Below are 144,179 nucleotides of genomic sequence, written 5' to 3' on the forward strand. Positions count from 1 at the left end.
CCGTTTGCTGGTAACTAGGCCCCAATTGTAGGCCTCCTCCCGTTTGCTGGTAACTAGGCCCCTGTTGTAGGCCTCCTCCTGTTTGCTGGTAATTAGACCCCAGTTGTAGGCCTCCTCCTGTTTGCTGGTAATTAGGCCCCAGTTGTAGGCCTCCTCCCATTTGCTGGTGCAAGGCCCAGGGCGATGGAGAGCCGTGGCGGCACTCCCCCCCCCCCCCGACATGACGGCATGCTCATTTAAATCTGTTACATATTGTTTTGCATATGTTTGAATGTCATTCACCGCGATCCTACCAGACAATCACATTTTTGTGCTTGGTGTGCGACGCTCTCATGCCTGTTGTATGATTGCCTTTAAAAGTGATGTCACTTTAAGATTTTTGTATGCGAATAAGCTATGTACCAGGACATAGCCATGTGACTCAGAGCCAGAGTCACTCTGCAACGGTAACACCTAGAGACAGTTTCTGTAAATAGTTAGCTCTGTAGTGTATAATAGTTTAGCTGTAATAAACCTGTTTGAGAGCTTCAGCTGACTGGACTCCACACATTTCATTTATGTTGCATCAGGTGGCAGCAGTGGGATACGAACCCACGCCCCTGAAGAGAGTGGGTTAGTTTTGCATCTTTGAACAACTGACGCCACCGAGGCAGGAGTACTTGGTGCCTTGAGAGGGTAGATAACTTTACCAGTGTTATCTAGGGGAAGTAAGTTTTGCAGTGGACATTGCCGTTAAGCTCAATCTCTAAGTGGAATGTGTGTGGGGGGTTGGGGGATCTCTGCAAATGTATAGGTATTTTTTGTCAGGGGCCAGTACAGGTGTTGGTATGGTCATGATGGCTTGCATGTTTTGAAAAGTTGTGAGACCAACATTGACCCATGCCATAGAGCTAATGCATGAATCCTGCTGAACCAAAATTAAAATAATTCGTTGCTCAGATAGGTGAGCTTTACCTTTTGAAGGAAGCTAACAGTCCAAGGAGGATAGAGATGGGTCTGATTCACCCTGTTTTCCTGGATACCCCTGCTATGCTGAGGCGTCTCCGCTGGAGATGGGCCCAAGAGGCAGGTACGGCTCAAGAGGAAGCTCCTAGACAGCCACCAAGGCAAGGAAGAGCCCAGCTAGGCCAACGAGTCTATAGCACTTGGTTGACATACTTGCAGATGTCTGAGAGAAACTGCCAGAGACAACTGCAGCTGTCCTGATAGGTCGTCACACACCTCTGCTCACTGCTAAATGATGATTTGCAACCAATGATTATTGGTGGTCATCCTATGCCTGTGGCCCTCAAAATTATCGGGGTCCTAAACTATAATACCTCTGGATCATTCCAAGGATCCACCGGCGATACGTGTGGGGTCTCTGCGCTGTTCAGGAGGGCTGGTGACTATGTACGCTACAGGACGAACCCTAAGAGTCAGGCAAAGAGGGCCATTGGATTTGGGCTATTGTGGGATTCCCACTGGTCCAAGGTGTGATCTACTGTACACATGTGGCCATCAAGGCTCTGACAGACCAACCAGCCAGCTTCATAAACAGGAAGGGGTTTCACTTAAAGGCCTTCTTGGGTATGAAATTGAAACCCGACCCAGGCCCGACCCGACCCGACCCGACCACATCCAACCTGAACCCGACCCGAGCCCGAGTCCTTTGAATTTTTCCCGCACCTGACCCGACCAGACTACTGTAATAAAGTTAATTATATCAAACAGGTTATTGTGCTCTACCTTGTCCAAATGTTGTGATCCTCCGTTCCGGCAGCACGTTTCCCGCCTTGACGTCCCGACTGAGTGTTCAAATTGTGAAGATTACTTCCCTCCCTGAGCAAGGCAGCACTGTGTCCACGTCCAGCCCGATCCGACATGAGCCCGCATGCCGGACCTGGAAGAGAGACCCAACCCGAACCGAAGCCGACACATGTTGTCAGGTCTGGTCGGATTCAGGTTGGGTAGCCGTGCTTTAGTTTCACTCAGTTAATGTCCAACTGGTATGCAACCACAGAAAGCGCTTCCTACAAGTGTGTGCCCGCTTCCTGGGAAGCTGCCATGACTCACAGATATTTCAACAGACCCAGGTGCCACACCTTTTCATTCCCTCCACCCACCTTCAGGGGTGGATTCTCGGGGATAAGGGCTACCCCTTGAAGACATGGCTTCTGGCACCAGTAGAACCCCAGCAGTGACTTGGACGAGCGTTACAATGCCTGCCATGGCTCCACCGAGCGACCATCAAGCAGGCCATTGGTACGAAGATGCGGTTCCTCTGCCTCAATAGATCTGGAGGAGCCCTTCAATATGCCCCAGAGAGGATTGTGCACATTGTTGTGGTCTGCTGCATTCTAATAACAAAGTACTACAGAAGGGGGGAAGCCTTGTAAGATGAAAACATGTGCGAGCATGAGACATCCACCGCAAAGAGGACGCAGAGGGCACACAAGGCCAAGCAGGCATGGAAGATCAGAGTTACGTGATGGAGGCCAGACATGGTGAGCAGCGAGCAAGGAAGGAAAGGCAAAGCCTTATATTGTCGCGTTTCCACAATCCATGAATTTCAATAAATATGCTTGTTACAAAAACTCACCATCATGCATGTTGTCTCAAGGTTTCCACCTCCGTACTAACTGTCTCTCCAGAATGAATGGCAGCAAAAAATGAGCTGGTGCCCACCTGTCATCATTAGTGCAATAAAACATCACGCTCATTGGCATGTTAATGATGTCGGGGGTCACATTGACAATGCTGTAAGGATTATGATGGGATTACAGGAGATACAATCACTCCATGGTGGAATGTGGTTTTCAAACAATGATGGTTGATGATTGGCACAAAAAAAGTTTAATTAAAGTAAAATGACATATCTGTCTCACCCGTAAATACCCATATGTGCCAAGGTGTCTTTTTAATATGTTTGTGGGTGCTCCTGTGTGGTGTATCTCCTGCGTTAGCAACTGGACTGGAGGCAGGCTACTGATCAGGATGCCCCATGGCCTGGGATGACTTTGGCAGTCGTCCTCTGGGTCCCTGAGGCCTAGAGGGCCTCAGCTGGCTGAAGGTTTCCTGCACTGGTGTAGGACTGTCCTCAGGCCTTGTGGTTGCTGGAGCTGGACTCAGTGGCGGAGAGGCTGAGGAGGCGGTGTCCACACTCAAATTGCCCTGGGGGAGACTTCAGACGTGGAGTGCATTCTCGCCAAATATCATTAAGAAACAACCAATAATTTGGTCCCAACGACAAGTAGAGATGGAGGACGATCAGGGCTCCCGTTGAAGATGAGGAGGTGAAGGGGGAGCAGGGCCTGTGTTCACTTCAGTCCAGTGGTGGACACTTGCAGTAGAATTTCCATCTCTTCCTCTACGTGATCCTGTGAGCAAGTTGAAAATATTCTGCTGGTAAAGAAACCTAAAAGCATGTACTCTGAGCTCAGCTTGTGGGTCATTGAAGAAGGACACACAGTCCATGATGTAAGAGTCAATCCCGTCAGGAAAGTGGCTCTCTATGGTTCAGAGTGTGCTCCACTAAGTCCTTCTGAAATACCGAGGATGCTTTTTCTGAGCCAATAACCAAACATAATGTTAAGTTGCAAGACCGAGTGATCTCCTTGCTGTTTTCATCCAAGTGCAACAGCAAGTTAAAATGGATCTGTCAGAAGAAGTAGGAAGTGGAATCTCCATTTCCACACTTGGCTAAATTCCCCAACATACTAAAAGCTTCAGGACGCAGTTTATCAGAAGCAACCTGAAAGCATGGATGACTCTGTCTCTTTACTCTTTGACAGTTCTTTCTCTCCGCTGATAAATGCTGTTCCTTTACACACTGTTTTCCAGTACTGATCTTCACAGATTCAATGAACTCACTTGTTTTTAAGTTCCCTCCTTGTTTCTCTTATATGTACAAACACATGTTTTGTGTGACTTTGCTGTTTATCTCCACTCTTCCTGTCTCTTGGTTGCTATGGTTTTCATTCTGAAGCTGGGTGACATAACCCCTTAGTTATGATGTGGGCCCTGGGTTGTGTCTCCATGTAAATCCTATCAGCTGTTAAGGCGGGTGGGGGTTACAGGACAGGGTATCAAGTGGAACCATGTCAGATTGTGCAACTGTTTGTTCCCAGTATGGACACCTAGTACCACAAGCCTTCAAAATGCTCGTGCAAACAGTAAGAATTTAGAAAAGGCATTTCTAGGAAAATGTCCCAAAATTGAGATGCTCATGTGACTCAAATAAATTTTAAATACATTAGAAATTAAAGATATAACCTCACTTGGTGTTTCACGGGATACAATGTACAAGCATCCTTTCTAGCCCCTAGGGGAACAATAAGGGGGCTTCATTTGAATAGAATAATCTCAAATAACATGAAATGGGTAAATTCCATTTTTATTTGACGGAAAAGGATGATAACTCCCAAACAACGCAAGTGTGGATTTGTACGTGTATTACAGTCTAAATGAACAAATGCCACTGTTTTCTTTAATAGAGTCACAGAATCATAGACTAGTACAGCACAGAAGGAGACAGGAAGTAAACTCTAAAGGGATTTAAGCTACTTTATGATGTCATGAGGATGCAGCTGTGACGTCAGAGCAGTTTGTTGTGACAGCAGAAAGGTTATCCTGTTTCTACTGTGTAAAATAGAATAAAAATACAGGGAACAAGAGGGGTGATTTTACTCTGTTGTTCCCCTGGGTGTGTATAAATACTGAGGACTCTACTCCCTACATATTTTAGCACATTCCTAGGGACCTCCACCTCCCTTGCAAATAGTGGCACACTGCCTGCAAGCACACCCTGTAAAGATCAAGACGTTCCTTAGCAATCCAGGAAAATTTGAGAAAGCCAATGGCAGATATTCAAAGATAAATAGTGTGATTATTACAAAGAAAGAAAGAAAGAACTTGGGCTAAAAATTTGATTGCACCTGTTAGCAGCTGCAGGGATCATGATGTGCAATTATTCCGTGCCCAGTCTTGTTGAGGCAGGCAGCACGCTGCCCAGCTTGAAACGTGCAGCTGACAGGCTGCATGCTCAGCAGGGGGCCCAGCAGTGTTTGTGGCTAGCACAAGTTAAAGCTAGCCTGCCCTTCTGAAAGGCAGCTTGCCCCTCTTAAATGGGAGATGCACTCAGGCTGCAGCAGCAGGTGGAGGTGTTGCTGAAAGTCTTTGAGGGATGGGAGAGTGGGCTCCCAGGCTGTCTGATGTAGCCCTGGAGGCCTTAGTCCAGGAGATCGTGTTTCCAGAGGGGGCCAGGAGGCCTTTCAAGCATACCCCTGCGAGGGGAATGGAAGCAGATGGTCAGGGTTCCCAGAGTCTGGCCTTGAGGTACTGGCTGCAGTGCTGGAAAAAGTTCAATGACCTCACATGAATGGTTAAGGTCAGTGAATGCATCTTCCAATGACATCTCCTACCCACCGCGTCACCAACCTCTCATGCTGCTCAATGCATCACAGCCTCATCACTCAGCTATCAGGACTCATGCTTAATACACAAATGCTCCACCACACCCTCACACACTTACCAATGTTGCCAGCCTCACAACCACCTCTTGCCGCTTCTACATACTTCCAGCTATTCCGCTATGGCAGGCACACCGCTCAAACACATTGCAACACACTCTTCTCGTTCCTGCAGGACGAGGTCACATATAACAGGAGGGAACAGCAAAGAACTGGTGATGGACAGGCACCTGCATCTCCTGAGCCCTTTGTAGAAGATAGTGCTGTGCATTATAAAGCCGGCAGTCACTGAGGCTGTTACATCCAGAATAGCCAAGAACATGCAGGATGACAGTATCTTCCTGCTGTATGCACCTTCTCACATCTCACTATATAGCATGAAGTGGAAGCTGCAGATGGTGTGACCACAGACCTCTTGCTTTCTACCCCACTCCCCTCCCTTTCCCTCACCCCAACCCACCCCTTCATCTTTGCTTTTAGATACCCAACATCTGGTGCCTCACTACAAAGAGCTCGAGCAAGAGCAGATGTCTGATGAAGAAGCATCGTCACTTCATCTGACAGTCGCAGAAGCCAGCTCAGATACTAGCACTGTGCGTACTTCACAGGTTCGTACAGAGGTGGGATCAGCACCTGAAGAGTCACCAGGTACATGTGGACTGCAGCCAGGCCAGGGAAACAGGATAACGCGTGCCCCAGCTCATCAGAGGGAGAGGTTGCAGACGAGTTCTGCTGCAGAGGACGCAGATGAGGACATCAATGGGGCGGCATACAGGAGAACAATGATAGGCATGCATACCGAGATGCTTGGTGTATTGGCAGGACTGCTACAGAGCCTGTTATCACTATCAAGGAGCACGGAGGGGTTCAACTCCAACTTGGCACAGAACTTCACACAGAGCTTGGATCCTATCCTTTGCAGCATGGAAGTAGTGGACAACTCTACTTGTGGAGTACTTGTGGACCCAGCTGTGATGCAGCGTCTGATGTCCTATATCTCAGTTTCCATTGCAGCACAGGCAAAAGCCACCCGTCTTCGAATGGTTCTGTGGTTCTCAGTGCTGCAGAGGAAGCTCAGACTGAGGTCATGAAATCGGTGCTTGGTTCCATGCAGGCTTCGACTGCTGCCATCATGTCCATGGATGCCAGTGCTCAAAGAGGCTTGCAGGCTCCCACAGCAGTCCAGAAATCTGTCCTCCAACAGGTTATGAGGATTGTTGAGGCGCTGCCCGGGGGAGTGGCAGTGGCTCCATGGAGCACAAACCTGCCGTCCTCTCTCAGGATGACAGCATTCATCTTCCAATCACTGCCACTCCGCCAACGCCCTAGCTGTTACCTATCAGCCAGCCAGTCCAGACTGCTGCCTCCCATGTCTAGGTTTTTCAGTCTGAAGTCAGACCCTCAAGGCCCAGAACTGCTCAAGGGCGTCCTGCAAGGCCATCTGCAATCTCTCCTGCTGAAAATCATCAGCCTTCCAACAGCCATGCTGCAATCACTGGGGCAGCACTGTGTAGAAGTACTAGGCCAGGCAAAGGGACCTGCAAAACAGGCACTAGAGGGATGCACAAGTGTTAATAGCTAAGTATTGGATGTGCTATTGGTAACATTGATGGATAAGATTGTTATGGAATTTTTTTTTATGGTGTCTTTTATTTCAAGATTTTGGTCAAGAGGACGCTTAGTTTAGTTTAGTTTAGAGATACAGCACTGAAACAGGCCCTTCGGCCCACCGAGTCTGTGCCGACCATCTAATCCCATATTCCTACCACATCCCCACCCGTCCCTATATTTCCCTACCACCTACCTATACTAGGAGCAATTTATAATGGCCAATTTACCTACCAACCTGCAAGTCTTTTGGCTTGTGGGAGGAAACCGGAGCACCCGGAGAAAACCCACGCAGACACAGGGAGAACTTGCAAACTCCACACAGGCAGTACCCAGAATTGAACCCGGGTCGCTGCAGTGCTAACCACTGCGCCACTGTGTCGCCTCAATTGTAGTGAGATTGGCTAAGTGAGATTGGCTGTGATGCTCTGTCGCAAAGGGATGGAAAGGTGTGGAATTATGGAGCATCGCTGATTTGGGAATGAGATCTTAGGAGAACTGGGGTCTGAGTGGCCGTTCACGGACGGGTCTTCTGGAGGGAAGGGGTCCTGGATGGCTCCTGTCTTCCTCCTTATCTTCCTCCCCTCAAGGTGTTGCCAAAGGCCTGCTGGCAAGGGCTGCGCCCTCTTGAGAGGAAGGTTGTGGAGGATGCAGCAGACCACCATGAATTTGGAGACACACTCCAGCGAGTACTGAATTCCTGGTGGCAGGGTGACTCTCATTTTAGGTGCACTGTCCACACATGGTCAAGTGGTGGAGAGGAGTCATGAACCAGGTGTGGAGTGGCTAGCTCTTGTCACCTCTGGTTCATCATGGTGGCTCAAATATGGCGGGACCAGCTGACTGCCACAGTATGGAAGTGTTGTGGCTGCTGCTAGGAAAGTGGGCACTCATCGACATAGTGTTCTGTGCGTGGTCACACACCAACAGCACGTTGAGAGAATAGTGGCCCTTGTGGTTTCAGTACATCTCCCCATTAATATGTGGGGCCTACAGAGCCACATGCATTCACTGGAAATCTGACTAGCCTGGCAAAACCATTTGCACGCTCCTCCTGCTTATCTCTAGTAATGGAGAAGATGATGAAGTCCCCTCTCCTTCTGTTACAGGGCCTCTGTCACCTCCGTGATGCAGCGATGCATAATGAACTGTGAGATGTAGGCAATGTCACCTGCTCCTGCCTGGAAGGATCCGCTGGCGTAGAAATTGAGTGTAATGGGGATCTTAATTACTGCTGTGAGCACCATCCTTGCCCTGCTGTGTGGCTGTAGGTTGGGATGAAGAAGGTGGTACAGTTCAGTGCCCAGCTCCCTCGTGAAACATAACCATCTCAGACACTGCTCCTGGTTGAGGTGGAGGTAGGTCCCCAAACAGTAGTTCTGCAGTGGGGCACAGTATAAACCAGGAAATACTGGGGGCTTGTAAGAAAGGTATGGCAATAATCATGGGTGATTTTAATATGCCTGTAGACTGGATTAATCAAATTGGAAAGGGTAGCCTCAAGGGAGAGTTCATTGAATGTATTAGAGATTGTTTTTTGGAACAATATGTTGTGGAACCAACCAGGGAGCAGGCTATTCTAGATTTGGTATTGTGTAATGAGGTGGGATTAATTAATGATCTCATTGTTAAGGATCCTCTAGGGAAGAATGATCATAGCATGCTAGAATTTCAAATTCAGTTTGAGGGCAAGAAACTGGAGTCCCACACTAGCATTCTGGAGTTAAACAAAGGTATTTATATAGGCATGAGGACAGATTTGGCCCAAGTGGACTGGGCAGGAAGACTAAAAGGTAGGACAGTTGATGAGCAGTGGCAGATGTTTAAAGAGATATTCAATTCCTCCCAACTAAAATATATTCCAGAGAGGAAGAAAGATTGTAAGAGGGGGAAAAAACATCCATGGCTAAACAAGGAAATTAAGGATAACATAAAGACAAAAACTAAGGCATACCATATTGCAAAGGCCAGTGGCAGGCTGGAAGATTGGAAAACTTTTAAAGATCAACAAAGGGTTACTAAAAAAGTAATAAAAGGAGCAAAGGTAAATTATGAAAGAAAACTAGCGCAAAATATAAAAATGGATAGCAAAAGCTTCTATAAGTATATAAAAGGGAAGAGAGTAGCTAAAGTGAATGTTGGTCCCTTGGAGATGTGACTGGGGAGACAATAGTGGGGAACACAGAAATGGCGGAGACACTAAGTCAGTATTTTGTCTCAGTTTTCACGGTGGAGGACACTAGTACCATCCCAATAGTATCAGGTAATGCAGAGGTTATAGAAAGGGAGGAACTTAGAACAATCATCATTACTAGGGAAAAAGTACTGAGCAAACTATTGGGATTGAAGGCAGACAAGTCCCCAGGGCCTGATGGCCTACATCCTAGGGTCTTAAAGGAAGTGACAGCGGAGATAGTGGATCCATTGGTTATAATATTCCAAAATTCCCTGGATGCGGGAAAGGTTCCAGTGGATTGGAAAACTGCTAATATAACGCCCTTATTCAAAAAGGGAGGGAGGCAGAAAGTAGAAAACTATAGACCAGTTAGTTTAACATCTGTCGTTGGGAATTTGTTAGAATCCATTATTAAGGAAGCAATAACAGGACATTTAGAAAGTCAAAATGCAATCCATCAGAGTCAGCATGGTTTTATGAAGGGTAAATCGTGTTTGACTAATTTGCTAGAGTTCTTCGAAGATGTAACAAGTAAAGTGAGTAATGGGAATCCTGTAGATGTAATATATCTGGACTTCCAGAAGGCATTTGATAAGGTGCTGCACAAAAGGTTAATACACAAGGTAAGATCACATGGGGTTAGGGGAAATTTATTAGCTTGGATAGAGGGTTGGCTAACCAACAGAAAACAGAGAGTTGGGATAAATGGGTCCTTTTTTGGTTGGCAAGATGTAACTAGTGGGGTACCACAGGGTTCGGTCCTTGGGCCCCAACTATTTACAATCTATATTAATGACTTGGATGCAGGGATAGAAGGTACTATAGCCAAATTTACAGATGACACTAAAATAGGTGGGATAGTAAGTAGCAATAAAGAAATAAGAAATTTACAAATGGATATGGATAGGTTAGGTGAATGGACCGAAATTTGTCAGATGGACTTTACGTGGATAAGTGTGAGGTTATCCATTTTGGTGGGAAGAATAGAAAGGCAAATTATTATCTAAATGGAGAGAAACTTCAGAGTGCTTCGGTGCAGAGGGATCTGGGTATCCTCGTGCATGAATCGCAGAAAACTAGTGTGCAGATGCAGCAGGTAATAAGGAAGGCAAATGGAATTTTGGCATTTATTGCTAAAGGAATAGAGTATAAAAGTAGGGAAGTGTTGCTGCAACTGTACAAGGCATTAATGAGACCGCACCTGGAGTATTGTGTACAGTTTTGGTCCCCTTACTTGAGGAGGGATGTAGTTGCATAGGAGGCAGTTCAGAGGAGGTTCACTAGAGATGAGGGGTTTGTCTTATGAAGAGAGATTGAGCAGTTTAGGCCTTTACTCTCTCGAGTTTAGAAGAATGAGAGGAGAAAGGATATTTCCTCTGGTGGGGCAATCTAGAACGAGAGGTCATAGTTTTAGGATAAGGGGTAGCAGATTTAAAACAGAGATGAGGAGAAATTACTTCTCTCAAAGGGTCGTGAGTCTGTGGAATTTACTAACCCAGAGTGTGGTGGGTGCTGGGACATTGAGTAAATTTAAGGAGGAGATAGACAGATTTTTAATTAGTAATGGGTTGAAGGGTTATGGAGAACGGGCAGGAAAGTTGAGTTGAGGCCGAAATGAGACCAGCCATGATCATATTGAATGGCAGAGCAGGCTCGAGGGGCTGAATTGCCTACTCCTGCTCCTAGTTCTTATGTATTTCCAGCCCTTTCTGTTTTTATTCCACCACTGCAGTCTTGTGAATCCAATGATTTCCAAACTTCTCCAAGAAGACTGAGGACTGTACTTGCACTCACTCTGCAGCAGGAAAGGAAAGTCAAAAGCACCTCAGCTGAAAGTCCCTCGCATGTTCAGCTGGGATTATTTACGAGAGGGCATTAATAGCACCTGCAAGGTCCAAAATAGCAGGTCCGGCAGCAAATCAGTGTTAGACGTTGTTTGACGCCATGATCTGCCAACTCAACATGCTTCCATCACAAGCACGGCACACCTACGCTAATGCCCTTATAACCATGACACACCATGCGGACTGTGCCGGTAGTGGTTTGGCTGTTATTTTGCATGTTCTGGGCTTCTGTAGCACCGCAACCAGCCGAATTTCCTGGCCCTTGTCTTCATATAGCACCTCTTATGTTGTGGGAGGTGGTGGTGTAGTTGTAATGTCATTGGACTAGTAATGCAGAGGTCTTGCCTAGTGCTCTAGGGACATGGGTTCAAATCCCATACAGGTGAAACTTGAATTCAATTTTAAAAATCTGCAATCAAAAAAAAAGCTAGTCTAATGGTGACTATGAAACCATTGTCAATTTTTGTAAAAACCCATCTGGTTCACCAATGTCCTTACCTAGTCTGGCCTATATGTGATTCCAAACCCACAGCAATGTGGTTGGCTCTTAAATGCCCTCTGAAATGGCCTAGCAAGCCGATCAGTTCACGGGCAATTAGGGGTGGGCAATAAATGCTGGCCTAGCCAGCGATGCCCACATTCCATGAACAAAGATAAATGACCTCAGGATATCTCAAAGTGCTTTACAGATAATTAAATACTTGACACTGTTACCTGGGTCAACCTGCAAGTACAGACAGCTCGCTGTATGCTTGGCTGTGGATGGATGAGGTCCGGTGACCCTTCGAGTTCAGGAACTCTGATTGGAAAACCTGTAACTCATCTTAACTCTGTTCAAATCACTACATTGAGTTTTAATGTAAGTTGTTTGGGATTATCTGCCGCATCTTCTTGCTTTGGAATGTCGTAATAAATTATCAACATGTTTGGACTTGGTCTCTGCCTAAGTGAAACACATACCGTGCATTTTAGCGCTATTTATATTATTTTTCACTCACCGTGTGAATTAAAATTCAAAAGTTGGTCATTTGCCCTCAGTAAAAACTCATTTGGTGAGACTCTGCGCATATGCTATGCACCGGAAGTGGTACTTGGGCTTCCTGATGACAGTCACGTCCAGATGACTGCAAAATTTTGAATTCCTAGGAGTCGCTTCTTAGTGGGTGAACAATTTCAGCAAAGAACTACATGAGTTGCTCACGGTGCCCATAGACTGAAGAAAAAGCCAAAATATTAAAGGAAAAAAATACAGTTGTGCCTTGCTCCCTTAGCCCCACGTGGCCTCTCTTTTTGCAAGTTCCAACTGCAAGTTGCAACAACACCAATACAAGCCAAAAGGGAATGAAAATCGAAGAGAAGCAGTAGGTAAGAAGGAAGACAACCAAGAGGATAGGGGAAGGGTAAACAAGGGGAGGATACAAGAAAGGGGTGAAGGGAAAAGAAAGTCATTAGAACCGTGGAATCATAGAATGAACCAACAAAGGAGGAGATCATTTGGTCCATCGTGGCTGTTTGATAGAGCTATCCAATTAGTCACACACCCCTGCACATTCTCTGTAGCCCTGTAAGTTATTCCCAGCAGCAACAATCTGTTTTTATATAGCGCCTTTAACGTAATAAAACACACCAAGGCACTTCACAGAATTGTAACGCAAAAAGTTGACACTGAGTCACATAAGGCAATATTAGGGCAGGTGATTAAAAGCTTGGTCAAAGAGGTAGGTTTTAAAGGGCGTCTTAAAGGAGAAAAGAGAGGTAGCGAGGCAGAGAGATTTAGGGAGGGAATTCCAGAGCTTGCGGCCTAGAACAGGGGTCTGCAGCCTGTCGCTCCGGAGCTGCATGCAACTCTTTAACATCTCATTTGCAGCTCCCTACCTTTTCCATTTGGATCGCATTAACATGAAAAAGTTCTAAAAGAAATTAAGTCTAGAAAAGTAAGAGCTGTGTTTTTATTATGCTGCACTTTACGATTTCAAATGATCATTTTAACGAAAAACATCATCGTACTTTAACGAAACCTGTTCGAGTGGTATAGTTACATCATGGTTATAGATAATGCCTTTGGTTCGAGGAACTGGTATTATGGCTGTGACCTGTATTGTTTCTAATATTAGCTGAAATGATAAATTATTATGAATGTGCTATTAGAAGCTCTTTTTATCACGAGAATCAATGACCAAAATAATTGTTTTAATTCTATGCATCTTAAGTTAAGGTTTGTTTTAAAGAAGTCTTTAGTGACAAAATTATAGTTTAAAAAAAAGTCAAAAAAGCACGATAATTCAGAGTTAGGACTATTTTAATTTTGGTTTTTGTTTTCTGTTGATACATAAATTCAACACTTATTTTATTTATTATATATGCAATTATGCATTCTACCAGGAACAGTTGACAATTTGTCAAGTATTTGATTTATAATTTTCATCCTGTGGCTCCCAACAGTTTTTATTTTAGGCAATTTATTTTTAAAAGGTTCTTCAGGTAAAAAGGTTGCCGATCCTTGTCTGAGGCAGCTGGAGGCACAGCCACCAATGGCGGAGCAATTAAAATCAAGGATGCTCAAGAGGCCAGAATTAGATGAGTGCTGGTATCACGGAGGGTTGTGGGACTGGAGGAGACTACAGAGATAGGGAGGGCTGAGGCCGTGGAGGAACTTGAAAAACAAGGATGAGAAGTTTTAAAATTGAGGTGCCGCTTGACTGGGAGCTAACGTAGGTCAGCAGCACAGTGATGATAGGGGAACAGGACTAGGCACAAGTAAGTACATGAACAGCAGAGGTTTTGATAGCCTCGAGTTTATGGAGGATAGAATGAGGGAGGCCAGCCAGGACTGCAATGGAATAGTCAAGTCTAGAGGTAACAAAGGCATGGATGAAGGTTTCAGCAGGAAATGACTTGAGGTAGGGGCAGCGTTGGGTGATGTTATAGAGGTGGAGATAGGCAGTCTTAGTGATAGCACAGAAATGTGTTCAGAAGCTTATTTCAGGGTCAAATATGACACCAAGTTTGCAAGCATCGAAACATAGAAAATAGGAGCAGAAGTAGGCCATTCGGCCCTTCGAGCCTGCTCCGCCATTTATTATGATCATGGCTGACCATCCACCTCAGTAACCTGTTCCCGCTTTCACCCCATACTCTTTGATCCTTTGCACCCCAAGAGCTATATCTAACTCCTTCTTGAAAACATTCAATGTTTTGGCCCCAACTGCTTTCTGTGGTAGCGAATTCCACAGGCTCACCACTCTCTGGGTGAAGAAATTTCTCCTTATCTCAGTCCTGAAAGGTTTACCCATATCCTTAGACTACGACCCCTGGTTCTGGAATCAACCACCATCGGGAACATACTTCCTGCATTTACCCTGTCAGGTCCTGTTAGAATTTTATAGGTTTCTATGAGATCCCCCCTCACTCTTCTGAACTCCAGCAAATATAATCCTAACCGACCCAATCTCTCCTCATACGTCAGTCCCGCCATCCCAGGAATCAGTCTGGTAAACCTTCGCTGCACTCCCTCTATAGCAAGAACATTCTTCCTCAGATAAGGAGACCAAAACTGCACACAATATTCCAGGTGTGGCCTCACCAAGGCCCTGTATAATTGCAGCAAGACATCCCTGCTCCTGTACTCGAATCCTTTCACTATGAAGGCTAACATACCATTTGCCTTTTTTACCACCTGTTGGACCTGCATCCACTATTTCTAGGGCCACTTCCTTAAGTACTCTGGGATGCATACCATCAGGCCCTGGGGATTTATCAGCCTTCAATCCCATCAATTTCCCCAACACCATTTCTCTACTAATACTGATTTCCTTCAGTTCCTCTCTCTCACTAAACCCTGTGTTCCCCATCATTTCTGGTTCAGCCTCAGACAGTTGCCAGGGAGTCAGTAAATAAGGAATGGAGTTTGTTGTGGGGACTGAAGAAATAGCTTCAGTCTTCCCAATGTTTATTTGGGGGAAATTTAGGCTCATTGTCATGCAGGCCCCCCCATCTGCCAAGAATGAGCCATATTAATTTTGTCATATGAACATTGATTTTAAACTGTTACTGGAGTGAAGAAAGGACTTGTTAAAAAAAAATCACCAGTCACTTGGCTGGAAAAACATTTCTGCATGCTAACAGACAGTGCTTAGAGGGACAAAGGGGCTAATCCCTGCTCCAATTTAACCCACAATGGATTTTGAGCATCAGATATTGTGTGTAAGAAGAGACATTCCAGGTAAAGACAAAAGAATCCACAAACAGACGTGGTCAGACCAGCTAGTCACATGACTAACGTGCTTGGCAACCATGGTTTTTCTGAATTGTACAAAGAGTTTGAACTGGAAAAAAGACTATTTGCTCCTGGAATGAGAAGGCCTCTTCTGTCTGCTCCTATCTCTTTCTCACAAGCCTCTGGACCCACTTAGGACACAAGAGCCGCAAGAGAGAAAAGTCTCCTACATAGAGCAAGGTGTAAGAAGAATACTGGGCCCCAATGAAAAGCAACACCGACCTACAATCAAGGACTCTACAGCGAGCTCAAAGAACAGTAACCAAAACCACCTTCAGATATTGCCTCAAACTTTTCCTCTTTATTTCTTCCACTCTTTTCTGTCTCTATCTGCATGGGCACATCGCGTATCCGTAGGCGTTAACCGAATTAGAGTTTAAGTTTAATAAAGTTCAACCTTTTTTCTTTATACCTAAGAAAACCTGTTTGGCTAGTTTCTTTGCCTTATAATTGGAAGTTAGTGAACAAGGATTCACTAAGGGGGAGCTAAAAAATGATGTGTTTAAAATTAAACCCTGTTATGGTAAGACCAGGTGAAGGCTGAGAGGGAACCCTAGACCCCTTTCTCACCTAGTCATAACACCATCCATTACTGTATGTTGAACAAGCAATCTGATAATTTAGCAACAGGGGTCGTGTAAGGTGGTGTTGAGGTAGAACTGGGTGTCATCAGCATACATGTGAAAACTAAAATTGTGCTTTCAGATTATGTCGCCTTCAAGCCATAGAATCACTTATGGCAAAGAAGGAGGCCATTCAGCCCATTGAGTCCATGCCAGCTCTTCACGGAGCTATCTGGTCACTCCCACTGCCCCGCCGGATCCCCGTAGCCCTGCAAATCTGTTTCCCTCAAGTGGCTATCCAACTTCCTCTTGAAATCTGTGATTGTCTCTGCTTCAACCACCCTTGTGGGCAGCGAGTTCCAGGTCATTGCCACCCGCTGTGTAAAAAAGTGCTTCCTCTTGCCCAAAACTTTCAATCTGTGTCTCCTAGTCCTTGTACCATTAGTTAATGGGAACAGTTTTTCCTTGGCTAACTTATCTAAGCCTGTCATAATCTTGTACACTTCTATGAAGTCTCCCTTCAAATCTCCTTTGTTCTAAGGAGATAAACCCAACTTTTCCAACCTAACCTTGTAACTAAAATCCTCCATCCTTGGAACCATTCTGGTAAATCTCCTCTGCACCATCTCAAGGATCCTCACATCCTTCCTAAAGTGTGGTGACCAGAACTGGATGCAGTACTGCAGTTGGAGCCTAACCAGAGCTATAAAAAGTTTCAGCATAACTTCCCCGCTTTCGTATTCAATGCCTCATTTATGAAGCCCAAGATCCCATATGCTTTACTAACTACTCTCTCTATATGTCCTGCCACTTTCAAAGATCTATGCACAGGAACCCCAAGGTCCCTCTGTTCCTGCACATTTTTTAGAACTGTGTCATGAAGTTTATATTGCCTCTCCCTAGTCCTTCTGCCAAAATGCATCATCTCACACTTCACAGTATTAAATTTCATCTGTCACCTGTCTGCCCATTCTGCTAGCCTATCTATGTCTTGTTGCAGGCGGCTCATATCATCCTCACTGTTTGCCACCCTTCCAAGTTTGGTGTCATCGGCAAATGTTGAGATTCTACTCTGTATTCCAAGAACCAAGTCTTTTATATATAGTGAAAAAAGCAGTGGTCCCAGCACTGACCCTTGGGGAACATCACTATCTACCATCCTCCAGTCTGAAAAGCAACCATTTACTACGACTCGCTGTTATCTGTCCTTAAGCCAACTTTTTTATCCAATTTGACACTGACACTTCTATTCCATGAGCTCAATTTTGTTACCCAGCTTTTTATTTGGTACTTGATCAAAAGCTTCTTAAAATCCATTTAAACAGCATCCACAGGATTCCCTTCATCAACCTTCTCTGTTTCTTCATCAAAAATTCAATTAGATTAGTAAAGAATGATCTGCCTTTTACAAATCCATGCTGGCTATCCTTAATTAACTCAAACCTCTCTAAGTGTCCATTGATATTTTCCCTGACAATTGTTTCTAAAACCTTACCAACCACTGATGTTAAACTAACTAGCCTGCAGTTGCTAGGACTGTCCTTACACATTTCTTGAATAAAGGTGTCACATTTGCCACTCTCCAATCCTCTGGCACCTCCCCCAAATTCAGGGAAGATTGGAAGATTATGACAAGCCCGTCCGCTATCTCCATCCCCACTTCGTTTAATAACCTGGGATGCAAGCCATCATAAGTTGACTGATCTACCCTAAACATAAGCAGCCTTTTTAGTACCCCCCCTCTCAATTTTAATCCTATCCATTGCCTCTACTCTCTCCATTTCTACTGATATTTTGTCAGATTCCATTTCCTTAGTGAACACTGATACAAAGTGCACATTAAGTATATTAGCCTTGCCCGGCACCTCTAAGCAGACATTACCATCTTTGTCCCTAATAGGCCCCACTCCAATTACTACTCACTTACTATTTACATGCTGGTAGAAGATCTTTGGGTTCCCTTTTATATTGAGTGCTTTTCTATTCTCATGTTCTCTCTTTGCCAGTCTTATTTTCCTTTTCATCTCCCTTCTCAACTTATTGTACATGACCTGGTTCTCACTTGATGAGTTCACCTGACATGCACTATATACCCTCTTTTTTGTTTAATCATAATGTTTATCACCCTCATCATTCAAGGAGCTTTGATCTTGGTTACTCTACCTTTTGCCCTTGTTGGAATGTACCTAACCTGTACCTGAAGCATCTCTTCCTTAAAGATAACCCATTGTTCTGATACAGCTCTTCCTGCCAGTCTTTATTTATTTTTTTATTTAGAGATACAGCACTGAAACAGGCCCTTCGGCCCACCGAGTCTGTGCCGACCAAGAACCACCCATTTATACTAACCCTACAGTAATCCCATATTCCCTACCACCTACCTACACTAGGGGCAATTTACAATGGCCAATTTACCTATCAACCTGCAAGTCTTTGGCTGTGGGAGGAAACCGGAGCACCCGGCGGAAACTCACGCGGTCACAGGGAGAACTTGCAAACTCCGCACAGGCAGTACCCAGAATTGAACCCGGGTCCCTGGAGCTGTGAGGCTGCGGTGCTAACCACTGCCATTATTAGTTTCATACTAATAATGAAAGCAAAATACTGCGATGTGGAAATGTGAAATAAAAACAGAAAGTGCTGAAAATACACAGCAGGTCTGGCAGCATCTGTGAAGAGAGAAACAGAGTTAACGTTTCAGGTCTGTGACTGTTCTGATGAAATGTTGACTCTGTTTCTCTCGCCGTAGATGCTGCCAGACCTGCTGTGTATTTCCAACACTTTGTTTTTATTTTGGTTCCATTCAACTCTGGCTAGATCCCTTCTCACCATGTTGAAATTAGCCCTCTTTCAATTTAGACTGTGATGGAAACCCTACTTGCCAAGAATGAGGCATATTAATTTCATCATACGAAACATAAATTTTAAACGCTTACTGGACTAAAAACATGGCTGCATCTGCATTCTAAGAGACAGTTGCCTGGAGAAGTCAATGGAACTGCTCCCTGATTCAATTAACCAAATGGATTTTAATCAAAAGACATTGAGGGTGTGAAAGCTAGCATTCCAGACCCCCTATTGAGGATGTCTACTGAGATTGAAAGAATCCACAAAAAATCCAGGTAGTGAGCTAGTCACATGACTGGCCTGCTGGCCCAGGTTTGGCTTGAATTGTGTTCACAGAACAGTTTGAAGTCAAGACTACAACTGAACTTGAGGAGAGAGCATCTCTCCCTGTCCCTCTCTCTCATGAAAAGCGGAGACTGCAACTGGATTTCAAGAAGACAGCATCTCCCCATCTCTCTCTCTCCATCTCACGCAAAGCCAGGGACCCACGAAAGAAACTAAGCCTCAAGCCAGAAAACCATCGAAACAAGTTTGGAAGTGTGCACTGGGCCCCAACGAGACGGCAAGATTTACCTGCAATCAAAGGCTTTATATCAAATTCAGAAGACAGTAAATGAACTCCAGCTATTACTTCAAACCTTTCCCCTTGATTCTTTCTCATTTTCTGTCTCTATCTGTGTGTGGGTTTATCATGTATGCATGTTAGCGTGGTCGTATCGTGTATTTTTAGTAGTTTTAACCAAAGTAGAGTTTTAACGTTAATAAACTTACACCTTTCTTGTTTATATCTATGAAAGCCTGTCTGGTTGATTTCTTTGCCATTACAATTGGAGAGAAGTGAACAAGGATTCACTGAAGGGAAGCTAAAAATATGGTGTTTTAAAAAATTAAACCCTGTTGCGGCCAAATCAGGAAAAGGCTGAGAGGGAATCCCTAGAACCCTTTCTACCTGGTTGTAACACAACATTCTACCTTATATTGTTCCTTGCTTTTCCATATTATTAGTCTAAACCTTATGATATGATGATCGCTCTTACCCAAGTGCACCCCGATAGACACTTGGTCCACTAGGCCCACCTCATTTCCCAGCAGCAGCTCCAGCAATGCCTCCTTTCTAGTTTGGCTGAGAACATACTGATGAAGGAAGTTCTCCTGAAGGTATTTCAGAAATTCCTCCCCTCCTTACCCTTTACTCTAACATTATTCCAAACGATATTTGGGTAATTAAGTCCCCCAATATCACCTGTTATGGTCAGGTGAGGAGGAGTGAAAGGGCTTCCCTCTTTTCCCTCTCCTTGTTCGACCACAACAGGTTTCATTCTTTTTTTTAAAGTGGATGTATTGGCCAATTCAGTAGGTGTTTGATTATTTACTTGTTATGATCAGAACAAGAACCAATTGGACAGGTTTACGTGAGTTTAACAAAGAAAGAGGTTAACTTTATTGTACTTAAATTGAACTAAGTAAAATAATAAACTGATCTCCAACTTTCTCACACACACACACACAAGAGGATCACATGCATAGAAATAGGTTACAGAGTGGGGAAGGGTAGATTGATAAGGGTATACAGTCTGTGAAGTTTGGTGATTTGGCTGGCTTCTAGCTGAATTCGGTTGCTCTGAGGCTTCTGGTTTGAAGAGATAGATGACTGATTCGGTGGGTCTCTTGGAGATGACGATGTGGATGATTTCCTCCAAGGAATTGGGTTGTCACCAGAGTTTGCAGAGGTGGTCAGTCAGCAGGCGGGGTTCGAAACTTGCAAGCTGGAATGGAGAGAGAGAGGGCTGAATAGCGCGGCGCACCTGCAAGACGTGTGTCATGGAGTCATGATATTTTGCGCAGCGGCTCATTAACATGGAGGGGGCGGAATGACAACCCCTGATGACATCGAGGGGCGGGCGCTCCATCCCCGGCAACGGCGTCCGGTGGCACCGTGCAGGCGGTAGCACCATTTTTAAAGGCCTTCTAGCCCTTACTGGTAATTTAAATTTTTAAAGTGAAATGGATGTAACATTTATATTTCTAAATTTAATAAAAGATGGAAAATCCTCTCCCATCCCCTCAATGACCAAACACTTTCTTTATTGCCTTTTCCCCACTAGAAAAAATTGTTCCCATCCCAAACTTTCCCCCTGAACTTCATCACCTTTACCATTCAACTCCATCCCACCATCCCCTCAGCCAATAGTAACAGTTTTCCCCACTCCCCCCGCCCTGAAAATTTCACTCCTTCCCCCTCCCCACCAGTGTTATGCTTCGGGTCTCCGAACGGAGATCTGAACGCACGGGACTTTCAGCAACCGGCTGGAATATCGGTGTGGGCCGGCCGTTGCGACAAGGTAAGTAATTATTCCTTTATTAGCATTTATTTACATATGTGAATTAAGTTTTTTTTGCCAAGCGCTGGGGAGGGGCAGCCGCCCGGAGACTTCCCGGCGTTGAGGCCCATGACGGTATAGGCCTGCTCGGGTCTGCAAATGAGACCCGACCCGAGCCCGACAGAACCCATCTGACCCTGAGCCTGACCCAGCCCGAGTCCTTCCATTTTTTCCCACGCCCAACCCGACCCGACCATCAGTTAATCTACCTTCCGTTTTACACTTTGTTGCTGATCTGCACAAGCTTAAAATAACTGTAACAAAACCACCTTTAAAGTCCAAAAAGTAAATTAACATTAAAGTCACTTACCTGAGGTGGTGATAGAACGTGTCCGGTCCAGCCTGACCTGACCCGAGCCCGAATGCTGGACCCGGAAATGCGACTGACCTGACCCGAACCCAACACATGTCGTCAGGTCCCATCGGGTTTGGGTCGGGTAGCAGGCTTTTACATGACAGGCCTCTCCTGGAAGGATTTTCTGGGCACCCCTGCAACGACCCCCGATGCTGGGAGGCTGGTAAACGTCAGCCCAGAGAGGGGAGGGACCCCCGTTTGGGTCTGCACTTGTCAGAGCCCAGATGCTTCTCAGCCTGCTGCAGAGAAACACCATCTTAAGACACAGATTGGGGGAAGGGGTCTTTTCACATGACAGTCACCCAGTGATTCAAGCATGGTAGTTAGCAGTGTAGTTCTTCTTGCAACTAAAACAGCCCATGCCTGGGGATTTCCTACTCACAACCAGGGTCCCATTGTTCAAGTAATAGTCTTGATACCTTGCTAATGGGAACAGGCAGTTCCCTTAAATTTCTCAGATCTTGGTTCTTGCTGGGATGGGGCTGACTCTCCAACCTCACAGGCCTTGCAATGTAGGATACAGTTTTGCAAATCAGGTGGTCATCTTAAGGTGCTAGCAAAGTCACCTTTTTTCTGTTCCTTTTTTAATTTCTTTATTGGGTCTCCAGCCAGTGGATGAAAAAAAATTATCATTCAACATAACATGTTGGCGTGACACACCACTCTATAGTTCTTGCACGTCTCTGTGATTTCCCTGCAGATTTGTTCCTCTATCTCACTATTTGGAGGCCTATAGGATATCCCATAGTAATGTGATCATACCCTTTTTGCTTTTCAACTCTAACCAAATGGATTCTGTCCTTGCCTCTTCAAGGACATCCTCCATTTCCAACACTACAATGTCTTCCCTAATCAGTACTGCCACCCCACCTCCCTTTTTTCCTTCTCTATTCTTTCTGAACACTTTATATCCTTGCATATTAAGCCCCCAGTACTCGACATTTTTAAACCATGTTTCTGTTGTTGCCATTACATCATATTCCTAAAATACTATTTGTGCTTGTAGCTCACCAACCTTATTCCCCACACCTTGCGTGTTTACACGCATGATTTGTAATCCTGTCTTTGCATTCTTCCTAGTCATTCTCTATCCACTCTCACCTAATATGGAATTACTCCCCTCTCTAGTGCTAACACTTTCACTCTGACCCCATCTAATACTTGCTACTTCCTACTCTAGTGCTATCTGTCTCTTCCAATTCTCTGTGCACCTTGGTGTTCCTCTATTGTATTATCTCCCAGTTCCCACACCCCTGCTGAGTTAGTTTTAACCCTCCCCAATAGCACTAGCGAATTGCCTCGCAAGAAAATTTGTCCCTGTTCTGTTCAGGTGCAACCCATCCGGCCTATACAGGTCCCATTTTCTCCCAGTACTGGTCCCAGTGTCCCAGGAATCTAAAGCCTTCCCTCCTGCACCATCTTTCCAGTCACACATTGATATGCCTCATATTTCTATACTAACTTGCGCATGTTACTGGGAGTAATCAGGAGATTAGTAATTTTGGGATCCTGCTTGCTAATTTCTTACCTAGCCCCTTAACCTCTTTCTGTAGGACCACATCCCTCCTCCTACCTATGTCATTGGTATCAATGTGGACCACGACTGCTGGCTGTTCATCTTTCCCCCTCAGGGTGCTGTGCAGCCGTTCTGTGACATCCTTGACCCTGGCACCAGGGAGGCAATACACCATCCTGGATTCAGGTCTGCGGCCGCAGAAACACCTATCTGTTCCCCTGACTATCGAATCTCCTATCACTATCGCTCTTCCAGTATTCTTTGTGCCCCACTGTGCAGCTGAGTCAGCCATAGTGCCATGGACTTGGCTCTGGCTGTGCTCCCCAGATGAACAATCACTTTCCTCAGTGTTCAGAACTGAATACAGGCTGGAGAGTGAGATGCACTCAGGGGTCTTCTGCACTATCTACTTGTTTCTTCTTCTGGTGGTCCGTCATCCCCTCGCTTCCTGCATGCTCGTAAGCTGTAAGGTGACCACATCTATAAACGTGCTATCTGTGAAGCTCTCAACCTCATGGATGCACTGCAGCGACACCAACCGTTGCTCAAATTCCGAAACCCAGAGCTCAAGCTGCTGAAACTGTCGACACTTCCTGAACATATGGTTATCCAGGACATGGTAATAAGTCCTGGAGTTCCCACATAGCACAGGATGTGCACTCCAGAGGTTGGAGGAGCCCTGCCATTCCTCTACCTATTAGATAACAAACCGTGGTACGACAAAGAAACCCTGCTACTACTAATACTAATACTAATAAACCCTACCAATAGTAATTAACCTTACCAATAGTACTAATAACTTTACCAATAGTGATAAACCTTACTTAAAAATAAAAGATAAGACTCACCAGCTACTCATTTGTTACTTGTTATTAACACTTCATATTTTTACCGTTTTTAAACTCCCAGTTGTTTAGACTCAGTCCCTAAGCAGAATACTCACCAGCCAATCACTCACGACTTTCCTGTGATGTCACCGTTTACTTTGATTTTCAAACACAGGCTCTCTTAACGCTTCTGTCTCCCGGAAGGTATTTAACCAATTCTCTTTTGAAAGTTACTACTGAATCTACTTCCACCATCCTTTTCAGGCAGTGTATTCCAGATCACAACAAATTGCTGTGTAAAATTTTTCTCTTCATGTCACCTCCGGTTCTTAAATCAGTATCATCCGGTAACTGACCCTTCTACCAGTGGAAACAGTTTCTCATTATTTACTCTATCAAAACCGTTCATGATTTTGAATACCGCTTTCAAATTTCTTAACCTTCTCTGCTCTAAGGTGTAGGTAGGTGAACCCACAACTCCCCTCTTTCTCTTAACTCTAAGGTTCGGTGCATGACTGTTCTTTTAATAGTTTATTGCAGCATTGATAAACGTATAAAGATCAGTATCATACTCACAAATACCACTTCCTTCTGAGCTGCACTCACACTGTTAACCCTCGAATTGCTGCTTCTGACAAGCTGATGCCTCTGTACTGTTGTCTTCTGCCATTACCATTGTTAAAAACACACTTTATTTTAAACTACCAAAAATAATTAAAATCACACACATGACACTGATTACTGCAAGCCCCTCCTCAAATCTGTGCATTCTTACATATTCTAATAATTTCATACATCCTGGGTTCATGAATAGTCTATTAGTATATGAAGATGTTTCGGTGGGGGGCTTACCAACATCATCAGACTTCACTCCAATGAAAGAGTCCTTTGGGATTTGCATTACCAAGGAATGTGAGGGCTAAGCCATTCACTGTGGCTCCATAGCTTGTTAGCCTGTCAGTATTATTTACAGTTCTATGGCAGTTCACAGAAATCCAATGATTGAGCCAAATCATTCAAATCTTGGATGCATGCATTTCATTGTGTGGCTTAATTGCCTCTGCCATCTGTTTAGCATATTGAAGCAGTCCCTCATTGTGTCTGTGTAAGCTTTTCAAGGTTTTTTCAGGTCCGGTTCCAAGGTCCCAAGGAATGCTGGGTGCCAGAGTTTGGCCAATTTCTGAAAATTGTCCATTACAAATGGCCTTTTTGCAGCACCTTCTTCTGGGCTTTAAAACAACAAACCCAGTTTCTCCAATCTCTGCACATAACTGAAGTCCCTCATCCCTGGTACCCATTCTAGAAAATCTCTTCGGCACTCACTCTAAAGTCTTGACATATTTCCTTAATGTGTGGTGGTCAGAATTGAACACAGTACTCAAGTTGAGGCCTAACCAGTACTTTAATAAAGCAAAGGATCCTGTATTCTGTTTAAGCAACCTTGTCAATTTATTCTTCCACCTTCAAATATTTGTGTACTTGCACCCCCATGACTCTCTTCCAGCACCCCCTTTAAAATTGTACCATTTCCTTCATATTGTCTTTCCTGATTCTTTCTGCTAAAATGTATCACTTCACACTTCTCTGCATTAAATTTCATCTGCCATGTTCCACCCATTTCTCTGGCCTCTCTATGTCCTCCTGAAGTCGGTTACCATCTTCCTCATTGTGGGATATTTCTGAGTTTCACATCTTCTATAAACTTTGAAATGATGTTCTGTATACCCAAGTCCAGGTCATTCATATATATCAAAAAGCATTGGTCCTGTTACTGGGGAACACCATGATATACTGCACCCCCAGTGAAAAACAATGGTCCGCCACTACTCTGCTTTCTGTTCTTTAGCCAATTTTGTATCCATGCTGCCATTGTCTCTTCAATCTGGTAGGCTTTAAATTTGCCAACAAGTCTATTGTGCGATCCTTTGTAAAATGCCTTTTGAAAGTCCATATACTCAGTATCAACAGCATTACCCATATCAACCCTCTCTGTAACTTAATCAAAGAGCTCAGTCAAATTAGTCAAAAACAATATCCCGTTAACAAATCTGTGCTGACTTTCATTTATATGCCCATACTTTTCCAAATGCCCTTTAATTTTGTCCTGGATTATTGTTTCTAAATGTTTATCCACCACCAACTGGTCTGCAGTTGCCAGTTTTATCCCTTTCCCCTTTTTTAAACAGGGGTGTAACACAATCGTCCAGTCCTCTGGCACTGGCCCCATATTTAAGGCTGATTGGAAGATTGTGGCCAGAGCCTCAGCTTACTTCCCCCAGTAACCTAGGATGCATCCCATCCAGGTCGAATAACTTTTCCTATTTGAGGGATGCCAACCTTTTAAGTACCTCCTTTTTATCTGCTTTTATCCTAATCAATACACCTACTACCTCCTTATTTTTTGCTACATTTTAAGAATCCTCTTCTCCAGTGAAGACAGAGAGCAATAAAGAAGGCTAATGGAATGCTATCCTTAATCCTTAATTCAACTTCTGTCTCCACATGAATATTTCCTTTTTGGTCCCTAATAAACCTCACTTCCTTTGACTCCATTTTTGTTCTTTTTATCTTTATAAAAGACTTTTGGGTTCCCTTTTATGTTGGCCCACTAATCTATTCTCCTACTCTCTCTTTGCCCCTCATTCCCTTTTACGACTATACGATCATACGAATTAGCAGCAGAAGTAGGCCATTCGGTCCCTCAAGCCTGCTCCGAATTTCAGTAAGATCATGGCTGATCTGTTTCAGTCTCGAATTCCACACTCCCATCTACCCTGGATAATCCTTGATTCCCTTTAATAACAAGGATTTATCTAGCTCCACCTTAAAAATATTCAATGACCTGGCATCCAGCACCTTCTGAGGCAGAGAATTCCAAAGTCGCACAACCCTCTGAGAGAAAACATTCTCCTCATCTCTGTCCTAAAGGGCGACCCCTAATTTTAAAACAGTGCCCCCTAGTTCTGGACTCACCCACAAGAGGAAACATCCTTTCCACATCCACCTCGTCAAGACCGTTCAGGATCTTATATACATCAATCAAGTCTCCCCTCACTCTTCTAAACTCCAATGAAAACAAGCCCAGTCTGTCCAACCTTCCCTCATAAGACAACCCACTCATTCCAGGTATCAATCTAGTAAACCTCCTCTGAACCACCTCCAACATATTTACATCCTTCCTTAAATAAGGAGACCAAAAGTGCACGCAGTGTTCGAGATGTGGTCTCACCAATGCCCTGTATAACTGAAGCATAGCATCAATACTTTAATTTTCAATTCCTCTCGTGTTAAGGATAGCATTCCATTAGCCTTCTTTATTGCTCTCTGTACCTGCATATTAACTTTTAGTGACTCTTGCACTAGAACACCCAGATCCCTCTGCACCTTGAAATTCTGCAGCTGTTCTCTGTTTAAGTAATACTCTGCTTTTTTATTCTTCTTGCCAAAGTGATCAACTTCACATTTTCGCACATTATATTCCATCTGCCAGATTTTTGCCCACTCACTCAACTTATCTTTATCGATCCCCAAGCTCCTTATGTCCTCTTCCCAACATACATTCCTACCTATCTTTGTGTCATCTGCAAATTTAGCTACCATGCCTTCGCTCCCCTATCTCAGTCATTGATATAAATTGTAAAAAGTTGAGGCCCCAGCACAGACCCCTGCGGGATTCCACTCATTACATCCTGCCAAACAGAAAAGGACCCATTTATGCATACTATCTGTTTTTTGCCAGCCAGCCAATCTTCTATCCATGCTACCCACTACACCTTGATCTCCTACTTTGCACAATAACCTTTCATGTGGCACCTTGAGAAATGCCTTCTGGAAATCCAAGTACAGTATGTCAACGGGCACCCCTTTATCCACAGTGCATGTTAATCCTTCAAAGAACTCCAATAAATTAGTTAAACATGATTTCCCTCCCACAAAACCATGCTGACAATTCCCGATTACCTTGAGTTTTTCTAAGTGCCCAGCTATAGCCTCCTTAATGATCAATTCTAACACCTACCCCATGACAGACGTCAAGCTAATTGGCCTATAGTTACCTGTTTTCTGCCTCCCCCCCTTCTTGAATAGAGGGGTTATATTTGCTACTTTCCAGTCAGATGGAACCTTTCCAGAATCTAGAGAATTTTGAAAAATTAACACCAATGCATCTACTACGTCATTAGCCACCTCTTTTAGGACCCTAGGATGAAGCCCATCAGGACCCGGGGATTAGTAAGCCCGCAGCTCCATTAGTTTGGTCAGTACCGCTTCCCTGGTGATTGTAATTTTACCAAGTTGCACTCTTCCTTCCACCTCCTGATTATAGCTATTACTGGAATGTTTTTTGTATCCTCTATAGTGAAGACAGAAGCAAAATATTTGTTCATTTCATCTGCCATTTCCTTATTATCTACTATTAACTTCCCATTCTCACTCTCTAGAGGACCAACACTCACTTTACTGATTCTTTTCCTTTTTAAATACCTGTCGAAACTCTTGCTATCTGTTTTTACATTTCCAGCTAGCTTCCTCTCATACTCTAATTCCTTTCTCCTGATTAACCTTTTAGTCATTCTCTGCCTTTCTGATATTCTGACCAATCATCTGACCTGCCACTCATCTTAGCACAACTTTCCTTAACTTCTTTAGTTAACCACAGATGGTGGTAGGAATATAATTATTCTGAGTATCCTTAAATATCCCCTTAAATGTCTGCCACTGCTTCTCTATTGATCTGTCTCCTAGTCTAGTAACCCAGTTCACTTCAGCTCGCTGAATTTTCATGCCCACATAGTTGCCCTTATTTAAGTTTAAAGGACTAGTCTTAGACCCACACTTCTCTCTTTCAAACTGGATGCAAAATTCAATCATTTTGTGGTCGCTGCTACCGAGAGGTGCCTTTACTCTGAGGTCATTAATTATCGATTTCCTGTCTACTTTTGATATTCAGCTTGTTTCTCGACTGTATGGTGAACCTTACTTTTGTCCTTTCACTGTTTCGTTTTAAACTTTATATTTTTAGGTATCCAGAGAGCTCTGCATGCCAAAGGATAGCTTTGGATGCCTTTCCTTTTCCCTTCCATGAGGAAGAGGAAAAAGGAGAAAAAAAGTGAAAGGAGGCATGTAAAGTATAAATGCAGATGTAAAGAAGGGTTGCATTTATATAGCAACTTTATCACTGTCTCAGAACACTTCACATATCGTGAATTACTTTGGAATGCAGTAACTCTGATAATTATTCAAACATAGCTGCCATATCGCATAGAGCACTATCTCACAAAAAGCTAAAAGATGAATGACCAGTTAATCTGTTTTCAGTGCTTTTGGTTGAGGGTTGAGTGTTGGCCAGGACACCACAAGAATTTCCTACTCTTCTTTACCGATATAAAATAAAACATAATTGGAAATGGGGAAATGGCAGAGAAATGGAATTAGGGCATTTAGTTAACATAATAACATAAGGGAAAAAATTGCTATAATTCAGGTACAGGGACACACTCATGGTAGTGTGCAAACATTTCCCAGTCTCTCACCATTCAAAAAATCTTTTATATTTTACTGACCAAAGTGGATAATTTCACACTTCATCACATTGAATTCCATCTGCCATGTTCCTGCTCACTGACTATATCCCTCTGCAGCCTCTTTGTGTCCTCCTCACTGCTCATGTTCCCATCTAACTTCGTATCGTCAGCAAACTTGAATATATTACACTCAGTCCCCTCATCTAAATCATTAATATAGATTGTAAATAGCTGAGACCCAAGTACTGATCCTTGCAGTAACCCATTAGTTACAGCCTGCCAACCCACAAATGTCCCGTTTATTCCTATTTTCTGCTTTCTGTCCATTAAGCAATCCTCAATCCATGCTAATATACTGCCCTATACCATGAGTTCTAATTTTATGTAATAACCTCTTGTGTGGCACCTTATCAAATGCTTTTTGAAAATCCAAGTACACTGGGCCAGATCTTGTTTGCATCCCGAAGATGGGTTTCCCAGGGGGTACAGTTGTTCCGGGGGTGGGTCCTCCACGGGACACGGGGGTGTGTGTTGGACAATTGGGGCAGAATCGCCACGGAACCCAAAGCAGGGATTCCTGGTTCCAATTTTCCTTAGGGCGGGATAGGCCAATGACGACTTTCCCGCCCACAGGCCAATTGAGGCCCTTATGTGGTCAATTAAGGGCCTCTTCCCGCCACTGCTGGGATCTTACAGGGGAGGGGCCTCCACTGCATGGGGAGGATGTCTTGTAAAATGTGGCGAACTCCCTGCGGACTTGTTGGGGGAGGTCCCTCCTTCGTGTGCAATTTGTGTCCCACGGAGGCCCCCCCCCCACACCTTCCCCCCCCAGGAACAACTGCACCCCCTGGGAGACCCCTCCCCCTGGACCGAACACCAAGACCCCTCGCTGGGGTCTTCCGGACCGGCCCCGGCAACCCCGCCTCACCTACCTGTGATCCAGGGTTCCACCACTGGGCCTGGGTCCAAGGCCTCTGCAGTACCAGCAGTGGCCACCGTGCCCAGTGGTGCTGCTGATACTGCTGAGCTGCTGGCCCTGTAATTGGCTGGCAGCTCTTGGAGGCGGGTTCCCTGTCCCTATAAAGTCTTTAAAAAGAAGGGGATCCTGCTTCCTTAAATTTTGGCCCCAAAATACTGGAGGATCGCTCCGGGGGGTCTGAGAAAATGCAGAGGTGGGGTTCCTACTGTCTTTTCGGCCCAGTGCCAGTAGCCCTGCCCCCTGCACAAAATCCAGCCCAGTATATCCACAGGTTCCCTCTTATCCATCCTACCAGTTACATCCTCAAAAAACTCTTAACAGGTTTGTCAAACATGATTTCCCTTCTATAAATCCATGTTGACTCTGCTTAATCATATTATGATTTCCTAAGTGCCCTGGTATTATGGACAAAAGACTTGAATTCCAGGGGTGAGGTGAGAGTGACTGCCCTTGACATCAAGGCAGCATTTCATTGAGTGCTTGCATCAAGGAGCCACGTAAAATTGATGTCAATGGGAATCAGAGGGGAAACTCTCCACTGTTTAAAGGAAGATGGTTGTGATTGTTGGAGACCAATCATCTCAGTTCCAGGACATTGCTGCAGGAGTTGCTCAGGGTAATGTCCTAGACCCAACCATTTTCAGCTGCTTCATCAATGACCTTCTCTCCACCATAAGGTTAGAAAAGGGGATATTCACTGATGATTGCACAGTGTCCATTCCATTTGCAGCCCCTCAGATAATGAAGCAGCATAGACCTGGACAACATTCCAAGTGGGCAAGTAACATTCGCATCACACAAGTGCCAGGCAATGATCATCTCCAACAAGAGCAAACCTAACTTCCTTCCCTTGGCATTCAATGGCATTACCCTCGCTGAATCCCCACAATTAACATCCTAGAGGTCATCATTGACCTGAAACTTAACTGGATCATCCACATAAATACTGCGGCTGCAAGAACAGGTCAGAGGCTGGGAATTCTGCAATGAGAAACTTACCTCCTCACACCCCAAAGCCTGTCCACCATCTACAAGGACTTCCATCACCACCTTCTCAAGGGCAATTAGGGATGGGCAATAAATGCTGGTCTTGCCAGTGATGCCCACATCCCAATGAATGAATAAAATAAAAATTGCTTCTTTTTGTGCTATAATTTATACAAGTGTATCAACACTGCCTTTAGATTTTTAATATCCAATGATAAAGGCAGATGAAACCTTGATTTCAGTGTTTCATCTGAGTGATGACACCTTCAGCAATGATGCAGTCTCTCAGTTTGCATCAAAGTGCCATTTTGGTTATGCCATTACAATCAGTAAGAACAGGTGCCAGGAAAGCTCCAAGAACTTTTCCATTATTTTGATCCTCATTACTGCTGACCATTTTCCTCCCAGCTCCCCTGCTGGCTCACATCGTTAACATACGAACATACATATCCGATCATGCGAATTAGGAGCAGGAGTAGGCCACTCGGCCCTTCGAGCCTACTCCACCATTCAATAAGTTCATGGCTGAACTGATTACTCCACATTTTCACCTACCCCCGATAAGCTTCCACCCCCTTGCTGATCAAGAATCTATCTACTTCTGCCTTAAAAATATTCAAAGACTCTGCTTCTACTGCCTTTTGAGGAAGAGAGTTCCAAAGACTCAGGACCCTCTGGGAGAAAGAAATTCTCCTCATCTCTGTCTTAAATGGGCAACCCCTTATTTTTAAACAGTGACCCCTAGTTCGAGATTCTCCCACAAGGGGAAACATCCTTTCCACATCCACCCTGTCAAGACCCCTCAGGATGTTTCAATCAGGTCGCCTCTTACTCTTCTAAATACCAGCGGATACAAGCCTAGCCTGTCCAACCTTTCCTCATAAGACAACCTGCCTATTCCAGGTATTAGTCTAAAAAACTGCCTCCAACGCATTTACATCCTTCCTTAAATAAGGAGACTGGTACTGTACACTGTACTCCAGATGTGGTCTCACCAATGCCCTGTATAGCTGAAGCATAACCTCCCTACTTTTGTATTCAATTCCTCTTGCAGTAAACAATAACATTCTATTAGCTTTCCTAATTACTTGCTGTAACTGCATACTAACATTTTGTGATTCATGCACTCGGACACCCAGATCCCTCTGCGTCTCAGAGCTCTGCAACCTCTCACCACTACCCTCTGGTACTGTCCCCTCCCTTTCAAACCACCTCCTCTAAAAATGCACCCTTGATAACTTCGTCCTTGCAAAGTACCACCCCATTTCCAACACCCTTTCCTGTCCAAGGTCCTTTGAACATGTTAATAAAAGCAAAATACTGCAGATGCTGGAAATCTGAAATAAAAACAAGAAATGCTGGAAATACTCAGCAGGTCTGGCAGCATCTGTGGAGAGAGAAGCAGAGTTAACATTTCAGGTCAGTGACCCTTCATCAGAACTGTTCTGAAGAAGGGTCACTGACCTGAAACGCTAACTCTGCTTCTCTCTCCAGAGATGCTGCCAGACCTGCTGAGTATTTCCAGCATTTCTTGTTTTTATTGCCTTTGAACATGTTGTTGGCTCCCAAATCCACAAAAAGTCCACTTTTCTAGCAACTCCACGTTTAAATCTCTCCAATCAGGTTTCACCCCTTGCCACTATACTGAACAAGCCCTTATCAAAGTCACAAATAACATCCTACATGATTGAAAATGTGATGCACTATCATTTCTCATGCTCCTCGACCTGTTTACAGCCATTGACATGTTTGACCACACTATCCTCTCCCAACGCTTTGCCTCCATTGTCCAGCTGAGTGGGACTGCTCTCGCCTGGTTCCATTCTTATCTGTCCAGTGAATATCCTGCAATGGCTTCTCTTCCTGCTCTCACACCATTAACTCCGAAGTTCCTCAAGGATCTAATCTCGGCCCCTCTCTAGTTCTCATCTACATGCTGCCGATTAGTGACATGTTCCAAAAACATGTCTGATTTCACATGTTTGCTGATGACACCCACCTCTACCTCACCATCATCTCTCTCCACCCCTCTGATTTGACATGTTGCTTGTCTGACATCTAGTACTGGATGAGCAGAAATTTGCTCATATTAAATATTAGGAAGTCCAAAGTCATTGGCTTTGACCACAAACACTGTTCCCTAGATGCAGGTTCCATTCCAATCCCAGCCACTGTCCGAGGTTGTACCAGGCTATTTCCAATGGCAACTTCCTATTTGATCCTGAGCTGAACTTTCTGCCCCATATCCTCTCCATCATTAAGACCGCCTACTTCCACCCTCGTAATATTATTCATCTCTGCCACTGCCTCATCCCACCTGCTACTGAAACACTTATTCATGCCTTTGTTACCTCCGGACTTGACTATTCCAATGCTCTTTGACTGGCTACCTATCTTCAACCCTCCGTAAAGTTGAGGTCATCCAAAACCCTGTTGCCTGTATCCTAACTCTAGCCAAGTCCCATTTGCTGACCTATATTGGCTCCTGGCCCTTCTGTTCAAATCCCTCCCTGGCCTCATGCCTCACTAGCTGTGTAACCACCTACAACCATACAACTCTCCAAGAGCTCTGTGTTCCTCCAATTCAAGCCTCTTGTGCACACCCCGATTTCCTTCACCATTGGCAGCTGTGCCTTCAGTTGTCTAGGCCCTAAGCCCTGCAGTTCCCTCAGTAAACCTCTTCGCTTCTCTTTTCTCCTTTAAACTGGTACAGGTTTTGCTTCCCTGTCCTAATATCTCTTTCAGCGGCACACTGTCAAACCTTGTCTGATATCGCTCCTGTGAAATGTTTTACTACTTCAAAGGAGTTGTCTAAATGCAGGTGGTTGTTGTTATGGCTGCCTTTACATTGGTGCATTGCAGGACTGGATATTATTTTTGTATCTTAGTGATTCAGAACCAGACACTAACTCCAGACCGTTTGTGTTTCGCCCTTACAGTACATTATGGCCCATGCTCACCTTTTTAATTATTTGTTTTTTTCACCCAATTTTACATTGGTTTGCTGACATTGTGATGTTTGATTGTATGACCATGGTAAGAATAATTTTTTTTTTGCAGTGCCTGCTTGTTCGGCTGTTGTGAACTCAGGTGGTGCTAACTGGTCACTCTATTAGGTTGGTTGTCAGGTGGGCCTCTCGTTCGATTGTCTATCACCTGCCATTGATGACAATATTGATTAAGGGGAGATGGTGGCATAGTGATAATGTTACCGAACTAGTAATCTAGAGGCCCAGCCTAATACCCTGTGGACACAGGTTCAAATCCCACCATGGCAGCTGGTGGAATTTAAATTCAATTAATTAATAAATATCTGGAATTGAAAGCTAGTCTATCACTGGGTTGTTGTAAAAACCCATCTGGTTCACTAATGTCCTTTAAGGAAGGAAATCTGCTGTCCTTACCTGGTCTGGCCTACATATGACTCTAGACGCACAGCAATGGGGTTGACTCTTAACTGCCCTCTGAAATGGCCTAGCAAGACACTCAGTTGTCAAAGGCAATTAGGGATAGGCAATAAATGCTGGCCTTTCCAGCAATGCCTGTATCCTATGAAAGAAAAAAAGGACTGAAATTAAAGCGTTCAGGTGGGAAAAATGAGCCCAAGATAAGCACCTTAAATTTACAATGAGGAAATGCAGTTTGGGGAAGTGGAGTCCCACGATGATATCAACACTAAGTGATTTGTATATTTTGAAGAGAAAAATCAATGAATTTTTAGAATGGGGGATAAAATCCTTTCAGAACACGCTTATAAACAAAAACAATGGTTTACAAACTGTTCTGTGAGAAATCCCCTGCAAACACAACACTCTCTGGGACATATATTAACATGCTCTTAAAATTCTCCTAATATTAACAGACTCCTGTGACTCCAGAAAATGCAGACATTCCAAGTGACCCACCCGAAAATAATGACACATTCCCATGGGCTCCCATTAAAAGGACACACAGCTCGGGACTTCTTCACAGCTGAGGCAGTGTCAGAGGTGGCTCAGTGGTGGGATTCTTGCCTCTGAGACAGAAAGTTGAGGCATCAATCCCACTCCAGAGACTTCAGCACATAATCTGAGACCTCGGGCTGGATTTTATGGATCCCCCTGAGAGGTGGGTCAGCCCATAGAATTGCGACAGGAGGCAGGGGGTGGAGGACCTATCGCTAAGTGATTTTACCGGGGCTGGGAAAGGCCGATGATGGACTGCCCGTCCAGAGGCCAACTGAGACCCTTTAAGTGGCCTATTACCGGCCACTTAAGGGCTTCTTCTATCTGGCACTGGGAGTTAACCAGCTGCAGGGGGTGCCTCGGCCACATGGGGAGGTTGCCCAGTAATACGAGGCGCCCTCTCTGCGGGCTTGGCGAGGGGGGGGGGGGGTCCCCGACTCCATGGGCAATCTGTGGTGCAAGGAGGACTCTCATTGGGAAAAACTCCAGCTCCCTGGACCCCCACGTCCTTCACTTCATGCCCACCCACCCCCTTGCCAGGGCCTTCCGGGCTAACTCCGGTGACCCCTTTTAATTTACCTGAGGTCCGGGTTTACATCGTGGGCCTCAGTCCAAGACTCTGCAGTTCCAGCAGTGGCCACCATTCCTTGAGGTGCTGCCGATACTGCTGAGCTGCTGGGCCTGCGATTGTTCAGCAGCTCTTGGAGACGGGATCCCCGTCTTTAAAGGGCCGGGGATTCTGACGCCGGGCACTTAAGTGCCGGAACAATGCAAGATCGTGTCGGCGGTGGGGTGGGGTGGGGTGTGGGGCTCGGAAAGTTCCTGCCACAAAATCCAGGCCAAAAGAACTCTTGACACTGTTCAAGCAAGATCACTTCCTGGCGTCATAGACAATATTTATCTCTCAATCGGCACCTAAAACAGATAATATGGTCATTATCACATTGCTGTTTGTGGGAGCTTGCTGTGTGCAAATTGGCTCCTGTGTTTCCTACATTACAGCAATGACTACACTTCAAAAGTATTTAATTGGTCGTAAAGCATTTTGGGGTGTCCTGATGCCATGAAAGGTGCCATGTAAATGTAGGTTCTTTTCTTTAATCATTAAAAGCCACTTGACTACTGATGAATATAGCTACAATAATTCTTTGGCAGACCCCCAAAACTACTTAGAGAGAATCAATATTATTCAAATGGCCCGTAGCAACACTTTTTCAGCCACCCTGATACAATGATCGAGCTTGATGAATTAGGGCTGAGCAAAATTCTGTGCATCTGAATAAAGAATTACTAGCAAGCTAGTTGTTCTAATGAAATATTGATCGAGTGAATTGATGTCTCCTTAGTATGTTGAGGTTTTTTTTTTTCGCTCTGTGACAGAATTTGGATTTTCCCAGTGCCTTCTGATTGACCAGATCTGTTTGTACCTCTCAGCTGGGTGTTTTTCTATTGTGGAAAGGAAAACTGTTTGGGCATTTGGACTAATCTTGGGCTGGAATTTTATGCCCTCCGCACCACCCTGGGAATGGGCTGGGAGGTGGGGGACGGGGGGCATAAAATAAGATGGGATGGTGATGCGTTCCTGTCGCCAGCCTGCCATCTCTTGTAAAGTACGAGTGGTGGGGGAGGTGGTGGGGGGCCTGCCTACCCTTCGGCCAATTGAGGTTTGTAAGTGGCCAATCCTGTTCCCCAAATCTATCCCCTTAACCTGACAAATTTATTGCCCTCAAGTGCCCATCTAATTTCCTTTTGAAATCATTCATCATCTCCACTTCCACCACCCTTGAAGACAGCAAGTTCCAGGTCATTACCACCCGCTGCGTAAAAAAAGTTCTTCCTCACATCCGCCATGCAACTCTTGCCCAAAATTTTAAATCTGTATCCCCTAGTCCTTGTACCATCAGGCGATGGGAACAGCTTTTCTTTTTCAAACTTATCTAAACCTGTCATGATCTTGTACACCTCTATCAAATTTCCCCTCAATCTCCTTTGCTCTAAGAACAACATCAGCTTGTCCAACCTAAGCTTATAGCTAAAATCCCTCATCCCTGGAACCATTCTGGTAAATCTCCTCGCCACCCTCACAAGGACCCTCACATCCTTCTGAAAGTGTGGTCACCAGAACTGGATGTAATACTCAAGTTTTGGCCTAACCAGAGCATAACCTCCCTGCTTTTGTACTCAATTCCTCCATTTATGAAGCCCAAGATCCCATATGTTTTGCTAACTACTCTATCAATATGTCCTACTGCTTTAAAAGATCTATGCACAAGACCCCCAGGTCCCTGTACATTCTTTAGAACTGTGCCATTTAGTCTATATGCCTCTTCTTATTCCTTCTACAAAAATGCATCACCTCACATTTATCTGTATTAAATTCCATCTGACACTTGTCAGTCCATTCTACTAGTCCAACTGCACGAGTTGCCGAGTTCATAAGTTCAGTGAATACTGATTCATGCAATGGTGGAGGGTCTAGATCGCTACCACAGTCTACTGCAAAACTACCTTCACTGGTTAATACACGCGTTGGGATTCTTACAGTTCCACGTACTATAAGATTGGCCTTATCAGCAACCCCATAAATAGGGCCTGAGCCAGTTGCTCACTATGCAAGCTTGATGCTGAAATAGGGCGAATCAAAGACATCCTGCGTGACAATGACTACCATGATCAGATCATTTCTCGCTGGATATCGCGCAAATTTATGAATGGGCCTAAGGCCACCATTTTCGGCCCTGAAAAAATACCCAATCTACCTCAAATTACCCTGGAAGGGTAATGTATGCCAAATATTTGAGCAACAGGTGAAGCTAGCTGTTTCACGCTGCTACTATGCAGTAGCAACACGTGTGGTGTTCGCCACTAACAGGATGTGCTGTCAAGCCAAAAGATGTCCTACCTATCACACAAATGAGTAATGTGATATATGAATTCCAATGCCAGTGTGATGTATATAGGCCGTACATCCCAAAACCTAGCAGATCATATCAAACTTGTCCCGTGTGCTGTTCGCAACGAGCAAGGTACAGGCCGTACTCAACCAGCCCATTCTTGCAAAACTCAAAACACAGTGTCCAACATTAGATGTGATTCGGTGAATGGACAACATTTGCTAAATAATCCTCAGTGTGCTAAGAATTACACTAACAACCAATTTCAGATTGTCATTAGGGCTCGCATTTGCTCGTACTGGAAGCTACATATATGAATACACAGGGCCCTGTTCTTTGCAAACAGAAAGAATATGTACAAACATTGCACCTGTTTCAGCTAAACAAAATAAGTGACAGCCATTCGCTGGTTCATTCCTCAGGGCAATGCCTTGACCAATCAGAGTCAAGTTGCCTGGTTTAAATTTCAAATAATGTTGAGGACTCCCAGGGCAACTCCCTCCCGACTGCATACCACTGTGCCACCACCTCTGGTCCTGTCCTGTTCCACCGGCAGGACAGACCCAGGGATGGTGGTGGTGGTGTCAGGGACATTGCCTGTAAGGTATGATTCCATTAGTATGACTATGTCAGGCTGTTGCTTGAGTAGTTTGTGAGACAGCTCTCCCAATTTTTGCACAAGCCGCCAGATGTTAGTAAGGAGGACCTTGCAGGGTCAACAGGGCTGGGTTTGCCATTGTTGTTTCCAGTGTCTAGGTCTGGCTGGCCCATCCGGTTTCATTCCTTCTCTTACACTTTGTAGGGGTCATTTCAGAGGGCAGTTAAGAGTCAACCACATTGCTGTGGGTCTGGAGTCATGTGTGGGCCAGACTAGGTAAAGACAGCAGAGAGAGAGCAGCGGAGCAGAACGGATAGTTAAAAAGCATGCCAAAAGATCAGAGGCTGGAGAGAGAGAGCAGCGGGAGCAGAGCGGACATTTAAGAAGTGCGCTGGGGGGCTGGAGACTGGAGAGAGAGAAGCAGGAGCAGAGCGGAGATTTAAAAAGTGCGCCGGGGGATCGGAGGCTGGAGAGAAATAGAGAGAGTAGCGGGAGCAGAGTGAGATTTAAATAGCGCGCTGGAGGGATCGGAGGCCATAGAGAGAGTGCGGTGGCAGCAGATTAGGGGGAAAAAAAAATCAAAAAGTGACATTACATTCAATGGAGAGAGCAGGGAAACAGAAAGTCAGCTGAGCGAGTATACCAGTAATTATCTACATCAATCAAATATGAAATAAGAGTTGAGCAATTCATTCGTTTATCAACCAAAAACTAAAGCGGATTTTATAATTTAGCATACAGGTTTTTTTTTTAATTTGTTTGTGGGAATCGCCGGCTAGACCAGCATTTATTGCCCATCCTTAATTGCCCTTGAACTGAATGGCTTTTTAGGCCATTTCAGAGGGCATTTTTAAGAGTCAACCACATTGCTGTGTGTCTGGAGTCACATGTAGGCCAGACCAGGTAAGGACGGCAGATTTTTCCTTCCCTAAAGGACATTAGTGAACCAGTTGGGTTTTTAACAATAAATCGACAGTGGTTTCATGATCACCATTAGCCTAGCTCTTTAATTCCCAGATTAATTGAATCTCAAATGTCACCATCTGCCACAGTGAGATTTGAGCCCATGTCCCATAGCAGTAGTCTGGGTCTCTGGGTTACTAGTGCAGTGATATTACCACTATGACACTGCCTACCCTGACTGAGAGAGAGTGAGACAGAGAGATCAGCAGGGAGTGTATTCGTTCAAATTAGGACAACTTAATACATAAGCTGTAGTATTATTAGGGCTTATCAGTATTCGTAAGATTTACTAAAAGAACTAAGGTTTATTAGTATTAGCAAAGCTTTATTAGCATTGGTAATGTTTATTACTAGTCGGAAGGTTTACTTATCTGTGCAATCAAGAGAATTATAACTTTAGTTGAAGGTGGTACTAGCATTTAATAAGCACAGTAAATTCTACTATACATAGGAATTATTCTGTTAATTAAGAAAGTAATTGAAGTAAATTAACATAGCATAAGTAACAAAGGCAGGACAGGTGTCATGTTGCAGCTGTGGTGTGTGGGAGCTCCTGGATGCCATGGCGATCCAGGAAAAACACATCTGCAGAAAGTGTAAGCAGCTAGAGGAATTCCAGATCAGGATTATTGATCTGGAAGCCGAACTGCAAACTTTGTGCAACATAAGGGAGGGGACATTTCCTGGACATTTTGTTCCAGAGGATGGTCCCACCTCTTAGAACAGGGTCATCTGTTTTGGTCAGTAGTGAAGGACAGGAGGATGTGACCGTGAGTGAGGCAGGTAACGGGACCGAACAGACAGTAGTGGAGGAGCCTCAGACTTTGCAATTGTCAAACAGGTTTGAGGTGCTCTCAACCTGTGTGGATGAAAGCGAGGTCTGCAAGGAGGATGAGCAGACTGGCCATGGCACTGTGGTACAGGAAGTCATTCAAGTTGGGGAAGCTTAAAGGAATGTAGGGGTTGTAGGTGATAGTATAATGAGGGGGATTGACTGTTCTGTGCAGCCGAGAGCATGAGTCCAGAAGCCTGTGTTGCCTACCCGATGCCAGGGTTCAGGACATCTGCTCATGGCTGGACAGGGATGTGGAGGGGAGAGTGAAGATCCAGTTGTCATAGTCCATGTAGGTACCAACGACATAGGTAGGACTAGGAAAGAGATTCAGCTTAGACAGTATGAGGAGCTGGGCACCAAATTGAAGAGCAGAATCTCAAAGGTAATAATCTCTGGACACGTGCCAATTGGCAGAGTGCACATAAGATTAGTGAAATGAATACATGGCTCAAAGACTGGTGTGGGGGAAGTGGGTTTCGGTTCGTAGGGCACTGGCATCAGTACTGGGGAAAGTGGGGGCTGTACCATTGCGACGTTCTGCACCTGAATTGTGCTGAGACCAGTCTTCTAGCAAACTGTATAACTAGGGGGAAGAGGGATCAAGCTTGGGTAGATGTAGCAAATCAAGGGGTAGAGTCAAGGCAGGAGCAGAATAGTAAAATAGTAATATGGGAAATGAAGGCCAGAGAATGGCAGGAAGGGACAGAGAGAAAAAACCTAAGATCACACCAACAGTCACGACTAGATGTTACAAAGATAACAAAAAGACAAAACTAAAGGCTGTGTATCTGAACGCATATAGCATTAATTAGACGAACTGATAGCGCACGTTGAAGTAAATAAATATGATCTGATAGCCATTACGGAGACATGACTGCAGAACAACAAGGATTGGGTCCTGAATATTGAGGGGTATATGACATTCAAGAAGAATAGGAAGCTAGGTAAAGGTGGAGGGGTAGCACTATTAATCAAGGATAGGATTGCTGCAATAGTTAGAGATGACCTTGGTTCAGGAGATTAGGATGTAGAATCAGTTTGGGTGGAGATGAGGAAATAAATCATTAGTGGGAGTGGTTTACAGGCCCCCTAACAGTAATCACAATGTGGAACAAAGTATACAAGAAAAAATATTGAGTGCTTGTATTAAAGGGATGGCAATAGTCATGGGTGATTTTAATCTACATATAAACTGGAAAAATCAGATTGGCAATAATAGCCTGGATGAGGAGTTCATAGAATGCTTTTGAGATAGTTTCTTAGAGCAGCATGTCCTGGAACCAACCAGAGAGCAGGTTATATTAGACTTGGTATTGTGTAATGTGACAGGATTAATTAATGACCTCAGAGTAAAGGCACCTCTAGGTAGCAGTGACCACAATATGATTGAATTTTACATCCATTTTGAAAGAGAGAAGAGTGGGTCAAAGACTAGTATTTTAAACTTAAATATGTGGGCATGAAAACTGAGCCAGCTAAAGTGAACCGGGTTACTAGGCTAGGAGATAAATCAATAGAGAAGCAATGGCAGATATTTCAGGGGATATTTCAGAATACTCAGAATAATTATATTCCTATTATAAAGAAAAATTCTACCATCCATGGTTAAAGAAGTTATGGAAAGCATCAAACTTGAGGAAAAAGCATATAATTGTGCAATGATGAGTGGCAGGTCAGATGATTGGTCAGAATATAAAGAACAGCAGAGAATGACTAAAAGGTTAATCAAGAGCAAGAAATTAGAGTGTGAGAGGAAGCTAGCTAGAAATGTAAAAACAGATAGCAAGAGTTTCGACAGGTATTTAAAAAGGAAAAGAATAAGTAAAGTGAGTGTTGGTCCTCTAGAGAGTGAGAATGGGGAGTTAATAGTAGATAATAAGGAAATGGCAGATGAAATGAACAAATATTTTGCATCTATTTTCATTATAGAGGATACAAAAAACATTCCAGTAATAGCTGTAAATCAGGAGGTGGAAGGAAGAGAGGATCTTGGTGAAATTACAATCACCAGGGAAACTGTACTCAACAAACTGATGGAGCTGCGGGCTGACAAGTCACTGAGTCCTGATGGGCTTCATCCTAGGGTCTGAAAAGAGGTGGCTAATGAGGTAGTAGATGCACTGGTGTTAATTTTTCAAAATTCGCTAAATTCTGGAAAGGTTCCATCAGACTGGAAAGTAGCAAATATAACCCCTCTATTCAAGAAGTGGGGGGAGGCAGAAAACAGGTAACTATAGGCCAGTTAGCTTGACGTCTGTCGTGGGGAAGGTGTTGCAATCAATCATTAAGGAGGTTATAGCTGGGCACTTAGAAAAACTCAAGGTAATCAGGAATAGTCAGCATGGTTTTGTGAAAGGGAAATCATGTTTAACCAATTAATTGGAGTTCTTTGAAGGAGTAACATGCACTGTGGATAAAGGGGTGCCCGTTGACGTACTGTACTTGGATTTCCAGAAGGCATTTCACAAGATGCCACATAAAAAGCTTATTGTGCAAAGTAGGAGCTCAAGGTGTAGTGAGTAACATATTAGAATGGATAGAAGATTGGCTGGCTGGCAGAAAACAGAGAGTATGCATATATGGGTCATTTTCTGATTGGCAGGATGTGACGGGTGGAGTCCCACAGGGGTTTGTGCTGGGGCCTCAACTTTTTTACCATTTATATCAATGACTTAGATGAGGGGAGCGATGGCATGGTAGCTAAATTTGCAGATAACACAAAGATAGGTAGGTAAATATGTTGTGAAGAGGACATAAGGAGGTTGCAGATCGATGTAGGTACGTTGAGTGAGTGGGCAAAAATCTGGCAGATGGCGTATAATGTAGGAAAATGTGAAGTTCACTTTGGCAGGAAGATTAAAAAAGCAGGTATTTCTTAAACAGAGAATGACTACAGAATTCCGAGGTGCAGAAGGATCTGGGTGTTCTAGTGCATGAGTGACAAAAAGTTAGTATGCAGGTCCAGCAAGTAATACAGAAGGCTAATGGAATGCTGTTCTTTATTACGAGAGGAATTGAAAATAAAAGTAAGGATGTTATGCTTCAGTTATACAGGACATTAGTGAGACCATGGGCTGGATTCTATAGGCCTGCCACTGAATTAGGCGGCGGACAAAAAACATGGCATCCTGCACACACGGGGCACAGGTCGTGGAGCCGACGTGATTCCAAGCTCATTAGCATGGCCGGGGCAGCCGACCCCCCCCCCACCCCTCCAACCCCCAGTGATGTGGAGGGGGCGGGCGAGCAGTCCCCAGCAATAGTGCCATCGCCACTGCGCAGGCACTGATACCATTATTAAAGGGCTTAGAGTCCTAAATGACAAGTGAAATTTTTAAAGAGACCGGTAATTTAAAGTAAATAAAAATGATTAAATAAATCTTTCCAGGCCGTCTCCCAATATCAATACGTGTCATTCCTGCCCTTTCCCATCCCCCCCCCCCCCAAAATTCCTACCTTGATTATATGATCCTCGTACCCACCCCACCCCCTACCAAATTTCAGAACCTTTGTCCTTTACTCCTTCCCATCACCCCCTCGACCATCCAGGTAAGTTTGACCCTGCTCCTCCCTCCCGCACTGAGAAAATTACCTCGTCCCTCCTCCCCACACGTGTCGCGCTGTGATTCCCCAGACGGGGATTTGAAGGCGGGGCAGTGCCAGCTGCCAGGATGAAGATTGGTGTGGCAAATCAGGAGGTGATAGGACCTTCATTAAGTCAGATAGGTTAATTTAGTTACATATGGAAATCTTGGTCCCGTCGCCGAGCGGCCGGGGGCTGCCACGAGGCCTCTCCACCTCCGTTGAGATCGGACCGGGCCCTGCAGTGATCTTCATGTTTCCCCCACTGCCCCCCGCCACCGTTCTCGACGTCGAGATCTCTAGAAAATTCAGCCCCACATCTCAAACACTGTGTACAGTTTTGGTCTCCTTATTTAAGGAAGGATGTGAATGCGTTGGAGGCGGTTCAGAGGAGGTTTACTAGATTGATACCTGGAATGAGTGGGTTGTCTTATGAGGAAAGGTTGGACAGACTGGGCTTGTTTTCACTGGAGTTTAGAAGTGAGGGGAGACTTAATTGAAGTATGTAAGATCCTGAATGGTCTAACAAGGTGGATGGGGAAAGGATGTTTCCTCTTGTGGGTGAGTCCAGAACTAGGGAGTACTGTTCTAAAATCAGAGATGAGGAGAATTCTTTGCTCTCTGAGGGTTGTGCGACTTAAGAACTCTCTGCCTCAGAAGGTGGTGGAGGCGGGGTCATTGAATATTTTTAAGGGAGAGGTAGATAGATTCTTGTTAGGCAAGGGAATCAAAGGTTATGGTGGGGGGGGCGGGGGGTAGTTGGGAATGTGGGCCAGAATTTTACGCCACCCCGACGAGTGGGATGGTGGTGGGGGAGTGGCGTAAAATGGAGCTGGAGGCACCGGGAGACCTTCCCAACCCGCTCCCGCTTTACGCAGGGCAGCGGCAGTGAAAAATGGCTCGCCCGCCCCAGGCCAATCAAGCCCCTTAAGTGGCCACTTAAGGGCCTTTGCCCGCCTCCAGATTTTAACCGTGACAAGCGGGCGCCCTGGAGCCGGGAGAAGCCTGGGGAGTGTCCTCATTTTCGGGCACCCTGTGCCCGATGGAGGGCCGCCCCCACAACCCCAACTACTCTCAACACGCCCCCCCTTCCCCCTCAATCGATCACCCTTGCCATGCCAGGGCCCGACCAATTAGCCCCGGCGAGGCAACCAAAACCTACCTGCCTTCCTGGCTCCCAGGCATTTTTTCTTCATGCTGGGCTGCAGACCCAGCTTTGGCCACTGCTATACCACTACACCACCGCCTCGCCTATGATTTGGGATGTGCTATCTGAAAGGGTGGTAGAAGTAGATTCCATAGGATCTCTCTCAAAAGGCAATTGTATATGTACTTGAAGAGGATTAATTTGCAGGGCAATGGGAAAATACTCAAGTGTGGGATTAAACTGGACAGCTCTTTCAAAGAGTTGACATGATGGGCTGAATGGCCCCCTTCTATGCTGTACGATTCTATACAGATAAGGGAAGTTGACTGTCGTTGCAGACACATAGTTAGAGGCCTTAAATCTCCATGGAGTTCTCACATCTCCTGTTGTAATCAAGGCAGGAGATCAGTGGAATCCCTGAAGAAATTGTGTAAATGTTCATTTCCGGCCTTTTACTGAGTTTCTCCAGGATTGTGGGTACTCCGCTAACCTCCTGTCAGAGAACCCCTGCAGAAATTTCAGGAGATAGAAAGTCTGTTAATACTTTGGAGATGGAGCACATTGACTGGGCTAAAGTCACATTTGACTCGGGGGCTTAGCTTAAGTCTGTCCAAAATATACTGCAATTCTGGCTAGGAGAACAGAGGAGCCAACTAGGCAAGATTGGTGTAGTCATGGATTGGAACATAGGGACAGGAGTTGGGCCTTCAGCACCTGGGACCTGCTCTACCATTCAATAAGGTAATGGCTGCTCTGTATCTCAACTCGATTTTCCTTTGCTCCGCATCCCTTGATACTCTGACCTAAAAATATCTATTAATCTCAGTCTTGAAAGCTCCAACTGATCCAGTATCTATAATCTTTTGGGGGAGAGACTTCCAGATCAGTGGGGAGGCTGTGGTGTAGTGGTAGTGTCACTAGACTAGTAATCCAGACCCCCAGTCTAATGCTCTGGGGACATGCGTTTGGATCTCACCAGCACAGATGGTGAAATTTGAACTCTGTGAATCTGGAATTAAAAGCTAAAGTAATAGCAACCATGAAACAATTGTTGCTTTGTTATTGTTATTTAAAAACCCATCTGGTTCACTAATGTCCTTCAGAGAAGAAAATCCGCATTCCTTACCTGGTCTGGCCTACATGTGACTCCAGACCCACAGCAATGTGGTTGACTCTTAAATGCCCTTTGAGATTGCCAAGCAAGCCACTCAGTTCAAGGGCAATTAGCAATGGGCAATAAATGCTGGCCTTGCCAGTGATGCCCACATCCCCTGAACAAATGAAAAAAAAATTCTATAACTCTTTCTGTGATTTGAATACCCTAGCTCTAATTTTACAATTATGCCCCTTTGTTGTTGATTGTCCCTTTGATTTCCTCTGGCCAGTAAAAATAAATGGAATTAAACTTCCATTAAAATGGCAGAGAGGATCATCAATTACCCATTCTAGCCTACCTTAATCATTCAGCCCTGTCAGAAAACTCTTGTACAGGATATAAACCACCATTATACACTGCAATTATTAAAAAAAAAACAAATGGTTCTAAAGTGGTGATGGTGGCGTCGTGTTAATGTCACTGACCTAGTAATCTAGAGGTCCAGGCTAATACCCTGGGAACTTGGGTTCAAATCCCACCATAGCAGCTGGTTGAATTGAAATTCAATTAATTAATAAAAATCTGGGATTGAAAGCTAGTCTCAGTAATGGTACCATGAAACTATAGTAAAAGCAAAATACTGCGGATGCTGGAAATCTGAAATAAAAACAAGAAATGCTGGAACCACTCAACAGGTCTGGCAGCATCTGTGGAAAGAGAAGCAGAGTTAACCTAAGACCCTTCTAACCCTCAAATAGTTACCTTATAAGTGATAAGGTTAGTACCACTAAGGTTTTGTTTTAATTAGTGTAATTTATTAATAATTACTACTTAGAATAGTGCTGTTTGGACAGAGACAGGCTGTGAATTGTGTGAGGGATTTTACTGACTTGGGGAAAGAAGTGCTCTTTGCAGTCTTTCTTTTCTTTTCTTTTCTGCCTTTTCAGCCTCCACAGTACAGGGGAAGAAGCTAAGTAACTGGTAAGTTATTCCACTTATTACATTATCAATAGTTAGTTTGTAAAGCTAAGTAATGGCAGGGCAGCTCGGCCAAGCGGAATGTGCTTCCCGTGGCATGTGGGAAGTCGTGGACACGCCATGTGTCCTTGAGAAACACATCTGCAGGAAGTGTCACCGGCTGCAGAAGCTTGAGCTCCGAAGTTCGGAACTTGAGCAGCGGCTGGAGTCACTGTGGTGCATCCGCGAGGCAGAGAACTACGTGAATAGCACATTTCAGGAGGTAGTCAGCCGGGAGCTTAAGAGAGCACAGGCAGAGAGGGACTGGGTGGCTGCCAGACAGACAAGAAGGTCAACACAGGCAGGGCAAGGGTCCCCGGAGGGCATCCCACTTTCTAACCAGTATTCAGTTCTGAGTACCGATGGGAGAGAGGGTTCCTCTGGAGCATGCAGTGAGAGTCATGACCAGAGCATCATAGGTGGCTCAGCTGTGCAGGGAGGGAGGAGAAAGGACAAGAGAGCAATAGTGATAGAGGATTCTATAGTTAGGAGAACAGATAGGCATTTCTGTGGTTGCAGATGTGATTCCAGGATGGTATGTTGCCTCCCTGGTGCAAGGGTCATGGATATCACCGAGTGGCTACAGGGCATTCTGGAGGGCAAGGGTGCACAGCCAGAGGTCATGGTCCACGTTGGTATGAACGATATAGGAAGAAAGAGGGATGAGGTCCTGCAGGCTGAGTTTAGGGAGTTAGGAACGGAATTAGCAAGCAGGACCTCAAAGGTAGTAATCTCCAGATTACTCCCAAGGCCACGTGCTAGTGAGTATAGAAATAGGAAAATACACCAGATGAATGCATGGCTGGAGAGATGGTGCAGGAGAGAGGGCTTCGGATTTCTGGGGCATTGTGACCGGTTCTGGTGAATGTGGGACCTGTACAAGCTGGACGGTCTCCGCCTGAACAGGACTGGGACAAATATCCTTGCAGGAAGGTTTGATAGTGCTTTTGGGGACGGTTTAATCTCGCTTGGCAGGGGGATGGGAACCTGAGGGCAGTCTTAGATAGGGCAATTTCAGGGCAGGGAACAGTAGGCAGAAAATTAGCAAGTGACTGAAAGACAGAAGTAGCAAAGGCTAAAAAGTGTGCAGCACAAGAATTTGGCAGTGTTAAAGAGTATTTATTTAAATGCAAGGTGTATAGTAAATAAAGCCGATGAGCTGAGGGCACAGATAGACACATGGCAAAATGATATCGTTGCTTTAACAGAAACTTGGCTTAAGGAGGGGCAAGAATGGCAACTCAACATCCTTGGATATAGAGTTTTCAGGTGTGATAGAAAGGGAGATAAAAAAGGAGAGGGTGTAGCATTTTTAGTTAAGGAATCAATAACAGCTTTGAGGAGGGATGATATGCTAAATGAATCATCAAATGAGGCCATTTGGGTGGAGCTCAGAAATAAAAAAGGGGCAGCCACACTACTAGGAGTGTACCATAGACCCCCAAATAGTGAGAGGGAGATAGAGGAACACATATGCAGGCAAATTTATGAGTGCAAAAATATCGGGCAATAATAGTTGGGGATTTCAACTACCAAAAATATCAACTAGGATACAAACAAAGTGAAGGGCACAGAGGGGACAAAATTCTTGAACTACGTTCAAGAGAACGTTTTTAGCCAGCACGTAACAAGCCCAATGAGAGGGGGCGCAGTTCCAGATTTACTCTTTAGTAATGAATCTGGGCAAGGCAAGGAAGTAACAGTGGGTGACCATTTTGGAGATAGTGACCATAATACAGTTAGTTTTAGCATAATCATGGAAAAGAAAAAAGATAAAACAGGAATAAAAGTTCTAAATTGGGAGAAGGAAAATTTTAAGAAACTGAGAGGTGACCTGGTGAAAGTGGACTGGATACAGCTACTTGAAGGAAAATCAGTGGCAAACCAGTGGGAGGCATTCAAAAGCGAGATACTACAGGCACAGTGTAGGCATGTCCCCACTAAGATAAAGGGTGGTACTGCCAAATCTAGAGCCCCCTGGTTATCTACAAGTTTACAGGGTAAGTTAAAGCAGAAAAAGAAAGCTTCTGACGATCACAAAAATCTTAATACTTTAGAAAGCCGAGAGGAGTATAGAAAGTGCAGGGGTGAAGTAAAAAAGGAAATTAGAAAAGCAAAGAGAGTACATGAAAAATTATTGGCAGGTAAAATCGAGGATAACCCGAAGATGTTTTATCAGTACATTAAGACCAAGAGGATAACTAAGGAAAGGGTAGGGCCTATCAGAGATGTATAAGGGAACTTATGCATAGATGCAGAAGATGTGGGCAGGGTTCTTAATGAGTTTTTTGTCTCTGTCTTCACAAAGGAGAGGGTTGATGTAGACATTGTAGTTAAAGAGGAGGAGTGTGAAATATTAGATACGATAAGCATAATGAGAGAGGAAGTACTAGAGGGTCTGACATCCTTGAAAGTGGATAAACCACCAGGGCCAGATGGATTGCATCCTAGGTTGTTAAAAAAAGCCAGGGAGGAAATAGCGGATGCGCTGAGGATCATCTTCAAATCCTCACTAGATGCTGGCGATTGGAGGTCTGCGAGCGCTGTACCATTGTTTAAAAAGTGTATGAGGGATAAGTCAAATAATTATAGGCCAGTCAGTCTGACCTCAGCGGTAGGTAAATTGTTAGAATCTATTCTAAGGGACAGGATAAACTGCTACTTAGAAAGGCACGGATTAATCAGGGATAGTCAGCATGGATTAGTGAAGGGAAGGTCATGTCTTACTAACTTAATTGAGGAAGTAACAGGGAGGTTTGATGAGGGTAATGCAGTGGATATGGCCTAGATGGATTTTAGTAAGGCATTTGACAAGGTCCGGCAAGGCAGTCTGGTCAGTAAAATGAAAATCCATGGGATACAGGGGAATGTGGAGAGTTGGATCCAAAATTGGCTCAGGGACAGGAGACAAAGGGTAGTAGTCGACAGATGTTTTTGTGAATGGAAAGCAGTTTCCAGTGGTGTTCCACAGGGCTCTGTGTTGGGTCCCTTGCTGTTTGTGGTATATATTAATGATTTGGACTTAAATGTAGAAAGCATGATTGGTAAATTTGCTGATGACACAAAAATTGGCCGTGTAATTGATAGTGAAGAGGATAGCTGTAGACTCCAGAATGATATCAATGGTTTGATTGAATGGGTGGAAAAGTGGCAAATGGAATTCAATCCAGATAAGTGTGAGGTAATGCATTTGGGGAGGGCAAATAAAGTGAGAAAATACACAATAAACGGGAGGATATTGAGAGGATTAGAAGAAATGAGAGACCTTGGAGTGCATGTCCACAGGTCCCTGAAGGTGGCAGGACAGGTAGATAGAGTAGTGAAGAAGGCATATGGATTGCTTTCCTTTATTGGCTGAGGTATAGAATTCAAAAGCAGGGATATAATGCTGGAACTGTATAAAACGCTGGTAAGGCCCCAGATGGAGTATTGCGTACAGTTCTGGTCACCACATTACAGAAAGGACATAATTGCTCTGGAGAGAGTACAGAGGAGATTTACAAGAATGTTGTCAGGGCTTGAAAGTTGCAGTTATGAGGAAAGATTGGATAGGCTAGGGTTGTTTTCCTTAGAACAGAGGAGGCTGAGGGGTGACTTAATAGAGGTGTACAAAATTATGAAGGGCCTAGATAGAGTAGACAGGAAGGGCCTTTTTCCCCTAGTGGAGAGGTCAATTACCAGGGGGTGATTGGTAGAAGGATTAGAGGGGACATGAGAAAAGACTTTTTCACCAGAGGGTGGTGGGTGTCTGGAATTCGCTGCCAGGAACGGTGGTGGAGGCAGAAACCCTCAATTCTTTTCAAAGATACCTGGACGTGCACCTGAAGTGCTGTAACTGGCAAGGCTATGGACCAGGTGCTGGAAGGTGGGATTAGATTGGGCGGCTAGTTATTTTTGACCAGCACGGACATGACGGGCTGAATGGCCTCCTTCTGTGCTGTAGTTTTTTTATGGTTCTACGGTGATTTATTTCTCCACATTTTCCCTGACCTTTCTCTAGGCTCAAGATATGTCTCCAAGTAAACAGCAAGACACTAACAATTCAGAAAGAAAAGGTACGGTAAGGTGACTCAAAGTACATTGTTTCTTTATGGTATGCCTCACAAGTTTGGGTTTGAATTGATGCCTAGAAAGTTGAATATTAAAAGAAATATTAAAAAAACAAATGAATAAACATAATTTTTGAAACATGGAACTAATTGAAGACAAAAGCAGAAAATACTGGAAATACTCAGCTGCAGAGAGGAGCAGAGTTAATGTTTCAGGTCCAAGACTTTTCATCCAGAGCTGGGAAAAGTTAGAACTGTAAGAAAATGAGACTAAAACCAAAACCTGCAAAGAAAAGGAAACACAATGAGGTCAGGGATTACAGTCTGAAATTATTGAACTCAGTGTTGAGTCCAGAAGGCTGTGGAATGCCTAATCGGTGCTGTTCCTCGAGTATACACTGCACTTTATTGGAATATTGCAGGAGGATGAGGACAGAGAAGTCAGGGTTGGAGTAAGGTGGAGAATTAAATGACAGGTGACTGGAATCTCAGGGTCATACTTGTAAACTGAACACCTCCATTTATTCCATCAGTGTGAAGCATCCCATCTTTCGATTAGGCACTATAAAGCCTTCCGGACTCAACATTGAGTTCAATAATTTCAGACTGTAAACCCTGCTCTCATTGTGTTTCCTTTTCTTGGCAGGTTTTGGTTTTAGTCTAATTTTTCCCATATTTCTGCTTTCAGACGACAAATGTTCACGATTCTGCCATTCACACGTCCTCCAGACACATCTTTGATTTCTTGTCCCATTACCACTCCCTTTGGCCTTGCACCACCAACCCTTTTGTCACTTAATCTCTCCTGTGTTTTACCCTATCGCAGACATTCCCTTTTGTTCTTTTTCCACCCTCCCCTGCTTTCACTTGCTGAAAACCTATTAGATTTCTAACTTTTCTCTATTCTGATGACAGGTCATCGACATGAAACGATAACTCTTTTTCTGTCCCCACAGACCTGCTGAGTATTTACAGCACTTTCTGTTTTTATTTCAGATTTCCAGCATCTGTGGTATTTTACTTCTGAACAAATTGAATACTTGTTTTATGTGCTGGGAATTTCATTTAAAGATTCTCCCATTTGGCCACAATATCAAAAAGTCTGGATCTGCATAAGCATTAAAAATATTTTCCTTCTTTCCATTTCAGATCTACTCTTGCGTGTTACAGACAAACAGTTGATGAAACTAGCCGGAAAACTGGGGAACAGCTGGAAGAGCTTGGCAATAGAACACCTAGGCTTTAAAGGATATGACGTTGAGCGTTTTCATGCCGATGGAAACGATAACAAGAATAAAGCATTTCTAATGTTACAAGATTGGAAATGTAAAACCAAGTGCCCAACAGTCAGAAGCCTTATCGTTATTCTTGATGAAGCCAATGTTAATCCTGAAGCATGGGCGTTTCTTGATAATAAAGACAATGACTTTAATGGTAAGGCTTTCATATCTCAGATGCTAAGATGCTAACACATCTAAAACATGCTTTTATATTGGGGGTAGTACTTAAAATGGTACATAAGTCGTGGGAAATATATTTGAAGGAAAAAAATATGTCAACGATATCCTGTCAGCTTGTCCAACAGTTGGGACTGACAATATGGCCAATCTTTCACATGCATGCTACTGGCATAGATCCTCTCCCACCAGGAGGGTACAAAGGAATTTGTAGTGATTGTGCCCACAATTTCCTAAATATGCTTCCACCGAGAACCCGTATTCAGAAAATTGACCCTAATGGTTCACTGAGCCATGCAGGTCAAGGCCCTGGGTGCAGTTTCTGGTTTGTGCTGATTTTGAGCATCCCAGCTGTAGGGGGCCCTATACTGGAGTGCAGCGACCCAGAGTAAGGGAAATTTAAAAAATAGTTGCTCCTGATTACTATGTAGTGACCTCTGAAATATGTACATATGTGAACATTGGGTGAGGACACATTTAGGACCAGCTGTGACTTTCCAAAACTCTTCTGCCTGTATCCTAACTTAAACCAGGTCTTGTTCATCATTACCCCTTTGCTCACTGACTCATATTGGCTTTCAGTCCATGACTACCTTGATTTTAAAATTCTCACAATGTTCAAATGCTTCCATGACTTCACCCCTCCCTATATCTGTAAACTTCATCAGCCCTATCACCCTCCAAGAAAGTTAACTTTCTCCAACTCTGGCCTCTTGTACATCCCCCGCTCCCTTTGCCCCTCATTTGGTGGCTTTACTTTCAGCTGCCCAAGCCCCATGCTCTTGAATTTCCTCCTCAAACATTTTTGCTTCTTCACCTCTCTCTTCATTTGAGGTCTCACAAACACCAATCTGTTTTTGGTGATGTCATTTGAGGGATGAATGTTGGCCAGGCCATTAGGAGATCTCCCATGCAGTTCTTTAAAAAAATGCAATGGGATCTTTAACATCCATCTGAGAGGGCAGATGGGGCCTCGGTTGAATATCTTACCCAAAAGACTTCTCCTCTGACTCTCTCACTCTTGGTGCTTACCTAGAATACATGATCCAGTCACAACCTTCTGACTCAGCGACAAGGGTTCCAACTCTGGGCCCAGGCTGATTCAGACAAAATGGCAGCCTCCACTCAGAGGTCAGAATTTTAATGGCCAAGGTGGGGGTGGATTGGGTACAGTGGCGGGGCGGGTTTGGATATAGGTGGGGGCGGGTTTGGGTACAGGTGTGTGGAGGGCTTTAAATGGCAGAAAAATGGTGGTGCATTGGTCACCAGACATGATCCTGCTCACTTCCTCGTATTACCGGGGTGGATTCGGAGATGTGTGGGAAAATCCCGTGGAACTGTCAGGACTGCAGTTTAAATGCTAATATCCACTTAATTATGCATTTAACCCAGAATTCTCGCTTCAACAGCCAGCACATGGGTTTGTTGAGCTAATGGAACTTGCCAGGGTCAACAAGGTGAGAGCACAGCGGAGTGTGCTTGTTCTGTGAAACGGATAGGCTGGAAAGCCTTCAAAGAGTGAAACGACAGAGATGCTTCCCTGCCTAAGTGAAAGGCTGGGACTCACAGGAATTCTTCTGAGAATATGCTCTGACAGGTGACTTCCAACTTTTTGGAACTCAATTCACCTACCTTGGACTTCATTCATCCTGACCTGCATGTCCCTGCTGTCTGCCTTCACTGCGGCATGGATGCAGCTTATGCAGTTCTGCCTTGGATCTCGATGCAGAACATGAGGAGCAGCAACGCCAACACCAACAGCAGCAGGAGGAGCAAGACCAGCAGCAACATTTGCCTTCTCCTCAGACACATGCTGTTCCTCGGAACAGAAAAATTGGATGCAGAGATCCAGTTCGAAGGAGGTGATACCCCAGCACAGGGTCTACAGGCTGAGGATCAGCTCTCTCGACATGACTGAGCATGAGCACTGCATGAGGTTCAGGCTTTCTGTTGCTGATATCTGCAGGTTCCTGGAACAAGACCTCCTGTGGACCTAGTGGGCACACATTGCCAGTGGCTGTCAAGGTGGCTATCACCGGAGGGCCATCCCTGGTTCTCTGTCTCTCCCTGGAGTTCTGCACTGTCTTCTCCTGCAAGGAGAGAAAGCTGAGAGTTGTGAGCATGAGGAATGGATTGTGTGGAGACGAGGGAATGACAGCTATTGTGGAGGGTGATTGTGAGGCATGGATGTGAGATGGTAATAGATGAGGGTGAGTGTCTGTGTTGGCTGTTCAGTTGGGGATGCGAGGAGAGAGAGGAATGAGTGGAGCTGCAAGGTGTGTTGATCTGAGGATTGCTGTGCAGGAGAATTCTGGGAAGTCAGATTGTGGGGGTTGACACTTGACAGTGGGATACCACTCAAATTTCCTGTCCTCAAGAGGACATTAAACCCCTTGGGGCACTCTCTCCAGGTTCAAGGGACCACACTCCTGCTGCTCACTTCCTCGACCACTTCCACCCATGCCTGCTTGGGTTGAGAGGCTGGCCTGTTTCTCCTGTCTGCAGCCATCAGCACTTCTCGCCAGTCCCTCAGATCCCGCAACAGGAGCTCCAGAGAGGAGTCAGAGACCTGGGGGTGGGGGGAGGGGTGGGGAGCAGCCTTCCCACCTCTCTTTTCCATTCCTGTGTTTGTTGGATAAATATTGGCTGGGGTCCCTTTAACTAGAAATCCTTCCTTTGACAGATGTGGGTTTTCATCACGTACTCACCCTGTGATTGGTCGGGAAACCTGGAAGCAGGTAGCTAATGCTGTAGCTAAGTTAAACAGTCACGGCGAAGCCCGTTTCTCTGACAAAAGAGTTTCTGACCTGCTGCCGGCCCCTCCGCCACGAGTGGGTCAGTTTCATTAAAACCCTGCCCTGAGAAGCCATAAAAAAAGCTAATGTCGGAAAGAGTTATTGACATTAGAGCTGGACGGGGTGGTCTTCTGTTGGAATTAAGGCAATCCAAGTGGGGCAATGGTAGCACAGTGGTAATGTCACTAAGCTAGTAATCCAGGGCCCGAGGGACACAGTTTCTAAATCTTACCATGGCAGCTGATGGAATTTAATTTCAATTAATTTTTAAAAATCTGGAATTGAAAGCTGGTCTCAGTAATAGTACCATGAAACTATCATTGATTGTCATAAAAACCCATTTGGTTAACCAATGTCCTTTCGGGAAGGAAATCTGCCATCCTTACCTGGTCTGGCCTACATGTGACTCCAGACCCACAGCAATGTGGTTGCGTCTTGACTGCCCTCTGAAATGGCCTAGCAAGCCACTCAGTTGTTGGGCAATTAGAGATGGGCAACAAATGCTGGCCTTACCAGTGATGACCCCCGTCCCATGAAAGGATAAAAGAAAATCCTTCCCACATCGTATGGTATGGTTGTACATCAATGTTTGGATTGTGCAGAGGCAGATTTACTCCTCATCTTCCCTGGGAATTTTTGATGCTGCAGGCTGGCTGTAAAATTTCGACAACCTTCAGTACAAAAATTAATTAAAACTATATAAAACCCTATAAATGATGGACACTGAGATGGGGAGGGACTCCTGAGTAACATAGTGGGTCAGACACTAGTCTTTCACCTCCGAGAACTGGATTGAAATTCAGTTGGGATCTGGGTTGGGATGAAAAGTCTTTTCTATTTATGGCTGCAGTGCGTTAAGAAAAATGAGTATGGATAATTCTAACTCAGTTCCTTGGCACAAAACCACCGTTGACTGACCCATGGGATGACTGATCTTCTTTGACTGTTGGAGTTGAAGCATGTTGATGGGCAGGGTGGAGGAAGCTTTATTCTGTCTTGAGACTTTGGAATGCTTGATGGTGTGTAAAATATATTTGCAACGTGAGATTACACTGCAAGTTACACTGTGTGTTTTTTGTATATGAATCCGTAGGCCTGGAAATTTATTTGCCCCAATTTTTGGGCTTGGGAGCCACGATTCACAACCTGCCCAGTCCGATTGGAAATGACGTGGGCAGCACATAAAATTGGTGCACCCACCTCATTTCTCTGATTGGAGAGGCTCTCGAGCTGCACTGGTCTCCACTGCGCTGCCAGTGTCCTCTGTGTGCAGCAGGGGGCCAAGCAGTGATGTGAAGAAATCACGTGAGTCAGACAGTCTTCCCTTTTTAAAGTTGAAGTCCCTGTAAATGGGAAGTTGCAGCAATGTCCTGCAGGCTGCTGGATAATCACGTTTGGGCATTAAGGGAGAAGGAGGATGGCAAACCAGGTGAAGGAGAGGGCTCCGCACTTTAGTGACGCTACTCTGGATACACTATGCAGAGAGCTGGAGGCCGGGAAGGAGGCCATATTTCCTTGAGGTAGGAAGCCCTCAAGACTGAGCCTCCGCCAGGAATGGGAGCAGGTGGCAAGGGTGGTCAATGCCCAGGGTATGGCTTCTAGAACAGTGGCGGAAAAAAGTTTAATGACTTCTCTCGGCTGGTGAGTGAATCCATTTTCACATCACAGCTCGCACCCACCACATCAGCCATCTCTCACTGCTCAATGTACCACACCCCATCACTCATTCAGCAGTGCTCTCTGACACTCAGGACTCAACCCCAACATCCTTATACTACACCTCACCCACAAACACCTTCCAATTGTGCCAACCGCGCACACCCCTCTACATGCCTCCATAAACTTACAGCTATTCTGCTATGGCAGATACATCACCCAACCACACTGTCATACCGTCACTGACATTTTGTCCTTTCCCTTGCAGGAGAAAGCTGGCCACAATAGGAGGGAGACCCAAAGGACCAGTGGAGGATCACCACTCAACCATCTGTTTAGCACACTCAAGGAGAGGGTCCATAGAATTGTCCATCGAAGCTATAGAGCCAGTGACACTCAGTGCTTCTGGGGTGATCCTGATGATGTTGAGATGTTGCCTGATGCACCTTCTCTACTCACTCCTCACCTTGAAAGGTGCCATGAAATGGAAACAGCACATAGTGAGTCACCAGGCACAGGTGTGCTGCAGCCAGAACAGAGAGTAGATCCAGTTTGTGTGTGAAATCCCCAGAGGGCGTGGTCGCAGATGAGTTCTGCTGCAGGGAACTGAGATGAGGACCTCATTTGGACATTCGACAGGAAAACACTGATGACGAAGCACACCGATGTGCTCAATGCATTTGCAGGCCTGTCGGACAGCCTAGAGTCACTGACTAGGAGCATGGAGGACTTCGGCTCCACTGTGACACAGGGCATCACGCATCCATTGCACCATAGAAGTGGTGGACACCTCCATGACAGCACTGCCTGACTGACCCATGATGGGGCGACTACTGGCTGCTGTCTCAGCTTCCACTGCAGAATAGGCAGAAGCCTTCCAATGTATCACTGCTGCAGTGGATGCTCACACAGATGTATTGAGATTCCTGGCTGCTGGCATCCAGGGACAGACAGCTGCTATTGTGGATGCATATTTCAGTGCTCAACAGGGCAGCTAAGCTCTCACTGCAGTCCAGCAATCTGTACTCTAGTAGTTTACAAGGATTACTGAGGTGTTGCCCGGTGGGAGTGACAGTGACTCAGTGGAGCATGAGCCTGCTGTCGTGTCTCAGGATGACAGAATTCATGCTTCCACCACTGTCACTCCGCCAGTGCCCTTGCTGTGGCCTGTCAGCCAGCTTGCCCCAACTGCTGCCTCCCGTGCTGAGGTCCAGGGCTTCTCAAGGGCGTCCTACAAGGCCATCTGCAGTCTCCCCCTGTGAAAGTCAGCAGCCTTCCACCAGCCATGCTGCAGCCACTGCGTAGGACCACTAGGCCAGGTGAGGGGATTCACAGGGATTATTAATTCAGGATTATTTTTTGTATTATTGGCGGATTCCAGCCCTTCAATCACTTTATAAGCCTCAATCAGGTCTACACTGTTGTAAAGTAAATAGACCCAGCTCATTAAGCCTCTCTGAGTAACTAAACTTCTTTACACTAGGAATTTCAATATTCAGAAAATTTTACTGTTAATAAAAATTCTTCTGTCCTCACAGATTTGAGATGCAAATGTTGTCACCTAGTTGACTGCCAGTGCAAATGTAAGCTTGCTCAAGGTAAGAGCCTTTTGGCTTATGTTCTACACCCTTTCCTTGGCTTTACCTGCAACTTATAAGAACTTTTAAAAAGGTCATACAGTAAAATCTTCATTCCTTCACCATAACGGACAGGACCCACCCCATTGCTGGGGGTTAATGAGAATTGGTATATAATTGAGAGTTTAACAATTATGGTACAGTATTTTAAGAACGCATTTGAGAAAGCACCACATAAAAGGCTGGTTGACGAAAATGAGGCATGTGGAATGAGAGGGTCATTGTCAGCTTGGATAAGAAAATTGGCTTAAGAACAGAAAACAGAGAGTTGTGGTAAATGTTTGTTTTTCAGACTGGAGGATGGTAGACAGTGGTGTTCCCCAAGGACCACTGCTTTTTCTGAAATATGTATAAATGACTTTGATATTGGAATACAGAGTAAAATGTCAAAATTTGCAGATGATACCAAACATGGAGGTGTGGCAGACAGTGAGGATGATTCCAGTCAACTGCAACAGGGCATAGATAGGCCAGCAGAATGGGCAGACAAGTGTCAGGTGGAATTTAATACTGAGAAATATGAGGTGATGCATTTTGGCGGAAGGGATAGGGACTTAATGGCACAGTTCTAAAGAGTGTGGGGGGACAGAAGGACCTGGGGGGTCATGTGAATAGATTTTTGAGGGTGGAAGGACATATTGAGAGACTAGTTAGCAAAGTATGGGATCTTGGGCTTCTTAAATAGAGGTATTGAGTACAAAAGTAGGGAAGTTATGCTGATCCTTAACAAAGCTCTGGTTAGGCCACAATTGGAGTATTGCATCCAGTTCTGGTCACCACACTTTAGATGTGAGGGTCCTTGAGAGGCTGCAGAGGAGATTTACCAGAATGGTTCCAGGGATGAGGGATTTTAGCTACAAGGTTAGTTTGGAGAAGCTGGGGTTGTTCTCCTTGGAACAAAGGAGACTGAGGGGAGATTTGATAGTGGTGTTCAAGATTATGACCGGTTTAAATAAGATCGACAAAGAAGAGCTGTTCTCATTAGCTGATTGGAGAAGGACTCAGGGGCAAAGATTTAAGATTTTGGGCAAGAGATGCAGGGGGTGTGAGGAAGAACTTTTTTACGCAGTGAGTGGTAATGACCTGGAACTCGCTGCCTCCAAGGGTAGTGGAAGCAGAGACGATCAATGATTTCAAAATCATTGGACACTTGAGGGAAATAAACCTGCGGGGTCACGGGGCTAGAGTGGGGAAATGGGTTTGATTGGATTGCTCAACAGACAGCTGGCAAAGACTCGGTGGGCCGAATGGTCTCCTTCTGTGCCCGAATGACTGCATGGCCCTTTGAAAGAGTCGACACAGACATAATGGACTGAATGGCATCCTTCTGTGCTGTAGGATTCTATAATTTTATGCTCCAGTATCACCTTTTAAACCAAAATAAGAAGGAAAATACTGAGGATGCTGGAAACCTGAAATAAAAGCAGAAAATCCTGGAAATTCTGGGCAGATCAGGCAGCATCTGTGGAGGGAGAAACAGTGTTAAGGCTTCAAGTCGATGGCCTTTCATCCAAACTGGAAGGGGTTAGAGGCGAACGGCTATTAAGCAAATACAGAGTGCCATCCCCACGGGGGATAGGTGTGGCCATTGGCCATCCCAGGGTAGTAGGTCCCACACACCAGCTGGTTTGTATTTCTCCATCATGGAGAATCTCACCGAGAATCATTTTATAACTGGGGTAGCGTTCACTCGTTTCAGCTGCAGCAACAAGTGACTGGAGACAACAGAGTTGATTTTGTGCTTTTGTGTTTCTGGAAGCAGAAAGCTGGATGTAGGTGTCAGTCAGCCTCACAGATTTCCTGTTCATTCAAATTAATAGACGGAAAATGGTGTAGAATCTTGTTACGCCTGACACCCAAATTACTGATACATGCTCGCAGTATGTGACTTTGAAGAGAAAATTTATAACTCCATTATTTTGATGAAGAAAGAACTTTCATAGATACTTTTTTTCCCCCTCAGAAATTACTTTCTCTACCCCTGACCCTAAAGGATATGGTGAGTATCAAACTGGCTAAGAACATGTACTATTTGCTTACATGGATGGTAAATATTGACATGGCTGTTTGGGTTGAATGGACTGTTTCTATGTTGTAACTTTTATGGATGTATTTTCATATATCTTCCACATTGTTTATCACTAATAGGAGATAGATACAATTTAACGCTCCAACATGAAATAAATCAAACTATAAAATGAATTTGGTCTGTCAGGATCCGTTTCCCCATGGGTGTGCTCTGCAGCACTAAACCACCCCACCCATGGAACTATACCAGCCAGAGTGAATAGGGGGAACTTTCCTTTTTGTTGCACTCAAGGAATGCTCAACTTCCAGATGGAGTGAAAAAGTGGGGAGGAATCCATTACCTTATGTCTTGCCCTCCTCCCCACTACGCTGCCCCCGGGTTTCCTGGGCTTCCCCTCCCCTGTGCATAGTAACTGGGCCTCCACCTGGAGTAGGCATAGGACCAGCACAATGAGATGTGAGGGGGAGTAAATGGCCTCCTGCCTCACTTCCCTGCTTGTCATCCATAACCGAGGGGTGCCTAAAGAAACCTGGTGTTGAAACTTATGCCATGGGCTCTGTCTGAGGATAGGAAGGGAGTAAGTAAGGGAGGAAGCCAGTTGTGCAGTAATTCATGCTATTAAAGCATCAGCTTTGTCTGCTTTCATCTGCAGATTGTCAAATTAAAATGGCTGTACTTGAGGCTGTTGATGTCCAAACGGAAGCACGACATGAATTGGACAAGCTGTTTGAAGAATTATTCAAAACTGATGGAAATTTGCGCTTCAAGTTTGTAACAATTATTCATTCTATGGAGGCTAAGCTTTTGAAGATTGCGAAAGGATGTATAAAGTTCCAGCTGCAAATACTATCGTATGCTGCTCTCCTAAATCTTAGCCTGTTGTTTGAAAAAGGAGCATCTGAAGGGATAAAGCAGCTCCCTCCTTTACATCAGGAGCTACAGAATGCGTTGAGTGAAGAATTTTCACATGCAAACATAACGACTGCGAAGTTTTCTTTCACAAACTATTTTGAAGGCGGATCTTACAGAAGTGCACTGGAATTCTTTTGTGGAGGTAGGTCCTTGGGGAGGTTCGATCCGCAGAAGTAAAGGGAGCAAGGTATGAGGAATGATAAGAAAAGTTCAAACTTTACAGTCTGGAAAGATAGCTTACAATGAAGAAGGCCCGTCAGCATCTTTAATCTCGTCCATCTGGAATATCTATTCGACTATTTCTCCATTTAGCTGTTTTTGCCTCAACAATAACTTGCATTTGTATACAACAACAACTTATATTTATATAGTGCCTTTAAAGTAACAAAATGCCCCAAGGCACTTCACAGGAGCATTATGAACCAAAATATGACAACAAGCCAAATAGGGAGATATAAGGTCAGATTATCCAAAGCTTGGTCAAAGAGGTAGGTTTTAAGGAGTGTCTTAAAGGAGGAAAGTGAGGCAGAGAGGTTTAGGGAGGGAATTCCAAAACTTGGGGCCTGAAGGCATGGTGGAGTGAGTGATTATAATCAGGGGACGCTCAAGAGGCCAGAATTAGAGGAGCGCAGATATCTTGGAGGATTGTGGCTCTGGAGGAGATTACAGAGATAGGGAGGGGGCGAGGCCATGGAGGGATTTGAAAACAAGGATGAGAATTTTGAAATCAAGACATTGCTTTTACCGGGAGCCAATGTAGGTCAGGGAACACAGGGTGATAGGTGAACGGAACTAGGTGCGAGTTAAGACACAGGCAGCAGAGTTTTGGATGACCTCCAGTTTACGGAGGGTAGAATGTGGGAGATCAGCCAGGAGTGCATTGGAATAATCAAGTCTAGAGGTAATGAAAGCATGAATGAGGGTTTCAGCAGCTGATGAGCTGAGACAAGGACAAAGTCAGTCGATGTTACGGAGGTGGAAATAGGCAGTCTTAGTGATGGTGAGAATATAGCTCCTTTAATATAATAAAACATTCCAAGTGGCTTCCCACTTAAGAAAATTGGACCAAACAGCAAAACTAAACCTTAAAAGGGAGATGAATGATTATACTAGGACTGACAATACTAAAGAAAATGATGAGGCATTTTGACAGTGTAATGAGGATATTAGAAGGGTGAATAGAAAATATGAAAAATGTCTGTCAGGTAATATAAATGGAAATAATAAGGCCTTTTATAAGCATATTAAAGGTAAAAGAGTAATTAAAGTGAGTGTAGGACCATTCAGGGAAAGGGGGATCTTGTTATGATTAGTGAAGGCTTGGCAGAGATATTAAATAAAGATACTAAAGATACCAGAAACCTATGGGTTAATTAATTCTGGACATGCTGGCATTCTCTGTCTTATTGCACAAATTTAAGGGAGTTGCTTTGAGGAAACATTGAGAAAAAATGCAGTGGATATTGTTTATATAAATTTTCAAAAGTGTTTAATAAAGTGCTGCATTGGAGGCTTGTTGACAAAATTAAGGGACCAGAGGGTAGATCTTGACTTTGTGTAATAGTGGAAAACGGGTTTTAGCGAGTCGGCAGCCTGGTTTTCATCTCGAAAGGAAATGTTGCACAAAGTCTAAATCGACGCCATCATATAAGACGGGAGTGAAGCAACACGGATAGAACCATGGTTATAGGACAGTAAAGAAAGACGAGTGGTTAATTGATATTTTTCAAACAACAAGACAACGTTTGTTGTAACAGTGCTTTATGTTAGAATTTACTGAACTTTATACTTGAGCTGCTGAATTAACATGCAGCACGGTGGCGCAGTGGTTAGCACTACAGCCTCACAGCTCCAACGACCTGGGTTCAGTTCTGGGTACTGCCTGTGTGGAGTTTGCAAGTTTTCCCTGTGACTGTGTGGGTTTCTGCCAAGTGCTCTGGTTTCCTCCCACAGCTAAAAACTTGCAGGTTGGTAGGTAAATTGGCCATTGTAAATTGCCCCTAGCGTAGGTAGGAGAATTGTGGGGATGTGGTAGGGAATATGGGGTTAATGTAGGATTAGTATAAATGGGTGGTTGATGGTCAGCACAGACTCAGTGGGCTGAAGGGCCTATTTCAGTGCTGTATGACTCTAACTAAAGTTTCTATTGTCTCCTGATAAGAAACTAATTGGATCCTAAACATACAAACCAAACTCTACTTCAGTTTAGGGTCAAAGCCAGTCCGTGAGATCCTGCCTTTGGTGGGAATTTTACGTGGGGCAGGAGGCTCCGCCCACTGGCCGAAAAGTCAGTGGCGAGTCTGCCTCTGCTGGGCCTGGGGAGCCAGGCTGGGATTTTTAATTGGCCTTGGGTGGGACTTCCACCTCCTTGAGGTAGGAAGTCCCGCCTAATGGAGCTGCTGGCCAATCAGAGGGCCGGCAGCTCTTAGTCACGGCTGCGCCACCAGGAGCAGTGGTCACTGCTGGGACTACACCCAGCCAATACCAGCAAGAGGAAGGACAGCCCCGGATGTAAAGTAAGTTTTTGGGGCCTCGCCGGGGACAATTGGCTGGGCCCCGGTGAGGCAATGCAGGGGGCCAGGGTGTTGGTCGGTTAGGGGGTGGGGGCAGAGTATTGTGCGGAGGGGGCGGTTGGGGCTTTTGAGGTGGCCCTCCATGGGGCACAGGGCACTCAATCAGGAGGGGCCCTCCCCAGGTGCCATCCAGCTGCGGGTAAAATACCGGTGGCGGCGGGCAGTTAATTGGTCACTTAAGGGCCTTAATTGGCCTGGGGCAGGCGAGCTGTTTCTCGCCGCCGCCACCCCTCATAAAATTGCAGCGGGGCAAGTAGGCGTTGGGAACGGCACCACCCCCCCTCCCCACCACCTCCCACTCAATTTTACGGCCCCCCCCCCCCGTCACCAGCCCGCTTGTTGTTGAGCTCGGGGGGTGGGGGGGGGCATAAAATTCTGGCCTTTATTCTTGACAGTTTTTCCCTTAATTGTGAGCTAAAAATGCCATGACTGAAACCCTGGTATTTTATAGTTAGCTTGTATAGATAGATATGTACAACTCTCAGGTCACCATTGCTTAAATATGGAAACCTCAGATTTCAGCTCTGTGTCCTTTCTATGCCAATCTACAATCGTTTAAATCTTGCCAGCATAAGAGCTAAAATACCAGTATGTTAGAGTGTGAGAAGGTTTTATCTTTGAGATCACTGCAGCAAGAATCAAAATTTCGTTTGTAAAGAACAGGTTTATAATTTTACTACGCCTGGCAAGCAGGGGAAACCACCTCCCCACTGTGATGGCCTCAGAAACTAGTGTTTAAACATCCACATTTTGCGCCTTGTTACTTACTGCTGAGGCCAGGAGGTGAGCGGTTTGATCTGCTGCGCAGTAACATCCATCTGTATTCATACACTTCCCACATATCATACGGATTGCTTCCTATGCACTATAGTTTAACACAAAAGCATCCCACAGTGGCGCAGTGGTTAGCACCGCAGCCTCACAGCTCCAGCGACCCGGGTTCAATTCTGGGTACTGCTTGTGTGGAGTTTACAAGTTCTCCCTGTGTCTGTGTGGGTTTCCTCTGGGTGCTCCGGTTTCCTCCCACATGCCAAAGACTTGCAGGTTGATAGGTAAATTGGCCATTATAAATTGCCCCTAGTATAGGTAGGTGGTAGGGAAATACAGGGACAGGTTGGGATGTGGTAGGAATATGGAATTAGTGTCTCTTCTTTTGGGCCTCCTTATCTCGAGAGACAATGGATACGCGCCTGGAGGTGGTCAGTGGTTTGTGAAGCAGCGCCTGGAGTGGCTATAAAGGCCAATTCTGGAGTGACAGGCTCTTCCACAGGTGCTGCAGAGAAATTTGTTTGTCGGGGCTGTTGCACAGTTGGCTCTCCCCTTGTGCCTCTGTCTTTTTTCCTGCCAACTACTAAGTCTCTTCGACTCGCCACAATTTAGCCCTGTCTTTATGGCTGCCCGCCAGCTCTGGCGAATGCTGGCAACTGACTCCCACAACTTGTGATCAATGTCACACGATTTCATGTCGCGTTTGCAGACGTCTTTATAGCGGAGACATGGACGGCCGGTGGGTCTGATACCAGTGGCGAGCTCGCTGTACAATGTGTCTTTGGGGATCCTGCCATCTTCCATGCGGCTCACATGGCCAAGCCATCTCAAGCGCCGCTGACTCAGTAGTGTGTATAAGCTGGGGGTGTTGGCCGCTTCAAGGACTTCTGTGTTGGAGATATAGTCCTGCCACCTGATGCCAAGTATTCTCCGAAGGCAGCGAAGATGGAATGAATTGAGACGTCGCTCTTGGCTGGCATACGTTGTCCAGGCCTCGCTGCCGTAGAGCAAGGTACTGAGGACACAGGCCTGATACACTCGGACTTTTGTGTTCCGTGTCAGTGCGCCATTTTCCCACACTCTCTTGGCCAGTCTGGACATGGCAGTGGAAGCCTTACCCATGCGCTTGTTGATTTCTGCATCTAGAGACAGGTTACTGGTGATAGTTGAGCCTAGGTAGGTGAACTCTTGAACCACTTCCAGAGTGTGGTCGCCAATATTGATGGATGGAGCATTTCTGACGTCCTGCCCCATGATGTTCGTTTTCTTGAGGCTGATGGTTAGGCCAAATTCATTGCAGGCAGCCGCAAACCTGTCGATGAGACTCTGCAGGCACTCTTCAGTGTGAGATGTTAAAGCAGCATCGTCAGCAAAGAGGAGTTCTCTGATGAGGACTTTCCGTACTTTGGACTTCGCTCTTAGACGGGCATGGTTGAACAACCTGCCCCCTGATCTTGTGTGGAGGAAAATTCCTTCTTCAGAGGATTTGAACGCATGTGAAAGCAGCAGGGAGAAGAAAATCCCAAAAAGTGTGGGTGCGAGAACACAGCCCTGTTTCACACCACTCAGGATAGGAAAGGGCTCTGATGAGGAGCCACCATGTTGAATTGTGCCTTTCATATTGTCATGGAATGAGGTGATGATACTTAGTAGCTTTGGTGGACATCCGATCTTTTCTAGTAGTCTGAAGAGACCACGTCTGCTGACGAGGTCAAAGGCTTTGGTGAGATCAATGAAAGCAACGTAGAGGGGCATCTGTTGTTCATGGCATTTCTCCTGTATCTGACGAAGGGAGAACAGCATGTCAATGGTCGATCTCTCTGCACGAAAGCCACACTGTGCCTCAGGGTAGACGCGCTCGGCCAGCTTCTGGAGCCTGTTCAGAGCGACTCGAGCAAAGACTTTCCCCACTATGCTGAGCAGGGAGATTCCACGGTAGTTGTTGCAATCACCACGGTCACCTTTGTTTTTATAGAGGGTGATGATGTTGGCATCGCGCATGTCCTGGGGTACTGCTCCCTCGTCCCAGCACAGGCATAGCAGTTCATGTAGTGCTGAGAGTATAGCAGGCTTGGCGCTCTTGATTATTTCAGGGGTAATGCTGTCCTTCCCAGGGGCTTTTCCGCTGGCTAGAGAATCAATGGCATCACTGAGTTCCGATTTTGTTGGCTGTATGTCCAGCTCATCCATGACTGGTAGAGGCTGGGCTGCATTGAGGGCAGTCTCAGTGACAGCATTCTCCCTGGAGTACAGTTCTAGGTAGTGCTCAACCCAGCGGTCCATCTGTTTGCGTTGGTCAGTGATTATGTCCCCCGATTTAGATTTGAGGGGGGCGATCTTGATGGTTGGCCCAAGAGCTCTCTTCATGCCATCATACATTCCTCTGATGTTTCCGGTGTCTGAGGCCAGCTGAATATGACTGCATAGGTGTTGCCAGTAGTCGTTTGCGCAACGCCTGGCTGTTCTTTGTGCAGTACTTCTGGTTGCTTTAAGTGCTGCGGATGTTAAATCGCTGGGGGCTTTCTTGTAGTTCAACAGTGCAATGCGCTTAGCGGCTATGACAGGTTCCAGCTCCTCATTATGAGATTGAAACCAGTCTGCATTTCTCTTCGCACTTTTGCGGTAGGTGGTCAAAGCTGACTCATAGATGGCGTCTCTGATGTGGGCCCACTTGGTCTCAGCATCCCCTGTGGGAGTGTTTTGAAGGGCTGTTACAAGTGAATTTAGAAATTTTTGTAACAGCTGTGGGTGAGAAATTCTGTAGGATTAATATAAATGGGTGGTTGATGGTCGGCACAGACTCGGTGGGCCGAAGGGCCTGTTTCAGTGCTGTATCTCTAAATAAATAAAAAATAAAAATAAATAAGGCAGTGAGAAAGCACTAACAAACTCTTTGCAACAACAAATCACTGCCAACAAGAAGTTATAGTAAGTGCCGATTGGTTGGCATCCTTCTATCTACGAAAGATGATGGACACACCGCAAACAATCCATTTCGGTGGGGTGTCTTCTCTTGGTGCACCTTTGCTGTTGGCTGTGAAGGCTTATCCTTGAGAGGCAGGTTCTACAACAAGTGCTGCACAGGAAGCTGCCAAGTGATGCTGTGAGTTGTTGTTTTTGGAGTTGGCACCTGTTGCCAAGCTGCTGTAGCCACTGGTTATCATGGTAGTGCACACTAGTCCACAGGATGTGTTGCCATTTCCCTCTTTCACCAGCGAGTGACTCCCAAGTGTGATAGTCGACATTTAGGCCCTTCATGTCACACTTGCAAGCATCCTTGAAGAGGAGCTTTGGATGCCCCACTGGTCGTTTGGCCCTGTCTACCTCATCAATACAGAAGGTCCTTGAGTATGCGACCGTCTTCCATCCTGTGGACCTGTCCGATCCACCGAAGCCGCCTCTGTTTAATTAATGCCAACACACTTGGGAGCTCTGCCTTTGAAAGGACTGCTACATTTGTGATTTTGCCCTGCCAGGATATACCCACAATGTGCTGCAGACAGCGAAGGTGGAAATTATTGAGCTTCCTTTCCTGTGCTGAATTTCTGGTAATTGATGTGCTGCCACAGTATGCCTGCAATTTCCTGATTGCTGTTCTAATGTGCAAGGCTGCCTATTGGCTGGATGGTTCTGGGAAATCAGTCTTCCAAAAGTAATCCCAAGGGTCTGGAAATTATGATATGGGATAAAGGTTTGTGAAATTCCTCAATCTGCTATTTGATAATAAAAACATTAATGAATAAAAGCATTCATTGAGGTAATAGCAGAGAAAAACATTTTGAACAGAAGTGTTGTGTTCCCATAGTACAATTTGAAGGCTAAAGGCTTCTCAGTACCAAAGAGGTTTTGTTCAATGGGAGGAGAGAGGCAGCTCAATATTTCTTCCCCTTGTCCTATTAAACAATCTAAAAGCTTCCCCTCCTCCCACCTGCTCAGGTCTCTCATTGCCCCTCCTTCACTCCATCATGCTCTACTTATTTCTATCAAGTCGAACTCCTGCATTGCAGAGAGTCGAAAACAAGTGCAGTCTTCTGGCAAAACAGGACTAGGGGGCAGGAATAAGTACACCAGAAAATGCTGAAGTAACTCAGTCCCCCTTTCAAAGTCACTCACTCTGTGTAGATCTCTATTATTAGAGTAGCAAGCCAGAGAATTGGAAGGATTCTAAAATGCTGCAAAGGTGGACAAAGAAACTGATAAAGAAAGAGAAAATCGAATATGAGAGTAAACTAGCTGGAGACATAAAAGCTGATTATTAAAGCTTTTATAGGTGTGTAAAATGGAAGACATTAGCGAGAGTAAACATGGGTCCCTTAGAGGCAGAGACAGGAGATATTATAGTGGTGAATAAGGAAATGGCAGAGACATTAAACAAATACTTTGTATCTGTCTTCACGATAGAAGATACAAAAAAAATTCTGGATGTGATGGGGAACTAAGCATCTGGTGAAAATGAGGGATTTAATAATTTTGGGATAAGTAAAGAAATAGTACTGGAGAAATTAATGGGACTATAAGCTGACAAATCCCCTGGACATGATGACCTGCATTCAAAAGAGATCGTCTTTTTTTTATTTGTTCGGGGCATGTGGGCGTTGCTAGCAAGGCCACTTCACCTTTGGAATTCAGTGCTCTTATGTTTGGACCAAGGCTGTAATGAGGTCTGGAGCCGAGTGATCCTGGAGATCCCAAACTCAGCATGGGTGAGCAGGTTATTGCTGAGTAAGTGCTGCTTGATAGTCCTGTCGATGATACCTTCCATCACTTTCTGATGATTGAGAGTAGACTAATGGGCTGGTAATTGGCAGGATTGGCTTTGTCCTGTTCTTTTTGTGGGCAGGACATACCTGGGCAGTTGCTCACATTGTCAAGTAGATACCAGTGTTGTAGCTGTACTGGAACAGCTTGGCTAGGGGCGCAGTTAGTTCTGGAGCACAAGTCTTCAGCACTACAGCTGGGATGCTGTCGGGACCCATAGCCTTTATTGTATCCAGTGCACTCAGCCGTTTCTTGATATCACACGGAATGAATCAAATTGGCTGAAGACTGTCATCTGTGATGGTGGGGACCTCAGGCGGAGCTGAGATGGATCATCCACTTGGCAATTCTGGCTGAAGGTGGTTGCAAATACTTCACCTTTGTCTTCTGCCCTGGGTGCTGGGCTCTGCTATCATTGAGGAAGGGGATGTTCATGTTCCGGTTAGAACAGATTCTAGAACAGTCCTCATGGATTGGAAGATAGCAAACATAACAAGAATGAAGGAAGAATGAAAATAGGGAACTATAGGCCAGTTAGCCTGGCATCAATAGGAGGGAAAATGCTAGAATCTATTATTAGGGACATGATAACATGTCACTTAGAAAATCATAATATGATGAAGCAGTCAATGCGGATTTATGAAAGGGAAATAGTGTTTGACAAATATTTTAGAATTTTTTGTGGATGTAATTAGGAGGATGGATAAGGGGAAACAAGTAGATGTAATGTATTTGGATTTTCAAAAAGCATTCAATAAGGTGTCACACAAGAGGTTATTACATAAAATTAGGCCTCACGGGATTGTGGATAATATATTAGCATGGATTGAGGATTGGTTAATGGAAGAAAACAGAGAGTCTGAATATATGGGTCATTTTTGCAATGGCAGTTATCTAACTAGTGGCGTACCACAAGGATTAGTTCTTGGGCCTCAGCTATTTACAATCTATATCATTGCTTTGGATGAGGGGATTGAGTGTATTGCATTTAAGTTTGCTAATGATACAAGGTGTGGGAAAGTAAGCTGTGAGGCTGCAAAAGAATTTAGACAAGTTAAATGAGTGGGCAAGAACGTGGCAGATGGAATATAATGGGGAGGAATATGAAGTTATCCATTTTGGTAGGAAAAATAGAAAAACAGAATAATTTTTAAATAGTGAGAGACTGGGAAATGTTGGTGTTCAGAGGGATATGGGGGTCCTTGTAAACAAATCACAGGAAGTTAACAGGCAAGAAATTAGGAAAGCAAATGATATGTTAGCCTTTGTTACAAAGGGATTGGAGTATACGCATACAGAAGTTTTACGACAATTGTATAGGGCATTAGTGAGACCACATCAGGAGTACTGTGTACAGTTTTGGTCTCTGTACCTAAGGAAGGATATACTTGCCTTAGACAGAGTACAACTATGAACCAATGTTGAGTGGACTAGGCCTAAATTCCCTAGAGTTTAGAAGGATGAAAGGTGATCTCATTGAAACATATAAAATTCTTAAGGGGCTTAACAGGATAGATGTGGGTATTGTACAGGAAAAGAAGCTCAATAATTTCCATCTTCGCTGTCTGTGGCGCATTATGGGTATATCCTGGCAGGACAAAATCACAAATGTGGCAATCCTCTCAAAGGCATTAATCAAACAGAGGGGGCTTTGGTGGATTGACATGGCCACAGGATGGAAGATGGTCAAATACCCAAAGATCTTCTGTATGGTGAGCTAGCCGCGGTCAGATGACCAGTGGGGCAACCAAAGCTCCGCTTCAAGGATGCTTGCAAGCGTGACATGAAGGCCCTAAATGTTGACTGTCACACTTGAGAGTCACTAGCTGGCAAAAGAGGGAAATGCCACCACATCCTTTGGACTAGTGTGCACTACCACGACGACCAGTTGCTACAGCAGCTTGGCAACAGGCACCAAAGTTAAAAACAACAACTCACAGCGTCACTTGGTGGCTTCCTGTGCAGCACTTGTGGCAGAACCTGCCTCTCAAGGATTGGCCTTCACAGCCATCAGCAAAGGTGCACCAAGAGAAGACACCCCAGCTCAATGGATTGTTTGCGGTATGTCCATCATCTTTCATTGATGGATGGATGCCAACAACGACAGGATAGATGTTAGAAGGATGTTTCTCATGGCTTGGGAGTCTAGAACTAGGCGTCACAGTCTCAGAATAAGGGGTCAGCCATTTGGGACTCAGATGAGGAGAAATTTCTTCACTCAAAGGGTTGTGAACCTTTTGAATTCTTAACCACAGAGAGCTGTGGATGTTCAGTCATTGATTATATCCAAATCAGAGATTGACATATTTTTTGGATATTAAGGGAATCGAAGGATATGGGGATAATGTGGGGTGTTTTAGCTGAGGTGGAAGATCGGCTGTGATCTTACTGAATGGTGCAGAAGGCTTGAGGGACCGAATGGCCTACTGCTGCTTCTAATTCTTAAGTTTTTATTATAAACTCCTACGGTCCTTGTTTATATTGGCCCTCCCACCAATTGTAGTTCTACACGGGGATTGCTAAATCATAACATGTATCTCAATATATTTAGATGAGTCTGTACCAAGAGTCTGTTCTGAATTTTCTCTGCTTCTTTTATTTATCAGGATTTGCTATTGATGACATGCTCCCAATCATAAAAAAACAAATAGAATTCCGGAATATTGATTATCTATGCATTGATATGAAAACTGCACCACAGACAACCTTAAGTGATCTGAAGAGAGAATTCGTGAAACAGCATCGCAGAAAACTACGTAAACTCAAAAGGAAAGTGTTAAAAAGGAAGACTTTAAGCCAGAGTGATTCTGAGCTTATGAATAAGTTAATTGATGACATTTTAAATGAATCTGATAAAGAGCAAAGACTGGATTTCCAGAAGGATAAAACCAGAGAGCTATCAGGTAAGAGAAACACAATGATAATTGAGATGAAGCTGGCAAATGTGTGTTAGGCTGCGTTTATCTTAGACAGAGCTATTCTGATAACAAGATTGCAATGCTTTAATGCCCAGGTCTCAGTGCCATTGCAGGCACTGCGATCCTGCTGGCAATGGGGGTCTTTCTGGGTATGTCTCAAAGCAAAGTGATAGCTAAGGTAATGCCCGCTAGTGGTGACACTTGAATCAGGTCCACTAAAAAAGAAAAAAAAAGACTTGTATTTATACAGCACTTTTCACAACCAGTGGACGTCTCAAAGCCCTTGACAGCCAATGAAATACTTTTGAATTGTAGTCATTGTTGTAATGTGGGAAATGCGGCAGCCAATTTGCACACAGCAAGATCCCACAGACAGCAATGTCATCTGTTTTGTGTGATGTTGATTGAGGGATAAACATTGGTCAAAACATCAGGGATAACTCCCTTGCTCTTCTTCAACATAGTGGCCATGGGGTCCTAAATTTAACCTCTCATTCAAAAGGCAGTTCTTCTGATAATACAGCACTCCCTCAGTACTAGAGTTTCGGCCTTGATTTCTGTGTTTAAATTCTGGAGTGGGGCTGGAACCTAGATGCCTTACAGCTCAAGGATGAGAGTGCTACCAATTGAGCCACAGCTGACATCATGTTGAATTGGTAATAGAATCATGGAATAGTACAGCATAAAAAGGCCATTCAACCCACTGATTCTCTGTGTTGGCCCTTTTGAAGAGCAATCCAGTTAGTCCCACTCCCCTGCTCTTTCCCCACATGCCTCCAATTTTTTTCTCCTTCAAGCATTTATCCAATTTCCTTTTGAAAGTTACTACTGAATCTGTATCCACCACCCTATCAGGCAGTGTATTCCAAACCCTAACCACTCGTTGCATGTTTTTCCTCATGTTGTCTCTGATTCGTTTGCATTAAAAACAAATTTTCTTTATTTAGTCTATCTAATGATTTTGAACACCTCTATCTAATCTCCTCTTTGCCTCTCTGTTCTAAGAAGAACAACCTCAGCTTCTCCTATCTATCCACATAACCTATCCCTCATTCCTGGAGCCATTCCAGTAAATTAACCTCTCCAAAGCCTTCACGTCCTTCTTAAAGTATGGTGCCCTGAATTGGACACAATACTCCAGCTGGGGCCAAACTAGTGTTTTATATAGGGTTAACATAACTTACTGACTTTTATACTCTATACCTCTACTTATAAGGCCCAGGATCCCATATGTTTTATTATTTATTTAGAGATACAGCACTGAAACAGGCCCTTCGGCCCACCGAGTGTGTGCCGACCAACAACCACCCATTTATACTAACCCTACAGTAATCCCGTATTCCCTACCACCTACCTACACTAGGGGCAATTTACCTACAGTTGTGAAATTAAATTGAACAAATTGGATATTTTGTCAGCTCGCAGCAGAAGAATAACAATGAAAGCTTCTGGATTGTAATAAAACTCAACTCGGAGCCCAACTAATTTCTATCCTACTATTTTCTTGGTTTTTGTGAGTGTGTAAAGATAGGGGGAATTTTCTCAGGTGAGGGCATGTACGTGCAGGGAGCTAAATCCCCTAAAAGTGACATCGCGTCGGGATCCCAACATCATCCCGTCCTTTTCCGGGTTTCACCGGGGTGGGATTGAAGACGAGTGGGGAACACCCTTGGATCTGTTTGATAAGTAATTAAGGTGGTTAAGAAGCCTCGATCGAGACACTGAGGCGAATGTACAGTGGGGAAGAGCTTCGTCAGTGAAGCTGACAAGCTGGGAAGGCTTTTACCAGTGAAACTGAGAAGCTGCAACCAGGGCCATTGAGAGACTGTTGTTCAAAGCATTTCTTCTCTCAAACATTGCTATCACTGCTTGACAGGTGATTGCCATCTTGTTGGACGACACTTTATCTGTTGAGTATTTCACTCACCTTCAGCTGTACTTCCCTGCTGCCAGCCTTTACCTCAGCATGGGAGCAGCTTATGCAGCTCCACCTTGCACCACTGATGAGGGACAAGAGCAGAGGCCACAACAATCGGCAACTGCTCCAGTAGCAGCAGGAGCAACACCAACACCTTCTCCTCAGCCGCGTGCCCCTCCAGCTGGAAGGAAGTGAGACCCTCAACACAGGGTTTACAGGCAGAGGATCAGCTCTCCCCACATGTGTAAGCACCAGTGCCTCAGGAGGTTCAGACTCTCATGGCAGGTCACAGCTGACATCTGGATCCTCGTGCAGCAAGACCTTCTTCCCAGTGGAGCAGGTGAGCATGCATTACCAGTGACCAATGAGGTGCCTGTCATTGGAGGGCCACCCCCTCCCCGAGGTCTCTGCTTCTTACCAGATTGTGTTCTCTCTTCCTCTGCAAGGAGGGAAAGCAGAGAGGTGTGAATGTTCATAATGGCTTGCGTGGAGAGGAACTGTGAGGTGAGGGTGTGAGAGGGCAATAGGCTGAGGGTCAGTGTGAGTGTTGGCTGCCCAGAGAAAGGAATGAGTGCAGCTGTAAGGTTGTGTTGTTCTGAGGGATGCTGTGCTGGATGTAAATTAGATAAGATAGGGGTGGTTTATGCCCCCTTCAAAGGTGGGAACAGACAAAGCTTGTTGTGAATTGACTTTATTGAGATAAACTATTTGGCACAAATTCCGGCAGTGATTAACAGTCTAACACCGATAATACTACCAGTATCAGAAACTGGAGGGTAAACGCATGACTAGTTTCTTTTGCAGCTTTGGGGCCCTCAGGCTTTTTCAGTGTGTGTGTGTCTCTCTCTCTCTCTCTCTCTCTCTCTCTCTCCCTCTCTCTCCATAGAACCATAGAACCTCTCGTAGTTTCTCTTGTCTCTTGTTGGTCAAAGATTCTCTGCCGTACAGTGACATAGACAAGACTTCTTTTATTCTGGCAGCTTTCTAATTAACCCTCCCTTCTTCCAATCATTGATTAGTCTTGTATTCAAGGATGCCTTTCTTAACCAACTAAGGATCATTTTGTGATGGTTGCTATTCTTTTGGATTTACGTAAGTAATACCCCTTTGTGTTAACTACTTTATCTCCATGCTTTTACATTTCATGGTCTCTTATCTCATTGCGAGACAAATCTACATTCTGTTCTCACAAAGCTGTTTTCACTGCCTGCTCTCAAGGTCTCATCATTTTACTGCAAGTAAGCATTTTGGAATTTGATGTAATTTCCCAGAATTCCTCTAACTTGACATCTTGTCTATACTGTGCCCTATTTCCTAAGTTTTCCCACTTTATCATACTAATAAAGCTAAATGTTGGTTTATGATAATATGTTAGTTGTTAGTTGATAATAGCTAGATTTTAACAATTAGTATTCTGGTTAGTAACTTTTTAGTAACCTAATAATCTACAAGGAGAATGCTGGGAAAGTCAGAGTGTGGGACTTGGCACCTGAAAATGTTGTGCCATTCACCTTTCCTGCTCTCCTGAGGTCTTGGATCCTCTTGGTGGACTGTTTACAGGTTGGAGGGACTACACATCTGCTGCTGACTTCCTTGGCCACTTCCATCCATGCCTACTTGGTTGGAAGCTTGTTGTATTCCTCCCGTCCTTTGAAGGACTCACCTTACTGTAGCCTCTCAGATCCTGCAGCAGGATATCCAGGTAGGAATGAGAGACCGGGGGAGGCAGCACCGGTGAGCCTTTGTACCCCATATTGTGGTCCCTTCAATTAAAAACCCTTCCTTTCATAAAAATGAATCTGTCATCCCTCCCACTCTCCCTGATTGGTCAGGAAGTGGGATGATAACACTGTGGCTCAGGGAAAGAACCGTGACAAAGCTCGCCAGCTAGTAAAACAGTACAGAAAATTCCACTCATAGTGTTTGACTTTATATTTTTAGGGAGGTGGTGGTGTAGTGGTAGTATCACTGGACTAGCAATCCAGAGTCCAGGCTAATACTCTAGGGACATGGGTTCAAATCCCACCACGGCAGATGATGAAATTTGAATTCAATTAATAAATCTGGAACTAAAAAGCTAGTCTAATGGTGACCATGAAACCATTGTCGATTGTTGTAAAAACCCCTCTGGTTCACGAATGTCCTTTAGAGAAGGAAATCTGCTGTCCTTACCTGGTCTGGCCTACATGTGACTCTAGACCCACAGCAATGTGATTGACTCTTAACTGCCCTCTGAAATGGCCTAGCAAGCCTCTCACTTCAGGGGAAATGAGGGGCGATCAATAAATGCTGGCCTAATCAGTGACACCCACAAACAAATAAAAAATAAATTACTGTATCTCAGCAAATTAACTGTTTCACATCAATTAATTTTAACAAGATGTTTTTGTTTGTTTTGAACAAAACAGAAAAGAAAGTCAAGAAAACAAATCGAAAAGCAGTGTCTGGAGAAGAAACAAGAGAAAAGTCAGAACTTAGAGACTCTAGAGAGAAAAAAATATATAAGGCTTTCGAGGCTTCAGGAAACAAAGAAAAAGTATTGGAAGGATTAGAGACTCCAGACATAAAAATGAAGGGAATCCAGGATTTTGTGACTCCAGGGAAGAAAAGGAAGAGAATTCAGGATGTCAAGATCACCACAATGGAAATGAAGGATGTTCAGGAGTTGAAGATGCCAAGGAGGAAAACACACAAGTTTGAGCCTTCCGTGGAGAAGTTGCACACATCAGATCCTCATGCAGAAACATTGGGGACAAGTTTAACTTATGTGCCTCCTTTGAAGCAAATGAAGATCACCAGCTATTCTAAACATTTAAGGGAGGACAAGGTATCCCAGGAAATACATTCCCCAATGATGAAGGAGAAAGAGGTAACACAGCTAAAATTCAAGGAGGAAAGCACGCAATCAAAAAGGAGAAATCAAAAAGGTAAGTCTTATCTTACATTTTAAAGACTATTTTCATGAAATTTTGAGTTGGCAGTTGAGTGAAAGGAAGAAATTTAGCAGCATAAATATCTTGAAATTAATTTTTAAAAATCTGCAATCAGGATTGGAAAGTCATAGGAATTTGCTTCTTCACCCTCCACACCCAATGTTCCAGTTGTTTTTCAGACTACATCACAGCCTTGAGCTAGAAATGGGCACAAGCTGAATGATAGAATCATAGTATGACTACAGCACAGGAGGTGCTCCGCTAGAGCAATTTAACTAATCCCACTCCCCGCCCTTTCTCCCCTGCAAGTTTTTTCTCTTCAGGTGCTTATCCAATTCACTTTTGAAAGCCACCATTGAATCTGTCTCCACCAAACTCTCAGGCAGTGCATTCCAGATCCTAACCACTCGCTGCATAATAAAGTTTTTCCTCATGTTGCCTTTGGTCCTCTAACCTATCACTTTAAATCAGTGTCCTCAGGTTCTTGACCCTTCCACCAATGGGAACAATTTCTCTCTATCTACTCTGTATAGACACCTCATGATTTTGAACACCTCTATCGACTCTCCTTTCACACTTCTCTCAGGAGAACAATCCCAGCTTCTCCAACTTATCCATATAACTGAAGTTCCTCATCCCTGGAACCATTCTGGTAACTTTTTCCTGCACCCTCTATTATGCCTTCACGTCCTTCCTAAAGTGTGGTGCCCAGAATTGGATACAATGCTCCAGTTGAGGTCGAACCAGTGTTCATAACTTTATCATGACTTCCTTGCTTTTGTACTCTATGCCGCTATTTATAAAGCTCAGGATTCCGTTTGCTTTTTTTTAACCATTTTCTCAACTTGCCTGCCACCTTCAATGATTTTTGCACATGTACCCCCACGTCCCTCTGACCTGTTTAAAATGTTACCTTTTTTTGTTTGTATTGCCTCTCCTCGTTCTTCCTACCAAAATGCATCATGTTGCATTTTTCTGTGTTAAATTTCATCTGCCACGTGTCTGCCCATTTTGCCAGACTGTCTATGTCTTCTTGAAGTCTATCACTATCTTTCTCACAGTTCACTAAACTTCCAAGTTTTATGTTGTCTGCAAAAGATAGTCTGTACATCCAAGTCTAAGTCATTAACATATATCAAGAAAACCAGTGGTCCCATGGGGATCACCAGTGTATAAGATCCTCCAGCCCAAAAAACAACTGTTCACCACGAGTCTCTGTTTCCCATCACTTAGCCAACTATGTATCCATGCTGCCACTGTCCCTTTTATTCCATGATATTGAAGTGGTGATAGTAGCTGTCCTCAACGTGAAATCAACATTTGACTCTATCTGTCAGCATGGAATTCTAGCATAACTGAAGTTAATTGGAATCAAAGGGTAAAACCTGCATGGGATGTAATCATAGCAGTTGGAAAGGAAGATGGTTGTGGTGTCTCAGGCGAGTTATCACAACACCAAATGGGAGCAAATCAATTTGGAGGTATCCTATAGCTTGGGAATTGGTTGATGTGTAGGAGACAAAGTAGGGACATAGGTTTCATTCTCTAGTTGGTGGGATGTGCCAAGTCATATTTTGGATTGAGTTGTATATCCAAACTTGCAGGTGGCAAAAAGTTAGGTACAGTAAGGTGTGTGGATGGGAGTAAGCAGTTGCAAAGAAACATAGAGTGGGCAAAACTCTGATTGGGCAGGCAGTGTGGAAGGTCTGCCCGCTGTTCTTAATTGGCCGCCTCCCCAGCCTGCTGACTCTTATTTGCCTCCTCTTGACAATATCATGGGGGAAGTCCCGCCTCTAGCCCGAGCAGCTAGCCACCCAGAAACCACACCAATGATGGGACCTCCACTGCTGCGACGAAATCTCACCCAACATGTTGAGGAATCAACTAGCGAACAGGCTATTTTAGAGCTATTGTGTAATGAGACAGGGTTAATTACTAATTTTATAGAAAAGGATAGTGCAGAACAGTGACCATAATATGATAGATTTTCATATTAAGTTAGTGCTGTGCTCCAAAACTAGGCTCTTAAATTTAAACAAAGCCTATTTTGGAGGTTTGAGGGTCAAATTGGCTGACATAGTTTGGGAAATTAGATTAAAAGATAGATGGTGACAAATACTTAAAAAAATAATTCACAATTCCAGTGAGAAATGAAAAACTCCACTGGAGAACTATGTCTATCTCGAGAAGTTCAGGATAGTATTAGAGTTAAAAAAGAGGCTTACAATGTTGCCAAAAAGAGTAGTAAGCCTGAAGATTGGATGGGTTTTAAAAATCAGCAAAGGATGGCTAAGGAATTGATAAAGAGGGAGAAAATAACATTAAATGAGCAAGAAATGTAAAAACAGTTTGTAAAGTAAGAGATTAGTAAAGTCAACATGGGTCCCGCAGAGGCAGAGACAGGAGATATTATAATAGGGAATAAGAAAATGGCAGACGGTAAACAAATATTTTGTATCTGTCTTCATTGTAGAAGACACAAAGGACATACCCAAAATTGTGGAGAACCATGGGTCTAATGAGAATGAGGAACTTAAAGTAATTAATATTAGTAAAGAAAATGTACTCAGACAAAAAGCTGACAAATCACCTAGGCCTGATGACCTACACCCTAGGATTTTAAAAGAGGTGGCTGCAGAAATAGTGAATTCTTTGATTCTGATCTTCCAAAATTCCCTAGATTATCAAATGGTCCCTGTGGATTGGAAGGTAGCAAATGTAATCATGCTATTCATGGAAGGAGGGAGAGAGAAAACCAGTTAGCCTTACATCAGTACTAGGAAAAATGCCAGAATCTATTATTAAGAACTGAACTAGGGGGCATTGTTTTAAAATTAGGGGTCACCCTTTTAGGACAGAGATGAGGAGAATTTTTTTTTCTCAGACTTTGGAACTCCCTGCCTCAGAAGGTGGTGGAGGCGGGGTCATTGAATATTTTTAAGGCGGGGTAGATAGATCGTTGCTGGCAAGGGAATCAAAGGCTATCTGGGTAGATGGGAGTGTGGAATTCGAGACACAAACAGATCAGCCATGATCTTATTGAATGACAGAGCAGGCTCGAGGGACCAAATAGCCTACTTCTGCTCCTAATTCATATGTTCGTATGAAATAACAGGGCACTTTTAAAATCAAAATATATTTAGGCAGAGTCAACATGTTTTATGAAAGGGAAATTGTGTTTGACAAATTTATTAGTGTTTTTTTGCGGATGTAACAAGCAGGGTGGCTAAAGGGGAAGCAGTAGATGTACTGTATTTGGATTTGCAAAAGGCATTTGATAAGGTGCCACATAAAAGTTGCTGAGGGTAATACATTAGCATGGATAAAGGATTGGCTAACAGGAAACAGAGGGTTGGGATAAATGGGGCATTTTCAGGTTGACAAACTGGAACTAGTGGAGTGCCACAGGAATCAGTGCTGGAGCCTCAACTATTTAGAATCTATATTAATGACTTGGATGAAGGGACTTAGTGAATTGTAGCTAAATTTGTGGATGATACAAAAATAGGTAAGAAAGCATGTTGTGAGGAGGACACAAAGTGTCTGCGAAGAGATATAGATAGGTTAAGTGAGTGGCAAAAATGTGGGAATATGTGAGGTTGTCCAATTTGGTGGGAAGAATAGAAAAGCAGAATATTATTTAAATGGAGAGAGGTTACAGAATACTGAGGTACAGAGGGATCTGAGTGTCATTGTACATGAATCACAAAAAGTTAACTTGCAGGTGGAGCAAGGAATTAGGAAGGCAAATGGAATGTTGGCATTATTGCAAGGGGGATGGAGTATAAAAGTAGGGAAGTCTTTCTACAACTGTACAGGGTGTTGGTGAGTCCGCACCTTGAGTACTGCATCCAGCTTTTGTCTCCTTACTTAAGCAAGGATGTACTTGCATTGGAAGCAGTTCAGAGAAGGTTCACTCGGCTGATTCCTGGGATGAAGGGGTGTTCTCAGTGCAACCATCTTCAGCTGCTTCATCTATGATCTTTGCTTCATAGAATTATGGAATGATTACCATGCAGAAGAAGGCCATTCGGCCCATCGAGTCCGTGCTGGATCTCTGTAACAGCAATTTAGCTAGTCCCACTTCCCTGCCCTTTCTCTGTAACCCCGCAATTATTTCCCTTCAGGTGCATATCCAATTCCCTTTTGAAAGCCGCAATTGAATCTGTCTCCACCACACTCTCAGGCTATGCATTCCAGATAAAGCCTGGCTCGGGTATAAAACTAAAACCCGACCCGGGCCCGAACTGACAACAGCCAACCCGAACCCGACCTGGGCCTGAGTCCTTTAATTTTTTTAAATGCCCGACACGACCCGAAAATAACAAACATACTACTGAAACAGATAAAAATCGTAGATTAAAACGAAAACAATACGAAACAAAACAGTGCAGTCCAGCCCGACCCGACCCCGAATGCTGGACGCAGAATACAGACCCGACATGACCCGAACCTGACACATGTAGTCAGGTTTGGTCGGGTTCAGGTTGGGTAGCCAGGCTTTAATTCCATATCCTAACCACTCGCTGCGTGAAAAAATGCTTTCTCAAGTCACCTTTGGTTCTTTTGCCAATCACCTTAAATCTATGTCCTCTGGTTCTCCACCCCCTCCTCCAAAGGGAACAGTATGATCATAATGATATTGATCATAATGTCAGGAGTGACGTTGTTTACTGATGATGCCAGAGTGTACAGCTCCATTCACAACTCCTTCGTCATTAAAGTAGCCCATTGCAGCCTACAGCAAGACCTAGTTCACAATAAGTAGCAGGTAACAGTTGTCCCACTTGAACTAGAACAAGCAAAAGCACAATCATCTCCCTCTAGTTTTAATGATCATTAGCAACTTGTGATGTTGAGGGTGGGGAGGTGTGGAGGTGGAAGGCTGGGGGCTGGTCACCGTTGACCAGAAGCTGAACTGGATCAGGCATGCCAACACTCTAACTACAGGAGCAGCGGAGGGGCTGGATACGCTATGACTATTGTTTTACTTCTTGACCTTTCAAGTCATCACCACCATCTACAAGGCTCAAGCCAGGAGTGTAATGGAATACTCACCACTCACGAGGATGTATCCTGCTGCAGATGACTTGGTCATTATCACATTGTAGTTGTGGGACCTTGTCATTTTTCCCGACACTTCAAAAGTACTCCATTGGTTTTAAATCTCATGAGGACATCCTGAGGCGCTATATAAATCTTAGAGTCATAGAATGATGCAGCACAGAAAGAGGCCATTCTATAAATGCAATCCTTTCTTCTTTTGGAGGGCCAAAAAATAGAGATAATCCTTGGCCAATTAGGGAAAATAAAAAAATCCTGGAAAATTTCTATCCCACCCCCTTAGACGATCGAAACTTGTCTAGGAGATCACTCAGGCCTGGATTAATGCAAAACAGATTTGCAAGGATGATACTTTTTAAAGAAAAGGGAAAATATGATAATTAGGGGTGACCTTATAGAGATCTTTATAATTATGAAAGGATTTGATAGGGTCGATATACGGAAGATGTTTCCACTTGTGTGGGAGACCAAAACTAGAGAACACGAATGAGTATGGCGTCAAGGAGTCCTAGCAAAACTGGAGTCAATGAGAATCAGGGGGAAAACTCTCCGCTGGTTGGAGTCATACCTAGCGCAAAGGAAGATGGTGGTGGTTGTTGGAGGTCAATCATCTCAGCTCCAGGACATCACTGCAGGAGTTCCTCAGGGTAGTGTCCTAGGCCCAACCATCTTCAGCAGCTTCATCAATGACCTTCCTTCAACCATGAGGTCAGAAGTGGGGACGTTCGCTGATGTTTGCACAATGTTCAGCACCATTCACGACTCCTCAGATACTGAAGCAGCCCATGTCCGTATGCAGCAAGACCTGGACAACATCCAGGGTTGGGCTGATAAGTGGCAAGTAACATTCATGCCACACAAGTGCCTGGCAATGACCATCTCCAACAAGAGAGAATCTAACCATCTCCCCTTGACATTCGATGGCATTACCATCGTTGAATCCCCCACTATCAAGATCCTGGGGGTTACCATTGACCAAAAATTGAACTGGGGTAGCCATATAAATACCGTGGCTACAAGAGCAGGTCAGCGGCGAGTAACTCACCTCTGACTCCCCAAAGCACAAGTCAGGAGTGTGGTGGGATATTCTCCATTCGCCTGGATAGGTGCAGCTCCAACAACACTCAAGAAGCTCAATACCATCCAGGACAAAGCAGACCGCTTAATTGGTACCCGATCCATCACCTTCAACATTCACTCCCTCCACCACCAATGCACAGTGGCAGCAATGTGTACCATCTATGTGTGCAGCACTCAGTCAAAAGTTTCAAACTTATGTGCTCAAGTCTTGAAGTAGGGTTTCAATCCATGGCTGAGATGCAAGAGTGCTACCATTGGGGCAAGTTGAGTACAGGCATCTGTACACTGCAGGTACATCCTGAACACTGCCTGATTAGGACAATATTTTTAGCAAGTGATGGCTTTCTTACACAAGGGAAAAGCCTAGTATAAAGACTTGTCTTGCAGTTCTTCGGATAGATATTATCCAGTAGCAATCCTGGCATGAATCTTATACAATGGAAGTAAACACTGGGCCTTGGGACTTTGCCCTACATGATTTTCCATCCAATATCCTGTATATCTACCATTAGACACTGACCCCAAAATGTACTTTGTAAACAATATGTGGTGCAAAACAATGCTCATTATCAATTTTGCAAGAGCCTCTCCAATACACAAATGTTTTTATTCTTTTCACAGGACAAATAGACTTTGGTCAGGAAGCCTCAACATCAAAAATGATGGAACATACGCACATACAAGAAAAAACAGTCAGGAAAAGACCTACTGGTAAATTCAGCTTGTGCATCACAACATTCTCCGGAAGTCATGCAATATCCTAGGAGAGGCCAAAAAGGAAACAGATATAAACCTTAATACAAACTGTGAAAAATCCCTCTGCAACCCCCTTAGACGATCAAAACGAGTCTAGAGACCACTCTGGCCCTGATTAATGTTACATGGCACCTACATTTTGTACGAGGTGATCTCTGCTGCAGCCAGAAGCAGGTTCAGCTCCCACTTGAAGGAATTCAGTGAATAAGCATTCACCGAAACCATTCTCATAAATCTTTTCTGTACCCTCTATAAAGCCTTCACATATTTCCCAAAGTGTGGTGCCCAGAATTGGACACAATACTTCAGTTGAGGCCAAACCAGTGTTTTTATAAACGTTCACCATAACCTCCTTGCTTTTGTACTCTATACCTCGACTGATAAAGCTCTGGACCCCATTTGCCTTATTAACAACTTTCTCAACCTCCTCTACCACCTTCAACGATTTGTGCACATACACCCCTAGGTCCCTCTGCTCCTGCACCCCTTTTAGAATTGCATCCTTTATTTTATATTGCCTCTCCTCTTTCTTCCGACCAAAATATATCACGTCACACTTCTCTGCAGTAAACTTCATCTGCCACCTGTCCGCCCATTCCACCATCCTCTCTATGTTCTCTTGAAGTTTATCACTGTCCTCCTCACAGTTCATAATATTTCCAAGCTTTGTGTCATCAGCAAATTTTGAAATTGTGCTCTGCACACTCAAGTCTAGGTCATTAATATAGATCAAGAAAAGCAGTGGTCCGAATACTGACCCCTGGGAAACACCATTGTGTAACATCCTTCATTCTGAAAAACCACTACTCTCTGTTTCCTGTCACTCAGCCAACGTTGTATCGATGCAGCCACTGTCTCTTTTATTCCGTATGCTTTGTGCTCGTTGACCAGCCTGTTATGTGGCACTTTGTCAAATGTCTTTTGGAAGTCTATGTACATCACATCACACGCATTACCCTTATTAACCCCCTTTGTTACCTCATCAAAAAACTTCATCGAGTTAGTTAAACATGATTTGCCTTTAACAAATCTATGCTGGCTTTCCTTAATTAATCCACACTTGTCCAATTGACTGTTAATTTTGTCCCAGATTATCGTTTGTAAAAGCTTTCCCACAACAAGGTTAAACTGAGTGGCCTGTAGTTGCTGGGTTTATCCTTACACCCTTTTTGAACAAGGGTGTAACATTTGCAATTCTCCAGTTCTCTGGCACCTCCCCTGTGTCTAAGGAGGATTGGAAGATTATGGCCAGTGCTTCCTCAATTTCCATCATTATTTCACTCAGCATCCTTGGATGTATCTTATCTGGTCCTGGTGACTTATCAACTTTAAGTACAGCCAGCCTTTCTAATATAAAAGCAAAATACTGCAGATGCTGGAAATCTGAAATAAAAACAAAAAATGCTGGAAGTACTCAGCAGGTCTGGCAGCATCTGTGGAGAGAGAAGCAGAGTTAACATTTCAGGTCAGTGACCTTTCATCAGAACTGGCAAAGGTTAGAAATGTAATAGGTTTTAAGCAAATAAAGCGGGGGTGGGGCAAAAAATAACAAAAGGGAAGGTGTTGATAGGGCAGAGGATCACAGAGAATAACTAACTAAAAGGTGATGGAGCAAAGGCAAAGGGTGTGTTAATGGTGTGGTGAAAGACAAGGCGTTAGTGCAGAGAGGGTGTTAAATGACGAAATAATGAACAGCCCTGGCCAAAAGCACAAACATGAAAAAAGTGGGCAGGCACATGGTAAAAAAATGAATGATGAAACTAAAATAAAATAAAAATAAAAAATAAAATAAAAAATAAAAAAGGGGGGCCCATCATGCTCTGAAATTATTGAACTCAATGTTCAGTTCGGCAGGCTGTAGTGTGCCTAATCGGTAAATGAGATGCTGTTCCTCAAGCTTGCGTTGATGTTCACTGGAACATTGCAGCAAGCCCAGAACAGAGGTGTAGGCATGAGAGCAGGGGAGTGTGTTGAAATGGCAAACAACAGGAAGCTCAGGGTCATGTTTTCAGACTGAGTGAAGGTGTTCCACAAAGTGGTCACCCAACCTGCGTTTGGTCTGCCCAATGTAGAGGAGACCACATTGTGAGCAGTGAATACAGTATACTACATTGAAAGATGTACAAGTAAATCGCTGCTTCACCTGAAAGGAGTGTTTGGGGCCTTGGATAGTGAGGACTGAGGAGAGAGGAGGTAAAGGGGCAGGTATTACACTTCTTGTGATTGCATGGGAAGTGCCATGGGAAGGGGACGAGGTGTCAGGGGTAATGGAGGAGTGGACCAGGGTGTCGTGGTGGGAATGGTCCCTTTGGAATGCTGACAGGGGAGGGGAGGGGAAGTAGCATTTGGTAGTGGCATCATGCTGAACTTGACGGAAATGGCGGAGGATGATCCTTTGGATGTGAAGGCTGGTGGGGTGGAAAATGAGGACAAGGGGAACCCTGTCGTGGTTCTGGGAGGGAGGGGAAAGGGTGAGAGCAGAGGCGTGGGAAATGGGCCAGACACAGTTTAGGGCCCTGTCAGCCACAGTGGGAGGGGAAATCCTGGGTTGAGGAAAAAGGAAGATTCTTTCGCCATTTAATACCCCCTCTACACTAACGCTTTGTCTTTCACCACACCATTAACCCTTTGCCTTTGGTCCATGACCTTCTGGTCAATTATTCTCTGTGACCCTTGGCCCTATCAACACCTTTCCTTTTCTTATCTTTTGCCCCACCCCTGCTTTATTTGCTTAAAACCTATTACATTTCTAACCATTGCCAGTTCTGATGAAGGGTCACTGACCTGAAACGTTAACTCTGTTTCTCTCTCCACAGATGCTGCCAGACCTGCTGAGTATTTCCAGCATTTTTTGCTTTTATTTCTGCCTTTCTAATACATCCTCTTTATCACTTTGTAGCCCATCCAGCGTCTCAATTACTTTATCTTTCGCTATGACTTTGGCAGCATCTTTTTCCTTGGTAAAGACAGATGCAAAGTACTCATTTAGTACCTCAGCCATGCCCTCTGCCTCCATACATAAATCCCCTTTTTGGTCCCTAATCAGTCTCACCTTTCCTTTAACCACTCTTTTACTATTTATATGCCTATAGAAGACTTTTGGACTCCCTTTTATGTTAGCTGCCAGTCTCTCCTTATACGCTATCTTTGCTTACCTTTTTAGTTTTTTTTTCACTTTCCCTCTGAACTTTCTATATTCAGCCTTGTTTTCACTTGTACTATCTACCTGACATCTGTTATATGCACTCTTTTTCTGCTTCATCCTACTCTCTATCTCTTTCGCCATCCAGGGAGCACGGGCTTTGTTTGTTCTCCCTTTCCACCTCATGGTAATGCATTGCGACTGTATTCAAACTATCTCCTCCTTAAAGCAGCCAATTGTTGCTTTATAGTTTTGCCTGCCAATCATTGTTTCCAATTTACCTGCACCAGATCCATTCTCACCCACTGAAATTGGCCCTTTCCCAAGTCAAACTGTTCCAAGTGCCCTATCCCACTTTAAATTTCCTTCCTCCAATATTTGCCAAGGAAATCCAACTTAGAAACACTGAGGAACACTTCCTTAGAACTTTTACACACAAATAACCATAGGAAGCAGACAGAAAGAAATTAGAACTAACAATGCTGACTGATTGTGCTCCTCCTTTCCCACAGACAGCGTGGACAATTTTTTATATTTAGAGATACAGCACTGAAACAGGCCCTTCGGCCCACCGAGTCTGTGCCGACCATTAACCACCCATTTATACTAATTCTACACTAATCCCATATTCCTACCACATCCTCACCTGTCCCTATATTCCCCTACCACCTACCTATACTAGGAGCAATTTATAATGGCCAATTTACCTATCAATCTGCAAGTCTTTTGGCTGTGGGAGGAAACCGGAGCACCCGGAGGAAACCCACACAGACACAGGGAGAACTTGCAAACTCCACACAGGCAGTACCCAGAATTGAACCCGGGTCGCTGGAGCTGTGAGGCTGCGGTGCTAACCACTGCGCCACTGTGCTGCCTCAATTGTTAGGTTAGCACAGATAACTTGGGGACCAAGTCATCTTTACAGTGTAGTGCTACACTTGGTGGTGCATTGGTCCTCTGCATGGTGCAGGGTTTCAAATTGGAGTTGCAAGGAGTTCCCAAGAGGTCCCAAAGTAATCAGATTTCTGCCTGCTTCATCTGATTTCTAAATTTTTCTGTATTGAATTTACTAGTTTATTATTTCTGTTTCTGTATATCAATAAAACACATCTTTGGCAATGATAGCACTGTTTTCCTTTGGGCAGCTGAAGGCAGGAAGTTCATGGGAATAAGTCTGGCAATTAATCAGCTCCACTACACAAGTATAATATAGTATTGATTTTAATCCAGAGTGCTGTCTGTATCCATTGCAGTCATAGCAACAACATCAATATCAGGAAGTCAATGCTTTGCGGTTCAAGCAGAACTCACTATCAAACAGTCACTCCTCATGGGCAATTATAAATGTAAACATATTGGATGTAATATAGTTCAGCGTGGCAATGAGTTAACTGTATTTTGCAGATAGTGAGCAAGATGTTCTTTATCAAAATGTTAACCGTTGAGTCTGTAATGGTCCTTGCGTCGATATCCGCAGGGACAGCCAATGACCATTTTAGTTGATATCATCTTGTTTCTGTAACTTATTCAAGCATTTGATTAATTGATGCTTGTTCTGTTTCAGATATGGATAGCAACGTGACAACCCAACAGCTCAAAAGTTTAGCTAAAAACCTAGGCCATTGGTGGAAGAACCTAGCAACAGAAGGCCTGGGAATGAGTAAGAATGTTATACGGCAAATGGAATTGGATAAGACAGGCCCCAAAGACAGAGCATTGGAAATATTAATGGGTTGGAAAAAACAAGAAAAACATAATCCGACAATAAGGAACCTCATTGATGTTCTAAATAAGGCGAAAATCAGCTCTGATTTATGGGAGTTTCTTAATCCTGAAACTGATGCTTTTAAAGGTAGCTCACATATATAAGGATAATAAATAACTCAACATCTATTCAGCTTGATTCTGTTTACATAGCCTTCTTTCAAACTGCTTTATTACCTAGGTAAATCAGTACGTTGGTCACACTCTTAAGCTATTTGTTGTCAATCTTTACAAGCTCATCAGGACTATACACTAAAGAGAACCAAGTAGATTCAGATTATGTTTCCAGGAGTGGGGGAGGGATATAGAAACATAGAAAATAGGAGCAGGACAAGGCCATTCGGCCCTTTGGGCCTGCTCCGCCATTCAAAAAAGATCATGACTGATCGTCTAATTCAGTGCCCTGTTCCCGCTTTCTCCCCATATCCCTTAATCCCTTTGGAATTAAGAAATATATCTATCTATATCTTTATAAGTTGGGAATTATTATTGGGAATCTCTGTGAATAAATGTTTTGTGATTCAAAAGACTGTATGTTATATTAATGGGGGTGCAAGTTGTATCCTTAGATACATGTATCCCTAGAAGGAGCCTTAGGCACACTCCTGGATGCTGCAATGGGAAGACATTAGGGTTGGTGCTCTGAAAGAAAGGATCAAATGGGCTGCAGAGCCTTCTTCATCTAAATCTAGATCTTTGTTGTAAACATTTCTAATTTTATAAGGAGCTGTTGATCAAGTATGTATTGCAGAAGTGAGTAGGACAGAGGAACATAAGAACATAGGAATAGGAGTAGGCCATTCAGCCCATCGAGCCTGCCCTGCCATTCAATATGATCATGGCTGATCATCCATTTCAATGCCTTTTTCCCACACTATCCCCATATCCCCTTATGTCATTTGTATTTAGAAATCTGTGCATCTCTGCTTTTGGCATGCAGCCCGGGTGTGCGGGCCGCCTATTTTTTGCCTGCCTTCGATTTCGTTTGCGTTTTGTTCCATGACATCTTTGTCATTTAATCGCTTCCACCCTATGCCCTATCACAGCCCTTCCCTTTTGTTTCCTCCCCACACCCTCCTCCCCCCTTTCACTTGTGCAAAATCTATTACATTTCTAACCTTTGCCAGTTCTGATGAAAGGTCACAGACCTGAAACGTTAACTCTGTTTCACTCTCCACAGATGCTGCCTGACCTGCTGAGTATTTCTAACACTTTCTGTTTTTATTTCAGGTTACCAGCATCCGCAGTATTTTGCTTTTATTTAAGTAGCATGAAAACCTTGTTAAAAAGCAATTGCCATTGTAGTATTGAAAATCCTCCATCCTGTTGTGTGCATCATTAACTACAAGTAAATTTAGAAGATATTTTGCTTTGTTATAGATATACCAGTGACCAATAAGAGCTCCAAAAGGAAGCACGAAGCAAAACGTAAGCTGATAGTACCGAAAACTGAAAGGCCAGGTAAGCTTACTTTTTAAAAGTGTAAGGTTTTTAGCTTCTCTGGGATTGAAATTACTCTTTTTTGTTCTATCATATTCTCTGTCTCCCTTGTCATCCAAGGAGCCCTGGCTTTGGTTCCCCTACCTTTCACCCTTGTTGGAATGCACCTAACCTGTACCTGAAACATCTTCTCCTTAAAGATCACCCATTGTTCCATTATAGTTTTTCCTGTGAATCTTTGGTTCCATTTTACTCTGGCTAGATCCCCTCCTCATCCCATTGAAGTTAGCCGTCTTCCATTTTAGAAGCACTATTTTAAATTGTTCCGTTCTCTTCTCCATAACTAAGCTAAACCTTATGAAACAGTGATCTCTCACAGGCACTTGGCCCACTTGGTCCACCTCATTCCCCAGCACCAGATCCAGCAATGTCTCCTTCCTAGTGGGGCTGAGAACACACTCATCAAGGAAGTTCTCCTGAATATGTTCAGAAATTCTTACTCCTTCCTTCCCTTTACTCTAATATTATTCCAATATTTGGGTGATTAAAGTCTCCCAATATCATCACTCTATAATTCTTGCACGTCTCTGTGATTTCCCTGCAGATTTGCTCCTCCACCTCTCTTTCACTATTTGGGGGCCATAGTATACTCCCAGTAGCGCTATCATACCCCTTTGGCTTCTCAACTCAAGCCAAATGGATTCTGTCTTTGCCCCTTCAAAGACATCCTCTCTTTCCAACACTACAATGTCTTCTCTAATCAGTACTGCCACTCCACCTTCCCTTTTTCTTACCCTATCTTTTCTGAACACTTTGTATCCTTGAATACTAAGCACCCAGTCCTCACCAATTTTAGCACATTTCTTTTATTGCCACTATATCATATTCCCTCATTGCTATTTGTGCTTATAGCTCACCAACCTTATTCACCACTTGTGCATTTCCAAACATGTATTCTAAACCTGTCCTTGTATTCCTTGTAGTGCTTCTTAGTCTGCTCCTATCTAATATGGTAGTACTTCCTTCTCTTGTACTATCCAACGCTCTCATTCCATTATCCACCCTAAGCCTCTTTTCTACTTCTATATGTTGGTGCCCATCTCCCTGCCAATTTAGTTTAAATCCTCCCCAATCACACTAGTGAACCTCCCTGTGAGCACAATGGTGCAACCCATCCCTTTCGAATTGGTGCCTCCTGCCCCAGAACTGGTCCCAATGTCCCAAGAACCTGAAGCCCTCCCTCCTGCACCATGCCTCAAGCCATATACTGATCCTTCCTATCTTCCCATTTCTACCCTCGCTCACTTGTGGTACAGGGAGTAATCCAGAGATTACAACCTTCGAGGTCCTACTTTATAATTTCCTCCCTAGCTCCTGAAAATCTGACCGTAGGACCCCAATACCTGCTCTCTCTATATCATTGGTACTGTCGAGTACCACAACATCTAGCTCACTGCCGGGGATGCGGTGGTGTAGTGGTAATGTCACTGGACTAGTAATCTGGAAACCCAAGCTAATGCTCTGGGGACATGGAAGTTTGAATTCAATGAATAAATCTGGAATTAAAAAGCTAGTCTAATGGTGACCATGAAACCATTGTCGATTGTTGTAAAAACCCATTTGGTTCACTAATGTCCTTTTGGGAAGGAAATCTGCCGTCCTTACCTGGTCTGACCTACGTGTGACTCCAGACTCAGCAATGTGGTTAACTCTGAAATGGCAAGCCACTCAGTTTCTCAAGGGCAAATAGGGATGGGTAATAAATGCTGGCCTAGCCAATGACGTCCACATCCCATGAAAGAATTAAAAAAACCTCCCCTCCCCCTGAAGAATATTCTGCACCCTCTCTGTGATGTCCTTTACCCCGGCAACAGGGAGGCAACGCACCATGCGGGACTCACGAAGCCAGTTACAGAAATGCCTGTCTGTCCCCCTAACTATGGAATCTCTGACAACGGCTGTAGTCGCTTGCCCATTGATGCCATGGTCTTGACTGCACATATTCATGGTGTTGTCAATCCCAGCAGTCTCCAAAGCTGAGTAATGGTTTGAAAGTGGCACACACCCTGAAGACTCATGCTTCTTCTGGATGGTCACCCATCTACTATTCTGAACTCCACTGCCTGTGGGAAGACCTCCTCCTAGAATGTATGATCCAGGAAACTCTCATCCTCCCTGATGCTCCTCGGTGACTCCAAGTGCCTCTCAAGCTCGGAAACTCCGAGCTCCAGCTGAAGCAGTTGGAGACACTTCCTACACATGTGGTTCCCCCAAGACACATGAAGTTTCCTGAAGTTCCCGCAGGAATTACAAGGAACAGGTCTCAGCTGCCCACGCATGAACTAAAAAAATCTGTTCCCTCTTTTAGAATCCAGTTATTACCTTGTATAAACTATTAATTTTAGTAAACGCCTCTAGACCTGCTCTGTGCTAATACTCTTTATTAATTCCCTTACTGTTATACTCACCCCGAATGAAATGTTATTAATTAGTTTAGCAAGCTAAGCTATAAATTTAATACAGTATTTTACAGTTTTCCAGTTCTGGTTTAAATCATTGCTCTGGTTTTAGAAAAAGACCTAATACTCACTAACTAATCACCTATCTGCTGTCTTCTGAAGTCACTCCTTGCTTTTTTGGGAATACATCAATCATGTCTGCACCGTTTCCCTGCTTACTCTCCTCCTCTGACACTACTGCCGGTGTCTCCAATCAGGTCTGCATGTATCAGTGCTGGCAAGTCCTCAACAATGCTAGGGCCCTGATCCTTGCTGAGGCATCAGTAAGTACCCAGAGCACACATTCCTCCAAGGTTCAGGAACAGCGGGTACCCTCAGGCTCCTCAGCTGGTATGTCCCTAGAGGCCTGTCATGAGGGTCTGGCATTACACTCACATTGTCAAAGTGAAGAAGGTCATTGAACCTTTTCTGGCACTGGACCCAGTTCCTCCTCACCACAATTCACCTGCTAATGGTCTCAGCAAACTCGATCCGTGCCTGCTTGATTTGGGAGGGTGGCCTTCTCCTGCTACCCTCTGGAAAGTGGACCTCCCTCCTCTCCCTCACTGCCTCAAGTAGGACCTCCAGGTCAGCATCTGCAAAGCGAGGGGCAGCCCTTCCTCTGCCTTTCCTCTTCCTTGCCTGCTGTTGCAATTCACCGAGAAAACAAGAGCTACAGTAATGGCTACCTTGGACTGTTTAAATCGGTCCCAGATCACTTGGTCCGGCCTCCATTAATTAGCCCCCCAACCCACCCGCCAGCCGATTAACAGGCTGCCCCAATGAAAACCAGGGCCTGTGACTGCTTCCCCAACCCCCCTCAGCGTGGGATCGAATCGCGACCCCGGAAGGAAAATCAGGCCCCATGTTTTATGTCTGAGCCTGATCAATGACTCCAGGTCATTTTCTAAAGACAATGGATGGTTGGAGTTAAAACAATGTGAGATCGACTTCCCCCTTATACTGATGTGCATATAATACTACTTCACATCACAAAACTGTCTGCATAACTGTAGCTAAAGAGATCAAAAATAGATTAGACTTGTGGAAAGTAATTAGGACATGTTATGAAAGTTCCTTAAACAATATTCTGGTTCTGGGTACTGCCTGTGCGGAGTTTGCAAGTTCTCCCTGTGACCGCGTGGGTTTCCTCCGGGTGCTCCGGTCTCCTCCCACATGCCAAAGACTTGTGGGTTGATAGGGAAATTGGCCATTGTAAATTTCCCCTAGTGTAGGTAGGTGGTCTGAGAATTGAGGGAAGGTGGGGATGTGAGAGGGAAATGGGATTAATGTAGGATTAGTATAAATGGGTGGTTGATGGTCTGCACGGACTCGTTGGGCCGAAGGGCCTGTTTCGGTGCTGTATCTCTCTATGACTCTATGACTAATATACAATTGCTCCATTTAGGCTCCATACTATAGAAGGCTTTATAAAGGGTACAGCACAGATTCACTAGGATGCTGCCTGGTATGAGGAAATACAAATATGAAGGAAGACTTGAAAATTTGGATCTTTTTTATTTGTTAGAGGAACTCATATTATGAAGCAATGTGTTAGAATTTTAAAAAAAATTTGGAGGGATGGAACAGGATAGAAAGAAGCAAACTGTTTCCCGTAGTCGAGGTGGTCACAGATACAGAATTAAATGTAAGAGATGTACAACAGAGGGCAAGAAAACTTCTTTCTATAGAGTTATGAGGTGCGAAATTCACTTCCAGTGTTAGTAGTTGAGGCTTAAACTTTGTCAGCATTCGAGATTAGATTGAATAGGTGGTTGAAAGGAAAAGGGTTGAAGGGATATGGGAATGAGGTGAGTAAATGTGATCAAAGCTATTTTCGTGCGTGGTTGCAACCCCCTCTGTGCTCCTGTGAACTACTCTGCTAAAGGAATCCATTATTGACGTCCTGTCCTGCTTTATATTTCAGAAAAACAGGGAAAAACATTTGAAGTTGTCTTACTCAGCATGTTGAACAATAAGCCGAAGAAATGTTACGGATGCAGCAAGAAACTCCTTGATGCGACAAACCCAGACTTGATATTGAGAACACAGGACGTTCGAGAATACTACGGCCCTTGTCGACAGAGGCATCGTGCTTCCCAGCCATCTAATGTGTACTTTCATTTGCTTAAGAAATGTGTAGAGAAGAAGTATGGGTTATTGAATCAACATAATGTCATTGTACCAAATGAGGTGTTGATTCTTTTGACTAGCATCCAGCTCACAACCCTAAAAAACATGAATATCATCCACGATGCTGGAGACAAAAAATCCAAACACGAAATAGAGAAACTTGAACATGCTACGTCAGCCCAATATAAGAAAGAAGAGGTAAAAACCTTTGTCTAGTCCCCAGTCCCACTCCTCAATGTTAGCAGATGATATTCCTATGGTCTAATCTTCAGCGTTATTGGGATAGTGGCAGAAACAAAGCAAGGAATGAGTCAAGGCGTATCTGTGCTCAGCATTTTTGAGCATCAAATGGGTGGTAACATGATGAAAATTAGAAAACAGAACTTACACTGAGGACTGAATTTTTCCAGCCCTGTGGAGACAGAGCTGGAGGTGGGGAACCAGGGAAATTGCAGTGAGATGTGTTGGGATGGCTCCCCGATACATTCTCACCTCTGGGAGACTTTCCTGGGGTGGGCTGGGAAGAAGGTCAGCTGCACGATCCAAGAAGGCAAGGCAACCAATTGGTCCAATTAAAGCCCCATTATGAGCTGGCATCGGTATTTTACTGACAGCCGGGCAGCCCTCCCAGTGTGTGCACAGGCCGCCAGCTCAATCAAGATGGCCTCCCAGCAGTAGGCCAGGGGGTCATCGAAGCCGGAAGTTTCATGCCCCAATGACGTGGCCACGGGGATGAAAGGCTGCAGCCCCACCCATGAACAGTCCTGTGGAGGGGTTTCCCCTCCATCCTGATGTCCCTACTGGATTCGGGCCTCCTAGTTCATGAATTCTATGAAGGCAGGTTGAGGCGCCCTCACGCTCACTTGTCTGCCTCAGCAGCGCCCACCTCTTTGGGTGGGGGTGCCAGCCTGACATTGCTGCCAGCCCACTGATTGGGCCTGCAGCATCGCGAGCCCACCTGCCATCCTTAAAAGGATGGCGAGCACGAAGGTGGCCAATTAGGAGGCCCCCTCCTGGAAGGTTGCACTGGCAGGAACACTGACAACATGAGTGGATTCCTAACCCCCATGTGGGCCTGATGCCCATTGGAAAATCCAGCCCTGGGTTTCAGTGGGATGCCCACCCGTTTGGACTGGGCCCTGATTTAGGTGGCCAGTGTTCTTGCTGGGAACAGGCAGGAAGAACGAAAGAATGACAGACTTGCATTTTTGTAACACCTTTCATGGCCTCAACCTGTCCCAAAGCCCTTGACAGACAATGAAGTAGTTTTGAAGTGTAGTCACTGTTGTCATATAGGAAACTCAGCAGCCAATTTCCACACAGCAAGCTCCCACAAAAGTAATGAGATAATGACCAGATAATCTGTTTTTGTGGTTTTGGTTCAGGGATATATATTGATCAGGACACCAGGGAGTTTTACCTTGCTCTTCTGCGAGAAGTGCCATAGGATATTTTATGTCCACCTATGAGGAGAGATGTGGCCTCAGTTCAGCATCTCATCTGAAAGACAGCACCTTTGACAATGTAGCACTCCTTCACTGTGCTGGAGTGTCAGTCTCTGGAGTGAGAATGAACCCACAACCTTCTGACTCAGAGGCGAGAATGTGACTAAAAGAGCCAAAGCTCTAACACTTGGTGGCTGATAAATACAGCCCAGGCCTCATAACATGAGGTCAGGTAGCTCTTGTACATACATTGTTGGTGCTTTGGGTGGATTGATCACGACATGGTAGGAGCAACAAGGCCAGAATCCGGGACAACAGCAGTCAATAAAGGGTTGTGGGATGATTGTTCTGCTCTGGGTGGTTTTCCATTTTGAAAGAAAGGGACAGTGGGCATAGGCCATGGAGAACAAGCTGGCATGTTTTGTTTCAAAATTGAGGTTTCTCTTTCAGTGCTCCTTCCAAACCAGTTCCCGAGTCTCCAACTCTTAACTCTCTTCCTGGCAACTGTCTGAAGTTGAACCAAACTGTTCACAACCTTGCTGTCATATTTAACTCTGAGATGAGCTTTCAACAATATATTCACGCCATCATGGGGAGGTGGTGGCGTACTGGTATTGTCACTGGACTAGTAACCCAGAGACCCAGGGTATTGCTCTGGGGACATGGGTTCGAATCCCACCACAGCAGAAGGTGGAATTTGAATTCAATTAATAAAAAATTTAAAGCTAGTCTAATGATGGCCATGAAACCATTGTCGATTGTTGTAAAAACCCATCTGCTTCACTAATGTCCTTTCGGGAAGGAAATCTGCTGTCCTTACCTGGTCTGGCCTACATGTGACTCCAGATCCACAGCAATGCGGTTGACTCTTACATGCCCTTGAAATGGCCTAGCAAGCCACTCAGTTCAAGGGCAATTAGGGATGGGCAATAAATGCTGGCCTAGCCTGCGATGCCCACATCCCATGAAAGAATTTTTAAAAAATTCAAACCACCTATTTCCAACTCTGTAACATCACCCAACTCTACCCCTGCCTCAGCTCATCTGCTGCTGAAACCTTCATCCGTGCCTTTCCTATCTCTCAACTTGACTATTCCAATGCACTCCTGGCTGGTCTCCCATATTCTACCCTGTGTAAAGTTAAGGTCATCCAAAACCATGCTGGTTGTGTCCTTCTCACACCAAGTCCCATTCACCCATCACCCCTGTGCTCGTTGACCGACATTGGCTCCGGGTAAAGCAAGGCCTCGATTTTAAAATTTTCATACTTGTTTTCAAATCCCTCCATGGTCTCGCCCTTCCCTATCTCGGTAATCTCCTCCAGCTTCGCAGCCTTCCCAGAAATCTGCGCTCCTCTAATATGGCCTTGTGAGCATCGCCGATTTTAATTGCTTCACCATTGGTGGCGGTGCCTTCAGCTGTCAAGGTCCTAAGCTCTGAATTCCCCCCTGAAACCTCTCCACCGCTCTTTCCTCCTTTAAGATGATCCTTAAAAGGTACCTTTTTTTTTAGAGATACAGCACTGAAACAGGCCCTTCGGCCCACCGAGTCTGTGCCGACCATCAACCACCCATTTATACTAATCCTACACTAATCCCATATTCCTACCACATCCCCACCTGTCCCTATATTTCCCTACCACCTACCTATACTAGGAGCAATTGCTAATGGCCAATTTACCTATCAACCTGCAAGTCTTTGGCTTGTGGGAGGAAACCGGAGCACCCGGAGGAAACCCACGCAGACACAGGGAGAACTTGCAAACTCCACACAGGCAGTACCCAGAATTGAACCCGGGTCGCTGGAGCTGTGAGGCTGCGGTGCTAACCACTGCGCCGCCCTGTTGTACCTGTTGGTCATCTGCCCTAATATCTCCTTATGTGGCTCCATGTCAAATTTTGCTTTGCAACGCTCCTGTGAAATGCCTTGGCATGTTTTATACATTATAGACACTATATAAACAGAAGTTGTTGAAGTTGTAGCTGGAGAATTTCTCAAGTATTCCTACACATTAATTTATTATTTTTTGAGGGCCCAATAATGAGCCTTGTATTCAGATTTTGCACAGTATCCTAAGTTTTTGATATGGCCACCTGCATTGCCTGGTCACCATATTATTGGTCATATTTCTTCATTCCTTGAACCTCATAACCAAAGCTATTCATAATCCAGCTGGTTGCTCCCTTCAAAAAAAATGATGCCTCCATCACCTCAGTGTAGTGTTCAATGATTTGATTGATCTGGGTTTGATTGCAATAGTCTGTTCACTGATCAGTGTTCACTGTGCTTGATTACTTAAGCCTAGTGTTTTTAAATTGAAACCAAAAGAGAGGCTGGAAGGTTCTAGTAAAACAGAGACTGTGTTCTGATAGAGACATTGTACTGGAATCTTGTAAGTGCTGAGATATTTTAAAGTACAGTAAATAAAGCTGTTGTTGATTTTGAACTGGTATCGTATCTGCATTGTTCTGAGATACATCCTGAATAATATCCAGAAACTGGCGAAAACATAACACTTAGCAATATGAGAACCATGGTGTTACATTGGGTGTTTGTTCATTAGTACTTGTCCTTTTCCAAGTAACCTTCAACCTTGTTCATAAGTTTATCTAGATTTTTTTTAAAGAATGTATTGATTAATGTGCTTTTGTTGAAAATCTATCTTGTTATGAGGTTTCCATATTTTTTGTTAAAACTTGAGAATCTATATTTTAAAAACTGAAAAGGATTTCATAGACATTGAATCATCTGGAGATAGCTGAACTTTGTGTGCGGTTATTTTTAAAAGGAAGGTCAACAAAAGGTTGACTGGTAAACAAGTTTTTACTGGAAGGCACATGATTTCAAGTAAACATAGCGGGGGGGGGGGGGGTTGTGTTGTGACAATGCAGGATTTATGATTATTATAGGACTTACCCGGAAAAAAATTTAGGCTGGAATTTTACACCCCCCCCCCCCAAAGGAGTGGGCTGGTGGTGGCGGTGGGGCGTAAAATGGAGCGGGAGGCTTGAGGGGCCCTTCCCAACCTGCTTCCACCTCCACATACTACATGGGGCAACGGTGTTGAGAAATGGCCCCCACCCCACCCCACCCCACCCCACCCCACCCCACGCCAATCAAGGCCCGTAAGTGACCAACTAATGGCCACTTAAGCACCTCTACCTGCCTCCAAGGGATTTTACGGTTCGCAGGCGGGCGGCCCAGGCCTGAGAAAAGCTGTCTGATAAAAGTAGGCGGCATTCTGACTGGCTGGGTGGGGGTGTGCTCCTGATTGGCCACCGCTGATGCCCCAACCACGCCCAACGGTGCACTACTCCTGCCTTGGTCATAACAAGTTTACCTATCCACCAAATGCTTGGGGAAAACTCTTCAAATCTTGTCTGAGATTTGTTAATTTTGTACTCACAAAAGCCATGGAAAGGGTAGCGAAGATTCACTGGAATGATATCAAGATGGAGAGCTTATAGTTACATAGTAAAATTTAGGATTGTTTGTAGGTAAGTTGGATGCTTCAGAATAGCACACAGAGCATTATAGTCACACATGCTAAAAATTTATACCTGAGCTCACAAATCCAGAAAGACACCTTTAAATGGCTGCATTAAGTTTGAAACAAAGCATCATTGGTTGATTTTTTTTCATCATAAATTTGAATTATTGATCATACTTGATCCTTTGGCTAAATTTAGTGCATCTATTTTTAATCTGTTAACATATATCCTGATCAATCATTGAAAACGCTTCCTTTAGCATGATTGAGTTGGTATTGTATTCTAGGCATTTTTCTCAGCGAGAAATAAATAAAATCAATGTTTTAGCTCATTTGATCATTTTCTGAACTTGTATCCTCTGAAATCAGGTTCAGTAGTGTTAATCATAGCTTAGAGGGGGTATTCTTTCGATTTGGGCAGCAGTTTGTAAGAAGATCTGCGCACAGCCCAGGCCGATTGTGACAAAAATTGAAATCTTGTCATGGCAAAACACGAGTCAAAATGGATTCTGTTGTTCTTAAAACTCAAAATGGCCAACGGGCTTTAATCCATCTGAAAATAAAAAATAGCAGGCTGATCCTTTGATTTAGAGTAGAGTCAGGCTGATGGTGATAAAATAGGAATTTATGCATTGTTGCTTGGAAATGTAAATTTTTAGGGAAGCATTATACACAAACATGTGTTTGATACATGATTCCAAACAATCTGTGTCAAAATTCACTATTGGTATTTTATTAATTTTTTGTATTATAATTCCCTATTAGTATTCTATTGTTCTTTTCATAATATTGTATTTAAGCTATTATTGGAAGGGATTATGTTATCTTTATGTAGTAATATAGTATTCATTGAGTGCTTGGTATGCAATCTGACATCAAAGAGAATATGGGTTTCAAAATTGGCCCTTTTGACTGTTCAGAGGGCTGAGATTATCTTTCCGTCTTTACCATGTTGTGTAAGGAGACAGTTTCCATAAAACCATTCAGTGAAGCTTTAGAATCCTTTTTAAAAATCAGTAAAAGGATATTCTGGTGAAAGAAAGCATTACCAGTTTAATGTTTTAATAAACCTTCTATCTTGTATGTACGAGACTATTGCCTTGTACACTGTAGTTAAAGCCCATTTCCTGTGCTTTATTGTGCTGTTCAAGCTGCAGTCATTTTAGCCTGGGCTTGCATCTGATAATTCCACCAGAAATATTGCAAGCCTACATAAAGCCTGCACACTGCAGTCCCCACCAATTATATCGTCCATGTTTATAATAGGCAATCGCTTATATTGGTTAAAAATCAATAACTATTATCTATTTACACTGCTGTGCTTACTCACTAGTTCGTACCTTGCTGAAGTGCATTGAATGCTAGAAAAATGTTTAATAGAGGCAGCTTTCACTTCCCTTAGGGTTCCAGTGCTTTTGAATTAGTCTGAATATGAGTCCATACTTAAGCAAACTTATTGTGTGAAGCACTTTGAGGCATTTCGATAATGTGACAAGAAGCTATATAAATGCAGGAATCTCTCTTTGCTTCGGTGTATTTAAGCCAAAATAAAATTTTGATTTAAATAAAGCGATTGGGAAAGCTAATGGTATGTTAGCCTTTATTGCAAGAGGATTTGAGTACAAGAGTAGTGAAGTCTTGCTTCAATTGTAGAGAACCTTGGTTAGACCGCACCTGGAGTACTGTGTGCAGTTTTGGTCGCCTTACCTTAGGAAGCATATTATTGCCATTGAGGGAGTGCAACAAAGGTTCATCAGACTTGTTCCCGGGATGGCAAGTCTGCTCTATGAATAGAGATTGGGAAACTGGGCCTGTATTCTCTAGAGTTTCAAAGAATGAGAGATGATCTCATTGAAACCTCCAAAATACTTAAAAGGATAGACATGGTAGATGCAGGTAAAATGTTTCCCCTGGTTGGGGAGTCTAGAACCTGGGGACACAATTTCAAAACAAGGGGAAACTACTTAGACAGAGATGAGGAGAAATTTCTTTACAGAGGGTTGTGAATCTTTAGAATTCTCTATCCCAGAGGGCTGTGGAAGCTCAATCATTGAGTATGTTTAAAGCAGAGATTCACAGATTTCTAAATACCAATGACATAAGGGGATATGGGGATAGTGTGGGGAAAAAGGCATGGAAGTGGATGATCAGCCATGATCGTATTGAATGGCGGAGCAGGCTCGATGGGCTGAATGGCCTATTCTTGCTCCTGTGTTCCGATAAGTAGAGTCAAAGCACCAAATACAGAAACTTCAGACCTGCAGCCCTAGAAAATACAAATTGACTTTCTTGTTGTCATATGTTGTAGTCCAAGGCAGGTTAAGAAATAACATCAAGAAAAGACATACAAAGCAATACTAGAATTTAACTCTTGTAAATAAACTTAATTTAAAGGGAATATATTGAACAATAGATTAAAGGAATGTGGGATTAAACAAATTAAAATTATTTTTAAATTTATTAATGTTGCGATGTTATACCAGCACAAAGCAAGCAAATTGTATTCACATGAACACACCGTCTATATTTACCGCAATTTAAATAAAGCTGTGGAGCTTTTGAGGTTTGTGGGATAAGAGAGTTACTCATAGGAACCAGTGAATGATCATTGTCAAAACAATACTTTAAATTGCAATACATATTGAATTAATGTTGAAAGACTCCCTGGTTGCAAACGATATGATCTAATTTGAAATAAATTCCGCACTGTCTCATCTCAGATTTCAGTGTTTGTGTCCACAGCAAAACTCGCTAATTAAATAACTTGTATAAAATAGGCAGCAACCACAACAACAACAACAACTTATATTTATACAGTGCCTTTAATGTTATAAACATCCCAAGGTTCTTCACGGGAACATTATAAAATAAAGTATGACACCGAGCCACAAAAAGAGATATTGGCTGGGATTTTACTCTAGGCGGACAGGAGCCAGCCACCGACTGAAAAGTCGGTGGCAAACCCGCTTCCGCCTCGCCTGGGGATCCGACCCATATTTTGCGGGTCGTTGGGCTTTAATTGGTGTGAGGCTGGACTTCCACCCACTTGAGGTAGGAAGTCCTGCCTAATAGAGCTGCCGGCCAATCAGCGGGCCAGCAGCTCTCTGTCCCAGAAGCACCACCGGCAGTGCGAAGATGATGTCGGGGAACCCCGGAACGCAGGTAAGTTTTTGTTGCCTCACCAGGCTGATGGTTGCGCCCCGGCGAGGCAAGGTTGGTCGATTGGGGGCCCGATCATGACGGCCACCCCCCAGGCCGTCAGAAAGCTGCCTGCTTTTGTCGGGCAGCTTTTCTCGGGTCTAGGACGCACGCTTGCCAAGTGTAAAATCCGCGTGGAGGCAGGCGAAGGCCCTTAAGTGGTCATTAAGTGGCCACTTAAGGGCCTTGATTGGCCTGGGGTGGACAGGCCATTTTCCATCGCTGCCCACCCTGTGTAAAATGGCGGTGGATGCGGCAGCAAGTCGGGAAGGGCCCCCCCGAGTCTCCCGCTCCATTTTACGTCACCTCCTGCCACCATCCCGAGCTTTAGGGGAGCGTAAAATTCAGCCCTTTAGTCAGATGACCAAAAGCTTGGTCAAAGAGGTAGGTTTTAAGGAGGGTCTTAAAAGAGGAAAGTGAGGTGGAGAGGTTTAGGGAGGGTATTCGAGCTTGGAGCCTAGGTAACTGAAGGTGCAGCCACCAATGGAGTAGTGATTAAAATCAGAGATGCAGACAGGACAAGAAAGACAAAGAGAGAAAGTTTACCTTTGTCACAGTCACATAGGATGTCATTTGTGACTTCGATTAGAGCCGTTTCAGTACTGTGGCAAGGGCAGAAACCTGATTGGAGGGATTCAAACTTGGAGTTCTGGGAAAGATGGAAATGGATTTGGGAGATGACAACACGTTCAAGGACTTTGGAGAGGAAAGAGAGGTTGGAGATGGGACGGTAGTTTGCAAGGGCAGTGGGGTCAGGGGTTGGTGTTTTGAGGAGAGGGGTGATGATGGCAGATTTAAAAGAGAGAGGGACAACTCCTGAAGAGAGAGAATCGTTAACAATATCAGCTAACATGGGGACCAGGGGGTAAGTTGGGTCATCAGCAGTTTAGTGGGAATAGGATCGAGGGAGCCTGGAGGTGGGTCTGATGATGGACAAGATGAGCTCAGAGAGGGTATGAAGGGAGATAGGAGAGAAACTAGAGAAAGATGCAAGTTCAGGACAAGGGCAGGGGGGAGCATTACAGGAAGTTTGACCTGGTGGGTTAGTGGAAAGAAAGGACGTGGCAGAGGCAGCTGATTGGATGGTCTCGATCTTAGTGACAAAGAAATCCAGGAGCTCCTCGCATTTATTGTTGGAGGTGAGGGTGGAGTGGAGAGGGGTTTAAGAAGACTGTTTTACAGAATATTGTTTTATGTCTGCGTCCCTACAGCTAAGGGCTGTACTGGGGGAATGGCCAGGGTGAGAGAGACTGATAATTTTATTGGGGACTAGTGTATCGAAGGTGGTGGTGAGGATATGGTTGAGCAAATCAGTAGCTGCAGAAATGTTTTGGCGAATGGAGGGCCAAAAGCTAGAGAGTTGGGATTTTGAAAGGGCAGTTGAAAATGAATTGGGGGATAGTTTTTTGCAGGGATGGACACAGAATGAGGGAGGATGGGGCATGGACAAGTGATGTGGGTGGAGAGTAATACAAGGAAGTGATCAGAGGTGGCCTTATCTGTAATTGATATGATGGGACTAGCAAGAGCATGTGAGATGGCAAGGTCGAGGGGGTGGCCATGAATATGGGCTGGGAGTTTACATGGAGGAAGAGATTTAGGGAGGATAAGAGGGCAGTGAACTCACAGGAGAGAGAGCATGATGAGCTGAGATGGAGATTGAAATCACTGAGGGTGCAAAGTCCCTTGGTGCAGAGGCTGAGGGAGGAAAGCCGTGGAAATAGCTCACTGATAAAATTTTTATCGTACTTGGGAGGGTGATAGAGAATGGAGGTGAGAGGGTGGAACAAGGTGAGATTCTCAAAGGAGGAGTAAGTGCCTGAGGAGTAGGGGATCAGGCTAAGGTTTGATCTGGTGATAAGCCCGCAATGGTCTTGGCGGGGTCAGTGGTGGAAGGTGTAGCCAGGCAGGGAGTCTTCATTAAGGGAGAAGGTATCATCACCCCCCAGCCAGGTTTCTGTTAAGGCCATGATGTTGATACAATCTTCCAGAATAAACTCATGGATGGCAAGGGCCTTGTTCACAAGTGAACGGACGTTCTGGAGGAAGAGGCGTCGAGGGGCTGTGAGAGCTGATCCACTGGGAGGGTTCACACGTCAGCAGTGGGAGGGGTGAGTTGGCCAGGAAGGAGATGGGCAGGATTAGTCCCCACTGGGCAGGAAGGTCGACGAGAGAGTGGGATGGGGCAACTGGGGTTTCTGCTTGTAATGAGCCAGCGCTGAGTGCCTTAATGAGCCAGTTGGAGGATGCCAAGAGATGCACAGAGGGAAGCTGTAGGTTTGTCTAATAGAAAATCAAGCCTTGGAATTAAGCCTTGAGCAGCAATCATTAGACTTGGGCCTTAAATGGCAGGGTGGTGTTAACCCAGAGCCACATCAGCAGCAGAAAATACATCACTCATACATTGAATAATATAACAAGCAGTTCTTATGTTGGGAATTCTGCTGTAAATATAAAAATCTGTACAGTTTTAAACTCAGTTACTGGGAATATTTTCCCCTCCTGATTACATATCCTTATTTTTCTGTAATCTATTTAAATACCAGTATTCGGAGAATGGAATGTTTTTGTTTGATGTGTTTATCACACTCATGTCAGGTATAGCACAGTCTAAATGCAGTTCAGAGTTATCTATGCATTGCCTGGTCAATGGGCGTGATCTCTGATCTCACTGCCTCAATTTGATATTTTCTTTTCTCAGCCTGGCTCCTCTGGTAGCTTTTCTCAATGAGATTTCCAACATGATGTCAAATTAAGTACAGTGCTGTTCTTGGCCATTAATTCTCATTAGAAATCCAATTAAGAATGGCCAAACCAATCTTACATTGCCAGCTTGCTATCTATGAGGTAGAACTTTCATCCTGCCTGTTTTCATTGAGATTCAACCCAGATCTTAAAAGGACATTGCTCCAACTGATTTTACTATACAGTCTGTTCAAATGGCTGATTTGGCTCGAGCACCAGGTTCTTTCTGTAACATCTTTTCAGGATGTGGGTGATGCTGGCAAGGCATCTAAGAGGCTTGCTGGACCACTTCAGAGGGTATTAAGCATCAATTACATTGTGTGGGACTGGAGTCAGGGGCTAACCAGACTGGGTAAAAGTGGTAGCTTCCCTTTCCTGGACAACATTAATGAACCAGCTGTGAGCGTTGGACAATCCAACACTGTGTTGCTTTCTTTTCCTAGAGCCACCCCATAAATTACCAGATTTATTGAATTCAATTAAGAAACTTATCTTTGTTGTATTTGAATTCATAACCAGTGGGTTTCTAGTCCAGTATCGAAACCACTACACTACCGTGCCCATTAGGGCAAAATCATGAGCAACTGTAATATTACATAGCATTATAGAGAGTAATGGCTGCAACTGTGTTTAAAAGTTGACAAGTACTGTAACCTATGCAATGAAGTTGGATTGAAACTGAAAGCAGATGGAATCCCACCACTTCATGTGAATATTACAAGGTGCTAGACGTAAGGAATTGTTGAAAATACCACAGGAATGAATCAGCTGAAACTACCAACTCCACCACGTCCAGAAGGTAACCTGTCAGAGAACTGGAGTGATTCCAGTCATGAGTCTGAGCTGTACACACAGGAATAACGGAGAAGTCATAATCCGAGCCTTCATATTCCTTCATATAATCTGAGAATTGACATTTGGAGGTAAATGAGCAAATTTCCAAATATGAAGCAGATAAGATTAGAATGAATGAAGACTGTAGCTTCAGGAAGGAGGTGAATCTGTGAAGTGTGCATCTTCAATACAAGATATCAAGGCAGGGGTGAGACTTTTAATGAATATGTCATCGCCTTGAAAAAAATGTGAGTTTGGAGTCCAAGTGAGATTGTACTGCATGCTGGTACATGATAACACAGCTTGAGGCCGGGTTTATTTACAAAAGGAGTTTGATTGCTTGAAGCGACTGTAGACTTCGGTGCATCTATTGAAGGAACAAACAGGCAGGTTGAGTGAAGAAGACAAAAAGCCAGCTCTTCGTATAAAACAAATGCTCATGGTGGATGCAGTGATAAACAAGGCAGCGTAAAGTAGATACAACAGATGAAAGGAGTAAAAGGTGATTCAGTGAAGCTGTGAGCTTGAGAAAAGGAATCGTCCTACTTTCAGTAAGAATTGACACTTAAGTTGGGAACATCACTTTGCCGAAATGTGCAGAATGGAGAAATCAAATGGTAACAAAAGTAAAGTAACAATGATTTCCTCAGACGCTGAAGTTTTTCACAGGGCCAGTAAACAGCAGAGGAACACAGAGAGAAACTTTAATGTTAGTGCGAATAAGATGAATTTTATGATGGAACTTGCATTTATATAGAGTCTTTCGCAACTGCAGGCTGTCCAAAAGTGCTTCACAGCAATGAAGTATTTTTTTGAAGTGTAGCTACTATTGCAAGGTTGTTGTTGCAATTTGCGGCAAAGTGGCAGCCAATTTCCACACAAACAGCAATAAAATAAATGACAAAGTTTTTAGTGATGTTGCTTGAGAGATAAATGTTGGCCAAGATGACAGAGAACTGCTCTGTCCTTCTACGAGTAGTGCCATGTGATCTTTTACCTCTCATTAACGTCTCATCTGAAAGACAGCACCTCTGACATGCAGCATTCCCTCAATACTGCCCTGGATTGACAACATAGGCCCTGTACTCAAGTCTCTGGAGTGGGGCTTGAAGCCATGACTCGGGGTCGGAGGCAAGACTGTGACCCACTGAGCCATGGCTGACTGTGATAATGATAGAGAGGATGACAAGATTATAAAAGGAAAGTTATCACTAAAACAGTCATATATTAAAATTCAAACATGGTCAGCATGTGAAGTCAGGCCTGTCAGGAAAGATTATAAATAGAAAAAAAAGGTTATAACATAGGAATACAACAACAATAATGCAAATTTACTAGTGTTGGTACTCATTGACTGCAGGGATCTAAACCTAATTCCAGTGGTCTGATTACATTATGTCCTTGTGTCCAATGAACCAACATTGGTCTAAAAATGTGCAGCACCCATTTTAAGGGTGAAAAATCGGTGCTGCAATATGGTGTACAGCATATGCACGCTCATTCTGCACTACCAGAACACTGCATACCATATTAGTCAGCACCCTCTGAAGTCATTCCCGAAACTGCCATGAAAACATAGCGTATGCAAATCAAGGGGCTGTTTCAGGCCCTTTTGTAAAATTCGTCAGTGATTGACCAGGGCAGGAGAAATGCATGCTGAGGTCAGTTTTCTCAGGCACACATGAGCCAAACTAATGGTCCTTAAAGGGACCACTGGAGGCCGCCACTCAATAGGTAAATGTAAACTCTTTTACTTCACCTGAGTGTTGAGCTCCACATTAAAACCATGGGCTGCTGGGGGCATTGTTGCCTGCACCCCATCTCCCCTCCAAGGCAATCTGCCAAGCCGGCTGAATTTGTACCCTCACCGCAGTGGCGGGCTGCCTCTGAGGTCGTGACTGGTGCCCACAGGTATTATCCTAATGAGATAAAAGCAAAATACTGCAGATGCTGCAAATCTGAAATAGAAACAAGAAGTGCTGGAAATACTCAGCAGGTCAAGCAGCATCTGTGGAGAGAGAAGCAAAGTTAACGTTTCAGGTCTGTGACCTTTCATCAGAACTGGCAAAGGTTAGAAAAGAATTAGGTTTTAAGCAAGTGAAGGGGAAGGGGGAGGGGAGAGAGCAAAGGGTTTGATAGGTCAGAGGGCAGGGGAGATTAAATAATAAAGTTGTCCTGGGACAAAGGCAAAGTGTGTGTTAATGCTTGTGGTGAAAGACAAAGCATTAGTCCAGAGAGAGTGTTAATAACAGAATAGTGAGCAGCTCTGACTACATGATAAACAAGCACATGGTTAAAAAATAAAATATGAAAAAAAGGCCAGCCATGCTCTGAAGTTTTTGAACTCAATGTTCAGTCTGCAAGGCTGCAGAGTGCCTAATCGAAAGATCAGGTGCTACTCCCCGAGCTTGCGTTGATGTTCACTGGAACACTGAAGCAGGCCAAAGACAGAAATGTTGGCATGAGTGCAGGGGGGAGTGTTGAAATGGCAAGCAACTGGAAGCTCGGGGTCATGCTTTTGGGCTGAGCGGAGGTGTTCCACAAAGCGGTCTCCCCAATGTACAGGAGACCACATTGTGAGCAGCGAATACAGTGTACTAAATTGAAAGTACAAGTCAATCGCTGCTTCACCTGAAAGGAGTGTTTGGGGCCTGGGATAGTGAGGAGAGAGGAGGTAAATGGGCAGTTATTATACCTCCTGCAATTGCATGGGAAGGTGCCGTGGGAAGGGGATGAGGTGTCGGATGGAATGGAGGAGTGGACTAGGGTGTCGCAGAGGAAATGATCCGAAATAGTTGTGGGGGGGGGAGGTTCAAGTGCATGGAAAATTAGGATGTCAAAGTTAAACGAGAAGTTAGGAGTGTAGGTTAGTGATGGAGGCTGATTGTTACCAGAAAATAAAAGGAAGGGACAGAACATGTAAACGTCATATTGCACCAAGGAATCGTACAAGGGTAGGGAAATTTGATGATAGAACAAACTTAAAGGCTTTGTATCTGAATGCACGAAGCATTCAGAATAAAATAAATGAGTTAACAGCACAAATAGAGACGAATGGGTATGATTTAGTGGCGATTACTGAGACGTGGTTGCAGGGAAACCAGGCTTGGTAATTGAATATCCAAGGGTACTCAGTATTTCGGAAGGATAGGCTGGAAGGAAAAGGAGGTGGTGTAGCTTTGTTAGTAAAGGGAGAGATCAGTGCTGTAGTGAGAAATGATATAGGCACTGGATATCAAGACGTAGAATCAGTCTGGGTAGAAATAAGAAAGAGCAAGGGAAAGAAGTCCCTGGTGGGAGTAATCAACAGGTCCCCAAATAGTAGTTCTCCAGTGGGGCACAGTATAAACCAGGAAATACTGGGGGCTTGTATGAAAGGTATGGCAATAATCATGGGTGATTTTAATATGCATATAGACTGGATAAGTCAAATTGGCAAGGGTAGCCTCGAGGGAGAGTTAATTGAATGTATTAGAGATTGTCCTTTGGATTAATATGTTGTGGAACTACACTATTTTGAGTCCCACACTAGCGTTCTGGAGTTAAACAAAGGTAATTACATAGGCATGAGGACAGATTTGGCCCAAGTGGACTGGGCAGGAAGACTAAAAGGTAGGACAGTTGATGAGCAGTGGCAGATGTTTAAGGAGATATTCAGTTCCTCCCAACTAAATATATTTTAGAGGAAGAAAGATTCTAAGAGGGGCAAAAAACATCCATGGCTAAACAAGGAAATTAAGGATAACATAAAGACAAAACTAAGGCATACCATATTGCAAAGGCCAGTGGCAGACTGGAAGATTGGGAAACCTTTAAAGATCAACAAAGGGTTTCTAAAAAAGTAATAAAAGGAGCAAAGGTAAATTATGAAAGTAAACTAGCGCAAAATATAAAAACGGATAGCAAAAGCTTCTATAAGTATATAAAAGGGAAGAGAGTAGCTGAAGTGAATGTTGGTCCTTTGGAGAATGAGACCAGAGAGTTAATAGAAAGGAACACAGAAATGGCGGAGACACTAAATCAGTATTTTGCCTCAGTTTTCACGGTGGAGGACACTAGTACCATCCCAATAGTAACAGGTAATACAGAGTTTATAGAAAGGAAGGAACTTAGAACAATCATCATTACTAGGGAAAAAGTACTGAGCAAACTATTGGGATTGAAGGCAGATAAGTCTCCAGGGCCTGATGGCCTACATCCTAGGGTCTTAAAGGAAGTGGCAGCGGAGATAGTGGATCCATTGGTTATAATATTCCAAAATTCCCTGGATGTGGGAAAGGTTCCAGTGGATTGGAAAAAAGCTAATATAACGCCCTTATTCAAAAAGGGAGGGAGGCAAAAAGTAGGAAACTATAGACCAGTTAGTTTAACATCGGTCTATGGGAATTTGTTAGAAACCATTATTTAGGAAGTAATAACAGGATATTTAGAAAGTCAAAACGCAATCCATCAGAGTCAGCATGGTTTTATGAAGGGTAAATCGTGTTTGACTAATTTGCTAGAGTTCTTCGAAGCTGTAACAAGCAAAGTGGATAATGGGGATCCTGTAGATGTAGTTTATCTGGACTTCCATAAGGCATTTGATAAGGTGCTGCACAAAAGGTTAATACACAAGGTAAGATCACATGGGGTTAGGGGCAATTTATTAGCTTGGAAAGAGGATTGGCTAACCAACAGAAAACAGAGAGTCGGGATAAATGGGTCTTTTTCTGGTTGGCAGGATGTAACTAGTGGGGTACCACAGGGTTCGGTCCTTGGGCCCCAGCTATTTACAATGCATATTAATGACTTGGGTGCAGGGATAGAAGGTACTATAGCCAAATTTGCAGATGATACTAAAATAGGTGGGATAGTGAGTTGCAATTAAGAAATAAGAAATTTACAAATGGATATGGATAGGTTAGGTGAATGGGTCACAGTTTGGCAGATGGAGTTTAACGTGGATAAGCGTGAGGTTATCCATTTTGGTGGGAAGAATAGAAAGGCAAATTATTATCTAAATGGAGAGAAACTTCAGAGTGCTTCGGTGCAGAGGGATCTGGGTATCCTCGTGCATGAATCGCAGAAAACTAGTTTGCAGGTACAGCAGGTAATAAGGAAGGCAAATGGAATTTTGGCATTTTTTGCTAAAGAATTAGAGTATAAAACTAGGGAAGTGTTGTGCAACTGTACAAGGCATTAATGAGACCGCACCTGGAGTGGTGCAACGGGAACCATCTCATGCACTTTTTCCCCAGTCAGATTGGTCATTTCTCATGGTAGTTAAAAATGGGAGGCTCTTACAAGCAACTGAAGAGGAAACGCAGGACCGTGTGGAGAAATGAGCAGAGGACCTGCTCTTGGGCAGATCGCCACTACACCAGCAGCGTCAATTGGCTCATACAGCTGTACAGCACAGGGATCACACTCTGATTTGGGCACAATCCCATTTCCAAACCATTGTTCGTGCTTTCAAATCTTTCCATGGCCTTTCACCCACCCTATCTGGAATAACTTTTTGACCAAACCTTTTGCCCCCCCCCCCCTATTTCTTGCTCATTGCCCAGCTCTGCCCTCAGCTACATTTTTAAGTGAGGAGTGCAATATAAGTGCAATTCATTGTTGCTGTGGACACGATTTAAATGCTGAGGCATAAATCAAGTGTTCTAAATCAAAATATTTCTTGGAGAATGAGTGTGCACGGATTAAATTAGCTTGAATCCATCAGTGGTCTATGTACCAACAGGGGGAGTGTCAAAAATACTGAATGGAACTGTGAGATGTCCCAGAGAAATTGGGTAAGCCACGTGAATGGATAAATTCAATCAGGAGGTAGTGGAACCTACCGAGATATATTTGTCTGGACCTCAAGGGGCACAATAAAACAATTAGAAAGAGTTTTGTATTGGTCTTGGTGTAGCTTTGTGTCCATAGTCAAACACAGTGGCCTGGAAATTTGGGGCTGGATTTTCCTTGGGGCCAGGGGAGGAACAGAAGTTGGGACTGTTTCCTGCTCCCAAACCCACCCCCAGGGGGAAATAGTCACTCATTGGGATTTTCATGGAGGCGTCCCCTTAAGTAGAATGGAGACAAGTTTCCTGTCCAGATAAGGGTGGAGGCGGGCTCTCGAAGTTAGAGAGCCAATCAAAGGCCTTCCAGCTTGAGAGCAGCAGCAGGCTGTAAAGGCAGGTAAGTAAGAGAGAGGGTGCTTCAGCATGGATGAGCCCTGACACCAACTTTTTAAAAGTTTTAATGAAAAAATGGTTCTTGCATCCAGGCCACCATTGTGGGGGGGGGGGGGGGGGGGTTCAAGGGTGTGGGGGAGCTCCTCTACAGGGAGGCATGTGGCTGCTCTTGCTCCCAGACAGGCAGGGAATGCCTCTAGGCCTGCCTGGAGCATTGACCCCCAAGCCTGCTGCTGGATGCCCACTTCCAAGCACCTGAACTGGCCCCCGCCGATACGGGAAACTGGAGGCTGACTGAAGCTACCCGCCCCAATCTAAAATGGCCGATGCCGGAAATGGCGTCAGGAAACTGACATGCTGGTATTTACCCTGTCTGTCTCCCTTCCTGCCACCAACGGAGCCCGAACATCCTGCCCTTAAAGTTTCTCGGCTGCCAAGATGGCATCCCAAGCAGGGCTGCCAACTCTGGTCTGATGTTTTCCTGGAGGTCTGATCATGTGACATTGGATCACATGGCATTCAATCACATGACACCACTCATGTGATGCTGAATCACATTACATTTTATCACTTTGACAGTTGCCCACTGCAAATACTGTTGCATTTACCTTGGTTGAGAGAATCACCAAACCTGCGTAAAAAATTTTCACTTTTTGCTTTATACTGAGATGAGCAACATTATCTATAAGTTAAAGAAAGAAAACAAAAGAATAGAAAAATTCAAGGATAAGTAATGTTTAAATAAAACCTATCCACCTGAGAAACACTAAGTAAATATAATAAAAACATTGATATTAGTAACTTATAACTAAGTTTTCATACAATTTTCTGACCTTTTACAACACACAGTATGTTATAAAAATAAGTAAAACCAAAACTAAACCTAATTCATTTCACTGACTCCCACATTCCACTCCTCAGAACCCAGCTTCAGCAGGGGGAGGCTCAGTACTCAGGGAGCTGCCTCCTGACTCCCGTTATAAAACATGCTGTAAAACAGTGCAAAGGCCAACATAAACTCTCCCTCTCCCAGTTTGTGTTTGTCTTTTCTCTCTCACTCCCTCCCCCAATCCTCTCTCAGGACAAGTGGAATTTCCAAGCAATTTTCATTGGCCTCGGTGCCGTCATTCCCACACCAGCAGAGACAAAAAGGGACATAATGTCTGTTTGAGGACCACACTGCCAGATTGGTTTGCCTGAGGTGGTCAGTGCCAGCTGCATTGAGAAAAGCCAGGCCTACATGAGGCCTAACAGATGGTCCTTGAAGGAGTGCTCCTCACAACCTTACATTCAAAAAAACGTGGGCTGCTGCATATAGTTTCCCTTTCCCCCAATCATCGCCACGTCTGCCCCCACCCTCTGATTGTTGCCAATCCCCCTGTACCTGAATTTCGAAGCCTGTCAGACCTCTGAGCATGTTTTTTTGACCTGGAGATGTTTGTATGATTGACAGCTGCACAGTAAAATAGCAAACAAATGAAAATGTTGTATTTTAAAGCTCTGCAAACTTTTTTTAGTATTTTCCTAACTTAATTTGATAACGAATGCACAACCAAATTCCTACCAGAAGGCAGATGGAGCTGAGATCAACAGCTTTCCAGTTTCAGACACTAGAGTGCCAGTCTATGAACATTTTTGTGCTATGGACTGATATTCCTGATAAACTAGATTGATATTGCTGGTTAAGGACCCTTCTCTCTGTTCTAATATTTCAAGTGGAGTTGAAGGATACTATTATTGAAGGAAACAGGAAGTTCTCCAGCTGTCCAAGCCAATATCCCTCCCTCAACTGACACTATGATAAAGGTTTAACTGGTCATACTTTCTCATTGCAGTACGTAAAACGACTACATAATTATTCGCTTAACAACAATCCATGCACTTCAAAAGCAGTCCACCATAGATGAATCACTTTCAGACATTTCTCAATGGAAAGGAAAATTGGGGTGTATAATGAGCTGCCAATCTGCTACTGCCTGCTTTCCACTACCACCAAAGGGAAAGATCTACCCCATGGTCATAACCAAGTTAAGTAGTGGGGTGGGGAGGGACTGGGGGGGTTAACTGGCATCGAGTCCACAATAATAACTCGATCCACATTTTGCAGTATGGGCTGAGGAGCAGTGTATTGTAAAACTGAGGTGCTACAGCGCCAGCGCATGCCAGAAAGTGCTATTGGAGTGTGACATGTTTACATAGGCAGTTCCCATTATAAATGTGGGCACAAAAGTGACACAAACCTGACAACAGGAGGTAAGATTTTGTGGACTTGGAAGTGCGTATAAATGTAAGATATTTCATATATCATAGAATCAGATATTGATAGGGAAAATACCCCTGTTAGACGTAACTATTGTGTTATAGAATGTTCTGGCACAGGAACACATCATTCAACCCAACATGTCTGAGCTAATGTTTTTCTCCACATGGGTCATCTTGTCTAATCCCACTCTCCTGAGCACTCTACGCATCTTCCCCTCCCTTCCCCTTGGCAGCATTCCGAAGGGATCGTTCCCTCCACGACACCCTGGTCCACTCCTCCATTACCCCCACCACCTCGTCCCCTTCCCACGGCACCTTCCCCTGCAATCGCAGGAGGTGTAATACCTGCCCATTTACCTCCTCTTTCCTCATCCCAGGCCCCAAACACTCCTTTTAGGTGAAGCAGTGATTTACTTGTACTTCTTTCAATGTAGTGTACCGTATTCACTGCTCACAATGTGGTCTCCTCTACACTGGGGAGACCAAATGCAGACTGGGTTACTGCTTTGCGGAACACCTCCACTCAGTCCGAAAGCATGACCCCGAGCTTCCGGTTGCTTACTATTTCAACACTCCACCCTGCTCTCATCCTCACATCTCTGCCTGGGATTGCTTTTTTTTCATGTTTGTATTTGCAGCTGTTCAATTTTCAGTCCATTAACACCCTATCTGTACTAATGCTTTGTCTTTCAACATACCATTAACATATTGTTTGCCTTTGCTTCATGACCTTCTGGTCAGCTATTCTGTGACCTTGTCCTATCTACACCTTCTCCTTTGTTATCTCTTGCCCCACCCCCGCTTTACTTGCTTAAAACCTTTCATATTTCTAATATTTGCCAGTTCTGGTGAAGGGTCACTGACCTGAAACGTTAACTCTGCTTCTCTCACCACAGATGCTGCCAGAACTGCGGAGTATTTCCAGCATTTCTTGTTTTTATTTCCGATTTCCAGCATCCGCAGTATTTTGCTTTTATTACTCTACAGATGGAATTTAGCACCCTTTCCACTCCTGTAAGGAGAGATTTTAATTTGCATGGGAAACCCGGAAGTAAGTGCTGTGCATCTGCCAGTGTCTTTTTAACTCGGCCACTGCCCTATTGTTTTACTTCAGGGTTTCCTGTCCAATTGACATCAGTGTGTGTGACAACAGCTCGCAAGCTGTGATCTCAACTGCAGTTCTTAAAGGGACACTCCAAACATTTAAATTGAATCAGTTGGAGTTGCATGGGAGAAAAAAAGCAAGTATTGCAATGGAGTCGAGACAGGCAAAGGCTGGGCCCTGCTTCGCAGACGCCTCCCTGGATGTGCTGCTGGTGACTTTGAGGACCCAGTTGTTGATCCCCTAGTAACAGGGGGAAGCAGCCTGCCAGAGAACTCTGGTTGGAGGTTGCCCATGGGATCAGCAGCAGCGGTGTGGTGCCATGCTCTTGGATCCACTGCAGGAAGCTCTTCAATGACCTAAGCAGGCAGGAAAGGTGAGAGCAATGGCACATTGCTCTACATCTTGACATGTGTATCACCCTAAACCCCTCACTCTGTCTTCTCAAGCCTACTCCAGCACAGCAATCACACAAATTTACCTTGCAGGTGCATACATCCCTCTCTGTCTATGCATTTCATCCCATTTTTTCATCCACCATTCACACACCTTATGCAATGTCTTGCCTACCCACATGGTCACCCTCAACAAATGCTCTCCATCCATCTGTTCAACACATGCCATTGCTCTCACTCGTAGATCTCTTCTTTCCATCCTTGCAGGAGGAGAGCACAGAACAACAGGGGGAGGCAGAGAAGGGGAGGTGGCCCGCCACAGATCTCTACTCAACGGTTGCAGTGGAGGAGGTGCTGGAGATCAGCAGAGTCTCGGTGTGCCTAGCTATCGGAGATGGGGACCTGCAGCCACCTGGTGATAGCCACACGCCATACAACGGCCTGTCATGTTGACTTGACGTCAACAGCAACTGACATCTGATCAAGTGCATAATAGTAACTTGAAGCATTCTTACTTTGACTGTACTCATTCATATCTTTTGTTTTCTACAAGGCTTCCATCAGGAGGTGGTTGAGTTGCCCATGAAGATGATAACTCCTCAGAGGACTTAACAGATCATGCACCAGCTCAGTTACTCACACTTTAGTAGCAGTCGTACAGAGATATTTGTGTGCTCACATGGTGATACGCACTTCACAAGTCGTCATCGGCTGTCCCTCGATTCGAGGATGACGTCTACTCAAGGTCACAAGTTTTTGCCATGGATCTTCATGTGACTGAACAAGCTGATTCGTGACCCGCAGATCTTTGGGCACATGGGGCAGGACATCCCACGAGGTTGTGGGATCCAGAGTGCAGGATTTGCTTCCTTTTCTTTCCTTCTCCGCCGCCGCTCTACCTTATCGTTAAGGTGTTTGGACTTGAAGCATGATGCAGCTTGACGGACAAGTTGTGGCCATTTTGAGCTATTGGTAACAGGCTCCTCCTAGTCATTAATGTCAAAGCTGCCGCACTTCAAAGAGAGCTTCAGAGTGTCTTTGAAGTATTTTCTTTGTCCTCCTCTGAAACGCTGGCCATTTGAGAAAACAGGACCTGGCGGGGGAGACTGTTTTTGGCCATCCGGACACAGTGTTGGTTGAAGTTGGTTTGAAGTTGGCACATTGAAATTGCTTTTGCAGGAGTTTTGCCTGAATGCTTGTGGAGCTGGCTTCAAGAAGGACACTAGCATTTGTTAGACGGTCCTCCTCTTGAATCTGGAGGATGCGGCAGAGACATTGCTGATGGAATTTCTCTAGTGCTCTTATGTTTCGCTGATACACAGTCCAAGTCTCACTGCAGTACCGGACTTTTGTTGATTTGCGGAGGTCTTTGTTGTCAAACACTCGCTACCGTAGTTTGTAGAAGGCGGAGCTGGCACAGCTGATTCAGTGTTGGATCTCCTCATCAGTGGTGGCCTTTTGAGAGAGGTGGCTGCCAAGGTACGGTAAGTGCTCAACATATTCCAAAGCCTCTCCTTCAACATAAATGGCAGGTGGAATATTTGGCTGACCAGTTGTGAGTTGATATGAGTTTTGTTTAGGTGGCATTCAAGGACAGGCCGAGTCTCTCATATGCGGAATTGAAGAGATTGAGACTGGCTTGCAAATCTGGTGCAGAGTGAGCAACAACACTGCAGTCATCCAGAAACTGTAGATCATGTATGTCTATGGTGGTCAGTTTAGTTTTGACACAGAGGAAGCTGAAGTGAGCAAGAGCAGATGGTTGAGTTAGGGACAGCCCGTGTTGGAAGCTGCCGGATTCTCTTAACTCTGCTCAGCTCGATGCAGATGCTGTAACCCATGGGCTGTTAATGACAAGGATACTTCCTGAGTAGCAGCAGAGAAGGTGTGATGTACTGGCAGGCTTTCCAAGCATATTGTGCATGACTGCAGAGAGATTACAGGAGTCCACCTCAAGCGTGAGTGACATGCTGTCACAGGCCATTGTGATGATGTCTTCTTCCATGGACAGAGTGGTCAACTACATGGAGCTTCAAAGACAGCAATTACACAAGTGCATGCAGGCCTTCAATAATGGCTTGCACACTCTGAATGCCACCTTAAATTGGACGAATGATACCCTAGCCTTGGCATTTCCTTGCCCCACTGATCTGTAGCAAAGTGTTTTCCTGTGCATTGCGAGCAGGGAAATCAGTCTGAGCTGGTGGAAGGGGACATGGATGTCGGGATTCGGCTCAGAATGCTTCCATTCCGCACCCATAGGTGCATTGGACATTGTTATATTGTTAAGTTTCTGTTGTGTATTTGGAGAATATAAACATTATTCTATTGTACCACTTTCCTATCTTAACCATTGTGGGTTGCTGGCTGGCAAGAGCCATTTTCAGTTGTTTGATAATGAATGGGAAAACATGAATTGACAGCAATCAATGTGAGGTTGTAAAAAGGACACGTGGTTGTTTCTGGGATTGCTTTGTGTTAGTAGCATGGTGGGGGGGGGGGGAGGGGGTTGGGGTGGTGGGGGAGCTGGGAAGGCAACAGTGGCTTTTGCATACTGTTGTTAGATGGGTGCCTTAGTGGTTCTTAAATGAGACTTGCAATATTAAGGACATTTAGGCAGCAACATGCACCACTAGTGGTGCATTGTTTGCATCACCTTCTGCCTGCTCGACTTTCTCCTTCTCGCCGTTTTACATAAAACATAAGAACTAGGAGCAGGAGTAGGCAATTCAGCCCCTCAAGCCTGCTCTGCTATTCAATACGATCATGGCTGATCTCATCTTGGCCTCAACTCCACTTTCCTGCCCGTTCTCCATAACCCTTCAACCCATTACTAATTAAAAATATGTCTATCCCCTCCTTAAATTTACCCAATGTCGCGGCATCCACTGCACTCTGGGGTAGTGAATTCCACAGACTCACGACCCTTTGAGAGAAGTAATTTCTTCTCATCTCTGTTTTTAAATCTGCTACCCCTTATCCTAAAACTATGACCTCTCGTTCTAGATTGCCCCACAAGAGGAAACATCCTCTCTACATCTACTTTGTCAATCCACTTAATCATCTTATATACCTCAATTAGATCTCCCCTCATTCTTCTAAACTCCAGAGAGTAAAGGCCTAAACTGCCTTTATCCACGTTAAAATCCATCTGCCAAATCTTGGGCTATTTATCTAATCTATCCATTTCCATTGTCAATTTCTTATTTCTTTATTGCTTACTGTCCCACCTATTTTAGTGTCATCTGCAAATTTGGCTGTAGTACTTTCTATCCCTGCATCCAAGTCATTAATATAGATTGTAAATAGTTGGGGCCTGAGGACCGAACCCTGTGGTACCCCACTAGTTACATCTTGCCAACCAGAAAAGGACCCATTTATCCTGACTCTGGTTTTCTATTGGTTAGCCAATCCTCTAGCCTAGCTAATAAATTGCCCCTAACCCCAGTGAACTTACCTTGTGTATTAACCTTTTGTGCAGCACCTTATCAAATGCCTTCTGGAAGTCCAGATAAACTACATCTACGGGATCCCCATTATCCACTTTGCTTGTTACAGCTTCGAAGAACTCTAGGAAATTAGTCAAAGATGATTTACCCTTCATAAAACCCTGCTGACTCTGATGGATTGTGTTTTGACTTTCTAAATATCCTGTTAGTACTTTCTTAATAATGGATTCTAACAATTTCCCAATGACAGATGTTAAACTGTTTTCCTCCTCCTTGGAATCCGTCGAAGATGTTCTGTGCTCTGCATCTCATTTCTCCTACAGATCCAAACCTCGTTTCTGCATAGTTTTGTGCGGAGAGCAACACGCATGACCATTCTGGACAGCCTGGCTGGTATGCACTGTAGGAAACCTCCAGATCTGTCCAGGCACATGAAGAGATGAAAATGTCTCCTATCAGGAGATGAGAGGTGACAGTTTTACCTTAAAAAAAGACTGCCAGAGGGTGAAAGAGAGAGAGAGACTGACCCAGAAGGTGAAGCTACTTTTAACAGCTTGAGTTCCAGCCAAGCCAGAAAAACTAGGACATCTACAGGATACAACAGTGAGAGCTAGAAGTAACCCACCATCTTCAACAGAATCTTCAATCATTTCAGGCCTGCATCCATCTAGAATTTGATTCTCAAGAGAATTCAACTGGTTTATCGTATCCTTTCCCCCCACTAAAAACCACCTTCTTCTTTGCCTTCTCTATCTGTTTCTTCGTGTGTGTGCATGTGTGTGTGTTCGAGCAAATGAGTGAGAGGATGCAGTTACGACAATTTTGGAATAAGGCGTATCGATCAAAAAACAATTGATTTTCTCTTTTTTAAAACCTACGAGTAAACCTGTGGCTGTTCATTTTGTTCGAAAAATAAAACACGAAGGGGCTAAACTCTAATACAAGTACACTTGCTGCTGTCAGATGGGGAATTGAACAGAGGGAAACACCCACGTCACACAACGTGGCCGTAACAAGGGAAATAAAATGAAATTTCTTTACGCAGAGAGTGGTTAGAATGTGGAACTCACTACCACTGGTAGTGGTTCAGGCAAATAGCTTAGATACTTTGAAAAGAAAATGAGTACACGAGAAAATGGGAAATAGAAAGATCTGCTGAAAGGCTAAGATAAGGTAGATGGAATGGGAGGAGACTCATGTGGAATATGAATGTTGTAATATTGCATTAACTGCTTGAGCATTAGTTAACATACTGTTGAATATGTAAATAGTTTAGTATACATCATCACAGAAACTGATGCAAGCCAACATGTGATATAGTAGTTGGCGCAGTGTTAGTCAACAGTTAGCATGTGTATCTTAGAGCTCTCCTGTAATTCTATTATTTTGTAATAAAGAACCCTTCATTCAACCCACCATTCATCCTCAGAGTGTTTGGTATGTTTGTGTTGAGAACTCAATAACGCAACAATGAACACCAACACAGCCTAGTTGGGCAGATATAGAGCAAAAGAAAAAATGTGATAAACGCTTCAGAATGCAATTTGTAAAGCAGATTCAAACAGAGAAGAAGCTGAAAGGAGAAGCAGAGACAAACCAAAACTCAGCACAGAACAGTCGATGAGGTCAGTGATCATTAGAGGCCCAAATGATTGGAAAAAGAGCAGCATGTTGCAATTATCAGCTTGATTCAGAGACGAACAGGCAAAGATAGTTTGGTAAAAGGATGCGAAATTAAAAGAAAAGATTGACTTTGATCTGCGATACAGCCTAGGGACTGGAGAGGTTCAGAGAGATTGGGTGCAGATAGTCATGGGCAAGCATGATTGCCAGAAGCGACTGAAACTGTCTGCATCATTGCAAATTAAAAAGTATACAGATAGCAGACAGACAGTTTAAAAATCAATGACTTCCAAACGACACGAAAAACCCTTGGTTCAGAGATTGTACAAAAGAGACACAAAAGTTGCAAGACAAAAGCCAGAATATCAAAGGCAATCTGCTGTTTGTAAAACAGATTCTACCTCCATACAGATTGAAAAATGTATATTAAAAAAATATTTTTTGATCCAAGTATTTTCTGCAGCACCAAATGTCAACTAAGCCTTACACCACTACTATATTTTTGAAATTACAGTTTTTTCCTCTTTCGGGGGACGGTGGTGGGGGGGGGGTGGGGGGGGGGTTCACAGTTGCCATTGTATGTGACCAACCTGCTGGAGCTCCACCTGAGAGAGATAAATCAAGAGTTTCTTTCCATTTTCTCTCTCTCTCTTCCTTAGGAGACGTGCCTTGCTTCTCTACAGCTGGCTGAGGTTGCTAATACATCTTGTACAGCATCTTAGTTGGGATAAACAAGGCCCAAAGCTTGGGCAGCATGTCAAAGCAATAGGCTGCTATACTAATGGAATGTCATCAATAAAAGAAAAGAACTTGCATTGATATAACGCCTTTCTTTTTCTTTTATTCATCCACAGGAAAGGGCGCATCGCTTGCAAGGCCAACATTTATTGCATTTCCTTAACTGCCCTTGAGAAGGTGGTGGTGATCCCCCTCCTTGACAACTGAGTGGCTTGCTAGGCCATTTCAGAGGGCAGTTAAGAGTCAACCATATTGCTGTGGATCTGGAGTCACATAAAGGCCAGACTGGGTAAGGACAGGAGAAGGGTATTAGTGAAGCAGATGGATTTTTACGACATTGCTGAGACCAGCGTTTTATTCCAGATTTATTAATTAATTGAATTTAAATCCCTCCAGCTGCCATGGTAGGATTTGAACCCTAAAGTATAGTTTCCCGCAGGACTTTCCGAATTTAACGGCAGGACCTGTTTTCCATTTTCTCAACAGGTTACCATGCTGCAGCTAGCCAGATTAACAGATTGGCTGGCTGTCGGGATGGAAGGCAGCCAGGGAGTGAAGCAGAGTTAAGTTGGTTGGTGCGTGGTGGAATCAGACATTGCAGGAGGGGTTTGGGGAAGATTATGTGATCACGGGGTACTCCTGCTCCTTCTGGCTGACAAGCAGCCCAGTAAAGGCACTTAGCTGATAGATCCATGCCTTCATGCATTCCTTCAGCTGCTGGGTTTTCTGAGGCCTGGAAAACCCAACCACAGGCATTAGAACTAGAAGCTAAATTAAATTGGAGGCACGCAAATACCTTCAACTATTTTCGTGACTGACCCGCCTCCTGGGGCAGGATTTTTCTGTGGGCTTCAGGACCTGACGTTAGGCTCAAATGGGGGTCACGAGTCCGCACTGTGTGGGAAACAGTCACTCGCTTGTGATTTTCTCTGAATTGGCCAACTAATGGCCAGAGGGCGAGCTCGTCATCCAATTAAGGAAAGTGGTCCAACAGGAGGCCCGCCAGCTTGAAGGATGTTATTCAAACTAAGTGAAGGAGAGAGCACCCCCAAAATGGAGGCGCCCCCACCCTCCCTCCAACCTCTTCAAATTTAAAATATAAAAAGGCCTTTCCCACAGTGCCACCTCTGTGAGGGTGGGGCAGCCCCTCTACAGAGTGGCCTGCAGTTGCTGAACCCAGGCAAGCAGGGAGATCTTCTAAGCCTGCCTGGATTCCTGGCCCCGTGGTCAGTCACCGGGAGTCCACCTCCAGGCAGCTGCACTGTCCCCCGCTGTCTGTGGGGACAGGGAGGCTGACTGGAAAATGGCCAGGGCTGGGATGGAGCTGAGGAGCTGGCAGACAGGCTGCACGCAGCCCTGTGCTCACCCGCCTTCATTCCTGCGGGGTTTAAAAATCCATCCTGATAGGTTAGTTACCTGCCCCCGAATTGTCTCAATTGTCAATTGCCCTTTTATAAAAAATGTTATCCCTCCATCCACTTCCCCACCACATGCCAGAGCCACTCAGCTCCAGACCTCATTACAGCCTTGGTTCAAACATGGACAAAAGAGCTGAATTCCAGAGGTGAGGTGAGAGTGACTGCCCTTGACATCAAGGCAGCATTTTACTGACTCCAGCATCAAAAAGCCCTAGCAAAACTGGAGTCAATGAGAATTGAAGAACTTTCCACTGGTTGGAGTTCTACCTAGTAAAAGGAAGATGGTTGTGGTTGTTGGAGGTCAATCATCTCAGCTCTAGGACATCACTGCAGGAGTTCCTCAGGGTAGTGTCCTAGGTCCAACCATCTTCAGCTGCTTTATCAATGACCTTCCTTCAATCATAAGGTCAGAAGTGGGGTTGTTCGCTGATGATTGCACAATGTTCAGTACCATTCGCGACTCCACAGATACTGAAGTAGTCTGTGCCGCATGCAGCAAGAGCTGGACAACATCCGGGCTTGGGCTGATAAGTGGCAAGTGACAATTGCACCACACAAGTGCGAGGCAATGACCATCTCAAACAAGAGAGAATCTAACCATCTCCCCTTGATGCTTAATGGCATTACCATCGCTGTATTCCCCCCACTATCAACATCCTGGGGGGGGTTACCATTGACCAGAAACTGAACTGGACCAGCCACATAAATACTGTGGCTACAACAGCAGGTCAGAGGCTGGGAATTCTGCGATGGATAACTCACTTCCTGACTCCCCAAAGCCCATCTACAAGGCACAAGTCAGGAGTGTGATGGAATACTCTCCACTTGCCTGGATGGATACAGCTCCAACAACACTCAAGAAGCTCGACACCATGCAGGTCAAAGCAGCCCACTTGATTGGCACCCCAACCACCACCTTCAATATTCACTCCCTTCACCACCAACGCACAGTGGCAGCAGTGTATACCATCTACAAGATGCACTGCAGCAACACACCAAGACTCCTTCGAAAGCACCTTCCAAACCTACAACCTCTAGCATCTAGAAGGTCAAGGGCAGCAGATGCATGGTAACACAACCACCTGCAAGTTCCCCTCCAAGTTGCACACCATCCTGACTTGGAACTATATCACCGTTCCTTCATTGTCACTGGGTCAAAATCCTGATGCTCCCTTCCTAACAGCACTGTGGGTGTACCTACACCCCAAGGACTGCAGTGGTTCAAGAGGGCAGCTCAGCGCCACCTTCTCAAGGGCAATTAGGGACGGGCAATAAATGCTGGCTTTGCCAGCGATGCCTATATCCCATGAATGAATAAAAAAAAGTATGCCTCACCAAATCTCAGTAAAACAGATCTTCTGGTCATTATCACATTGTGAGACTTTGCTGTGTGCAAATTGGTGTTTCCTTACATTACAACAGTGACTGCACGTCAGGGCAGTACTTTGCTGGCTGTAAAGCGCTTTGGAACATCCTGAGGTTGTAATGGTGCTGTATCAATGCAAGTCTTTTTGTTTCTTTCAAATGTGGGGCATAAAGAGATAAATGAAAATATTTTTAATCTACGTTTTGTGACAGAGGCAGTCACCCAGGAAATGTTTCTAGAGGGTGTGAGCTAAGAGCTGAGGACAATGGTGCAGTGCACAGCATGCAGAATTTTCTTATATCGTTTTAAATAACAGTGGACCCTGTGTACTTTTATATGGCCTGTCCATAATCAAACCATTAGATGCTAAACTCCAAGCTTTGTACACAGTTTTCATGTGCTTTTCCCCTTTTTAATTCTATATATTCATTCTCAGGATGCAACATTACTGGTTGATTGCTTATCTCTTGGCCGTCTTGAACTGATGGTAGCGATTTGATACAACTGAGGGACTTGCTACGTCATTTTAGGAGGCAGGTAAGTGTTGGACTAGAGTCACAAATAAGTCAGATCAGATATGGATGACAGGTTTCCTTCTTAAAGGACATTGGTGAACCAGTTGGGTTTTTACAACAACCTGACAGCTTCACGGTTGCTTTTACCGGTATCGTTTCCTTTACTGTAAATTTTTAAAACTGAATTCCGAGCCTCAAACTGTCGTGGTGAGATTTGGCAGCACATTCTCTGGTTTATGAGTCCAGGCCACTGTGGATTACTTGTCCAGTGGCATAACTATGCAAAATAACACAAAAGCAAAATACTGCAGATGCTGCAAATCTGAAATAAAAACAGAAAATGCTGGAAATACTCAGCAGGTCTGGCAAAATCTGTGGAGAGAGAAACAGAGCTAGTGTTTCAGGTCAATAACTTTTCATCAGAACTGCCAGATGGAAATGAACTGTCATAACTAAATAACTACTAGATTACGATACACTCTATATTATCCTGCTGATTGGTGCCACAGTACAGTTATGTGCACCATTAAAAGACACAGCTACAATACAAAGTTCGAATGTGTTTTTAAAAAATCCACAGAGTTCACTAATCACATAGCAATTCTCAAAAACAAAACCTCATGTATTTAGACAACTTGAGCTGCAACTCAACTTTCCAAATTAAAAAAACAGGTGCTGAAAAATATACCTCACTGTCACAATTACAGATTAATTACAGATGTTTTTAAATTGTTAAATACCGTGCAGCTGCATATATGAAATGTAAATGATGTTACATTGTGGGAGTGTATTCCAGTTGGGATCATGGAATTTTATAACGCAGAGGGGGGCCATTCAGCCCATTGTTCCGATACTGGCTCTCTTAAAGAGCTTTTCACTTGGTCCTTTTGCTTGCCTTTTCATCACACCACTCTGAAAGGTGCCAGCTGTTGTTCAATGATAGAACTTTTGTGTTTGAGTCACAAAGTTATGAGCTTAGGTCCCTCTCCAGAGACTTGAGAACAAAATCTAGGCTGGAAATTCAGTACAGTACTGAGGTGGTGCCACCTTTTGGATAAGAAGTTAAACTGAGACCCTGTCTGCCTTCTCAAGTGGATGTAAAATATCTAGGGCTCTATTCCGAAGAAGGGCAGGGGTGTTCGCCCTTTGGCCCCTCACCATCAATTCTTTTGTCGTCTAATGTCTCCCATCTTCTGCCCTATCAGAGACCTTCCCTTTTGTTCTTTTTCCACCCAGCCCCATTTCGCCCGCTTAAAATCATTTCTAACTTTTCCCAGTTCTGATGAAAGGTCACAAACCTGAAACATTAACACTGTTCCTCTCTCCACAGATGCTGCCTGACCTGCTGAGTATTTCCAGCAGTTTCTGTTTTTATTTGACTTCTCTCAGTATCCGGGCCAATATTTCTCCATCACTAACCATCACTGGCACAGATTACCTGGTCATTATCACATTGTGGGATCTTGCTGTGCACAAATTGGCTGCCACATCTCCTACATTACAACAGTAACTACACTTCAAAAGTACTTCATTGGCTGTAAGGTGCCTTGCAATGTCCAGAGGTCATGGGACACGCTCAAAAAAAATGTACGTTCTTTCTTTTTTTAGGTATTTCGTATATTTATCCATTTCTAGTTAAAAGCTGTTATAGATTGAGCTGCCACCATTGTTTGTGTTCACGACCACACTGGTGCAAACAATCGGTCCTTGTGTTACAGTAAGCAACCTCGTTGCTACTGGCGTAATAGTCAATTAAGACTGCATTATCCACATTACAATGCTAGCACATCCTAAGTACAGAGTGCTGCTTGCCCTTGTATGCAACCAGCAGTGCTGTGGAATCTGTGTCAGAGAATTGCAGCCTTAAATTAAAAGGGAATATCTTTGTATTTTTGTTGAAGTTTCAAGTTTTTTTTAAATTCAGTGCTCCACTAGACTTTTATGCTTAGTTCCTCAAATCCCATCTATTGCTATGTTATGTTGGGCTTCTGTTGTCTTGTAACCAATGGCGAATTAATACACATCACTATTTTCACGTCAAGTGCAGTGCATCCAAGGTGTGATGTGTGGATGTTGGAGCATGGGTTGGTTCACTGCTTCCCCCGGGTGTTTCATGTTTGATGTGTGAAACTGAACCAACAATTGCTTGTTAGGTTCTCTGGCTGGAGGAAGGATGTGTGCATGATCGCAGCGACTGTCTGCTGGGATTCTGTGGCCTTAGACCACCTTGGGCTCTGTACGGCAATGACCCTGCATTCAAGCCAGCCATGCAGTGGTTGACTGGTCCTGTCACCGGCTGCATCAAACACCTTTCCATCAGTTGGCCATCAGTACCATAAACTGTGTGCCTCTTCCTGACTCCCTGCAGCAGGATTTCTCGGAGTCTAAACCAACCTTTTCCCCACTCTACAATGCCAACGTTTTCAGCAAGTTTCCTTAGTGATCAGTTGACCCTGCGTTTACAGTTCATTTCAGCTGTTTAACTGCCTGTTAATTACAGTTCACAGCTGATTGTGAGAAATACTAGTTCTTCCATCTCATTAGCTAACCCATTTTGCTGCACTGAAAACCACTTTCCGGTTTGTGTACAAAATGTAGTGTAGTGATCATTTAATTGGGCTAATACTCCAGAGAGTACAAGGTCAACCCCGCCTTGACATTTTAAGGATACCCACTGAGTTTGTTTTAAACCTGAGGGGGTTAAATTGGATAAACACTGAAAAGAGGCAAAGGGATTGCGATGCGTGATTAACCCGCACCCGTTGATTGTAATGCAGGCAGTAACGCCAACTTTGTGCTGCCTGCTCATTTCCATGATTGCAACATGCAGCTAGCGCTCCCCACGCTGTTTATTCGCTGTAATCGTCATCGGGGGTGCCCAATATCGTGAGTGCCTAGAACTATTTAAAGCTAGTATGCACCTCTTAAAGGAGGGGTGCATTGTGGCTGCTGGTGGTGCTGAGATCATTCTGAATATTGTGTTGTGAAAGATTCAACAATGGCTGACCACGGGAGCGAGAACAGACCAAGGTTTTCGGATGCTGCATGGGAGCTCTTGGTGGAACAGGTGGAGAGAAGGAGAGGTGTCCTATCTCCTCAGTGGAGCTGGAGGTCCTCCAGACACATACTCAGAGGACAGTGACAAGAAGTAGCAGTGAAGGTTAATGCCAGCTGTGTGGCCCAAGGATCTAGATACAGTGCAGGAAGCAGTTTAATGACCTCACACGGGTGGTCAAGGTAAGTGAATGCATCTTCAAGTGACATATCCTAGCAACTACACCATTGGATGGTGGATGTGGAAAGGATGTTTCCCCTTGTGGGAGAATCTCAAACTAGGGGTCACTGTTTAAAAATAAAGGGTTGCCCATTTAAGAGGCGAAATTATTTCTCTCGGAGGGCCGTGAGTCTTTGGAATTCTCTTCTTCAAAAGGCGATGGAAGCAGAGTCTTTGAATATTTTTAAGGCAGAGGTAGATAGATTCTTGATAATAAAAGCAAAATACTGCGGATGCTGGAAATCTGGAATAAAAACAAGAAATGCTGGAACCACTCAGCAGGTCTGGCAGCATCTGTGGAAAGAGAAGCAGAGTTAATGTTTCGGGTCAGTGACCCTTCATCGGAACTAATGCTTTGTCTTTCAACACACCATTAACATATTGTTTGCCTTTGCTCCATGACCTTTTGGTCAGATATGTGGCCCGGTCCAATCTAGACCTCCTTTGTTATCTCTTGCCCCACCCCCACCTCACTTGCTTATAACCTGTGACTTTTCTAATATTTGTCAGTTCCGAAGAAGGGTCACTGACCCGAAACGTTAACTCTGCTTCTCTTTCCACAGATGCTGCCAGACCTGCTGAGTGGTTCCAGCATTTCTTGTTTTTATTTCAGATTTCCAGCATCAGCAGTATTTTGCTTTTATTATACTAAATGCATACTTTGCTTCTGTCTTCACAAAGGAGGACACAAATATCATACCAGAAATGTTGGGGAACACAGGGTTTAGTGAGAGAGAGGAACTGAAGGAAATCAGTATTAGTAGAGAAATGGTGTTGGGGAAATTGATGGGATTGAAGGCCAACAAATCCCCAGGGTCTGATAATCTACATCCTCGAGTACTTAAGGAAGTGGCCCTAGAAATAGTGGATGCATTGGTGGTCATCTTCCAAGATTCTATAGACTCTGGAACAGTTCCTACAGATTGGAGGGTAGCTAATGTAACCCCACTATTTAAAAAAGGAGGTAGTGAGAAAATGGAATTATAGACCAGTCAGCCTGACGTCGGTAGTGGGGAAAATTCTAGAGTCCATTCTCAAAGATTTTATAGCAGAGCACTTAGAGAACAGTGGTAGAATCGGACAGAGTCAGCACGGATTTACGAAAGGGAAATCATGCTTGACAAATCTACAAGAATTCTTCAAGGATGTAACTAGTAGAGTTGATGAGGGGGAGCCAGTGGATGTGGTTTATTTGGACTTTCAGAAGGCTTTCGACAAAGTCCCACATAAGAGATTAGCATGTAAAATTAAAGCGCATGGGATTGGGGGTAGTGTATTGTGATGGATAGAAAATTAGTTGGCAGACAGGAAACAAAGAGTAGGAATAAACAGGTCTTTTTCCGAATGGCAGGCAGTGACTAGTGGGGTACCACAGGGATCAGTGCTAGGAACCCAACTATTCACAATATATATTAATGATTTAGATGAGGGAACTAAATGTAATATCTCCAAATTTGCAGATGACACAAAACTGGGTGGGAGGGTGAGTTGTGAGGAGGATACAGAGAGGCTTCAGGGTGATTTGGACAAGTTGAGTGAGTGGCCAAATGCATGGCAGATGCAGTATAATGTGGATAAATGTGAGGTTATCCACTTTGGTAGCAAAAACAGGAAGGCAGATTATTATCTGAATGGCTATCAACTGAGAAAGGGGAATATGCAGCGAGACCTGGGTGTTCTCGTACACAAGTCGCTGAAGGTAAGCATGCAGGTGCAACAGGCGGTAAAAATGGCAAATGGCATGTTGGCCTTCATAGTGAGAGGATTCGAGTAAAGGAGCAGGGATGTCTTGCTGCAATTATACAGGGCCTTGGTGAGGCCACACCTGGAATATTGTGGGCAGTTTTTTCTCCTTATCTGAGGAAGGATGTTCTTGCTATAAAGGGAGTGCAGCGAAGGTTTACCAGACTGATCCCTGGGATGGCGGGATTGATGCTTGAGGAGAGATTGAGTCGGTTAGAAGAGTGAGGGGGATCTCATAGAAACCTATAAAATTCTAACAGCACTTGACAGGGTAGATGCAGGCAGGATGTTCCCGATGATGGGGGAGTCCAGAACCAGGGGTCGTAGTCTAAGGATAAGGGGTAAACATTTCAGGACTGAGATGAGGAGAAATTTCTTCACCCAGAGAGTGGTGAGCCTGTGGAATTCGCTACCACAGAAAGAAGTTGAGGCCAAAACATTGTATGTTTTCAAGGAGTTCGATAGCTCTTGGGGCAAAAGGGATCAAAGGATATGGGGGAGAAAGCGGGAACAGGTTACTGAGTTGGATGATCAGCCATGATCATAATGAATGGCAGAGCAGGCTCGATGGGCCGAATGGCCTACTCCTGCTCCTATTTTCTATGTTTCTATGAATCCCCCACTATCAACATCCTGGGGGTTACCAGAAACTGAACTGGATCGGCCACATAAATACTGTGGTTACAAGAGCAGGTCAGAGGCTGTGAATTCTGTGGCAAGTAACTCACCTCCTGACTCCTCAAAGCCTGTCCAGCATCTACAAGGCACAATTCAGGAGTGTAATGGAATACTCTCCACCTGCCTGGATGGGTGCAGCTCCAACAACATTCAAAAATTTCAACACCATCCAGGGCAAAGCAGCCCATTTGATCGGCACTCCATCCACCATCTTAAACTTTCACTCACTCCACCATCCATGCACAGTGGCAGCAGTGTGTACCATATATAAGATGCACTGCAGCAACTCACCAAGCTTCCTTTGACAGCACCTTCTAAACCAACGACCTCAACCACCTAAAAGGACAAAGACAGCCGACGTATGGGAACGCCACCCTCCAAGTTCCCCTCCAAGTCACACACCATTTTGCCTTGGAACTATATCACCGTTCCTTCACTGTCACCAGGTCAAAATCCTGGAACTCCCTGCCGAATAGCACTGTGGGTGCACTGCTGAATAGTACTGTGGGTGTACCTGCACCACACGAACTGCAGCCATTCAAGAAGGCAGCTCACCACCACCTTCTCAAGGGCATTTAGGGATGGGCAATAAATGCTGTCCTAGCCAGCGACGCCCACACTCCTTGAATGAATAAAAAAGAACCCTGGTTCACTGATGTCCTTTAGGGAAGGAAATCAGTTGTCCTTAACCGGTCTGGCTTATATGTTGTCCCAGTCCCACAGCAACATCTTCTTCTTTGGCCTCCCTGTCTCAAGAGACAATGGGTAAGCACCTGGAGGTGGTCAGTGGTTTGTGAAGCAGCGGCTGGAGTGGCTATAAAGGCCAATTCTAAAGTGACAGGCTCTTCCACAGGTGCTGCAGAAAAATTTGATTGTCGGGGCTGTTACACAGTTGGCTCTCCCCTTGCGCTTTTGTCTTTTTTCCTGCCAACTGCTAAGTCTCTTCGACTCGCCACACTTTAGCCCCGCCTTAATGACTGCCCGCCAGCTCTGGCGAATGCTGGCAACTGACTCCCATGACTTGTGATCAATGTCACAGAACTTCTTGTTGCGTTTGCAGACGTCTTTAAAGCGGAGACATGGACGGCCGGTGGGTCTGATACCAGTGGCGAGCTCGCTGTACAATGTATCTTTGGGGATCCTGCCATCTTCCGTGCGGCTCACATGCCAAGCCATCTCAAGCGCCGCTGAATCAGTAGTGTGTATAAGCTGGGGATGTTGGCCGCCTCGAGGACTTCTGTGTTGGAGATAAGGTCCTGCCACCTGATGCCAAGTATTCTCCGGAGGCAGCGAAGATGGAATGAATTGAGACGTCGCTCTTGGCTGACATACGTTGTCCAGGCCTCGCTGCCATAGAGCGAGGTACTGAGGACACAGGCCTGATACACTCGGACTTTTGTGTTCCGTGTCAGTGCGCCATTTTCCCACACTCTCTTGGCCAGTCTGGACATAGCAGTGGAAGCCTTTCCCATGCGCGTGGTTGACTATTAACTGCGTCCTCTTAAGTGGCCTAGAAAGCCATTCAATTCTGTCAGAGGAAGGCCTATCACTATCTTCTCAGGGCAGATAGCGATGGCAATAAATGTCAGCCTTGCCCAATCCGAGAATGAATTTTGAAATGTCTGTAGCTTCAAGAGAGAAAAATCAGAAAGAAAAAGCATGCTGCCTATTGGAAATCAAGCCCACAAATAGCTGTAACTGAAGGTTCTACATTTGGACAAAAGTTCCTAAAACGTTAGTCATGAACACAGTGGGCACCGGTGGGAAATCTAATGACAGTTTGCAGGCAGATGCATTCAACCTTCCTTCCATTTTTCCGAAAGCTCACAGGTACTTACTTACATGGAGTGAGCGAGAAACCTTCCCATGAATCTGGGCTGTGTGTGGCACTAGGTGGCAGTGTTGGATTATATCAGGTTTTTTTTAAATGAATAGCTTTGTGTATATCTGCATGTTATTTCACAAAACAAAATTCCTGTCTTTCTCTCAGTTGTTTCATTATTCAATGCAACACCAACAAGAATGCATGTGTTCTCAAAGACGAGCCACAGCAGAATAAGAGAAACAGTCTCTCACGATGGAATCCATTCCATTCCCTCATTCAGAAAACAACAGCCCTTGACAAATGGAGACCCAAACACACAATATAGTCAAATAAACTGAACAGGGTGCTAGCTACATTACTTTTCTAGGACCACAATCAGAAAGGACAGATTCGAAATGTCCTCTTCTTCCCTCAGTGTTCTCTCTTTTTTTTGCTGAATTGTATTAATCCCTTCGAGACAGACAGCCCTCCAGTGGTTCGCCTATGTGGCCATTCTTCATATGCTATTACGACCGAGGCGGAAGGAGTGCACTGTTTATTCCAGTTCCACTTCTCCACAGATCACAACATATATTTAAATTTTTTCCCACTTACCGATACGGTCAATCATAGACTCTATTTTTTATCCCAGAATAAAACACACCAACCAGATTTCTTTAATAAACAACAACATTATCAGTTTATTATAAAACAAGTCTTACCCAGTAATGGAGCAAAGCATAAAAACACAGATTGAAATATTAAAGTTCCCTTTCTACCTTAGCCCCTCACACTCACACACACACAAATAACGGTTAATCGGAAAAATAAAGGGATTTTTGTTTTTGAGCTCTATTACAGATAAAAAACACTTGGGCTGTATACTTGCTCATTCTTGAAGAAACAGCAGATGGGATATGTTGTGTTCCAAAACTGGCGTACACTCTGGCCTCCGAGTACACATAGACGGGTCACTGGGATCTTTTAGAACAGTTCTTTTCAGGCAGCGTTGAGAATTAATTTAGCAGGCTTTTCTTCAAAGACAGTAGACGAGATGAGTTGACACAGTGGAATTCTCAGGGTCTTTTAGAGAGGTGCTGGAAAGCTGAGGTGGGTTGTGGTCTTCTCTCCTTCTTTGGGAATTCTCTTCTCTCTTTGGAAGTTCTCTCCCTTTTTGTACAGTTCAACCCTAACTCAAGACAATTCAAAAGTGAAACCGACAACAGGAGGTCAACCTTTAGACCTCCATCAATCATAACCTGTCACTTCTTTGTAAACAACTTCTCCAACGTTCTCTATTGTTTATTGAGCTGGAAGTAAGGTAGTTTCCCGGAAAGGCTTGTTGTTTGTGGAAGTCAGGTGGTTTCCTGGGAAGACTTGTTTTCTTCACAAGACCGTTCAGTTATCCTTTTAAAAAACATTTCCAGGAACTGTTTTCCAAAATCAAGTGGCCTTGACATGACCCCCTTTAAAAACCTCAACATTTGTTCAATCTTTCAAAAATGAATCCTCAAAAAATACATTTAACAAAACACAGAGGCACTTTTGTAACAATGTAAACATATATAGCGAGTGTCACAATGTTCTCTAATTACAGACGGGCCCCATCATACTCACAACCAATGCCCATACACCTACAGGACCAGTAGTGAGCACCGGAGGACTGACTGGATAACGCTCAGCAGTAGGAATCCTGGCCAAATTTTCTTTCCCCCCAACAATCCCACCTCCATTGCATTAGGTGCACTGAGCTGAATTTTAATGCCTCGGCTATCATTCTGGTTAATTTGAGCAAACTCAGCACAGATCGAACACTGAGGGCTACATTGGTGAATTTAAGTTTAACAAAAATGCAGCCAACAGCAAACATGCAGCTTTCTGACCTTTGGTTTCCCAATGTACTTTAGTCCTGTTGCAAATATCAGTAACTTGCATTTTTATTACAAATAAAAGTCCCAGGTTTTTCACAAAATAGAAAGAAAGGAAGTAACGGATGCTGAACCGAGAGGCTGAGAAACAACCAAAAGCCTGGGCAAAAGAAATGATATTGAGAAGGTTTTGTAAGGGATGGGGAAGGTTTAAGAGTGAGGGAATTCGCGAGAATAGAGGCAAGATCGGAGAAGGGTCTGCCATCAATAGTGGGGCGAAAAGAGAAGATATGCACATAAGGCCAGAATCAGAGCACCACAGCATGTACGAGGTGTCAAATAGCCGGAGGGGATTGCAGAGATATGATGGGGCAAGACCATGGTTGTGGGGTGGGGTAGCGGGGGATGGGGCGAGTGGAATGGTGATTTAAAGTCAGGTATGGGGACTTTATAAACTACCACATCTACTTCTGGCCAGTGCCCAAGAGAGAACAAATGTTGCAGTTTTTAAACTGATGTTGCCCCCGCCATGGTATTAAATAGGGAGTTCCAGGATTACACCCCAGTGACAACGAAGGAATGGTGATATATATCCAGTAAAGAAGGTGTGCAATGTGGAAGGGACGTTGGTGATGATGCTCCCATTACATTGATGCCCTTGTCCTTCACAGTGGGGGTGGTCACAGGGCTGGGAGGTGCAATACTGGTGATGTTTCCACTCACAAAATAAAACCCGTGTCAGTTGACTGAATATTTTGAGATTGTAAACGCTTTACTGAAAGCTGAATACTGTGCCCAGATTACACTAATTTTAGCTTTAAGATTCTACATAGCATCTAAATTGATACAGCTTTATGCTCTTAGCTCAAATAGATCCGAGATAAATGCATTCCAAAATGAATACACAATGTGACAAATTCTGTTGCAGACCCCAAGTTTACATTTTCCAATGCACATTTTGTTCATTCAAGTGTATAGGACTTAGCGCAATTGAATTTCTATGATTTAAACAAAAGTAAATGGATTTCTTTTGTTAGTGCATAGGGACAGGGAGCTTCCACGGCCGTGCTGCTTTCCTTCGATGTCAACTGTGGTGCAGCGGGTAGCATGCCCGCCTCTGAATCATAACAGTTGTGGGTTCAACTCACATTCCAGAAACTTGAGCACAAAATCTAGGCTCAGTGCCGTACTGAGGGAGTGCTACACTGTCGGACATGCTGTTTTTCGGATGTGACATTAAGCCAAGGCTCCGTCTTCCCCCTCAGCTGGACTATTTTGGAGGGCAGCAAGGAAGTTCTCCCCAGTGTCCTGGCCAATATTTAACCCTTAACCAACCTCACTTAAATCTGATTATCTGGCCATTATCACATTACTATTTATGGGACCTTGCTGAGTGTAAATTGGCTGCCATGTTTCCTGTAGTACAATAGTAACTGCACCTTAAAAACTATCTTGTTGGCTGTAAATCACCTTGGGATATCCTGAGGTTGTGGAAGGTGCTATATAAATGCAAGTTCTTGCTTTCTCTTACCTTAATGCATAACGTGTCTTTTACAACCTCAGGATCTCTCATCTTCATGCCAATGAATTGCAGCAAGTGGCTGAGTTGTATTGCTGGCCTGGACTGAGCTGGAGCCGAAATGGAGGTGGACAATTGGCTTCAGATCCAGTGGATTATGGAATTATGGAAGAGAAAAATTGTTCAGAGGCCCCACTCCTGATTGCTATCCAGTGACCCTCCCCCTCCCTTCCCCCCCACCACCACCACTGGAAGTGGTTGGAAGTGGACATTGGGTCAGAATAGGATCAAGTTCTCCTATGATGATCAATATTCAAGAAGCTCTTGTAAAACTGAAGCCAATGGAAATCGGGGAAAACTCTTCACTGGTTGGAGTCATACATAGCTTAATGGAAGATGGTTGTGGTTGTTGGAGGCCAATCATCTCAGCTCCAAGACCTCACTGCTGGAGTTTCTCAGGGTAGTGTCCTAGGCCCAATAATCTTCAGCTGCTTCATTAATGACTATCCCTCCAATGTAAAGTCGGAAGTGGGGATGTTCGCTGATGATTGTGCAGTTTTCAGTTACATTCACAACTCCTTAGTTAATGAAGCAAGACCTGGACAACATCAGGCTTGGGCTGATAAGTGGCAAGTAACATTTGCGCCACACAAGTGCCAGGCAATGACCGTCTCCAACAAGAGAGAATCTAACTATTTCCCCTTGACATTCAATGGCATTATCATCGCTGAATCCCCTACCATCAACATCCTGGGGCTTACCATTGACCAGAAATTTAACTGGACTAGCCACATAAATACTGTGGTACAAGAGCAGGTCAGAGGCTGGGGATTTTGCGGCGAGTAACTCACCTCCTGACTCCCCAGAGCCTTTCCACCATCTATAAGGCACAAGTCAGGAGTGTGATGGAATACTCTCCACCTGCCTGGGTCAGTGCAGCTCCAACAACACTCAAGAAACTTGATACCATCCAGGACAAAGCAGCCCGATTGATTGGCACCCCAACCATCACCTTCAACATTCACTCCCTTCACCACCAATGCACAGTGGCAGCAGTTGTGTACCATCTACAAGATGCATTGCAACAATTCACCAACTCCTTCGGCAACACTTTCCAAACCCACAACCTCTACCACCTAGAAGAACAAGGGCAGCAGATGCATGGGGACACCACCACCTGCAAATTCCCATCCAAGCCACACACCATCCTGACTTGGAAATATATCGCTGTTCCTTCAATGTCACTGGGTCAAAATCCTGGAGTTCTCTACCTTACAGCACTGTGGGTGTACCTACACCATACGGGCTCCAGCGGTTCAAGAAGGCAGCTTGCCACCACCTTCTCAGGGGCAATTAGGGATGGGCAATAAATGCTGGCCTAGCCAGCGACACTCACATCCCATAAGCGAATAAAAAAACACTCATCAGGTTGAATCACAGGTGTTAAAAGGTCACTTGGGCAAGAGACCGGAAGGTTCCGAATCTACAGTTGAACAGTGACTCAGAAATGAACCGTTGTTTTCAGGGAAGGCAAAAACACAGAAAAACGTTATATTTAAAATAATTATTATTTCAAGTACCTACTGGCAATATACTTTCTCCTCCAACAATGCAGTAGGATAGACATGGTCTTTGCCCTCTCATTGGCTACTACAAATGTTGTTTTCCTTGGCTGACTGGGTGGGGCAGACCCTGCAAACGTTTCCTTCCCATCCCAGGGTTCGAGTGTTGTGGAGGCCTGAACCATGTAATGACCTGGCCGAAGATTGGTAAAGGTTTTCCTGATTGTGCTCAACTCCTGAGGAGGCCTAACTCGCACATGGCTTTCATCACTTTGTCTGGTGAGGAAATTTGAGACGTAAAGGAAGGAGATAATGACAGCAAGAAGGAGGCAGGAGAGGCAAAAGGCTTTAGGAAGAATATGTGAAGCTCCACAAAGTTAGGGCAACTATGGATCAGCCAATACAGGAGAAGCGGGAACTTATAAAATGTCAAGCACAGTTCAAAGGTCAGAAGACGTTGGGCTCATCACAATGGGAAAATCAAGAAAAAAAATAGTTCTTGAACTTGGCCATCACTGGTTTCAAGGAGAAAAGGCCATCCTGGGATAATGACAAATCTTCTCCAGCACATAGGGAGAAAATTATAGACACCAAGGATATCACTCTTGTCTTCCCGTGAGCTAGCATGTTATAGTGGCACTGACCGTCTGAAGTAATCTTAAAGAAAATTATTTGTGTTTTTTTTTTAAACTTCCTGTGTCATTAGAATTTGAGACACACAGAACATTATAAAGGTCAGCATGAATCCAACACTCTCTAACTAAATATGGAAATATAGCTGACAGAATTTTAGAACATTGAGCACTGTGATTCAATTTAAAATATAGAGTACTTCAATCCAGCAGGAAAATAAAAAGTGACAAACCAAGTATTTTGAAACACCAATACCACATATCTAATTAGCAATTTACACCAGTTATCTCAAGCACTGTAGCAATTGCCGTTTCTCTTTTATTAACATTATCAGGTTATTGCATCACCTTAGAAATGATTCATGCTTCCAATTATAGCAAAATTCAACTCCAATTTAAATGCTAAACTCATTTATGTCATTAAATTTGGAAAGTGCCCAGTTTCGTTCAATTTGGTAGAAGGTTCAAATGCCAGGGGACACAGGTCAAGAATTAGAAGATTAAAAGCAGGAAGGGATCGAGTTGTAGAAGGAAGGCAATGGAGCAGACAGGATAAAATAGAAAGAAATAATGAAGTGAGGGAGGGAAAGGAGGGGAGGTAAGAGAGATAAGGAAACCTTTCACAACCTTGAGACATCTGAAAGCGCTTTACATCCAATGAAGTACTTCTGAACTGTAATATAGGAAATATGGCAGCCAGTTGAAAGCATCTTTTCCTGTTTCTAACTGTTTTTTTTTAACCTCTTTACTTGTAGCATATCAGGAATTTCACTCATTTCATTGATTATTTTATTTGAAGAAGAACAGGACATTTCTCCTGGTGAGTTGACCAATGCATATCCCTCAACCAATCTTATTGAATTGTTTGCAGACGTACCAGAAAGGGTAGATAAGTTAATGGAGTAGATGGAATATATATGGGTTTTCTAAAGGCTTTTGATAAGGTATCTCACAGTAGACTCATGACTAAAGTTAGAACATGTGGAGTCAGAATGAATAGCAAACTGGCTACAAAGCAGAAAACAGAGAGTAGGGATTAAGGACAGCGGCGCTTGAGATGGCTTGGCCATGTGAGCCGCATGGAAGATGGCAGGATCCCCAAAGACACATTGTACAGCGAGCTCGCCACTGCTATCAAACCCACCGGCCGTCCATGTCTCCGCTTTAAAGACGTCTGCAAACGCGACATGAAGTCCTGTGACATTGATCACAAGTCGTGGGAGTCAGTTGCCAGCGTTCGCCAGAGCTGGCGGGCAGCCATAAAGGCGGGGATAAAGTGTGGCGAGTCGAAGAGACTTAGCAGTTGGCAGGAAAAAAGACAGAAGCGCAAGGAGAGAGCCAACTGTGTCAGAGCCCCGACAAACACATTTTTCTGCAGCACCTGTGGAAGAGCCTGTCACTCTAGAATTGGCCTTTATAACCACTCCAGCTGCTGCTCCACACACCACTGACCACCTCCAGGCACTTACCCATTGTCTCTCGAGATAAGGAGGCCAAAGAAGAAGACTTAAACCAGTAAAGGATGGGAAGTGGTGTTTCAGAGGGATTGGTGCTGAGACTACAGTTGATCACAACTTATATTAAAGATTTGCACTCAGGTATCAGAAGAACAATTTCTAAATTTGCAAAGTTGGTGTTGTGGTCAATACAAAGTATGTAACAAAATACAGGAAGGCAATAATGAACAGGATGGGTGTTGAATTGGCAAATGAATTTCAATAGATAAGTGTGAGGTGGTGCATTTTGGTAGGAAGATTAAGGAGGCCACATACTGTTTGGATAATAAGATTCTAAATTGAATAGGAACAAAGGGATCTCGGAGTACAGATACACAAATCACTAAAAAGTTGGTTAATAAGGCCATAAAAAAGCAAACCAAGCTCTTAGGTCCATTTCTAAAGGGATAGAATTGAAAAGCAGGGATGCAATGTTAAACTTGTATGGAATCTTGGTTAGACCATACTTGGAGAATTGCGCACAGTTCTGGTTTCCATATTATAAAGAGGATATAGAGGCATTGGTGAACTGGGAGATTACAATTATCAGGAAAGACTTAGGCCAGGATTTTACCCTAGGCGGACGGGAGCTGGCCACCAATTGAAAAGTCGGTGGCGAACCCGCTTCCGCCTCGACTGGGGATATGACCCGTATTTTGCTGTCGCTGGGCTTTAATTGGTGTGAGGTGGGACTTCTACCCGCTTGAGGTAGGAAGTCCCACCTAATCGAGCTGCCAGCCAATCAGCGGGCCAGGGGCTTTCTGTCCCAACAGCGTCATTGGGAGCGGTGGCCACTGCTGGGACTGCACCCATCAGCGCGACGATGTCGGGGAACCCTGAAATGCAGGTATGTTTTTGTTGCCCCGCCGGGGTGATCGGTTGGGCCCCGGAGACACACGGGTGGTCGATTGTGGGGATGGGGTATGTGTTGAGTGTCGGGGGTGGTTGGGGCATCGGGGGTAGCCCTCTGTCGGGCACAGGGTGCCCGACCATGAGGGCATCCCCAGGCTGTCAGAAAGCCGCCTGCTTTTGTCAGGTGGCGTTTCTCGGGTCTAGGACGACCGTTTGTCATGTGTAAAATCCGCGCGGAGGTGGGCGAAGGCCCTTAAGTGACCGTTAAGTGGCCATTTAAGGGACTTGATTGGCCTGGGGCGGGTGGGCTGTTTTTTGCCGCCGCCCTGCGCAAATGGCAGCGGAGGCGGGAGCAGGTCAGGAAGGGCCCCTGGAGCCTTCCGCTCCATTTTACCACCCTCCCCGCCACCATCCCGCTCTTTGGGGGTGGGGGGGGTGGTGTAAAATTCATCCCTTGGGCTCGCTTCTATAGAAAAGAGAAGGCTGAGGGGTGACCTGTTACAGGTCTTTAAGATAAAGAAGGGGTTTGATAGGATAGACATAGAGGATATATTTCCACTTACGGGGAATACCACAACTAGTAGCCATAAATATCAGATAGGCTCTAATAAATCCAATGTGGTATTCAGGAGAATACCCATTAACCAAAGAGTGGTGAGAAAGTGGCACTCGCTGTCACAAGGAGTAGCTGAAGCAAAAAGCATTTAAGGGGAAGCTAGGTAGACACATGCGGAAGAGTAGAATGGAAGGGTATGCAGATAGTGTTGGATGAAGAGGGGTGGGAGGTGGCTCAGTGGAGTATAAATGGTGGCATAGACCAGTTGAACCAAATGGCTCGACCATGCTATAACACAATGTAAAACACAATATCTACTAGCATTTTCATTGTTATTTGTGGTAGCTTGCTATACACAAATAGGCTGCTGTGTTTGCCCACATTAAAACAGTGACTACACTTCCAAAGTACTTTGTTGGCTGCAAAGGACATTGTAACGTCCTGAGGTCATAAAAGGCACCATATAAAGGAAACCTCTTCCTTTAGATACCGTCAGCTGGATTTTCCACTGGGACTTGCATTGAAGGTGGAATGAGGAGAAACTCCCAATGCTGTTGTGACCCAAACCCTTTACAAGTGAAGGATAGACTCCCAGCAGCATCACGGTCACACAGAGGGAGCCCGCCATGAGTAAAGAGCAAAACCACTGAAGTGCCAATTGAAAGAGGAGTTGGCTTGAAAGGGACAGATGGCTCGGAGGGTTTTTTAAAATTGGAACTAATGGCTCCCCTTGAGCCTCAGACTGTGCTTCAACAAGTATGGGGACGTGAGTGACAAAATGCTGGCCACTACTAGGTCCTCTCCGACAATTGGATTTCGGCTGCAGTATTACCACCACCCCTCCCCTGCCAGCACCTAGGGTTGGCAGCGCGCCACTGGACAGGCAGAGAAATCACCCAGCTTCTCTCGTCTTGCCTCTCTGTCCTCATTTCAAAATGGTGGGGTAGCCAGTGGTCGAGTGGCTCGGTTCCCTACTGGGAGTGAGGGGGGTAGAAAAAGAAAGATTTACTGGTGGTGTTCTGAGCAGTGGGATATGGCAGTAGGTCTCCCAGAAACCCTTTTTCGTATACCTGTACTGATTTCAGGCAATGCAGAGCAAGAACCTATTGGCCCAGGTCACTTTGTGCACATCACTTGTGTTATGGACACTTTGGATTCAGGGCCAAGAGTTAGGGAAAGATGATGGCCATTGGAAACCAAGATGAACTGTTATGATTCAAACATTCCAAGCCCAGCTAGGTGGATGTCAGTTTTCACTAGAGTGCAATCTTTACTGTTCTAGTGAATAGCTGCTCTAATCTCAATGCTTATGTTCATGGATCTAGATAGCACACAGGGCTATCTCTGCGCCTATGGTCACTCCACCAGCTCTTGCCCCATAGCAGCATAAATATTATAAATACAGTAGAGAAATTTCCTCCGATTACTATTGAAATCAGAAGCAAATTCTTCTAGTCAGGGTTTCTAAAACCTGTACTTCAAAGAGACATGTTGTGAGGTATATGGAATATCCTATTGAATTAACCCCTCCTCCATTTGAAAAAAAAACAGCAGAAAGATAACGCATAGTGCAGACTGCAAAGTGCTTTGTCACAAAAGAGTTGAGATTATTCTGGAGCAACTGTTCAAGGGTCTTAAACAAGAGACTTTAAAGGTTTGTACCTCAGCTTCCTGCAGCTTCCTCCAAAAGGGTTTAGAAACATAGACCCCACTTGGAGCCTCAAGGAAATAAATTCTCGACGAGTTTCCATCAGCGATTTAAAT

The 144,179-nt window shown here is 44.4% G+C and overlaps 1 protein-coding gene across 6 annotated transcripts; it reads left to right on the forward strand.

The window, feature by feature from the left end:
- Positions 1-23,999: 23,999 nt before the first annotated feature.
- Positions 24,000-99,530, forward strand: LOC137380261 (uncharacterized). Of its 6 annotated transcripts, none has more exons than XM_068052137.1 (13): positions 24,000-24,047; positions 47,338-47,371; positions 51,408-51,462; positions 52,606-52,890; positions 58,903-58,962; positions 60,965-61,000; positions 61,683-62,084; positions 72,648-72,944; positions 77,286-77,804; positions 84,576-84,665; positions 89,417-89,704; positions 90,997-91,077; positions 95,482-99,530. In XM_068052137.1, the coding sequence occupies exons 3-13, from the start codon at positions 51,417-51,419 to the stop codon at positions 95,901-95,903; spliced, it is 2,526 nt and encodes an 841-aa protein (XP_067908238.1). In that variant the 5' UTR covers positions 24,000-24,047; positions 47,338-47,371; positions 51,408-51,416; the 3' UTR covers positions 95,904-99,530. The 6 variants fall into 6 exon arrangements, with proteins under 6 accessions (XP_067908238.1, XP_067908241.1, XP_067908236.1 ...); XM_068052135.1 differs by having other exon boundaries at positions 24,017-24,047; positions 47,294-47,371; XM_068052138.1 differs by lacking the exon at positions 24,000-24,047 and adding an exon at positions 24,217-24,304.
- The last annotated feature ends 44,649 nt before the right edge of the window (positions 99,531-144,179 follow it).

The sequence above is a fragment of the Heterodontus francisci genome, chromosome 19 (genome assembly GCF_036365525.1).
Source record: "Heterodontus francisci isolate sHetFra1 chromosome 19, sHetFra1.hap1, whole genome shotgun sequence".
In the NCBI taxonomy this organism is placed as follows: Eukaryota; Metazoa; Chordata; class Chondrichthyes; order Heterodontiformes; family Heterodontidae; genus Heterodontus; species Heterodontus francisci.

What these genes read in the sequence shown, in the direction of transcription:
- LOC137380261 (XM_068052137.1), top strand. Translation starts at nt 51,417, where the DNA reads ATGTCTCCAAGTAAACAGCAAGACACTAACAATTCAGAAAGAAAAG. An exon ending in TAACAATTCAGAAAGAAAAG is followed by an intron (nt 51,463 to 52,605) that starts GTACGGTAAGGT and finishes TTTCCATTTCAG; the next exon opens with ATCTACTCTTGCGTGTTACA. An exon ending in AAAAAGGAGAAATCAAAAAG is followed by an intron (nt 77,805 to 84,575) that starts GTAAGTCTTATC and finishes TTCTTTTCACAG; the next exon opens with GACAAATAGACTTTGGTCAG.